Below are 144,179 nucleotides of genomic sequence, written 5' to 3'. Positions count from 1 at the left end.
AGAGTGTAAAGCAATTACATTCCAATAAAGAGCTTAAAATAAAAAAGATAAAATGTTTTGGGAAGATAGAATTATGAAGTTGCCTGAAAAATTGCAGAAGTTAGTGGAACGAAAAGGTGAATACATTGTTCAATAAAGTTCTTGGTGAAAATGTAAAATGTCTTTTACTTTTACTTTAAAAATGAAGGAACTTTTTAGGCAAACCCAAGGCTCTTCAACTTCCACTCATGCCACACATACCTCACTCTCCACTCTCTGGCCACATGATCTTCTGCTGGTTCTCTCTGGAGCTCTTAGCTCTTTCCAGACCATCTTAGTAGGTTCTTCCCCCATCTGGGTTATTCTTCAAATAACAAGCTTTTTATCCAAGTCTCATCTTAAATGCCACTTACTTAAAAAGGCTTTCTTTAAGCATTAAATCTAAGTAGGGCCTTATCTTTTCATTATTTTTTAATATGATAGTATACTTTATTTAAATTTAATTTTATATATACATAATTTTAAAAAGTCAGTTATTTTTACAGGGCTCAAAACAAAAGCTATTTTTCTCCATCTCATGTCTTATTTCCCTTCAATTTCCTCTTCAGAGAAGCCAAACATTTTAAAGTCATTCAGTAGTTTATTCTGCTGTTTTCCTACATATATATATATGAAATATATATATATTATTATATATATAGGAAATATATATATATAGTCTTATATAAATTCCAGGTGTACAGTATTACAACTTGACATCTCTAAACACTCAGAATGATCATCACAAGTCTACTTACCATCTGTCAGCATACAGGTGACTCCCTTCACCCATTTTGCACATCCCCATCACTTTCCCTCCCGTAACTGCTAATCTGATCTCTGTATCTATGAGTTTGTTTTCATTTTATTTTGTTTGATTGTTTTTTTTTTTAGATTTCACATATGAGTAATATTATTCAGTACTCATCTTTCCCTATCTGATTTATTTTACATATAATACCTTCAAGGTCCATCTACATTGTCACAAGTGGCCAGATTTTATTCTTTCTTACTGCTGAACAGTATTCCATTGTGTATATAAACCACACCTTCTTTATCCATTCGTTCATTGATGAACACAAGTTGTTTCTGTATCTTGGCTATTGTAACTAATGCTGCAATTAACATGGGGTGCATATGTCTTTTCAAATTAGTGTTTTCATGATTTTTTAGATAAATATCCAGAAGTAGTATTGCTGGTTCATATGGTATTTCTATTTTTAATTTCTTGCAGAATCTCCATACTGTTTTCCATAGTGGCTATACCAATTTACAGTCCCAGCAACAGGGTATGAGGGTTACCGCTTCTCTACATCCTCTCCAATATTTGGTATTTCTTATCTTTTTGATAATAGCCATTCTAACAAGTGTGATATCTCAGTGTGATTTTGATTTGCATTTCCTGAAGAGTGATGTTAAACATATTTTCAAGTGCCTGTTGACCATCGACATGTCTTCTTTAGAAAATGTCTACTCAGATCCTCCACCCATTTTCTAACAAGGTTGTTGCTGAGTCCTATGAGTTCTTTATATTTGGATACTAACCCCTTTTCAAATATCGAACTTGCAATTATCTTCCCCCATTAACTAGGTTGCCTTTTTGTTTTAATGATGGCTTCCTTTGCTATGAAGAAGTTTTTAGTTTGATGTAGTCCCAGTTATTCATTTTTACTTTTGTTTTCCTTGCCTTTGGAGTTAGATCCACAAAAACATCACCAAGACTGATATCAGTGACGTTACCACCTATGTTTTCTTCCAGGAATTTTATGGTTTCATATCTTACATTCAGGTCTTTAATCCACTTTATGTTAATTTTTTTGTATGGTGTAAGACAGTTGGTCTAGTTTCATTCTTTTACATGTGGCTGTAAAGTTTTCCCAATTTTATTTATTGAAGAGACTATCCTTTCTCTGTTGTATGTTCTTTGCTCCTTTATTATAAATTAATTGTTGATATGTGTGGGGGTTTACTTCTCTTTCTCAATTCTGTTTCATTGATCTGTCTGTTTTTGTGCCAATACCATACTGTTTTGATTGACAGCTTTGTATTATGGTTTGAAATCAGGGCGCATGATACTTCCAGCTTTCTTCTTCTTTCTCAAGATTATTTTGGCTATTTGGGATCTTCTCTGGTTCCATAAAAATTTTAGAAATATTTGTTCTAGTCCTGTGAAATATGCTATTGAAATTTTGATAGGGATTGCATTGAATCTATAGATTGCTTTGCATAGTATGGACACTTTAACAATATCAATTCTTCCAATCCATGAACATGGACTATCTTTTCATTTGTTTTCGTTTTCTTCAATTTTTTCATCAGTTTCTTATAGTTTCCAGTGCTCAGGTCTTTCACCTCTTTGGTTAAATTTATTCAGAGGTATTTTGTCCTTTTTCGATGCAACTGTACAAGAATTTGTTCTCAATTTCTCTTTCTGATAGTTCATTATTAGTGCATAGAAATGCCACAGATTTCTGTATTGATTTTTGTATCCTACAAATTTACTGAATTCTAAATTACTAATTACTGTTATTAGTTCCAACAGTTTTGATGTAGAGTCTTTAGGGTTTTCTATATATAGTATTATGTCATCTGCAAATAGTGACAGTTTTACTCCTTCCTTTCCAATTTGGATTACATTTATTTCTTTTTCTTGTATGATTGCTATGTCTAGAACTTCCAATACTATGCTAAATGAAATTAGCAAGAGTGAGTATCTTTGTCTTCTTTCTGATCGCAGAGGAAAAGCTTTCAGCTTTTCACCATTAAGTATGATGCTAGCTGTGGGTGTCATATATAGTCTTTATTATGTCGAGGTACAGTCCTTCTACACTCACTTTATTGAGAGCTTTTATTATAAATAGATGTTGACTTTTGTCAAATGCATTTTCTGCTTCTGTTGAAATGATTGTATGGTTTTTATCCTTCATTTTGTTAATGTGATGTATCATGTTGATTGACTTGCAGATGTTGAACCACCTTTGTATCCCTGGAAAAAAATCCCACTTGATCATAATTATGACTTTTTTTTTTTTTTTTGTCTTTCTCCTCCTTTATTTTATTTTATTTTTTTTTAAAATTTTTTTGAGGGGTACACCAGGTTCAATCATCTGTTTTTATATACATATCCCCATATTCCCTCCCTTCCTTGACTCCTCCCCCTCAAGTCCCCCCCACCCTCCCCGCCCCAGTCCTCTAAGGCATCTTCCATTCTCGAGTTGGACTCCCTTTGTTATACAACAACTCCCCACTGACTATTTTACAGTTGGTAGTATATATATGTCTGTGCTACTCTCTCGCTTCTTCTCAGTTTCCCCTTCACCCCCCGCCCCCTCCCATACCTCGAGTTCTCCAGTCCATTCTCTGTATCTGCATCCTTATTCTTGTCACTGAGTTCATCAGTACCATTTTTAGATTCCGTATATGTGAGTTAGCATACAATATTTGTCCTTCTCTTTCTGACTTACTTCACTCTGTATGACAGATTGTAGTTCTATCCACCTCATGACATATAGCTCCATCTCATCCCTTTTTATAGTTGAGTAATATTCCATTGTATATATATGCCACATCTTCTTTATCCAATCATTTTGATGGGCATTTCGGTTGCTTCCATGTCCTGGCTATTGTAAATAGTGCTGCAATAAACATGATGGTACAAGTTTCTTTTGGGATTATGGTTTTCTTTGGGTATATGCCCAGGAGTGGGATGACTGGATCATATGGTAGTTCTATTTGTAGTTTTTTAAGGAACCTCCAAATTGTTTTCCATAGTGGCTGTACCAACTTACAGTCCCACCAACAGTGCAGGAGAGTTCCCTTTTCTCCACACCCTCTCCAACATTCGTGGTTTCCAGACTTTGTGATGATGGCCATTCTGATTGGTGTGAGGTGATACCTCATTGTGGCTTTGACTTGCATTTCTCTGATGATGAGTGATGTTGAGCATCTTTTCATGTGTTTGTTGGCCATCTGTATGTCTTCTTTGGAGAAATGTCTATTTAGGTCTTCTGCCCATTTGTGGATTGGGTTATTTGCTTTTTTGGTATGAAGCTGCATGAGCTGCTTGTATATTTTGGAGGTTAATCCTTTGTCCGTTGTTTCATAGGCAATTATTTTTTCCCATTCTGAGGGTTGCCTTTTAGTCTTGTTTATGGTTTCTTTTGCTGTGCAAAAGCTTTTAAGTTTCATGAGGTCCCATTTGTTTCTTCTTGATTTGATTTCCATGATTCTAGGAGGTGGGTCCAAAAGGATCTTGCTTTGATGGATGTCATAGAGTGTTCTGCCTATGTTTTCCTCTAGGAGTTTTATACTGTCTGGACTTACATGTAGGTCTTTAATCCATTTGGAGTTTATTTTTGTGTATGGTGTTAGGAAGTGTTCTAATTTCATTCTTTTACATGTTGCTGTCCAATTTTCCCAGCACCACTTCTTGTAGAGGCTGTCTTTTTTCCATTGTATACTCGTGCCTCCTTTGTCAAAGATAAGGTGCCCATATGTGTTTGGGCTTACTTCTGAGTTCTCTATTCTAGTCCATTGATCGTCCTCTCTATTTTTGTGCCAGTACCATACTGTCTTGATCACTATGGCCTTGTAGTATAGTTTGAAGTCAGGAAGCCTGATTCCACCAACTCCATTTTTCCTTCTCAAGATTGCTTTGGCTATTTGGGGTCTTTTGCGTTTCCATACAAATCATAAGATTTCTTGCTCTAGTTCTGTGAAAAATGCCATTGGGAATTTGATCAGGATTGCATTGAATCTGTAAATTGCTTTGGGTAGTACAGACATTTTCACGATGTTGATTCTTCCAATCCAGGAACATGGTATGTCCCTCCATCTGTTTGTGTCGTCTTTGATTTCTTTCATCAATGTCTTAAAGTTTTCTGCATACAGATCTTTTGCCTCCTTAGGCAGGTTTATTCCTAGGTACTTTATTCTTTTGGTTGCAATGGTGAATGGGAGAGTTTCCTTAATTTCTCTTTCTGCTCTTCCGTTGTTAGTGTATAGGAATGCAAGAGATTTCTGTGCATTCATTTTGTATCCTGCTACTTTACTAAACTCATCAATGAGTGCTAGCAGTTTTCTGGTAGAGTCTTTAGGGTTTTCTATATATAATATCATGTCATCTGCAAAGAGGGACAATTTTACTTCTTCTTTACCAATTTGGATTCCTTTAATTTCTTTTTCTTCTCTGATTGCTGAGGCTAAAACTTCCAAAACTATGTTGAATAATAGTGGTGAGAGTGGACACCCTTGTCTTGTTCCTGTTCTTAGAGGGAATTCTTCCAGTTTTTCCCCATTGAGAACGATGTTGGCTTTTGGTTTGTCATATATGACTTTGATTATGTTGAGGTAATTTCCTTCTATGCCCATTTTCTGGAGAGCTTTTATCATAAATGGATGTTGAACTTTGTCAAAAGCTTTTTCTGCATCTATTGAAATGATCATATGGTTTTTATCCTTCAATTTGTTGATATGATATATCATGTTGATTGATTTGTGTATATTGAAGAATCCTTGCATCCCAGGGATAAACCCCACTTGATCTTGGTGTATGATTTTTTTAATGTGCTGTTGGAGTCTGTTAGGTAGCATTTTGTTGAGGATTTTTGCATCTATATTCATCAGTGATATTGGTCTGTAGTTTTCTTTTTTTGTGACATCTTTGCCTGGTTTTGGTATCAGGGTGATGGTAGCCTCGTAGAATGAGTTTGGGAGTGTTCCGCCTTCTGCAATATTTTGGAAGAGTTTGAGAAGGATAGGTGTTAACTCTTCTCTAAATGTTTGATAGAATTCGCCCGTGAACCCATCTGGTCCTGGGCTTTTGTGTGTTGGGAGATTTTTAATCACTGCCTCAATTTCCGTACTTGTGATTGGTCTGTTCATATTTTCTATTTCATCCTGGTTCAGTCTTGGAAGATTGTATTTTTCTAAGAATGTATCCATTTCTTCCAGGTTATCCAATTGATTGGCATATAGTTGCTTGTAGTAGTCTCTCATGATCTTTTGTATTTCTGAGGTGTCCGTTGTGACTTCTCCTTTTTCATTTCTAACTCTGTTGATTTGCATCTTCTCCCTTTTTTTCTTGATGAGTCTGGCTAATGGCTTATCAATTTTGTTAATCTTCTCAAAGAACCAGCTTTTAGTTTTATTTATTTTTCTTATGGTTTCTTTCCTTTCTTTTTCATTTATCTCTGCTCTGATCTTTATGATTTCTTTCCTTCTGCTCACTTTGGGGTTTCTTTGTTCTTCTTTCTCTGGTTGTTTTAGGTGTAAGGTTAGGTTGTTTATTCGATCATTTTCATGTTTCTTAAGGTAGGACTGTATTGCTATAAACGTCCCTCTTAGAACTGCTTTTGCTGCGTCCCATAGGTTTTGGGTTGTTGTGTTTTCGTTGTCATTTGTTTCTAGATATTTTTTGATTTCCTCTTTGATTTCTTTAGTGATTTCTTGGTTGTTTAATAGTGAATTCTTTAGCCTCCATGTGTTTGTATTTTTTGCAGTTTTTTTCCTGTAATTGATATCTAGTCTCATGGCATTGTGGTCTGAGAAGATGCTTGATATGATTTCAATTTTCTTGAATTTGCTGAGGTTTGATTTGTGACCCAAGATGTGATCTATCCTGGACAATGTTCCATGTGCACTTGAGAAGAAAGTGTATTCTGTCATTTTTGGATGGAATGTCCTATAAATATCAATGAAGTCGAGATGGTCTAATGTGTCATTTAAAGCTTGTGTGTCTTTATTTATCTTCTGTTTGGATGATCTGTCCATTGATGTAAGTGGGGTGTTCACGTCTCCCACTATTATTGTGTTCCTGTCGATGTCCCCTTTTATAGCTGTTAGCATTTGCCTTATGTATTGAGGTGCTCCTATGTTGGGGGCATAGATATTTACCATTGTGATATGTTCTTCTTGAATGGATCCCTTGATCATTATGTAGTGTCCTTCCTTGTGTATTTTAATAGTCTTTACTTTCAAGTCTAATGTGTCTGATTTGAGTATTGCTACTCCAGCTTTCTTTTGACTTCCATTTGCATGGAATATCTTTTTCCATCCCTTGACTTTCAGTCTATATGTATCCCTTGGTCTGAAGTGGGTTTCTTGTAGGCAGCATATAGAAGGGTCTTGTTTTTGTATCCATTCAGCCAGTCTGTGTCTTTTGGTTGGAGCATTTAATCCATTGACATTTAAGGTGATTATTGACATGTGTGTTCCAATTACCATTTTCTGAATTGTTTTGGGTTTGTATTTGTAGGTGTTTTCCTTTTCTTGTGTTTCCTACTTAGAGAAGTTCCTTTAGCACTTGTTGTAAGGCTGGTTTGGTGGTGCTGAATTCTCTGAAATTTTGCTTTTCTGGAAAGCTTTTAATTTCTCCCTCAAATCTGAATGAGATTCTTGCTGGGTAGAGTATTCTTGGCTGTAGGTTTCTCTCCTTCAGGACTTTCGGTATATCCTGCCATTCCCTTCTGGCCTGCACAGTTTCTGTCGAAAGGTCAGCTGTTATCCTGATGGGTTTTCCCTTGTATGTTGTTTGTTGCTTTTCTCTTGCTGCTTTTAATATATTTTCTTTGTGTTTAATTGTGGTTAGTTTGATTAATATGTGTCTTGGTGTATTTCTCCTTGGGTTTATTCTGTATGGGACTCTCTGTGCTTCTTGGACTTGGTTCATTATTTCCTTTCCCATGTTGGGGAAGTTTTCCACTAGAACCTCTTCAAATATTTTCTCAGACCCTTTCCTGTTTTCTTCTTCTTCTGGGATGCCTATAATTCGAATGTTGGTACGTTTAAGGTTATCACTGAGGTCTCTGAGACTGTCTTCTATTCTTTTTATTCTTTTTTCTTTTTCCTGCTCTGTGGCAGTTATTTCCCCCATTCTATCTTCCAACTCACTTATTCGTTCTTCTGCCTCAGTCATTCTGCTGGTTATAGCATCTAGAGTATTTTTAATTTGAGTTATTTTGTTATCCATTGCTGTTTGTTTTTCTGAGTTCTTATGAACTGTTTCTTGTACTTTCTCTATTTTGTTATCGAGATTTTGTATCATTTTTACTATCATTACTCTAAATTCTTTTTCAGGCATTTTTCCTATTTCCTCTTCATTTATTTGGTCTTGTGGGTTTTTTTCCTGCTCCTTTGCCTGCATGGTGTTTCTTTGTTTCCTCATGGTTGTCCAAACTTTTGGGGTTGCTTGTCCTGGCAATAGAGGTGTTTATAGAAGACTGTTCAAGCCTCAGACTAATGTCCAAGTATTGGATTAAACAAATATTAAGTCTAGGAAACACATACATGTATAAGACACACAATTACTGAATCCATTAGGACATAAGGCTCTAGAAAGACCTGACAGAACCCCAGTGTGCTATCAGATATTCAAAGAGAAACCTAGCAGAAATTGACAACTGAAACAGAACAAATCAGAGACAAAAGCAAAAGCAAACAAACAACAAATAACACCCTACACCTACAAACATCAATCCAGGGAGATTTTGTAAGCTAGGATCAAATATAGAAAAGAGCCGGAGTACCACCAGAGAGAATGGAGATTCTCAGAATGTAATTAGACAACTGTACTAAGAACTAAGATAAAGACAAAAGCCTAATATTAAATACCAAGGCAGTGCATCATCTGGAGAATAGAGCAAGGAGTCTGAGCAGACCGATAGTGTTGCTTATAAGTATGTTACAATAAAATAAAGTTAAAAAGGCTGGAAGAAAGGGGAACAGAAGAGCGTAATGTGGTTGGAAATATGCAAATAAAAAGAAAGGAGTAGAAATGTATAAAAGATAGGGATGAAAGGAAAGTATGAGAGATATAATGTCCATACTACCAAAAACTTAGCTAGATATAGAAGTATATAAAAAGGCAAAAAAAAAAAAAAAAAGAATAAAAAATATCATTAAAAAATGATGTTATAAAACTTGTAGATCCCTTAGGGCTAAGATCGTATTTAATAAATCAAAAAAAAAAAAAGATAGAGAGAGAGAAAGAAAAATAAATAAATAAATAAAATCCAGAACTGATCCCAGAATGGACCAGTTCAATAGGTATTGATATTACTATTTCTGTTTCCTTAGCGTCTCAGCTGTAAGTGTCCTTCTCCTTGCCTTGGGTTTTTTTTGCATTATTCTGTAACCAGCAGAGGTTCCTTTATTGTTCGTCTGTAAGCTTGGTGTGTGGGGAGGGAGAGGGTACAATAGTGGCTCCTTCTCCTGGGAGTGAGTGAGCAGTGGCGCACTGTTGTTTCAGTCAGGCTTGGAGGTGCCTGTTGCAGAGGGCGCTTGTGGCTCAGGCGTAAACAGAAAGTCTTAGATTTGGGCCTCTCTCGGTGTTTTTTTCTTTTTGATGCTGTTGTTTTTTTTTTTTTTCCTCTCCACAGCCTCCCTGCTGCTGGCATTGCAAGGGGTTTTAATCTAGCCCCGCCCAAGTGCCTGAGGGTGCTTGTTATCCCTGAGCACCTTAGGTGGCCCACAGGGCATCTCTCCACTGCCTGTTGCAGAGGCGCTGAAAGAGATGGAGAGGCTACGCACGCGGCTCCTCCCCCCAGCCTGTGAGCCTGCAGCCTCCAGCTGCCATCATGGCCGGGCAGCTCTCAGGGGCGGGCACTCCTCTCCGCGGACCTCCTCCCTCCTGTCCTCTCGGTCCGTCACCCTACCGGCAACAATGTTTCTCACCCTGAACCAGCTGTCCAGTTCCCACGCTCCCTCTCCTGGACCCTCCGTTCAGCCGTGGATCGATGTCTCGGTCCGGGAACGCTGAGCTGCGCTGCGGACCCTCCGTATGTTTCTCACTCCCTCCCGTCTGCCACAGCTCCACCGCTTCACCCTCTTTGAGCCCTCGTAGGTGCCTCCCTACCGGCTATGTCGGGCTCCCCGCAGCCCTTTCTGGTGTCCGAGGCCATCTGCTGGTGTTCAGCTGGTTCTCTGTGGGAATTACTGCATCCTTCCGTGCATTCCCAATGCATCTGTGGAGAGGGATGCACTCCACATCTCTCTACTTCGCCGCCACCTTTTCTCTCTAATGTATGACTTTTTAATGTATTATTGGAATTGGTTTGCTAATATTTTGTTAAGAATTTTGCATCTGTATTCATCAAGGATTTTGACCTCTAATTTTCTTTTTTTGTGGTATATTTGTCTGGTTTGGTAGACAGCATAATGCTTGTTTTGGTATCAGGGTAATGCTGGCTTTGTCAAATGTGTTTGGAAGTTTCCCTACTCTTCAATTTTGGGAAAGATTTTGAAAAGGATACATACTAAATGTATTTGAATGTTTCACAGAATTTACCAGTAAAGATGTCAAGTCCAGGGCTTTTGTTCGTTGGGAGATTTTTTATTGCTGTTTTAATTTCCTAGTAGTCTATTCAAAATTTCTATTTCTTCATGATTCAGTCTTGGAAAATTGTATGTTTCTAGAAATTTATCCATTTTTTTCCAGGTTGTCCAAACTGTTGGCATATAATTGTCAGTAGTAGCCTCTTATGATCCCTTGTAGTTCTGTAATGTAAATAGTAACTTCTATTCTTTCATTTCTGATTTTTTTATTTGAGTCTTCTCTCTTTTTTTCTTGGTTAGTCTACCTAAAGTTTTGTCAATTTTGTTTATCTTTTCAAAGAACTAGCTCTTTGTTTCTTTTTCTGTTTTTTTTTGTTTGTTTGTTTGTTTTCATTTTTTTTTTTTTTTTTTAGTTTCTATTTCATTTATTTCCACCCTAATCTTTATTATTTCCATCCTTCTACTAATTTGGGGATTCATTTGTTCTTTTTGTAGTTTCTTTAGGTATAAAGTTGGATTGTTTAACTTGGATTTTTCTTATTTCTTGAGGAAGGCCTGTATTACTATGAACATCCCCCTTAGAACTAGTTTTACTATATCACATAGATTTTGGTATATTGTCTTTCTGTTTTCACTTGTCTCTAAACATTTTCTGATTTCTTCTTGATTTTTTTCATGACCCATTGGTTGTTCAGTAGCATGTTGTTTAATCTCCATTTTTTTGTGGCTTTCCCTATTTTTTTCTAGTGATTGATTTCTAATCTCATATCATTGTGATTGGAGAGGATGTTTGATAGGATTTCAATCTTTTTTAATTTATTGAGATTTAGTTTGTGACCTAACATGTGGTCTATCCTGGAGAATGTTCCATCTGCACTTGAGAAGAATAATATTCCAAATACTTTTGGAAGAAATGTTCTGTACATATTCTAAAGTCCATCTGGCCTAATGTGTTGTTTAAGTCTGATGTTTCCTTATTGATTTTCTGCCTGGATGATCTATCCATTGATGTAAATGGGATGTTAAAGACCCTTGCTGTTATTGTATTACTTTAAATTTCTCCTTTTAAATCTGTTAATATTGCTTTATATATTTTGGTGCTCTTCCCATTCTTTTATTCTTTACCAAAACACCCTATGGATTTATTTCTCAAACACTACACAATCAGTAATACTTTTATGCATTTGTTTACTCATTTGCTATCTCTCCTGCACCACTAGAATTTAGGCTCAGTAAGAGTAAGGCCCTTGAATGTCTTATTCATCATTGTATGCCCTGTTCCTGGCACAGTTCTTGGAGCATAGTGGGCTCTCAACAAAAATTGAGTGAATGCACAATAAACACATGAAAACTCCATAGAAAATTTAGACACTCCTTCAAATCTTTCTAACTTCTCATGTAAATTTTAGTAATACAAAGAGCAAATTATGAGCTACAAGATAGAACAGTATTCCATTATTCTCTAAGACCAGACTTTCAAAAATTGGCTCATGAAATATTCAAAGAAAAGAAAAATTTTATTTAATCTAATTCAGAAAGAAATCTGACTTTAATTGCACTAACTGTAATGAACGTCACTTTAAAAAGATACCTTGGTTAAATGGATATTGTTAACATTAATATAATGTTTTCTTTTGATAATTAGTTTCTTGAAGCCTGTGGTTAGGAAATCTTTTCATTTTCTAATTAGTTTTCTTTTTTTATTTGTTGTTTGTTTTTTCCTGAATAGTTAATTACATTTCAGAGTACTTAGAGTAGACAATACATAATCTCTTGTATCTGACTCTAGATTTAACTTTTCATTTGGAGTTTTGTCATCCTATGCTGACTCCTGCTTTGGGTTGCTTCAGACAGGGATTTAAAAACAAAAATCTAAAGCAAAAGTTCCAAGTAGCCTTCAGGACTGTGAATAAATTACCACAGATCTCTTTAGATCTGTAAGCCTATATTTTGACTTCAAAGTCACATTGGCTTGCTTTATAGCAAAAAAAAGTTAATAACTGAAAACTTTAGTTCCAAGAACTTGTTACACTAAGGGAAAAGGATTGTTTCAAAAGGAATCATTGATATAATTACTTGCCTCTAAGAATTCAGTTTACCAATAAAGCAAGTAAGAATGTTGTAAAAAAAAAAAATATATATATATATAAAAACAAAAATCTAGTTACCACAATACGTAAACTCTGAGAAAATGTAACACATTGCAAGTTAAATACTTTATTCTCAGAGGCAGGCACTTATCCTGTTCCTACTGTAAGGATGATTCTAGCAAAAAGTAAAAATAATACAAATGGCTGTAGGAAAACAGTGTGTGTTATATCCTGCTATTTTTTAATAGGCATCTTCAAAGAGATAACCCCCTAAGAAGAGCTTATCTAGTCTAAATTAAAAACAGAAAGGGATTTTTAAAAAATGGACTGACTTGCCTTGAAGTTGACATGTCAGGATTAATAATTAAAACAATGTTTTATTTATGAAATTTTGTAAGTTAAATTACTCCAAAGCACATAAAAAGAAAAAAAGTTAAATTAGCCAGGCAGTTTGCTACAATTAAAAAAAAATACTAAATTGCACACAGCACTCTCTGCCACATCTTTGTTTTACACCGTTATTCAAAAACATGGGACTAGGGCCATTCACCATCTGGCAGTAAATATATCGGCTATAATGTCAATGAACTTTAAAGTAAGCTCACCAAAACAGAACTCATTATTCTTTGAGGCACATCACTATTGGCATACAGTACATTCATGCCATGACTTTTCATTGTGTAAGTGGATTATATTTCTCAGACTGATTCTGGTTTTTTTTTTTAATGCTTAAACAGGCAAGCATTTTTATTTACTGCAGACCTGAGAAGCTTTGTGTGGAGAAATACATCTTTAAGTAAATATTAATTTTGTCTTTGGCGACAAGCTAATACATATTACACCAGGGAATTTGGTAGAGAATGATTTCTGTTTGTGGGTAAGAATAATACTGGCATATTTATTCTTCTATAAAGTTCATAAAGGAAGGGGATAAAGAAAAGACAGATTTTTGGAGTGGTTCTAATTACAAACAGATTACAGAATTGACATTGCTATGACAGTAATGGAGAAGAATATGCTTCGATTATGCATTGACATAGAATGGTGGATTAGGGACCAGTGAGCTGGTGAATAAATAGGAGGCAAGAGTGATTTGCAGGGAGATAGATTAGTGCTGAGTTTTCCAAGGTTAGCCATAGCCTGAAATCAAGGCAATTGTCTGAATAATTCTCTGCCGGACTTGGGACCTGAGGTTGATCAGAATCAGTAGATCATCTCAATAATATCAGAATGGAAGTATATTTTGCTCCATAGGGAATAAGTACTTCTGCAAGACAATAACAGCTGGAAAATCACATTTTGGGTCATAGGAAATACATAAAACATAAAAATATTATTTCTCTTTCTTATTTTGGAGCCAGGCCATCAACAAATATATGATTTTTTCCTTATTCCATTCTATGCACAAAGCTATAAAGATTCAAAATGAACATAATCAGGGTGCATCAGGCATAAAAGTCAGGCTATAAGGGAAGAGTAAAGCAGTAACAAACAAATGTACATTTTGGCTGTATTCAGTTCCTAAAATTTGGATACCAAGCACTGTTTTTCCCATGAGGCATATTAATTTGCCAAACTCTCATTTGGCAGAACACTACGTAGAGCTTATCTTTTCTTCTGTTACATTTTAAAAGGCTATCTGTTTCCCTCTTTTGAAATTACTTTTTTCATAAATCACTTCAAATCTTTTCTTGCCCCCTTTTCCTCAAATGATCCTAGTGTCCTAACCTAGGGACAGACAGATACAATTTAGTACCCCAAATTTCTACTTTATCTTATTATTATTACCAATACTTGACATTTCTCATTAGGTCCCTGACTCTACTCAATGATCCTGTATTAGGTTCAAAACCATAGGCTCGGTATTTGCCCCACATTTCTGTTTTCTTTTCTTTTCCTTTTTCTTTTTTCTTTCTTTCTTTCTTTCTTTCTTTCTTTCTTTCTTTCTTTCTTTCTTTCTTTCTTTCTCTCTTTCTTTCTTTTTTTTTTATTTTTGCTTTTTTGTGTTATGACCAAACTTAATTTAGCAAAACAAAATATGAAAACAAGGACCAAAGTTTCCAATTTTTAATTTCACAAGTAGCCCTTTGTCTGTATCCCTAAAAAAGTAAATAAATAATAAATGAAAACATAAGTTAGGAAGAAAAGTTTAAAATAAAATGATAGTTGCATTTAAGAATAAAGGTCAGGACTTCCCTGGTGGCACAGTGGTTAAGAACTCGCCTGCCAATGCAGGGAACATGGGTTCGAGCCCTGGTCCAGAAAGATCCCACATGCTGTGGAGCAACTAAGCCTGTGAGCCACAACTAACAAGCCTGAGTTCTAGAGCCCATGAGCCACAACTACTGAGCCCATGTGCCGTAACTACTGAAGCCTGCGTGCCTAGAGCCTGTGCTCTGCAACAAGAGAAGCCACTACAGTGAGAAGCCTGTGCGCTTCAAGGAAGAGTAGCCCCCCCACTTGCCACAACTAGAGAAAGCCCATGCACAGCAACGAAGACCCAACACAGCCAAAAAAAAAAGGGAATAAAGGTCAGCTCTCAGTTCATAGCAGCAACTTGCACATAATGACTGTTGTTTTCACAGTCCCCTTCCCTTTCTGCACGCCTTGATGGCTGTTCTGAACTATATACATTGTCTGAACACTGCGAATATTAAAAACTTCAAAACCTGCAATTTCTCATGGATTGTAAATCTAGTAAAGTTAATTCTCCTAAGTTCATTGATTATATTTTAGTAGATATATATGTGAAAATTTCCTTACTAGTACTGCAAAAATAAATAAATACAGTAAAACCTTGGATTGCGAGTAACTTGTTCTGAGTGTTCCGCAAGACAAGCAAACATTTCTAATAAGTTTTAACTTGAGAAATGAGTGATGTCCTGCAATACGAGTAGTACATGATACCCAACATCACAGGAACACAACTGAGCCAATTGTTCTTCTCTCTCTCGCTGAGTGGAGGAACATGGCCAGGAGCTGACCACCGACAGACTGATGGAACTGCATCACAAGCAACAGCAAGAGGTTATGGAGGAGGTCTCGTCTGCAGAGGAGAAGGCGAAAAAGATGGAGGAATTTCTCAGTTCAAATGAGATTAGGGAGATGTGTAAAATGTGGGAAACAGTGCAAAATTTTGTAGAAAAGCGCCACCCGAATAAGGCTGTAGCAGTGTGAGCAATGAATCTGTTTAACGACAATGCAATGTCACATTTCCACGAAATCCTCAAAAGGAGGCAAAAGCAAGTGCCATTGGATAGGTTCCTTGTTAAAGCTGCACAAAAAGAAAAAGTTTCCATTGAACCAACAGATAGCAGTACATATGGGACTGCCATATATACTAATAAGAAAAAAAATATCAAATTGTACACTTTAAATATATGCAGTTCATTGTATGTCAAAAAAAAGAAAAAAGAAAAAGATTCCATTGAGCCAACAGATAGCAGTGATTCCGTTAGTAATAGTGTAAGTCATCTTACACAATAACCCTCCTCTCTTTTGTCTCCCTCGCACCAGCCACGAAGGTTTTAAAAGGTAAATGCAGGTTAATTTGTTTATTTTTCTTTATATTTTGTATTTTATTATTTTGTATTATATTACAGTACTGTAATCATTTTTATATGAATACTTTGGGGTTGTGGAATGAATCATCTGAGTTTCTGTTATCTCTTATGGGGAAATTCGCTTTGATATACAAGTGCTTTGGATTACAAGCATGTTTCCGGAATGAATTATGCTTGCAAACCAAGGTTTTACTGTAAATAAGTTTGTAATTCCACCATATAATAATGTAATAGTAACTGTGTGACCTAATATTTGTTGCACTTAGCCATGCAGCACATCTATTTTATATTCATTATTTCATTTGATTTTCTTAACCACCTTGTGAACTGGGTTGAATGAGTGGGACTTATGGGGTATAATCATAAGCATTTTTGTTTGTCTCCTAATGTGTCTTTAAAATTTGTACAGTGAAAGAAGTTCTTTCCTCCCCACCTGGAAACATGGTCAGGCTCTATAATTTCTTTGACTCCTCTTATGGAAGCAAAAATTCCTATAGTCATTTTAAGCCATAAAATATAATCTCAATTTTAGTATCTAATTTACGAGGGATATTTAAGGTAAAAGCTACTTCCTCCTGAGCCCTCAAAGTCCCATGGTTCACATTTAGCATTCCTACCCAAGCCTACTTGCCCATCTATGCAGACCTACAGGACCAATTCTACGAGGATCTCCACCCCTGGAAACACTCATGCCTTCTTTTAAAAAAAATAGCTTAGATCCAATATTTATGAAATACAAAAGGATTTTTATAAGGTATGCATAAGATGGAAAGAATACAGCACCATAAACCACTAAGTACACAATATCCAGTTTAAGAAATAAAACATTTTGTGTGACCTTTTTACCTCCATTATGCCAATGCATCTTTGCATTACGTAGCTGTAGTTCATTCATTTCGTCTGTAATATTTCATTGTATGAACTTACTACGACTTATCCATTTTATTATTAACTGACATTGTGCTTTTAAATTGCATTTCCTTAACTATTGATAGGGTTGAACATCTTTTCATATGTGTATTGTTCATTCCTATTACCACCTCCTCTGTCTTTTGCATATTTTTTCTATTGTTCATCCTTCTCTTACTGATTAGGAGTCCTCTCTCATATGTGTGCGTGTGTGTGTATATCTTATGGAAAAACCCAAATAAACTTTTTGGCCAACCCAACATACCTCCTGACGCCTAGTCCATTGACTCTTATAGCAATTAATATGTTCTGTCAGTGCATAGTGTGTCTTTTCATTTTCTTCATGCTCTTTCTTGATGAAGAGGAGTTCTTAAACTTAATGAAACAAATATATCAATAATTTCCTTTATGCTTTACATTTTTAAAGACTTCTTTAAGAATCCTTCTTAATCCCAAGATTGCAAATATATTTTCTTACATTGTCTTCTAAAAGTTTTACAGTGTATTGTTTAATTTGGAATTGGTTTTTGTGTATGGTATGATATAAAACTCCATGTCTTTTTTTCTCCATATGAATGACATTCCCGGCACCATTAATTGCAAGATTCATCCTTTCCTCACTCTTCTGTGGTGTCATCTCTGGTATTTGATTTCCACGTATCTGTGAGTCCACTTGAGGAGTTCTATATTCTGCTCCACTAATCAGTTTGTCTGTCCTTGCAATAATGACACACTGCCTTAATTACTAAAGCCTCATAGTAAGTTTTGACATTTTGTGTGCCACATTCCCACACAGTTTTTCTCCATCAGGCATACTGTGGCTATTATTGGCTTGTTGCTCTTCCATATAGGTTTTAGAATCAGCATGTCACAATTCTCGTATGCAACACAACACAACAAAATAACGTTTACAATGACCTTAACTCCAGAGATTGTCAGCGAGCATTGCCATCTTCACCAGGGCTTGCTGATACATCTCAACATCAATAGGACAAGTCCTTCTTTCTTAACAATGGTTTTCAATGTTGCCTTGATTTTTGGGGGACATTTGTTTTTCCATACAATTTTTAGACTAAGTTTTCTGAGTTCTTCAAAACATGCAACTGAGATTTTATTGAGATTGAATATGTTTGGATTCACCTGGGGAAGAATTTATATTTCCATAAGGGATAGAACCATCAAGAACATAAAATCTCTCTCCCTTTATTCAGAACATCCTCTCTCTCTATTATTCAAGTTTTAAGATTTTCTCCATAGAAGTCTTGTGTATTCCGTTTAAGTTAAAATTCTTTGTACTTGTTTGCTTTTGTGGATGGTTTTTACTTTAATTAAATTTTCTGGTTACTGATTGCTTTTGTAGAAACTGCTATTAATTTTTGTACTTCCGTCTTGTATTTACCTACCTTGCTAAACTCTTACTAGGTCTAATAGTTTGTCAGTTTTCATTATTTTCTTAAAAAAATCTTTCCTTCCAGTCCTCATTTCTCTAATTTATTTTTCTTTCGTCACAGCATTGACCAGGACCTTCCGTACTATGTTAAATAGCAGCAGGGATATTGGTCCCATATCATACACTCCTAGTCCTGTTATAACCCTTCACTAGGCTTCAAGTACAGGAGAAGGAGTAGGGGCATCCACAGACCATCAGCAGGTCTCCTTGAGGTTATACAGTTTGCAACAGTGGGAGCTGCGACAAAAACCTGCATCATTTAATTCCAAAGAACTTGATCTTTGCTCTGTATTTACAAAAAACACTAGAATTTAATTCACTTTAGTAAATATGTATTGATTATCTATTAGTACTAAATAAATATACTGTCACTGTGGTTTCTGCATGAAATTTGTATTATAATTTCACGCGAAGCACATTTATATGTGTGCGTGTGTGTGTGTGTGTGTGTGTGTGTGTGTGTGTGTGTGTGTGGAGAGAGAGAGTATACTACTTGATCTCATCAACTCCCTCCAAAAAAATTTTAAAAAGAACCTTTGGAATTTTCTCAGCAAGGAGACACCTCAAACAGATTCGTTAACCAGAAGATTGAACAAGAACACTGTCATTTTTCAAAGCATTAAATTATCCAAGTGAAATCATAATATCAGTTTTATAAAAGGAATATTTTACCCTTCATTTGAATAGTAGGCCTTAAAAGCTAAAAGTTAGTCATTTCAAGTTTGCCCTTCTTTCACAGTGGTATTTGATTATTCATAATGAGAAGCCAGTGCCTTTGAAAGTAGACTATAAGAAGAAATAGACCTTTTTTTTTCATTTTCCTAGTGACTGCACAAATGAAGGACCTCATTAATCAAGATGACTCCATTGAAAAGCTGACATTAGACACATCACCATGCATTTGTCATTTTTGTCCCCCTGTGATCTATTTCAGTTTCATACACTTGCAAAACAAGTTTTATCCCCTTGCACCCAATCAAGAATCTAACTGATTGTCTTCAAGTATTTGAAAAGTATTATAGGAGGGAAATGCATTCAATGAACATTTATTAAGCACCAACGAGGCTCTATGTTGCACGCAAGGCTCTCAGGGTACGGAGAAAGATGTAATCATCTCCTCACACGTCTCCAAGGCCAGAGGGGAGACACAAAGTAAGCAGAGACTTCCAATAGCAAGGAATAAGAGCTGTAATTAAGGTCTGTTGTGGTGTTTTGAAAGTACAGATGGTTAATGTACTAGATATCTATTACTACATAATATTACTACAAATTTAGCAGCTTAAAAATGATACATGTTTATTTTCACCCAGTAGATCAGGTCTTAGCTGGGTCCTCTCTAAGTTCTTACAAGGCTACAAACAAGATGTCACCTGGGGCTGAGGTCTCACCTGAAGTTTGACAGGGGAAAAATCCTCTTCCAAGTTCACATGGTTGTTGAGAGCACTCAATTCTTTGTTGGCTGCTGTAATAGTGGCCCCAGTCTCTTGCCAGGTGATATTGGAGGATGTCCCCCAGTTTCTTGTCATGTGGCACTCTCCATCATTGTAGCTTACTTTTTCAAAGTTAGCAAGGAAGAGAGAGACTCCAGCAAGATGGGAACTGCAAATGGGTATAACATAATTAAGTACAAAATAACAGCAAATTCTGTCTACAAGCAAATCACAGCTTCTGTCCATACTCAAGGGAAAGGATCCCACTAGGGCATGAAGACAATGCAATGGTTCTGTCTGACTCAGATATTTACTCTGGCCCTAGAGTGCTGAGTCCTGAAAACATGGATGGATGCTCCAGACAGAATGCATAATCTCATAGCATAAAAGAGCAAAGACTTGTCAGAAACTTCAAGTCGTCTTTGGGACTGTTCTATGGGGGAAGTGGGGTGTCACTGGCTGAAAAATGGATGCTTATCACAGCACAACTTTTCAGAACACTCACCATGGTCAAGTTTTTTTCAGAGGAATTTACATGTGCTGTTTCCCATTAATCTTTACAACAACACTTAGTCTGCTTGGACTGCCATAATAAAATACCATAGACTGGTGGTTCAAACAACAGACATTTATTTCTCACCTTTATGGAGGCTGAGAAGTTCAAGATCAAGGTACCAGCCCTCTCAGTTCCTGAAAGAGTTCTCTTTCCAGCTTGCAGATGGTCAGCTTCTCACTATGTCCTCACTTGGCCTTTCCTGAGTGTGTTCCCTTGGTGGGGATGGGGGGAGAGAAAGAGAGATCTTCCTTTTCTTACAAAGTGAGTAATCCCATCATTGGTGTCCCACCTTCATGACCTAATCTAAAATTAATTACCTCCCAAAAGTCCCACCCCCAAATCACCATGTTGGGGTTAGGGTTTTAATATAAGAATCTGGGGGAGAGACACACAAATGAGTCTATAAAAAAATCCCAGGATGTTACTTTTATTAATATCCCCAATTTGCAGATGAGGAAGTAGAAGTGGAAAGAAGTTTAGAAATGTTTCCTCAGAGAGGCAAAGAAAGACCAGGTTATAAAGAACTTTGTATTCCTTGTCAAGGAATTTTAATTTTATCCTGAAGATACTTGGGGAATATTTAAGCTAGGGAAGAATATAAGCAGTTATAATTATTGGAAATTCTGTGTGTGTGTGTGTGTGTGTGTGTGTGTGTGTGTGTTTTCAGTGATTAGGGTCAGGGAATAGTGCAATAGTGTAGACAAGAAATGCTGAGGGACTAGTCTGAGGCAGAAGTAAGAATGGAGGAGAGGGGCTAGCATTAGGATATATTTAGGAGGTAGAATCTACAGTGCTAAGGCACTAGTTGAATGTAAGCATTGAAGGGATCAGGGATGATTCCCAGGATTCTGATTGGGTAACTGAGTGAATGATGGTGCTACTCACAAAGAGAGGTTAACAGGTGGTGGAGTGGGTTTGCAGGGAAGAGGAGACAGCTGCAAGTTCAGTTAAGGGAACTTCAGTGAATTCAATTTTTGTTAAAGCAGGAGGTAAGGTTGTCAGCTAATGTATGGTGACTGAGGGGATGGCTGAGTGTGGAGGAGGTCTGAACTGTTGCTGTGATGGATGCAGTAGGAAATTAATAAAAGGTGAAAAAATTATTGGTATAGACTCAGGCCCAAAGGAGGTTGGAGACCATGAATTTGTGGTCTGCCGCCAGAGGAAAAATAAATGAATAGTGGAAGTTGTTCAAGGATGGAGATTGGCAAGAGGGGGCATCAGGGAGGATGAGGGAGCATCTTGACTGTGAGCATGGCACCATGGCTGGGTGGGAGGCAAACAGAGCCAGAGTAGGGAAGGGACTAGAAGAACTGGCAGAGCATCGAATGTCAACAGAAAATTCATCTTCCAACTACAGAGAGAACAACATCCAAAGCCCTGATTGATACCCATAAGGTCCTACACGATCTTGCCCCTGGCTACCTCTCCAAAAGTCCCAAGTTATATCTAAATTAGTATAGTAGGTATGGTCCCGTTGCGTGACGTTGGCAACTGCTGCTGCTTCTGCCCAGATCATTCTTTCCCACCTTGTCTGCATGGCCCCCTCTAACTTCATTCAGTTTTCTCTTTTCATGTTGACTTCTTAGAGTGGCCTTCCTTGACCCTTTATCTAAAAGAGCACCTATTTTCACTATCCATCCCCTTACAGAACTTTACTCTCTATTCTTAGAAATTATGAGACACTATGTTATATACTGTCTCTTTCTTTTCTGTCTCTTCTATTACACTACAAGTGCCAAGAGAACAAAGACATTACAATATCTTTAAGTAATAGTAATTTTTTCATATATTTAAAAAACCAAATAATTTTAATGTACAATGTAAAGTTCTACAGTCCCCCATTCATTCACTTACCCTTCTAGAAGTCAGCCACATGTATTGAATTTTTGTGTATTTTTCCAGGCTCCCCATGCAAATATAAGCAAATACAAATCTATGTTCTTAGCTTTCTTCTTCTTTTTTGCAGAAAGGGGCACATATTAAACACACAACTGGGCTTGCTCTTCTGTTGCAGACCTTTCCCAGCAGTGCATAGAGAAAGTCTTCATTTTGCTTTTGTTTTAGAGATTTAGAATTTGGGGATTGCTTAATTTACAGCCACCTAGTGTTTCATTATATAACTATACCATAGTTTATTAGACATTTGGGTGTTTTCTATTTCTCCTACTTAATAAATAGGTAATATTGTATATACATTATTTTATTTGTGTGTAAATATAGCTATAGATTAAATGCCCCAAGGTGGTTCAATGTCTACACACATTTACAATTTTTATAGATAACACCAAGTGCCCCCCCAGAGGGATTGTGCCAATTTATACTCCCACCAGCCATGTGTAAAAATAGCGTTTCCCCACAGTCTTGCCAACAGTGAATTTTTTGCCAATCTGAAAGGTGAAAAATGGTATCTTGGTTAGTGCTTTGTTTGCATCTCTCTGACTATGAGTAAAGTAGAGCTACCTTTCTTACGTAAAGCTCTTTTGTGCATTTATATGCATTGTTCTTTTCTATGAACATCAAATAAAACATGACACTGTGAGTTGTTCTGGGCAGAATGTGCATCCTTGAGTCTACCAAAGAATGAGGATAAAAATAATGCCGTGACTCTAACTGAGTGTCTGGTAGTCTGCTTCCAAGATGAATGTCTGGGCGTTCGGACCTGACTGCTTAGGTCTAATCACTCTCCTTGGCCTCCCATGATTTTTTATTCTATCTTTGACTCAGCTTACCTAGGTTTATCAGCTCCTCTGGCCTTGGATCCACTTATTCAGCAATGTCTCCTCTCTTACTGTTTACTGTTGTTCAGATTTACTCTTTCTCATCAACACCTTCTTGGACTCAAGTTTCTACAACCTGCCCCCGCCCTGCCTTTGTCCCCAGAGAATTAGGTGTTGAATACTGAAAATAAATTTTCTTTTCTTTCTTGCTCTTGTCTTTCAGCAGTAAGTGAAATCATTTGTAATTACCAAAGCCATGCGCTGGTAAATTCCTCTCTCTCAAAAATGTGGACAGCTGTCATGGGAAATGACTTCCTAAACTCATATGACTAACAAATCAGAGGATGGCCTTCGCTAAAGTGAAAGTGTGTCTTTCAAGTCTTTGGGAGGCAACTTATAATCTGCTTTTGAACCTTTGCTATGGTGTCACTGTGTTATTTGGTAGGATTTTCTTTTGTTCTCTCTTTATATTATGAAAAACAATCCTATTACTGCAAATGTGATTGAATTTAGCAAGAATTTATTGAGCACCTAGTAATGTTCTTAGCACTGTGCTAGATGTTGTGGGGAAAATAAATGAAGTCTATGATATACCCTTGCCCTCGAGGAGTGTAGAATTTTAAGAAGAAACAATATGTATGCAAATAATCCAATTAGCCTGGAAACCCACAGAGTGCAAATATGGAAAAGTAGAGAATAAAATAAGTCAACTGGATATAAATTATGCTCCAGACACACTGGTGCGTTCATCTACACTGGACAAGCCAAACTTGTTCCCTATTTAGGACTTCCGTCCAGAAAGCACTATCTCTAAGCCACAGCATGGCTAGCTTCTATTTCTGACCACTCAGGACTGAATAAGGCCTTCTGTATTGACCAATCTAAATTCTCCAGCCTTCTCCAGCACTGATAACATGTTCTCTTTTTTATTTTCTCCATACCATTCCAGTCTCTGAAATTGTTTCATATATTTCTTTACTTACTCAGTGCCTTCCTTCTCCCACCAAATGTAAGTTCCAGGAATGCAGGCACTTTGGTTTATTCCCTTCTCTATTCCCAAGGACTAAACCAGGGCCCAGTACATGGTAGTGACTTAATCAATCCTTGCATTAATGAAACAAATGGAGAAAATGGATGGAACTGACAGTAAGAGGGATGAGGAGAAATCCAAGTCTGCTGGTGTTGCTGCGTATGGCTTCATGGATGCGGTGGCAATTTAGGCAGTATTTGAAGAATGATGGCATTTCCATTGAGAAAAAAAGAAGGATCCTGACTTGATTATCCAGTTAGCTGGTACATGTCTTAATGGAGAGATTTAACAGGCTTTTAGAATTATTTCTTCTCCCCATAGAGATGTGTCCAAACCAACAAGATCCAGGCTTCCTAGGTGGTGCAGTGGTTAAGAATCTGCCTGCCAATGCAGGGGACATGGGTTCCAGCCCTGCTCCAGGAAGATCCCACATGCCGCGGAGCAACTAAGCCCGTATGTCACAACTATTGAGCCTGTACTTTAGAGCCCGTGAGCCACAACTAATGAGCCCATGTGCCGCAACTACTGAAGCCCACACACCTAGAGCCCATGCTCCACAACAAGAGAAGCCATGGCAATGAGGAGCCCGTGCACCACAACAAAGAGTAGCCCCCCACTCGCTGCAACTAGAGAAAGCCCATGTGCAGCAACGAAGACCCAACATAGCCAATAAATAAATTAATTAATTAATTAATTAAAAAACAAGATCCACTCCCAAGGGGTAGAGCTGTGACTTTCAAAACACTGTACATTGAGGAGTTTCCTAAATTGTGAAGGAAGAAGGGCGCCTGTTGCCACTGATAATCCGTAAAAACCCATCAGGTGACTTGATTTTGCCTCCTTCAGCATGCAAAAGTGTGCTTAATATTATAAGAGGACTTATTAAAAAAAAAACTATAAGACTTCATAACAAGGAGTATAAGGGAAGTTAAATTTCATGTCTCAGGGGATAATGTGGCAATGTGATTGAGTATATTTTTTGGAACTTATTTTCAAAGACAGGGTCAAGCTCTACTGCCCAAGAAATAACCTGACACTCTTGTTCTTCTTCCCCCCAATCCAGTCAATCACCAACTTTCATAAAATCTACATTCTTATAAATCTCTTCACCCCACGTTTTTCCCAGCTGCTTCCTTTGTGTAACTCTCCATAGCTTTTACTTGGCTGGCTGCCGTCACCTCCTATCAGAAGCCCCTGCCCTCGTCTTGACTCTTCATGTTGTAGCCAAATAAGTTCTAAGGAGCAAATCTGACCACATCACACTCCTATGTAAACCTGTTAAGTCTTCCTATCACCTTGTGGATAAATTCCAAACTCCAAATCATGATATTCAAGCCTCCTAATGATTTATCACTTCTCTCTCCCCCTAGACTTATCCCTCAATATTCTCCTAAAACTTTCCCCATCCTCAGTCACCTGTACTCTACGTTAGAGACATATGGAACTGCTTCTTGGTCCCTAAACTAGGAGTACTATTTCTTGATTCTGAACACATTCTTTCATCTTATTGGCCCTGTACCACCATTCAACTTATGCTCTTACCTAAGCAACTTTTCCATGTCTCAATGATGTCTATCCAATCTTGGATGCCTAATTCTCTGGGAAGCTTTTCTAGATAGTCTCCCCGCTATTCAACCAATGTCAGCTATTCACAGTGCCTGCCTCCTCTGCTTCCCACTGCTGTGCTTATACTCTATCTTAACTCCCTGATTCCCCGAACAGCCTGGGAGATTCTTAAGCTCAGACATGTCTTATTCATCTTTGTATCCATAGCATCTTAACACGAGACTGGCATGGTTCCAATGGGCACCCAAGACACATTTGTTAACTTCCAAAATAAGATACGCATAACAAAAAACAACAAGAAGCAAAGGCTAGAAAGGTCATGTTTGCCAGAAGCTAACAGTTGCAATCTTATAGTATCAGTCAAAGTGCAGGTGGGGTGGGGAGGGTAGGATTGGATATAAAAGTCTATGAGTTCAGTGCTGTAAAGGAACTGAAGATGTAGCCAAGAATGCTTTTCATTTCTTATTTTCCCAGCAAGGCAGCAGCTGGTGCCTGGCAGAAGGGGAAGAGTGTTGCCACGTCACTGAACAGCAATCTTGGAGTAGCCACTGAGCCGGCAGCCTAAACACTCTTCCCTCGGCCAGAACAGGGCTGCAGGGAAAAGGTGGCAGCGCAGCAAGAGTCAGCTGGAGAAAGCAGCAGAGGCCATGGTGGCAAACTGGCAGGGGAACTGCTTCTCCAGATGAACCCAGTTAATTAAGACTAATAGGGCACAGGGCCAGCCTGAAAGGCTAAATACCCAGATTTTAGTATGTAGCTAAACACACTGTTTATAAAGTCTCCCATGCAAAGAACCTCACAACCCCCTTTCTTTGCTTGCACTACCTGTATCCCGCCAGCCATCGAATCCTGATCATAATATCTGATAAATGTCTTCACACATTCATTCCATCCAACATTCTTTGCCACCACCTTTACTCAGGCCTTAAGACATTTAATCTAGACTCTCCTTAACAGCCTACGAACAGATTTCTGTGTACAAAAATAATCGGTCTAAACTCTATATTCCTGGAATTTGTGTTACTATAGAAATTGAGCAAGGTCATGCCACCTCCTTTCTACCTACCTAAGGAAGGTGCCTTTAGTCATTTTCACCTATTAAAAACCACTCTGAGTGACGGATTCCTCCTAAGAAGCTATACTGATGTGACAGATGACATGATATTAGAATGGTCCCTAGATGCCATAGTCTAATGATAATTCTGTTAATCCATTAAGACAAGAGTATGTGTTATCAATGGTTCCTGCTGTATGACAGTGGCAGGCAGTGACTCTCTTCCTAGTGACTAGAGTCTCTTTTCAAAAAATCTGCTTCCCTGACCATAACTGCGGGTAGACTTTACATTTCCATTGCACCACCTCCTCTACTTTTTATCTGACTGCACTTCTGCTCCAGCAAATGACTTCAGTTTTCTATTGGAATAGTAGCTTAGTTGCTTATGGACAAGTTCTCTAATCTTTTGGTCCTCCCTGGCTAAAGTCTGACAACTTTGTTTTCGTTTTTTTGGTTTTTGTGTAGTTATCAGAAGTTTGGTCAACACCTAACCCTTTCAAAACTCCTGTATGAAACCTGGTCTCTTCAGACCCCAGGAATTACTGTCCATGTCTGCTTTTAGGTCCCCAACTTTAACTTTATTCAACTTATTTATTCTTCTCCCATGAACTTTTCAGGATGGTCTTTTGATCTATGGAAACTAGGATGGTGACTGATACATAGTAGCTCCTTAGTATTTAACAAATTATTAAGGAACTGATAGAGTGCCCATCGCATCACCATTTTCACTAAATGGTATCTTTGGGGTGTATGAACAAATGAATGAACAAACATAGATGCTGGATGTTTTCATCAGGGGAGAAAATGCGTAAACTGCAAGAATTTCCAAGGAAGACCTGGTGGGTGGCATGTTTTAAAATCAGTAGTAGGAAGTAGTTCTTTTTGATGTCTAAAAGAAAAGAGACAATTATCAGTCGACTTGAAAAGCAACTACTTTGCATAATTATTTTATTAATATTATGAGTGATGCTGTGCCCATTGGTTGTAAAGTGACAACCGTTTCACAGAAATTGCTTGGGGACAGTTTGGGGATGAAAAGTGCTCCTTTTCAATGTGTGCTTTCATGTGCCATCCACAGGGGCAAGGGAGAGACAAAGAGCTAACTTGGATCCCATTTAGAAGAATCAGTCCCTTATTACATACTCCAGCCTCTTTCCCTGAAAGCCTTGAGGCACGAGACTGACTACACACAAAGAGTACACGACCATAATGTATAATCAACAACTGGCCCAAAGTTAAAATGCTTCCAAAGGAGAAATCTATGAAAACCACAGGAAGACAAAAAGAAGAAGTCACAGACACAGTGGAATAAAGCCCAGTTCATGAGACCCCAAGAAATGGGGAAAAGGCAACCTCTTTGGTGAAGCCAAAGACAGTTGCAGCCATAGTGAACCCCAGAAAATCTTGCCTTTGCTGAAGCACCTTCACTCTGACTCTCAGGGTCTTGCCTGGAGAATTCACTTTCTTTCTTTCCCAATTTTTGCTTAATTTGGTTACCTGACTGTTAGTTTTGCAACTCCCATCTTGACCTCTGACTCTAGCCCCCAGCCAATTCCTGGCTAATTGGCCCTTGCTCTTAGAACTCAGACACCGGGTTCAGCTCTCTAGCTTTTGCCCATTTCAGGACATCAGCTCTCCCGCACTACTCTTTCCCCCACTTAGACTTTACCTGAAACTTGACACCAAAGACAAGTAATTTAAGCATTTTCTTCCTCTCAACTCCTGATTGTTTACTATCTGTCAAAATAATAATTCTTTAGATCTGAGAAAGCAAAATTCTACTGAGAAGAGAGAAATGACTAAAGCCCAGAATAGGTCAAAGAATGTGAGAAAGGAAGTAAGAGATAGAAAAATAATTAATTTATATCCTAGTTTTCTCTAAAATAAAGTTAAAGGCATTTTCAGATACAAAAAATTATAACGAGGTTAGAAAAACAGGCAAAGAAAAGACTAGTTACAACACTTGGATCAAGTGATCAATTTGAATGATGTACAGAATGTATTACCATACAATCTGATAAACTTGCCAGAGGTTAAGCACAAATCTGACCTTCAGCTTATCCTATACAATTTTTATTCTACTTTTATTACTTTAATTTACGTGATAAAAATTTACTATTATGTTATATTGTCACCATAATAAAATTGTTGAACGTCCAATCGTGTTCAATGTTATGGTATCACTGGCGTGAATGTCACTTTTTCTTCCTTTTTTCTTTTTTCTCCATCATCCATGGGATAATACAAAAGAGACTGACTGGAATAATCTTGGGCTATTGGTAACAAAGCAATGTCCAGTTGAAGCCTGACTCAAAGAAACTTTCACCAAGGCTGTGTAAACCCCAATGCTAGAGTCTTCTACTATCTCTTTTCTGCTCCGTTTTTTCCATTACTATGGAAAGTCACAGATTTAAATGGAGGAAGTGTCCCAAAAACTATCTTGTTCTGGCACCTTAGCTGGTTCTTTGTGCGTCTAAGATGTACAATGCCACCAATTATGTTCAGCTTTGTCTTTTGAACACCTCATATTATGTACAGTTTATGTATATCTGTGGGAACGTTTATCTATGAGAAAAAAACAAGAACAGAAAAATAGTTGAGACTACAGAAAGAACAAAAGTAGGAACAGAAAAATATTATCAAAACCTGGGCATCCGACGCTACTCTGCCTTAAGGAGATATTGCCAGGTAGCTGCCGATGCTGGCACTGGGGAGAACGATGTAGCTGTTATTGAGTTTCCAAATGATTATTGAAATTCCTCAAAATTTTAATGCACTACCACTTCCTTAACATTCTCCTATGGTTAGACACGTTGGTAATCTCCAACTTCCTGTCTTTATATATACATCTACGTAGACGTCTTTGCTCATGAAAGGTTTTCCATGTTAAGATTTTTTTTTTTTTTGAGAGAGAGATTCTTGATCATGAACTTTAGTTAACATAATATCTATAAAGGGCCCAGAAAAGTGTCTGATACATAATAAATGCTCAATAAACACTGTATATAACTTCCTACAATGGAAGTTAAACTGAGTTTCTGGTTATCTGTGAACTTCCAAGCACAAATGCTAAGCCTTAATTATATCTGTACCTTCAGATCCCAGAACAGTGCCCACTGCATAGCAGGTACTCGGATAAGCTCCATGAGGGCAGGGACCTTCTGCGGTATTGGCTGCTGAACACCCAGAGCCTGTAACAGTACCTGACACCTGACAGCACTCATTACACTTTTGTTGAATGTATAACTATTTGTAGCACAAAACATAACTCACTTGAAACTCATGAGGTCCTGCGCAGGAAATAGATCATCACATTTGCAATTGTTGCTTGGAATGCTTGGAGTATGAGACTGGGGACAAGTAAGTTTTCCGTGCCTGTGTGGGTGGCAGGGGCAGGGAGGAAGGAAGGGACCTTTGTATAAGTAAGGGGTGCAAGCTGGGGGCTCAGGAGGAGGCAGAACATGCCCAGAACAGAGGGCTGAAGGCTCGCCTTGGGAAGTGGAGTGGGAGCCCAGGAGACCCCAAACTCCCGGGAAAGGGTGGGTATGGAGAGAAGAGAGGAGGAGGATGAAGGCAGGTAGAGGTGCCAGGAAAGTAGACGTCACTTCTTTCCACTAAGACAGCCAAAAGAAAGGAATACATTTCTTCTCCAGAACAGTTGCCGACACGGTCAGGCTGTGAAAAGGGTTAATTAGGTAGTTTTCATCAAATCCATGGCACAGTGGAAAGAATAAGATGCAGGGGCTGGTGAGAGCCAATAGACTTGATGTACAATTCTGCCTCTGCCACTCACCAGTATGTGATTCGACACCGAACCTCAGTTACCTGATCCTCAAAATAGGGCCAATACAGCCTCACTTACTGGGTTGTGGAGAGGGTTAAAACTTCCACAGAGACAGGGCGCTTGAAGCGTCTCTGTTTAGTGCCTGGCACCTAGTGGGTCCTTAATAAAATGGTAACTAGTTGTATTGAAATTAATCACAGTAATCAGGCCTCACAATAAAAACTGACATAGGGCTTATCAAACGAATTCTCTCCACTGCATGAAAGAAACATGAGAACAAGCCCAAATTAGCTTCCTATTTTCCAGCAGCAAGCAGAGGAGACTGCTGAAGGTCATAGCAGCCATCTCGTAGAGAAAGAAAATGACATGGAACACTGGGTCCCTGCTCATCGGCAGTGAATGCCCACCCAATTAAGCAGATTAAACATTCACTTCTTGTGATGAAAAAGCCGCGTGCAGCTGAGCTAGGCCGCCTTCTCTGCTTCCTAGTCCAGAACCTCTATCTGTTAAATCACCCTTCCTTTCCCTTCCACAGTCAGGAAATAATTGGCACTTGTTTAATGCCAAATTTACATTTGTTTTGCATGGGAACAAAATTTGCTTGCAAACAGCTATGTGTGTGAGCAAATGGGCATTTGTGCTGGTAAATAAAATAGACATGCAGTTTTCCAGTTTGCAGATGTATTATTCAACAAAACAAGCAGCAATAGCCTTTAATTTTCAGTTATTCCTAAGTACTTAGGCACAAATTGTAGCAGAAAAGCCCTTTTTATTTTTGTCATTTATGCCTGTTCCTGAGGTTTTCACATTTGTCCTAGATGCATATGTTATCACAACTGACTAGAATTTCAAAACTTTTAGATTAAATCTCTTTGATGAAGCAATTTAGAGATTTAACAAATATTTGCTGAGCACCTACTATGTGCTGATTTGTAGGAATTCAGAGACGAATTCACAGTGCCTGCCTTTGGGGGATCTTGCAAGTCACAGAGATTGGCTTGTAAATGGAATATGACCCTAAAATAAAAGAATTGCCCTGAGAGAGCTCTATGTGACAAGTTAGGGAGCAAAAAAACAGAATCATTATTTCTGCCTGCACAGTTGGAAGAGATGATATTTGATTTTAGCAGTGAAAGCAAACAAAGAAATGTGTTTCCCAGGCCAAGAGAAAAGCATGAGGAACTGTGACTATCCAGGACTCTTTGAGGGCTTTCAGTGGGGGTGGGGGGGGGGGTGACTCCATGTGTCTGCAAAGGGGTAGTGAGGCCAGAGGTCGGTGGGCTCCAGGCTGAGCAGCTTGAGTTCATCCCCTGTGGACAGATACTCCAAAACAGCAAGAGCGAGAGAAGAGCTGAGCCCTGGCCAGGTAAAAGATAAAGACCACATATTTCTCATTCTTGAGGTCAAGGAGATCTTCCTGACTATATATGTGCAGAAAGGCTCCTTGGAGGTCAAAAGGAGTGATAGCAACCTACGCATAGGCCTCTTTGCTAGTATCCATCTTAGCTAAGAGATGTGCACGCGCACATGGGAGGACCCTAAGATAAACCAAATACAGACTCAGAATCAGGCAAAGCAAGATGATTGGCCTAAGGAAACCCAGAAGAAATGCCCCATATTAGTGATTCAGACTACCAGGAGGGCGTGACTCTTTCTCTGAGTCTGCCTGTGTGTCTATCCACACGAACTCTTTTTCCACATAATAAACACTTTACTTGTTTCACTACTTCCCAGGTCTTTATGGAAATTCAGTTCTACAAAGCTGATGGGCCAGGGCCCTATCCCTGGCCACTGGTCCCTGGTGGTCTAGTGGCTAGGATTCAGTGCTCTCACTGCCACAGCATGACTTCAATCTCTAGCCAGGATCCAAAATCCTGCTTCAAGCTGCTGCAGGCTGAGGCCACCCAAGATCAGTAGTGGAGGGATATGAAGCTGCATTTTGAAGGGCCTTGAATGCCATGTCAAGAATTTGGAATTTATCAGTTCTTCTCTAACTTTAATATGCATGTGGATGACCTGGAGATTTTGTTAAAGTGTTCTTTTAATTCTGTAGATTTGGGATGGAGCCAGAGATGCTGCATTTCTTGCAAGCCCCTAAAAAATGGCATGCTGGTAAATATTTAACAACTGGCTCCAGGGCCAGGGATCAGAAGGGCGTTTGCCAGTTCCCATGGTGTAAATACTCCCACCATGGCCTATTTCAAGCTGTCAACATCATGTCAATGAAAGTGAAGTTGGAAAGAGATGTTTACAATCAGCTTTTTAAGGCTGTGTAAACTGGCAATAGAATACCATGTCTCTGAGGTGTTGCCCAACCTTGCTGGCCCAAGGATCCCTGTTTGATTAGGAAGACTCTAGTACAGTGGTTCTCAGCCTTGGCTGCCATGAGAATCACTGTGGAATTTTTTGGAAAGTCAGAAAGGAGAAATAATGAAAACAAGCTCCTCCCAGCCCCAATTCACATATTCAGCAAGTATTCTAAGACCATGGAAAAATGGTCAGAATTGGTTTATATTTTCCCCTCTTCTTTTTTGTTCCCTTTTGTCTTGCCACTTTCTCACTCTAAGTGCCTAGAGCTCTTATCCCGTTCTCATTTTGCTGACAAATATTGGTTTTTCTTCTTCTTCTAACAGCCCATAAATTCTATTTTCCTTCAACTTTTTTTCTGTTTCCAGTCCTCTTAAGGAAAAAGAAAACCTTTATTTCTCCACTTCAGACTCTGGCTGTATTTAGGTCAGGTATAGAACAGGCACCTCTGTTTCAGCAGGTATTATTATAATATAAGCATCATAAGGCCAACAGAGCAGGAGATGATTGTCATTGAAAAGATATTTTATTACACTCATAGATCCCCAAAGAAGGAGTACACATCAGGCTATGGGAGGCCATCTGAGAAAGGCTCGGTGTGGGTTAAAAGGCAGAGAGGCAAGAATTATGAGTGAGAGCTTTCATCATGGGAAGGAAAAGACAAGGCAGGATAAGCAGGTTTAGGATTGGCTAGTCTGAATATTTTCAGTGGGTTCTGGAGCATAAGGGCTGTTCCTGGTTAACTGGTACCCTCCTTTGGGGTGATTAGGGCTCGTAGATAGTGGCTCAGAGACCAAGAGCCCAAAAAGGAAGGGTTGGAGGTGTGGACTCTGAATTGGTTGGTTTGTATTTGAAAAGCATGTCCCCAGGAGAACTTCTCCAGAGGTGGAGGTGGGAGGTTGACCAGGAAGGCAGGAGGTCAAGGCAAGGTGACCCAGACCTATTATCAGGTTGACCAGAATAAAGCATGTCCAGCATATGCCTGTAGCACAGATGTTAGAGCATCAAGTTTACAGATGCTAGAAACATAGTTACTACAAACTCAGAGTGGGATATACATTACTTACAACCCCTTTATCTTGAATTTTAAGAGTAGATATATGTACCACAATGTTCATTGCACCATTATTTATAATAGCCAGGACATGGAAGCGACCTAAATGTCCATCAACAGATGAATGGATAAAGAAGATGTGGGACATACATACAATGGAATATTACTCAGCCATAAAAAGGAATGAAACTGAGCTGCTTGTAGTGAGGTGGATGGTCCTAGAGTCTGTCATACGGAGTGAAGTAAATCAGAAAGAGAAAAACAAATATCATATGCTAACGCATATGTATGGAATCTAGAAAATGGTACTGATGAACCTAGTGGCAGGGCAGGAATAGAGATGCAGATGTAGAGAATGGACTTGAGGACACTGGGGGGAGGGGGGAGGGGAAGCTGGGACGTAGTGAGAGAGTAGCATTGACACACACACATCAGCAAAGGTAAAACAGATAGCTAGCAGGAAGCTGCTAAAGAGCACAGGGAAATCAGCTTGATGCTTTGGGAAGACCTAAAGGGGTGGGATAGGGAGGTTGGGAGGGATATGGGGATATATGTATACATATAGCTGATTTACTTTGTTGTACAGCAGAAATTAACACAATACTATAAGGCAATTATACTCCAATAAAGATAAAAAAAAAAGAGTAGATACATTTTAACACAAATGACTCTCTAGTTAGTAGAGTCTTTAATATGTTATCATCAGCATTTAAACTATTATTCAATTCAACAAAACTCTGAGTACCTGCTACATGCCAGACAGAGCAATGAGCACTAAAGATGGGGAAGGAGGTGTGCTGGGAAGAGGAGATGACAGAGGGAGAATGAATGTGACACAGTTTGGCCATCCTGCTTCTTACTTTCTAATGGGAGAGATCAACACACAAACAGCTACCTGGAAAGCAAGGCAGAATAAACTGAGGTTTAGAGAATCTAGAGGAAGAAGATGTAACAGATAATTCCTGTGGGATGGTGACCGTCTCAGGCCATCTTTGACAAGAGCTGGGTGGAAGACAATCAAAAGTGGAAATCACTCACAAACCCCAGAAATGCAAATTTTCTGTGGTGTCGATTGAAAGGAGGATAATTTTCTCAGTATACCAGCCCTCCAAGTAGGTATGCAGGATGTTTTTGTTCTGAAAATTAAAGAGTTTAACTTGTAATTTTGTCTAGAGTGAAGACTACTTGCTCAGGTTGGAGGTCAGCTGCTGGAATGATGGAGGGCAGGTTGGATCAGTTAGAATACGTTGGCAGAAAATAACAGGAAAACTGCACCGTGGTAATTTAACTCATAAAGATATGCATTGGCCCAGAGGTGGGTGGTCTCGAGGTTGATTTGGTATTTGTGGCAGATGGAAAAAATGGGCATAATTCTTTGTAGCTCCTCCCATCAAGAGGCTGAGCCTTTACCACCTCTTGAGTCTGGATTGCTTTGCCTCTTTCTTGAACTAATAGAATGCAGAAAAAGAATTGTTGGACAAGTTTTGAGACTAAGCTTTAGGAGTCTTTATACACTTTCACTTGTACTCTTGAATGCCAACTAACCACAATAAGCCTGGACTAACTTACAGGAGATGAGAGACCATGTGGAGCAGAAACAGGCCATTCCAGCTGTGTCCTCTCCCCACCTCTGCCTACCAACCAACGCTCAACTGACCTGGCAGCTGACCTTGGATGCATGAATCAGGCCAGCTGAGTCCAGGAGACCCGCCCAGCTCAGCCAGCCCACATGGCCACCAACAAAATCTTGAGCTAAATAAATGCTTATTGTTTTAAGTGACATTTTGGGAGTAGCCTTTTACTCATCAAGAGCTAACAGATACAGCATCTTCATGATGTCCCCAGGAAGTAGCCTCTTTCTGCTTTGCTCTCCTGACATCAACTGTGTACCATTAACAGCAGCCGCATTAAGGGCTAAGGGATGGCCACTGCAGCTTCAAGTGTCACATTCTTTTTTTTTTTTTTTTTTGTATTATTTATTTATTTATTTATTTATTATTTTTGGGGGGGGTATACCAAGTTCAATCATCTGTTTTTATACACATATCCCCAAGTGTCACATTCTTTTACTCTAGCACCACAAGATAAAAGAAGGAAAAGATGCAAAAAAAAAAAAGCCTCTCTTACTGGTCCAGCCTTCTACCAGGAGCATAAGCTCTCTCAGACAGCTCCTAGCTGATTTCCCTTTGTGTCTCACTGGCTGTGACTGATTTACATAGCCTCCCTAGACAATCAGCAAAGAAAAATGAGATAGTGTATGTAAAGTCATTACATGTTGGTATTTTTTCTGTTTTCGCCTGTCCTTACCTCTGGCAATATATTGTCCTTGATTCACTGCTTTCTGGACAGGATCAAGTTAGGTCTAGAAAAGTTACAGGATGAAGTGAGTTTTGAAGGTGGGAAGAGATGTTATTTAGTAAATTGGCTATCAGGGAGAGGAAGGCTTTCTGATGTTGAAGGGAGAGAAAAATAAGTTGTGAGGATGTATGTGCACATTCTAAGCAAATTGATCATAAAGTTTAAGAACAGTTTACATAAAATGAAAGTCAAGTGAGAAGAGCAGTAGCTAGGAAGTTGAGAGAATTGGTGCTTTATATGTTTGGCATTGGCATATGACTGCTTTGGCATATGACTGGCATTTAATTTCAAAGAAAAACACTTTTGCTATTAGTAGGATTTCTAAATATGCTACACGAGTGGACCCAGGCCTCAGAGTGAAGCATTTGACACTGTGTAAGTCACCTCAAGCATTTGATTTTTTTCATAGACCTCTATGGAGGAAGTTTGGGTGTGCCTACACTTTTAGGGCCAGAAAGTTTGGGAGAAGGGTATTTTATGTGACAAGCAATCCAGCAGAGAGCATCCAACTCATAAGACCATTAAGTTGTTTGGTACCTTTAAAATTATCATTCTGGTAATAGGAAATCTATACAATCACAGCACAGTTACTTGTTTTCTTATAGTAATATCCCTGAGAATCAGGTAATCTGAATGAGGCAAAAATATAGTGTTACTAAAGAAACAATTTATAACTGGGATTCCAATAGCTTGCAACTGAGGTATAGTCATTTTCTGTAAGAAGCTGTCAAAACAGGAGTTTTCTATCACCTGTGGAGCAAAATCAAATACTTGGAGGCAAAGGAAACTCACAAGAGCATACATTATATCTTATTTGGGTTGAAATGAATATTCCCCCACTGGATGCTTTTAGACAATCTGCTACCCTGGTGTGAAATATAGGCACAATGAGTAGATTGCATTTATAATATGAAATTAAAAGTAATTTGATTGTGATTGAAAAACAAAGAAAACAAGGAGTTTAACTCTTGAGAGGACTTAGGCTGTGATGATATGTCTTTAATATACTTGAATTACATATAAGAAAACTTAAACTCATTCTGCGCCCAATGCTTGGTGCTTTTTTGTAGAAAGGATGGAGAAAGGGAAAGAGGGAGAAAGGGAGGGAGGGAGAAAAAAAGAAAACACAAATATGAATAATTGAAGAAAGTGTGGGTCTGGAAGTTAAAGTTGCAAGAACACAAATCTGGGCTCCACATAAGGAACAACTTAATGAAATTCCGATCTTGGCCTCAGTGGGAACAGGTTGCCTAGGATGCATGCCACTTGAAGTATTCAAGGAAAAGGTACATGATCACTTGTTAGGAGTGTTGTAAGGAATGCTCATGTAATAGATGAGGGTTGGATAAAGTGGTATTTAATTTCCTTTCTAAATCTGAGACGATCTGAGTTACAATATATACAATATTGATTTACTTAGTTACCAGGCCCAGACCTAGTCAAAACTATGGATAAGCTGACAGTATTTTTCCCCAAAATTCCTACTTCTTCCTTTCTCTATATGTCACTTTATTTCAGGTCCCCTTTCTTCTCTGTACCAATTCTTCCTGTCCCCTGTCCCATACCAGGACAGTCACAATAATCACTGTCTCCAAAGCAAGAAAGAAAAGCAACCTAATTAACTCACTGTGTTTTTGTGCTATAGTCTCAACCCAGTGATTTTCCCCACCAGATACTAAATCCCATTCTAAAAGGACCACAGAGGAAATGCAACACTTAGAGTAAAGAAATAAGAGAATCACTGAGTATGGTGTTCCAGACATCAACCTTCTGGACATAACTGCTCTGCTTGCATAAGATACCTGCTTTCTACCCGTCAAGGTGTATGGTTGACCACCTGCACTTGAAGTCCGCCCTGCAAAGAAAACTGAAGAATATTTGGCAGTCATACAGGAGCTGCCACTGATGAGAACTTTGAGTTGGTTGTACAGATGGCGTAAGAGCATAATTACCTCGCCTGCTCCTTGTTTCAGGTAAACAATTATGACTCAAGTCTCCATTGATATAGGTCATTTGTGCTTGAGTTATACTTGCTAACACAACTGATAAACAGTATAAAAATTCGCAGACAAGAGTGATCCATGTGCCACCCAGCTTCTTGGAAAAAGAGCATTTATTCAGGTTCTTTGCAGATCTGCCCTAACCATACATAAATTGTAACATTTTCCCAGATACTCACAACCACATGTGAGAAGAATACACCTTAACTCAGGAACATATAAATGAAACCCAACCCAGTGTTAGCCAAAGTTCGTCATCTCTTACCTGAATGCCTAAAGTAAACTCTTAACTGCTGTCTTATTCCTCTGCAGTCCAATCCCTCAGTGCCTCTGATCACTTCATTAGATTATATCAGGTCACGTCACTTTCTCCCTGCAAAATTCCAATGTCACCCTGTGGCCAGAAGAATCAAGTCCAGAACCCTTAGCCTGCTACACATAAAAGTACCATAGAAATTCTATTTTACTGACAGTCCCAATTGTAAAATATCCTTCCTATTGTTATTATAATCTCCCAGAAATGCCAACAACTGCCAGTTGGACTCTCATTTCTACAGTACCACTGAAAAAAATCTTTTCTTAAGCTATGGGTCCCTCTTATTTTTAGAAAGTTTGATCACAATATTTATTTATTTATTTATTTATTTATTTATTTTTAAATTTTGTTTTTATTGGACTATAATTGCTTTACACTCTTGTTCCAGTTTTTGAGGTACACCAAGGTCAATCATCTGTATTTATACATATATCCCCGTGTTCCCTCCCTCCCTCGACTCCCTCCCACCCTCCCCGTCCCAGTCCTCTAAGGCATCATCCATCCTCGAGTTGATCTCCCTTTGTTATACAGCAACTTCCCACTGGCTATCTATTTTACGGTTGGTAGTATATATATGTCTATGCTACTCTCTCACTTTGTCTCAGCTTCCCCTTCACCACCCGCCCCCCTAAACCTTGAGTTCTCCAGTCCATTCTCTGCATCTGCGTCCTTATTCTTGTCTTGTCACTGAGTTCATCAGTACCATTTTTAGATTCCGTATATATGAGTTAGCATACAATATTTGTCTTTCTCTTTCTGGCTTACTTCACTCTGTATGACAGACTCTAGGTCTATCCACTTCATTACATATAGCATTACAAACAAACAAACAAACAGCAAAGCCCTTTATGATTGACTCCTTTCTCATTTCTTGCCAAATATCACTTCTTTCACCTACATATATGCCAAATGGTGGAGGCACTCTTCATTTCTCTGCTAAAAATAAATAAGTTAATGCTGCTGCTGCTGATGAATGTGTCTTTGCATTTAGGGTAAAGTCCAGATATGCTAACATCCCACAGGGTCTTGCATGACCTACTTCCTTTGCATTCTCCATCTAACTTGGGTTCCAGCCACACTCATCTTTCAGTTCCTCAAACCCTCCACATTTTTCTCTGCTCAGGATCTCTCCCCAAACACCTTCTCCGTAACATAGGTCAGGCTATTTCTAACTCATCCTTTGAAACTCAGGCTAAACACCACTTCCTCAGAGCTGTCTTCTCTAACTACTTGTTTAGATTTCTGCAGCTTTCCTTGAAAGCACTTTTCACCATTTAAAATTCTAATGGAATTTGTTGGATTATTTGTGCTTATATTCTCCTTTATGAGGACAAGTTTCAAGTATATACCCAATTTATAATCCCTAAGAGGAGCCAATATATTTTTTGGAATAAAAAATGATTAGATGCTGAAGAAGGAAGTGTAATTCAAAGCCAGCACGGTGAACACCCCTCCTTTTTTTTTTTTCATTGCTTTATTTAGATATGATTCAGTCTTTTTAAAAATTGGATATATGCCACAAAATCTTTCTTAAAACTGAGAAGTTTTAAGACATTTCTTGGGAAAATGTTGAGGCATCCACACTTAAACAAGCCTAATTACCTAATAACTTAACTAAGATTCCCATAAAAGTTCATTTATTAAATTGCTTTATAAATTCAATAATAATAATATTTTTGAAATCAATTGGTGTAGTTATGTATAAACAGAGTACAAATTGTTTATATTTTAGATATGTTAGGGGTTAGGGTTGAGCATTTGAATATGTCATATGGCAAATTCTCCTTAGAGTTGTCTGGAAACTCTATTATAGCATAGTGGTGTTCCTTGTACTAGCTCTCTAATGAATGGAATCAGGATGGAGGAAAGATGAATAACTGGCACTCTTAAACTTCAAGCTGTGGTGCAGAGATTATAATACCTACCCAATAGTGTTGTGCGGATTAATTAAAATAATATTGGAAATGCCTAGAAAATGTTGCTGCTTAGCAGGCATGTACTAAATAGCAGCTACTGTTCTTATTTATCATGTTGTTATTATTATTACCATGCCTCTTAAAACCATATGTGAACAGTGCTATTATGGAGCTAATAATCAAAGAGCAATGAATTATATTGCTGCGATGGTCATTTTTGTGCAACTGCAAAAACTTTAAAAGCTCCCCATTTCCAGTGACTCCCCATCGCCAGTTGGATAAAGTCCCAGTTTTCTAGCAGGGCTTTCCAAATCCTTTACAAACAATGGTCAAAGAACATGAAGACAGAAGAGAAAATGCAAAAGGTCAATAAACATTGAATTAATATTTGGCATCACTGGTACTCAAAGAAATATAAATTAAAACAATGGCATGCTATGTTTCACCTATCAAATTAACAGAGCTAATATTTTATAATTTTACGATAATATTTACAGTGGGTGAAGATACAATAAAAGAAGGACTTTCATGTTATCTGTTGCAGAAGGATAATTCATTAAAATAATTTTCAAAAAATGTTTATCAGGAACCTTAAAAGTATTCTTACTTTTTTACCCAATGGTTCCATTTTTGACAATAATAATTGTTAATAGTGGAGCCAACTACTGTGTTAAGTACCTCATTTACATTTTCTGATAAATAAAACCTAGGAAAATAATCCAAAAATTAGAAAAAACATTTATGCAGAAAATGGCCATTACAGCACTGTTTATAATGTCAAAAGCTTTTTTAAAAAATCCCTCAACTAAGGAACTATTTCATTCATTGCGATAGATTATGATGCAACCATTGAAATTATGATTATGAAGAAGGGATAATATAGAATTATGTATTAGTTATAATGTTATTTGGAACAAAGAAATATATAGAATTGTATGTATGACGATTTCAACTATACCAAAAAAATTGTTTAAAGCATGGAAGAAAGACTGGAAATAAATACATCAAAATACTAGCAATGATTTTCACCACATGATGAGATCATGAATGATTTTTTTAAAACTTCCCCTTATACTTTTCTAAATATTCAGTTTTTTACAGTAAGTTTGTATCAATATTTTTACAAGTAGAAAAAAAAAACATAAAATTCCCTAATCAAATCAAATACACCTCTCAACAAGAGCTTTCACCATTCATCCCAGGCCACTTTTTTAGACTCCTCTTAGCCAAGCCGCCACACTCACCCATTCTGAACCTGATTTAGATGCTGTGCTTTTATGCACCACCGTGCCTTTCCAAGTCTAAAATCTCCTTTACGGCATTCCCTTTGTCCCATTTCCTCCATGACTCATCTTTTGAACCCCTACCTCCAATTATCTCCTCCTCAAATAAACCTTCTTATCAGGCAGTAAAGCTAGGCTCTTCCTGTGAGAGCTTACTGCTCCTTGGACACACCTCCAGTAGAGCACTTGTTACTCCATTCTATGCTACAATTTGTTACCCTGTCCACCTCATGACAGTCAGCAATCATTTCCTGACTCCCTAGCACACAGCACAGTACCAGGCATGTTTGCTGGACAGATAGAGGTGGATGAATGGATAGAAGGACATATGGAGAATAACATTATATTAAGCTCAAAGCCACTTCACAGCAAAGAGACTGACTGAAGAGAGTCAAGAGGGTCTTTGAGATAAGAACAAGAGATGTACAAAGCATCTGATACTACTTGGTTAAATATATCAATACCAATTTTGGCAAATAAAAGGAAATTAAGACAAAGGTACCTTCCATTAAAAAATATTAGGATACCTTTTTATTAAAAGTCATGGTAGAAGAACGTAACCACCAAGTTTTATATTTATGAGTTTGAGTTGAAGGTTTCATTTCATATGTTGGCTTTTTGAGGGTAGGATTCACAGCTTTGCTCTAAGTTTTTAATGTGAGTTTTGAAGTTGTTTAAGGAGCTTTAAGCAGAGGCTGGTCTTGAAATAACGTCTGACCAGAAGACTAGGAAATAAGGCATTACCTTGAGTGTGATGAAGACTGCAATACTTTTCATAATGTTCAAGTATTATTTTTCATCAAACCTGCACAAAAGTTTTCAACCTGCCCTAATTTTTACCAATGAATCTAATAGACCTGGATTAAACTGCAGGGAAGATGAGAACATAAATTTCATTCCTTGTAATATTAGGGTTTGTATTCTTTCCAGCTGTAATAACCTCTAGACTTCAACAAAATTGAAAACCTTTAAATAGCCTTTCACAACCTTTCAGTGGAGTAATGAAGTTTTAAGTGCTCACCAGGGATTTTTCAGTTCAGGAAAATCTAAGCAGCAGTAGATATTAAAATCTAATGTTTACTTCAACTCTTTTACAGCCTAATGGGTTTTTCTGACAGTGTAATTTTTAAAAGGTTGGGTTTCATTTATTAATATAGTGTACCCATGCTGGAAACCTTTATTCTTTAAGGTCTCTAATGAGAGTCTTATGGTTAAACTTTGGTTGAAAGCCAGAGGGATCAACGGGGACAAGGAAAACAGAAACCTGCAAAAGGACTTGTGAAGACTGCCCCAAGCAGGTTGTTTCGGGTTTAGAAAATGGGGAAAAGTCTTCTCTTTATGACTTACACACTACAGGAGGTGAAAAAATAAATGCAGGATGGAGAACCCCTGTGTACACATAATTATGAGTGTGTGAGTCACTGGAGTTCACACAGTTACTCACAACCAAAAGGTCTGCCTAGGAAATCCATCTGTTCGCTAAACTGATGGGAGGATACTGTTCTCTGAAGCTGCTCTACCAGGGACCAGTGGGAGGGTATTTGGAAACCAAGGAAAAATTGCAGGGTGAGCAACAGGCTAGCCCACACATAAGCAAAGAGAGAGGATGTGATTTGGAAAGTTTCCATTTTACACACTGTATGCTGAAACCAGTATGCAGAGAAAGCCTGCGTGAGCTCCAACCAAGTGGTAATAAAAAAACAAATGCCACTTCTCATATGCATAATGTCTCCATGTAGTTAACGGAGATTTGCAAGATAAGTACACTAGAGTGGAAAGGGGCAGGATTTATTTTCATTGACTATGATGTAGTAAAGCTACTCTCAGGTTTATATATTATCCAGTGTGCTATTTTAAATTATAAAGTAAAAGTGCCATTTGAGGATGTAATTGAAAATAATACTGTAAAGTAAAGGAGCTTGATGATCATAAAGAATAGATAGTTTGGCGTGTTTTTCATCTTCACATTTCATAAATAGATGATTTTGTTCTCATATGTATATGTGGCTCCCAAATTGTATTCTTGCCTTAATAGATACGGCAATTTCAGAGAATGTAGAAAGTGTACTGGATTATCCCTTTAACAATTTTATAATGGTATCAGCATTCATTATAACTACTGCATGATATGTAATTATAGTTTTTTAGAGAATTTAAAATATTCAGATAGGCAAAACCAAAGCCAAAATCTCTTATAATTGCAGTGGCCATAGGCAAAAAAAAATCAGTATTTGATATATAACTTTTTAATAGATTCTATTTAACATTATATCCTGAAGACTTTTTTTTATGTTTTATGTTTTTTATGTTTTATGTTATGTTAATTACATAATATTGCTCTGATTGTTCTGCTGTAAAATTTTGATAAGGGCCCAAATAAGAATCATTAGAAACTGTCTCGTTCTGTTCAAAAGCTTTTACTTGAATGATTAACTGTAACCCTGACATCTCAATCAAGGTCTTGTCCTGTTTCTCTAGCTGCCTTGGTGGATCTCCAATTTGGGCTGCCATAACCGTAAGGTATAATCAGTTCTTTCAAACATCTCTCACATCGGTGCCTATAGCTACTCCAAGCATTTACCCTTTCTTGCCTAGTTTATTGTCATTAACCTACTAATCTCCTGTATCTCTTCTCTCCTAATTTCAAATATTAGGCTTGATGCCTAAGTGATTGATTAACTAATTCATTTCATCGAGTCACTACATAAGTATGTATTGTATGCCAACTACGTACCAGGCAATGTGCTAGACACTGGGAATATGAAACACAATTGCACCCTTCCTTACTCAAGGAAGCTACCAGTCTAGTGGGAAATACGAATATTAACCCAACAATCATGAAATGATCATTAGGATCAGTAGGAACACAGAGCAAGAAACACCCTGGCCTTTCTGAAAGACTCAGGAAAGTTTCCATCTTTCAAAACTAATAATATTTTCATGTCAAGTCCGTATGAAGAAAATTCTTAACTGACTTCTAGAGCATAAAGTGCAAAGCCGTCGGTTTGGCTTCATGACTCTATAAGTCAAACCCCCTCCAAACCCTGTCTAATCCTGCCTCTCACTTCTCTACACAAACCCTTCGCTCCAGCTAACTTACTTCCTGTCTGTAACTCTTGCTGATCATGCTCTTTCCTCACCCAGGATACCTTCCCCAATCCCTTCTGATCTCCAGTCCTATTTACCCAGGCCCATTTCTTTCATCCAGACTCCCTGGCATGCCAACCAATATTGATCTTCCTCTGCTTTGGCCTTCCAAGGCAATTATTTTAATATTTCCCTTTTTGGCAACTATTGTGTGTGTGTGTGTGTGTGTGTGTGTGTGTGTGTCCTACATCCCTAGATAATAGATTGCTGGATCCTGGAGAAATGATTTCTTTACACCCTCAGTACATGGCACAGCATTACATATGTCATGTATTCTAAACAAATGCTGTGTTACCAGAAGAGTGACTATGTAATGGTATAAGCTATTTAACTATGGTATATAGCTTTTCATTATTCACTTAGTATTTTGTGACTGTACCACAGTGCATATCATTTGATAATGTGGTTTTTGCATAATTGTTTCATGTATGTATACACTTTCCACTGACTTAGAGAGACTCAGGGAGATTCAAAATCAAGGAGCATAACTTGAATTTACTGAGCATTTGACAAAAAGAAAACGAGTGCCTACTGTGAAGTGTCAGATACCACACTAAGTATTAAGAAGTCCCCAGTGGGCAAGACTGCCATGATGCCTGCCCGCCCTGGGTATACAGTCTGTGATATGATAAACGCTCCATCCAGAGAAACATGTGATGTGAAGGGAATACATGGTGCTAAGCAGAATCTAACATAATCTAGCAGGTCAGTAAAAGTTTCCCAGAGGCAAAGAAAAAAATAAACAAAATATGTCCTGAAGATAATAAGAGTTAGCAAAGTAAAGAGAAAATGGCAGAGGAAACAGCAAGCACAGAGACTTGTGGGCAAAATGAGCATGTCGTATTTGAGAACCTAGAAAAAATTCAGTATAGCTAGAATATAAAATGCGAAGAATGAAAGCTAGAGCTAAGGAGGTAGGTGAAGATGAGATCATGCTAACGATTTTGGAATTGACCCTAAGGGTGTTGGGAGCCTTTTAAGGGTTTTAAAGAAAGTGGATGGCATGAGCAGATCTGTCTCTAGAATGTTCATTAGGCAAGGTGGAGGATGCAATGGAGGAGAGCAAGGGAGGAGTCAAGATTAGTTGAGAGGCTGTTGCTTTAGTCCAGGAGGAAGCTGATGATAGGCTAAAGTAGACTATTGTGGATGACATTGAATTGGAAATTAAAGCACTATGTAGGAGAAAGAATGGAGAGGATGTGGTGTCAGGACATAAAAATCACATAGTTATTGGACTTCGAAAACACAATGGTTCTGGAATCAGGCAGACGTGGTTCAAGTTTTAGTTTGTGTTCTCTGGGTGACCTGGGCTGAGTTATTTTGACATTTCTAGACCGGTCTGCTTGTCTACAAGATGGTGATTATAGCTGGGTCACGGAAGCTGGTGGGGCAGGGGCAACTTCAGTGAGAGAATATAGACAAACCTACTTCACACAGTGTTTAATGCATAGGAGATGCTCAGAAATTGTTAGTCCTTTTTCTTTCTTCTCTCCTCCACATGTGAGACAATTATGTCATCAAGAAAGGTATCAGTTGTCTAGCAAAATCTTACCTTGATTCAGCCTTTTATTGGAAAGCTTTCTAGGGAAACTATTTAGTTCTGTTCTATGTAACATCTACCTGCATGACGGCAGGGGCTTATGAACAATTAAGCAAGTCAAGTGCTATTGACCAATACATTAGCATAAGGCAGGAGAGAAGAACGAAAGAGATGGAGGAAAGCACAGAGAGGGAAATGGAATAATGGGAAACTAAAAGAAAAAGCATGAGTTTAGAGGGTGCATATAATTTATCACCTAGATGCTTTCTTCATTTCTATCATAAATTTACACAAGAAGAGGATTTCCTTTGGGGAAGATTGAAAATTTGCAAGGGTGCAAGTTTCCAGCAACATGCAAAGAAAAATATTCATTTAGTGCATCTGTTTTATGGCCTAACCCAGACGGAGCATATGTTTACATTTGAAGGATTAGTTCCAGCATTTCTTTATCACTCCAGTGAAATGTTAATGCCACATAAATTTTCCACTTTTGCATTTCAGATCAGTAATTTAACCTTGTGGCAAAATAGTGAAATTACCAGAATGACCACATTAATCTTTTATTCCAATGATTAACTGTGGCTTTCTTTTGGTGAATTGCACTGAACTCCTTGTCACTCTCTGCTTACTCTCTGTCCTGTGTAGCGTTGAACTTTCCTGACTATATGGGTTGTTCTGGCACCCCTTTCTTTGCGGAATATTTAGATCCCTAGCTTTCCATAAAAATCCAGTCCAGTCCATGATGTTCAAGCGCGCACATGATCTAGAATCAGAGTGTTCCCCTTCCTTATACCTGGTGAACACATGACCCAAGCTGGTTCAAATAGAGTCTTCCTCAGGAGCTTGACCAGTGCCATAAGAAAAGAGGTGCTCATTTCTATGGGATTAGGAGCTGAAAGAACAAGTTAACTGCAAGAGGACTTTCCTGCCTGAAACTGAAGCCAATAGGAGAGAAAGGAGAGCTGAGAAATCGAACAAGACAAGCCTTGATGATATTCTCTGAGTACCTGGATCCAGACACCCTGAATCCATCAACCCCTCCTATGGTTGAGTTCTAGGAACCAACATGATCCCTTTTTTTTTGCTTAAGCTTCTTTGTGTTAGCTTTCCATCACAACCAAAACAACCTAATACCACTTTCATATTCAGTAATACCTAAATGCTTATATATTGATAAAAACATTTGCTAGGAGATATCTAGAGCTGTTTTATTAGAATTCTATCTAGATCAACCCTTTAGCCCAGTTTTATGTTATATCTTTCTCAGAAATGTCAGTTTGACAGAACTTCCAATAAAGATGTTTTCATTCAACATAAGCTATAGGCGATTACGAAAGAATATTAGTTACTTTATAGATTCAGGATGTTTAAGAAGCTGTGAAGCTTATTGGAAGGAAATCACACTTTGAAGACAGACCTAGAGTAATATCCTACATCGGCCACTTAATAACTGTAAGATTTTTCACAGGTATTAATAGCTATGCTGAGCCTCAAACTTCTCATAAGTAAAAGGAGAGGGATAACGCATTCTCACTTTGGGGAAGATTAAATGAAACTACACTTATAAAGTACTAATTCCACAACAGGGATAAACTTGGAGGGCATTATGCTAAGTGAAATAAGTCAGAGAGAGAAAGACAAATACTGTATGATATCAGTTATATGTGGAATCTAAAAAATACAACAAACCAGTGAATATAACTAAAAAGAAACAGACTCAGATATAGAGGACAAACTAGTGGTTACCAGCGGAGAGAGGGAGAAGGAGAGGGGCAAGATAAGGGTAGGGGGTTAAGAGGTACAAACTGCTGTGTATAAAATAAATAAGCTACAAGGATATGTTATATAACACAGGGAATACAGCCAATGTTTTATAACTATAAATGGAATCTAACAGTTAAAAATTTTGAATCTCTGCTGAAACTTACATAATATTGTACATCAACTACACCTCAATTTAAAAAAAAAAAAGGTACTAACTCCTAGAGGGTTAAGAAAAGGGTTTTGATCAATTGGTTCTAGTCCTAGGCCCTAGAACGGTGTCTGGTACACATTACGTGTTTATTTACTATTTGCATGAGGCAGAAATATCTGGTACCTCGTGAGTGTTCGTGATGAGGATGTACACATGGGCCAGCAAACTGTGTCACTCATGAGAAAGAAAGTGACCTGGCAATCTCATAGGAAAATTGTTGAAGCTATTCCCCTATCCAAAGCAGACTCCTGACATTATGGTAGCTGACAAATAAGTAGCTTACTAGAATATTTCTTTATAAGCCAGAACATTAATGAAAGCCATACTTTTTTCATTAATATTAATGAGTAATATTGGGCATGCAGGGTATCATGCTAGTTGCTAGGAATGCGATGAGAAGCAACAACCGTAGCATTAATAGTAACAGCTAAGTTTTCCAAGTATTCTCTTTGTGCCAGGTACTCCTCTGAGCACTTCACATGCTTCAGCTCATTCATTCTCACAAAAGTTTTATGTCATTGGCACTATATTATCATCACAAGTCTACAAGCAAGGAAACTGGGGCACAGAACATTTAGATAACTTGTCCAAGGGTAGACAACAGAATCTGAACCCTGTCACACTGGTTCCAGGACCCACAGTCTGCTACATTTTCACATCTTCTTTTTTAAAAAGGTTTTAATTGAAGTAGAGTCGATTTACAATATTATATTAGTTTCAGGTGTATAACAGTGATTCAAAATTTTTATAGATTGTACTCCATTTAAAATTATTAAAAAATATTGGTTGTATTCCCTGTGCTATACAATACATCCTTGTAGCTCACTTACTTTACACATAGTAATTTGTACCTCTTAATCCCCTATCCATATCTTTCCCCTCCCACCTTGCTCTCCACTGGTAACCACTAGTTTGTTCTCCATAATATTCAGATCTTAAAGAGCCACCAGCATGTGAGGACCAGAGTATGTAGTCTAATAGGAGACATGAGGTGCTTCGTGTGTGCAATGGAAGGGTGTTTTCTTTGTCCTAAAGAATGAATGAGACATGGAAAAATATATCAGAACCCAAATAGTGTTTTCTCAGCTTAAAGACAAGGCCAGATCTAGAAACAATGTGAAGGTGTTTTCAAGATCTCTTCTCCTGCTCTGGCCTACTTGGACATAAAGATCCCAGAATTATCCTTCTTTCCTCCCTTTATCCTTATCCCCATCACATGTCTTTTTCTTACTGAATATTTATTCCTTGAATAGTTTTTACTTAATTCTTGTGACAGAGATTGGAGACACAAATTCACACAGGTGTTGAGGACTAATCATCATTCCATGGTCTTTCCCTAAAGTACTGAGTCTTATTCCTTCCCATTTAGGCTACATACTAGTTCTCCAATTATTCTTTCAGACTTCAGTCTCTGCTCCTTTATTTTAGATACAGCCGAAAGGCTAAGCTTTTCCAATGATGATTTGAATGACTTTCCTATTCCAGAATTTACGGCTGACAACGTACAATAGAAAAAAAGTTCGAATTCCCTAAACCAGCATTTGATACTCTCTACATCTGCCTCAGTCTACCTTTTGGATACATTTCCTGCCATAACCTCACACCTGTTTTACTGTGTCTTATACACATCCATGTGCTCTAGCCTCCTCACCGTTTCGTATACTTGTCCCTAAACCTGGAGTCTTCTTTTCCTCATCTCTTTCACTCATGTCATTCATTTACATTTTTTGAGCCATTGCTACAGGCCAGTCATACTCTAGGCCCTGGGAATACAGCATTAATCAAGTGGGACAAGGAATCTACTTCCATGGAGATTTTATTCTAATGAGTGAAAACAGCAAATAAACACAATAATTTCAGAGAGTAATAAGTGCTCTGAAGATAATAAAACAGAGTGATGTGATGGAAAGTGAGTGGGAGGTATCATTTCATTGAGAGCTCAGGAAAATATATTTCTGAGTGGCTGATGTTTGATCTCAAACTAAATATCAAGAAGGAGCCAGCCATGTGACGATCAGAGAGTTCCAGGGAGATAGCTCAGCAAGTACCCCCAGTGTTCAAAATATTATCCACTTTTGAAGGCCTAGTTCAGATGCAACCTCAGCCTCAAACTTTCTCTTATCTTTCTACCTGAATTCCAGCCCATAATACTTTATCTTCCTTGCAGTGCTTACTACCTTATAACTTGGATGTTAGTTATTTGTGCACAAGTCTTTCTACGCTATTAGAACTTCCAATTCTTAAAAATCTGCTCTTCTTTTTATCACCTCCTGTGCTTAGTGCAACATTAATACAGACAAACCTTTCTTTTTTTTTCTTTAAGAACATTTATCAAGATACAATTGACATACAATAAACTGCATATATTTAAAGTGTACAATTTGATACTTTTTTATTAGTAATGTATATATGGCAATCCCAATCTCCCAATTCATTCACCCCCAACCCTCCCTGATTTCCCCACTTGCTGTCCATATGTTTGTTCTCTACATCTGTGTCTCTATTTCTGCCTTACAAACTGGTTGATTTGTACCATTTTTCTATAGTCCACATATATGTGTTAATATACGATATTTGTTTTTCTCTGTCTGACTCACTTCACTCAGTATGACAGTCTCTAGGTTCATCCATGTCTCTAAAAATGTCCCAATTCCGTTCCTTTTTATGGCTGAGTAATATTCCACTGCATATATGTACCACATCTTCTTTATCCATTCATCTGTTGATGGACATTTAGGTTGCTTCCATGTCCTGGTTATTGTAAATAGTGCTGCAATGAACATTGGAGTGCATGTGTCTTTCTGAATTATGGTGGTCTCTGGGTATATGCCCAGCAGTGGGATTGCTGGATCATATGGTAGTTCTATTTTTAGTTTTTTAAGGAACCTCCATACTGTTCTCCATAGTGGCTGTATCAATTTACATTCCCACCAACAGTGCAAGAGTGTTCCCTTTTCTCCACACCCTCTCCAGCATTTACTGTTTGTAGATTTTCGGATGATGCCCATTCTAACCGGTGTGAGGTGATACCTCATTGTCATTTTGATTTGCATTTCTCTAATAATTAGTGATGTTGAGCTGCTTTTCATGTGCCTCTTGGCCATCCGTACCAGACAAAACATTTCTTGACTGAGAGAATAGAGGAATGAACGAAGGAAAATGGTGGAATTTTATTTCACTTGTGGAAGGAATGGGGAAGACAGACAGTAGGGATACAGAGTCTTGGGGTACCTCAAAAAGTGCCACAAAACCTGTGAATGAGACTGGTTCTTCTTATAGATAATAGAATCCTTTGATTTCCAGTTGGCCCATTTTGGAGGAAGCTCTAAATAAATTTTTTGTTTCCGATAAGTGTGTTAAGCTTCTGTCTTTCACAGGGCATGTTGAGTTGTCCTGATGGGGGCAGACTCCAAAGCCATAGGGAAAATTCTCTAAAGATCCAGCACAGTCTGCATCCTGAGCATGCTTTGATGAATTTAATCATATAGAGATGGAGGTAATTGTAGTACCAGTTTCTTAGTAAAGTTGGTGTTCAATGAAAGTGACAAGCCTGACAACTTCATTAACAGCATTGACATTAAGCAACACTGACTGTGACTTACAGTTAAACAGGGAAGGAAAAATTACAATTTTGGTACATTTTAATCAAACTCCGCTGGTAGTCTGTGTCAGATCTGTCCTTGTTATTTTGTGTGCTGTTTTTCAGTATGCTCTTCCTTTAAGTGCTGCTGGGGAGATGTTCCTCTCCCAGCCCCCTCTCTGCATAGTAACCAAGGGAGGTTCAGGAGGAGATGCTGCACAGTGTTCACAAGAGATTAGCTGTGAGCTCTCTCTCTGGCATGCTACCTGCCACTCACAGTGTCCACCAGACAGTTGCTAACTTTCATCTGTGGAATGCGCACAGCCAGGGAAAGATGACTTAACGCAGTGTTTATTACCTTTCTAGAACGGCTTCTGCCTTCAGATATTTTCCTGTAGGCTGAAATGCCTTTGTTCTTGACCGAGAAGGAATCCTGAATAGAGAATTAATTTCACTTCTCAATTAACGTAAGAGAATAAATGTGGAATACAGCAGGAAATATTCTATAAGAGAGGAATGACACACTTAGTGTGTCATGTCTTAGCAACACATGCAGTTCAAAGTTTAAAAAAATAGTTGAATTTGATTCAAATGTCTTGTTGAAATCACATCTTTTTGAAGTGGTGCAAATATGTCTTTTAAAATACTGTAAGGGATTTTTTAGTGTTTCCATTTTCTGTATTTACCTTATGTTTATGACAATAACACATTTAGTAAGAAATCACCATTTTGACACCTTTCCTTTGAAATGTCTTTATTTTATACATTTATTTCTTATCAACGTTTTGAATAAGTTATCTCTTTGAATGCATTCTCTGGGCTTGTGCTTGTGTGTGGTATTTAACAAGTAGCTCTTAAAGGGATGTTATAAAATAATTTGACATTCAGACTTAATTTTTAAAGTTGCCCAATAAGATTTTATAGAGTTTTAAGTTTTATTCTTCCTTGATTATCCCTTTAGCAACCCAACATTTTCCCCCAACACAGCAGTAACCTCTGACATCGAGCCCTGCCTGCCAGATCATATGCCCAAAATTGGTAGTAATGAATCCAGTTCTCAGGTAGAGCTGAGCTGTCACCTAATTTCCCTGAGACAGGGTGTCAGAGGGATAATGTCAATGTGTCCACAGTGACATAGTTGGGTCTGCACTCTTGGGATATGACACAATTTTAAGAATGTCCATGTCAAAAGGACAGTGTTTGGCTTCCATCAAGGAAAGACATGCTCCTATATAAAATATAAATTGTATGTTCAAATAAAGCACATGGGAAGAAAATGGCTGTGTGAAATCTTTTTATGCCTTTGTGCATTTTTCCTCTTAACCTCTGAAGAGTTCCCACAGGACCAGCACTAAGCTTCTCTTCATTAGAACCCAGATTTCAATTTAAATTTTAATTAGAATAGATGACTAGAATACTTACCATTCTCTATAGTTTCTGCATAAAGCTAATCAGCATCTAGAAGCATGTCCCATGTTTTCATAAAAAGATTAGCATCTTATTCCACAAAGACTTACTGCTATCCATAAAATTATTTTATATCCACCATACCACTATTTTTGTGGATGAGTCATTTTTTGGAAGAAAATATTATTTTTCCACTTACACAGTCACAAAACCCAGCAGAAAACTTGATTTTAAATATGCACAAACCTTCCATTTTTATAAGATCAGCTTTACTAATACATATCCCATAAATCCCTGGACTTTCCTCCAATATTTCAAGTGTAATTTTGAATATTGTAATAATTTCTACAGACCAAAACGAAATATTAGTTAGCACCCAATACATGCTGTTCTGTAACCCAAACTGGCTCCATGATAATAAATACAGATCTGAGTGATCATGTTTAATGACTATGTAATCAACACCTACCTTTTAGCACTTTACAGTTTACAAAATAATTGTGCTTATTCATTCATTCATTTAACAATGATCTCCTGACCTACTCTGTTCTAGATTGGGAGGGTAGGAGGCAGATTCAGCAGGGAATAAGACTGGCAAGGCCTGACCACACACTGCTTATATTTTCTCAACTAGTTAGTAATCCTACTATCCAAATTTTATATACTGAAAGAACTCAGGCTCAGAGAAGCTATGTGACTAGCCTGACGTCATCACATAGCTGATGAGTGGCCAAGCTATGACTTACACCTATAGTGTCTTCCCTCTAAAGTGCAATGTATTAGATAGCAGTAAAAATAGGTAAGAAATTCAAGGTTCTCTTTAAGACAGTTCTTTATTCCTACATGATTACTATAGAACAAATCTATTTTAAAATCACAACAAATACCAACAACAACTCAAGTAGAAAAGAAAGTTAAAATAAAACATGGCCATTCTCTGGCACAACCAGTGCTTCACTCCCTCTTAGCTAGTTTTGTTCCCTCCAAAATGAAAAGAGCTTCATGATTTCTTGTTATTATAAAAAGTATGCATGCTGTTTGTTATGAACTGAATGTTTGTGTCCCTCAAAATGTATATGTTGAAGCCCTAACCCACAGCGGGATAGTATTTGGAAGTGGAGCCTTTGGGAGGAAGTTTGGTTTAGATGAGGTCATGAGGATCGGCCCACATGATGAGTTTAGTGCCTTTGTTAGAAGAGGAAGAGTGACCAGAGTTTATTCTCTTTCTCCTCCATGTGAGGACACAGTAAGAAGGCAACCATCTGCAAGCCAGGAAGAGGGCCCTCACCAAGAACCAAATCTGCTGACACCTTGATTTTGGACTTCTCAACCTCCAGAACTGTGAGAAATAAATGTCTGCTGTTTAAGCCACACAGTCGATAGTATTTTGTTTTAGCAGATCAAATAGGCTAATACAGTTATAAAAAAGAACTCAAAATACTGAAAAGAATGATGAAAAAGTAAAAATAATACAGTTTCACATCCACAGATAGCCATTATTGCTCTATCTCAGTACATATATATCCATATATTTATTATAATTATTAAAATATGATCAAACTGTACCTGTTGTTCTATAATCCAAATGCATCCATGTTAATAAATGTGGATCCAAGTGGTCATTTTTAATGACTCTACAGCATTCCATTCTGAGTATATAATTTATTGAACCAATCTCCTTTTAATGGACATTCAACAGTTTCCCTTTTAAATAAAAAACAGCTAAAATTAACATCCTTTCATAAAGATCTTTACATACTTGTTCATCTCTTGCCATTATATAAATTCTTAGGGGTGAAATTGATTGGGTCTAATGGTGGACACCTTTTAATAGTCATACACGTCTCAGTTTATAACTTCTACCAACAAGTTATGGGGCACCCATCCCTCATGCTCTTATCTTTTTAATCTTTGACAATCTGATATGCAGGGGAAAATACTATCTCCATGTTGTTCTTTTTACATTTCCTTTTTCCCTGATAATAAATTAATTAATACACATTATAGAGAATTGAGAGAAGTATGTAAATTCACAAAAAATAAAACATTCAATAATGGTACATCCAAGAAGTAAACATTATCAACATTCTGCTATAGATCTTTACATTATTTTTTTAATGTCATAACTTTTTAAGATAAAATTGGGATTATACTGTAAGCATGCTTGTGTGTTCTTCCTTTTTCAAAGTAAAACTTTTAATTGCAAGAATTATGTATACAGAGAAAAATTTACAAATCATAATTGATGAATTTTTGCAAAGTGCACACATCTATATAACCATCATCCAGGTCAAAACCAGAACATGACCAGCCCTTTCCCCCACCCTCTGGAAGTCTCCCTTGAACTCACTGTCAGTTAATCCCCTCAAAAGTACCCACTGTTCTCACTTCTATCACCATAGATTAATTTTGTCTGGTTGTGTGAAATCATGTATTGGTTTTTTCATTTCTGTTTTTTCACCAATATATCCACATTGTTGCATGTAGCTAGCAGTAGTCTATTCATTTTAATTGCTTTATTGCTATATCATTATACCATTATCTTTTCTACTGGAGGTGGACATTTGGGTTGTTTCCATTTTAGGTTATTACAAATAATATTGATACTACTATGACATTCCTTCCTAAGTCCCCTATGTCTTCCTTTTCTGGACCACCTGATTTCCAAGGCCTACTGTACAAGTACTACCCTGGGAATTCCCTTTATCCCTGTTCGCTGGACTGAATTCTTACCTGGATTCTAGAGTGTCCTCATTCTTGATTTAATCTCTTATTGTTATGAATACATCTCCAGCAGCCTCCTCAAAAAGATGCATATGAAACACATTTTTTGAGATCTTACAGGTTGAAAATGATTTTCTCTTTGAATTACAAAAGTGTTGCTCCACTTTTTCTAGCCTACTATGTTGCTAGTGTGAAGTCCAACTTCATTCTCATTCCTGATCCTCTTAATCTCCAGTGTTGGGAAACTCCATGATAATTGTGCCAACCTGGATATTTTATCCCATTCTCTGAAATGGGCATTCAGTTGGCTCTTTCAATATTACACACATGTTTTTCAATTCCTGGAAATCTTCATCATTACTTCTTTCATAATTTCTTTCCCTCAGTTTCCGTCATTTTCCCTCATTCTAGCACTAGCGACAAAAAAATTGAGCCTGCTAGTTTGCATTTTGTTTTCATTCTTGGGAAACCCCCTGAACCTTGATTCATCTTTGCTTTACTTCTTGGAAGATTTTCTTAACTTTATCTCCAACCTTTTTATTCGTTTTTTAAAATGTTGTGCTAATTATTTTTTTAATGTCCAAGAGCTAAAGTCCAAGATTTTCTATTTTTCTAAGTAGCATCTTGTTTTTCTTTTATTTATGTAAGGAAATAATTTGCTTTGTTTTATGTGTTTTTTTTTTTTAATTTGCTATACATTTTATTCCCTTCACATCTGCTTTTAATCTGTTTCTTTGTTTTGATCTCTTTATGTGATTAAAGAATTTCCTCTAATATCTGCTGATTATTGCCTATCTGTTCATATTTTAAAATGACACACTAAAAAACCATATATTCATAGGCCAGTTTGATAGGAGGTTTCACCATAAGGTTACTGGGTGTGGTATTGGGTGGCCCTCTAATATTAAGGTCCCATAGGTGTTTATTCTTGAGAGATTCTGTTTCCTCTAAGAGGACTCCATTATCTTTCCTGAAAGGTATAATCCTTATAACCAGGATTCTGTAAGCAGAGCTTTGAAAAATGCTGCTCTTCTCATCATTGTGTGTGTGTGTGTGCATGCATGTGTGTAACTCCAGGACTCACAGGAGTTATATCAACCAGTCTTTCCATACTTTCTGAACTTCAGTTTCCTTATCAATTAAGTGAAATGATAATTCCTATTTCATAGGATGCTATAAGAATTGTCAGATAATTCACATATGATATTGAACACATGGGCTGTATGTAGCCCAGTGAGTGTTCTAGCAGCGATTTTAATTGTTAGTGTTATTACTGTTACTATCATTATAATCAACTGCACAACAGCAAGAATCTTCTTGGATTTAATCTCACATCTCTTTGCGCAACAGCTTGCTGTAATGGTAGAAATGGGAAAAGTAAGAATTAAAATCATATTGTTCAGATTATATCACTATTTATCATAAAAAAGCCTCAGCCAAGTCAGCATAGAGATATGTGATAAAATCAGTGGAGCCACTACATCAGTTATTTGTAAGACCAGTAGTTTGCAAACGTTTTCTATAAATGGCCAGATAGTAAATATCTTAGGATTTATGGGGCAGACTCTCTCTGCCATATTTTACACCACAGTACCATAAAAGCAGCCATGGACAGCTTGTAAGCAATGGACATGGCTGTGTTCCTAATAAAACTTTATTTAAAAAAACAGATGGTGGCCCAATTTGGCTTGAAAGCTATAGTTGGGTTAATTAACACTATTTCTATGACAAACAACTCTAAATTCTCAATGGTTTAACACAACCAATGAGTATTTCTTACAGAGTCTGGTAGGCAGCCTTCCAACGGCGCTTTGGGGATCCTATCTCCTTCCACTGAGGTAAGAGATAGATGGGCTCCAGACTAGGCATTTACAATTGGCCTGTTCACACCTCTGGGGTGAGAAGAAGATGAGCTCCAGGTCAGACATCCATTATCAGTCCCCTGTTTACATTTCCTAAGGCAGGAGACAACTGGGCTCTGGATTACATAATCATAACCAGACTCCTGGCTATATTTTGAGATCTGCACCTCGACGTAAGAAACAGCAACAGAAATGGGGTAAATAACTGGACATTTGGATACTTTTATGGCAGGGACAGAGAGGGGCTAAACCCTGTTAAGAGATAAAGAAGTCATACCCTCCCCATCTTTGGGACAAGGGAGACACCATGCATACATAAAAGCCTTTATGAGGTCAAAAAGGCAGGGGATGCCAGACCATACGAAGTCTTGCTATCTCCCTCCCAGAGGCCTTTGCGATAGGATCCATCTTAATTGAGGGTTGCTTGCACACCTAGGGGAGGATCCAGAGGCAAATTAACCCTGGGGTTAAAACAGTATGATTGGCCAAGAAGAAGACAAAGACCTGGAAGACTACCCCTCTATAAAGAATTTAAACTCCCCAAAGGCACAGCTCTGGGGACTCACTCCCTGAGCTCGCCCTTGCGTCTTTCCACATGTACTTTGCCTCTCCAATAAACCTTTTTACTCTTCTCTTTACCTTCTGCCTCCTCACCTGAATTCATTCTTGACAAGGCAGGCAAGAACTAGGGACCCAGGCCCTAGCCACTAGCCCCTGTGGTCCAGTGGTTAGGACTCCTAGTCTGGGAACTAAGAATTAAGATCTTGCTTCCAGCTACTGCTCGCTGTGCTTGCTGCAAGCTGCCACTTACTGCTGCCTGCGTCCAAAATCACCATCTTGGGGTAATTCCATCTTTTAGGTTCCTTAGAGACCCTTGCTGGATCCTTTGCATCCAGCCAGTCCTTGAGTAAAAAGAGAGAATGAAGAGGAACATGTGGAACTTCTCATGGCCAGGCCACACTTGAACCCACCTATTAGGAGCCAGAACTAACTACAAAAGAGGCTGAGAAATATAATAACTTCATGTAAAAGAGCCCAGTAAAGAAATGAGGAGTGATGAGCATCTAGCCAATAGCTACCAAAAAAAAAAAAAAAAAAAAAACCACACCAAACCAAACAAAACAAAACAAACAAAAAAACACCCCTACCACCACCACCACCAACAAAACAATCCATTCAGCTTTTGCAGAGTATTTTCCCTCAAAAAAACCTGGATATTCTTTCAGGGATAGCTACCTAATTCGTTGAGCACAGTATATAATGAAAATGTGAGGCCCCTTGACTAAAAACCAGGTAAAAAGGTTTTACCTTCCTCCTGTCATTTCTTTAGAGCTGTCATAGTATTTTCTTGATTTGTATTTACTTCTCATTCTCTTGGTCATGGGGATATTCACAAGACAAGGGTGTTCACTGGCACCCAGGGCCCGCCCATACTTCAGCACACGGGGCCTCCTCTGGACCGTGACTCTCCCTGTGTGTGCACTGAAACCCCCCAGGGCCACCCCCAGGGTAGAAGGATAGCAGCCAAGACCCAGTCTGGGGCAGATGAGCCTGTTGTGAGCCAAGAGTCCAAGCCCCAGCTCCTGCTCAGTTGTCAGAAAACCTCACTTACAAAACACAAATTCAAAGATAAAATTATTAAGAATTTCAATATGGTTAGCACAGAGCATTAAATGCGATGAGTGGGGCCCACATCTGCGTATGGGGGCCTGTACAACTGCACTGGTCACATCCCCTGAGGCCAGCCTGCTGTGCTTTCAGCTTGATCACGTTCTGAAGGGGAAAGGCCTAGAAGTCCCCGCTTCAAGACTTTTAGTAAGAAGCCAAACTCAGAGCCTCTGCCCTCTACCTGCTCCTGCCCAGCTTTTTCCAACCTTATTTTCCAGAAAAGATATTACATCAAGCTGCTGTAGAAATTTAGCCAAGTTTGAATTGGCCTTTAACAAGACCACCCTTAGCTCTGGATTGTCTAAATTACTGCATGGAGGGACTTCTCTGGTGGTCCAGTGGTTAAGACTTCGCCTTCCAATGCAGGAGATGCAGGTTCGATCCTCAGTCAGGGAGCTAAGATCCCACATGCCTTAAGGCCAAAAAACCAAAACATCATAAAAACAGAAGCAATATTGTAACAAATTCAATAAAGACTTTAAAAATGGTTCACATCAAAACAATCTTTAAAAAAAATAAATTATTGCATGATAAGAAAACGATAATAGACTCAGCACTCCAACATTGAATCATTCTACTATTTTTCATATATAACATTTATTCCTATTTTAAAAATCACATAGGTGGGCTTCAGGAAGTTAATCACCCATTCATTATTTATTCTGTGCTAATAACATTGTGAAAGGCACTGTAGAGTCAGGGTGGAGCGTTCTGACTGATTGATATCCAATCCTACTTCCTGGATTAGCTTTATGGCCTTATGCAAGATGCTGCAATTCTATGAGCCCCCGTTTCATCATCTGTAAAATGGGTTTGATAATATCCACCTCACAGTATTGTAGTGAGGATGACAAAGAGACAACATGTATACAGATTTTAGCACAAAGGAAGCATTCAAAACATGGAAACCATTATTGCTATGCATTGGTGACAATGCCAGTCATTCTTATTTGGAGGTGGGGGGAAAAGTCTTCAGACACAACCCCTAAACTGCAAGATCATGAGTTTAGAGGGAGAAAGAATTGTAAACAAAAGCTGCAAAGCCAGGCGGTAAATACACAGAGCCACAATAACAGGACAGATCCTGTGTGTTATAGGACCAGTAATGGTGCTACGGCGGTTTCTCATTCGGCTTGGAGACACTTGTCAGAGAGTCTTTCCAGGCTATTCTTGAGTCTGCTGGCTCTAAAGGTAAACCCTTTTACATAATTTTCGGTGGTGGCAGGGAGAGACACAATTTAAATGCAAGGCCATTTGGTGGCTTAGGAATTTACAATGGGGCAATTATCTATGCGAGTGAAATGTGAGTGCAAGTAAATAATGTGATGCACGTACCCACAGTAAATAATAAAAATCAGGAAAGGTAAGTGGTTTCTGGATATTGCCTTTAGTGCTGCAATTCAGCCAGCATTAGTTATATGCTATAGGCTCAATGGGGAAGAGGAAGCATCCTCATAAAATAAACATTTGCCTGCAAATTTTCCAGGTGAAGGAGAGGCTGGCTCTCGGCTCGGCTACCTCCACTCGCACGTGATGATCGGACATTAGCGAATCACCCAGCCTGGGTCAGCCTAAAATTGTCTTATAATGAAACGGAGATATAATAGGAAGTTGAGCTATTTTTGTATTTCCAAAGAAGGAGGCCTCTCATACAGCTGTGCTCCTGTGTTGAAAAGTGACCCTCGAAACAAGAAAATGATACAGGATAATCTAAGCTCTGAGATTAAAGGAGGCAACAAGACAATCTTGTTTCTGCTTCATAAAAGGATGTTCTCACAATAGAAATACCTCTATGGTTACCGGTAATAAGAAAAGACCAAATCAATCAGCTTTCCCTGAACTTTAGTGATCTTACACATAATTTTAAATATGGGAGCCCTACTACCTCATCAGGTTGATTTTATTTTTGACTTCAAAAATATCTAACTGTTCTTAGAGGGTCCATGTATAAAAATACAGAAGTCTGCTCAGCTCTATAATGTCTTAGCAGAGTACTGGAATTTCACTGGAAATGTGGAAGATTACAATAAACAAAACAAATCTCTTAGTGAATCATAAGGCCTGTTATATGTTTGAGGATACTGTTACATAAGATATTTATATCTGACCATGCAGTGTACATGTTTGCCCTCTATTGTCCTTAGAAACATGTCAAAACCTGCTAGTCTCTCAATGAGAATAAAGGCCATTATGTTTTAAATGTCTATGCCAACATTGTATATGTCAGAAATTCACTTCTATGACTATTTCTTATGGCTGCTATAACAAATTGTCACAAACTTAGTGGTTTAAAACAACACAAATTTATCAGTTCTGGAGACCAGTTGTCTAAAAATAGGTCCACGGGGCTACATTCCTTCTGGAGGCTCTCAGGGAGAATATCTTTCCTTGTCTTCTCCAGCTTCTGGAGGCCACCTGCATTCTTTGGCTCATGGGCCCTTTCCTTCATCTTCAAAGCCAGCAATGTAGCATCTTCTCTCTTCTCTGACTTCTAGCCTTCCTCTTATAAGGACCTTTGTGATCACATTAGGCTTGCCAGCATAATCCAGGGTAATCTCTCCTCCACAAAATCTTTTACTTAATCACATCTACAAAATTTCTTGCACTTTGTAAGGTGACAGATTCACAGGTTCTAGGGATTAGAATGGAAAATCTTAGGGGGTCCATTATTCATCCTACTAACATGTCAGTCATCACTGAAACTCTTTTTTCCCCCTCATGTGCAAATGCTCACGTGACTTTATATATGAGCATATAAAGAAGTTCAATTCTCTTCCATGGCTTAAATAAATAAACAGACCCTCTCTTGATGCCAAAGCTCCCTCTACTGACCCTTCCTTATCTTTCTTCCCATTCACAGTCAAGTAATTACACTATCTCCAAGATATCGTTCATTTTTCTAACTATATTACCTCCAAGACTTCTTTCTTTTTTCCAGTCTTAAAATCTTAACCTGCTGCTGCCTGATACCTACCCCATCACTGCATCATTGTTTGGCAAAAGTTAATAATAACATTTCCATTGTCAAAATCCTATCCTTACTTAACTTCTCAGTAGCATTCCATACTATTGATGCATCTTCTATTCTTCAAACTCCCTCTTCCCTTGGATCTTGTGATAGACATTTGTTGCTTTGTCACCCAGAAATTTATTCTGGTATGGGCCCTCTCCCTCGCTTTCAGTTGGTGCTATGTTTATCTTCAGTGACTGGACTGGGCGTGTGACTTAGGCCTAACCAATCAGAATGTCATCTGTCCTTGCTCACAGTGATTGGTTCAGGGACAGGCAAATGGCCCAATCCAAGTCAGTGAGGTGTAATCCCAAGACTTTTAATGGAACAACTGAGAAAGACTTTTTCCAGCAGGACTGTAGAAGTTGGCAGCCAGTTTGACACTGACCAGAGTCTGTAGAAGTTGGCAGCCAGTTTGACACTGACCAGAGTCTGTGAAGCCAATATAGAGGAGAAATGTAGAAAAGGGAGAAGAAAACCCATATGTTGTGATTATTTCATCTCTTGATTTAATCTAGGCTGAATTCTACCTCTGGGTGCTTTACTTACGTGATCCAGTATATTTCTTTCAGCTGCTTAAACCAACATCTTTTGGTCACTTTCAACAGAAAGAGTTTCACTTGACATGGTTGCCACCATGGCATCCTTGCCTCTCTGTTTTCTCCTCCTCAAGACTTTTTGATTTTCCCTTTTGTCTGCTCTCCCTTAAACATTGAGGTCTCTGGTTCTGACCTTGTCCCTCACATTTTCTCCCCTACATTCTCTTCCAAGTCAATGTTCACATTGTCGACTACCACCTGGGCGCTCATGATGCCTGCATGTATGTCTACAACACAGACCCCTCCTGAACTCCGCTTCCATTTTACCAATGATGTTTAAATAATACCTCCTAGATATCCCACAAGCAACTTACATTTAATGTGTCCAAAGCAAGCACATCTTCTTCCTTCCCACCACCACCCTTAACCAATCAGTTCCCTCTTCTGTATTCTCTATCTTAGTAACCACCTCTTAAGGGTTGAAATGTGTCCCTCCAAAAGAGACTGAAGTCCTGACCTCAGTACCCCAGAATACACAATTCTGTTCTCCTCTGCTAGGAATCCTACAATGATTGTTTATTGCCTTCAGGATAAAATATAAATTTTTCAGAAAAAACACAAGATCCTTCATTATTTCCCCTCTATCATTTCAGTCTCACCTCCTGCCACTTTTCACCTTGAACTTCACAACTCCCGATCACCACATCTTGTAGTTCCATAATATTCCTTTCTGTTTCATGGCTCTGTGTTTTGTGTTTACTGCTGTCTCTGTGGGAATGTCCCTCAAGCTCATATACCAAACTCTTTCTCCATCTTCAAATCTTGGCTTAGAGACTATCTTCTTGGAGACGGTTCTCCAGATTCTCCCAGGAGCTTAAATCTTCTTTCTTCAGTCCCATCATCTTTAGTGCTTCCTCCATCATAGCACTTATAGTACTGCCCTGGGGATATTGGTTTGCACATCTGGGTTTTCTCAGGAATGTGAGCTCTCTGAGGGGAGCAATTCTGTCTTCAATGTTGTACACTGTACATCTATCACAAATATAAGGCCAAGCAGGGGTTTGGTAAATATCCGTTCATGGCACACATGAATTAATTACAAACCAATTAAGCTAAGTAAATTGGAATTGTAAGAAATTGTTGCAAATAATTCAATATACTAGGATTTGACTTTAATTGGATTGAAGAGAAGGGATGGGAATGCTCATTTATCGTGTTAATGCTTATCATTCACATTCATTCATTTATTCATTCCTTCATTTACCAAACATTATTGTGTACATAGAATGTCAGATCTTGTGTCTGGCTCTGAAGACACGAAGCCAAAGATGACAGACCACAGCCACAAGGAGCTCACAATCATAACTGCAAACAAATAAGTGTTATTGAGTGTTGTAAATACATGAACAACAGCCAGTAGAGGATCCTTTTGAGGCAATAGTTATAGGCAGGGCCTCAGTGTAGTGGAGTAGTGGGAAAAGTGTAGGGAAGAGTAATTTAATCCTCACATCAGCTTACTGCAGATATTTTCCACAATTTACAAATGGAAAAAACCTACCCAAAGTAATTAAATAGGAATTCTGATCTTTCCTCTCTTCAAAGAAAATGAAAAGGATTTAATTTGTAATCTGGAGCCCTAAGTCTGAAAATATCTCCTTTTTAAATTTTCCTTCCTCCGTTAAATCTCTCACAGCTTGGAACCTCTCCTGCTGTAGACAACTGACTCCCAACCTCTCTCCTACAACTGCTTCATGTCTCCTAACCCACAACCTCTTGTGATTACAGTTGTCTCTCAGTATCCACAGATTCAGCATTTGCGAGTTCAGCCAACCGTGGTTTAAATATTTTTGATATGCTCGAGGGACTTGAACATCTGTGGGTTCTGGTATCTGTAGGGGAGGGTGGAACCAATCTCACTCAAACAGAGGGATGATTTTATTTCCTCCCCGCTTCCTCCTAAAGCCCCATCATTTCCCAGCTGAATGAGAATGATAGGCCCTCTGTTCCTGCCCTGTAGTCAGACTCCCTAGGAAAGACAGAAAGGAGGCTATTTAGACCAGGAGTCCCCAGCCCCAGAGCCGTGGACCAATCTGCAGCCTGTTAGGATGGGGTCACACAGCAGAAGGTGAGCAGCGGGCGAGCCAGTGAAGCTCCATCTGCTGCTCTCCATCGCTTCCATTACTGCCTGAACCAACCCCACTCTCCTTCCATGGAAAAATTCCACGAAACCAGTCCCTGGTGCCAAAAAGGTTGGGGATCACTGATCTAGACCACCAATGTCCCCCTAACCCCCCAATTTCTCCACACAGTGCCAGGGAACTCCTAAAGGGTGAAAGTGTTCTCCAACTCTAATACTTTGCAAAGAAGAAACCTCATTCTTGCATTAAATTCAACAAACAATTTTTGAGTATATTTGGAACAATTTGTGTGTGTTGAATCTATTTTTTCAGCTGCTAAGTTTATGAAATCTGAATACGGATCAAGTGTTTCCCATGAACAGTGCTTAGCATAAGCACTCAGAAAATAAATGTTCTCACAGAGTTTGAATTTTAGTTGAGGCATACGGATAACAAACAAAAATAATAAATAAGCAAATTATATAACACACAAGAAAGTGATAAATACTACAGAAAAAATTTAAAAGGGGTATTTGGAAAGAATAAGTTTACTCACCTTGAAATGGGAGAAAGGCTTTCACAGAGATTGCCCAATTAGTAACTGGAAGAGTTCAATCTCTTTTCCCTACACCATGCTGCCCTAATTAAAACAGATTATAAAGTTATTAGGTATGAACGGTAATATATGAAGGCTTTTAAATTGCAATCACATTTCTAGAATAAATTTTTCTTTTCCATTTTTAAAAATCCTTTAACTTGTTTTATTTTTTTAGTGTATGACACTATATTTCTATTCTATATATACTCTGTAAATTCTAGACACATTTTAAATCTATTCAGGTAGTAATTTTGGATTTTTCCCTATTTTTAAAAGACTGCACATTTAACTGTAGAAAGCACAAGTGTTCTTTATTGGGGAAACATGGGATAAATGAGAGACCCAGAAGACCTGAGTTCTAGTCTCAGTTCTGCCATTAAGTACATGTTTGGTCTTGGATAAATCATTAAGCCTTGTCTGCTTCTGCATCAGGCATTGAGTGAAGGATGACTTCCACACTTAATAAAATGTCCTCTTGGGACTTCCCTGGTGGCGCAGTGGTTAAGAATCTGCCTGCCAATGCGGGGGACATGGTTTCAAGCCCTGGTCTGGGAAGATCCCACGTGCCGTGAAACAACTAAGCCCCTGAGCCACAACTACTGAGCCTGTGCTCTAGAGCCCGCGAGCCACAACTATTGAGCCCACGTGCCACAACTACTGAGGCCTGCACTCCTAGAGCCTGAGCTCCACAAAAGAAGCCACCGCAATGAGAAGCTCACACACCACAACGAAGAGTAGCCCCTGCTCTCCACAACTAGAGAAAGCCTGCACACAGCAGTGAAGACCCAAAGCAGCCAATAGATAAATATAACTTTTTAAAAAATTAAAAAAATCAAAGGTCCTCCAAAAATGACAACAGTCTGTAAAAGCTCATATAAACTTGAACATTCCATTAAGAAGTGAATTATTTACATACATGTTAACTACATGTTTTCTAAAGTTGTCATAAAAATGTCTAAGAGGAGAATTCTAATTTGATCCCCCTGGTGGTGCCTATGTGCAGTCGACTGTATTCTCTACCCTGTTACATGGAAGGTGAGTTATCTCCCTTTCTCTTTTAATTTCAAAGGAATCAAAGGGCAAAACTACCACTGCTTCTTTTTATTCATTGTCTCATTAGTTACTGTAAAGTTTTATTAACATTAGGCCTTTCGGGGGTCAAACAAAAGAGTGAATATTATTACTATATATCGTGGTGTCTCTTTGATGTCAAATATTTACATTAATGCTATATGATTACCTCCCTGATGCTTGCCCAGGATTACTATGACTTCTTTAGGCTCCTTTATTCCAAGTTCCATGTCTTTATCCTAGCTGGAAATTCTATCTCTTAATTATCTCTCTCTTTGAATTTCACCCACCAGTTAGTGTAAGAAGAGTAAAGACAGGTTAGTATTTCAAGTAACATCTCACCACAGTCCCAGAGGACAAATCCTGCCACCTTCCCCGAATTCGCTGCTTCCCCATCTGTTTCCAAAGCTCTCTAAGCTTTATTTTTTCTATCTGAGAATAAGACTTAAAAAAAAAAAAAAAAAACTCATGGTTTCTTTTCCCTTTTTATTGTCTGTTTCAGGACTATGGCCATTCCCTTATTTCTTACCAACTATTTGGGAAATACCTGGCAAACGGTCAGGTTTCATCCAGCCTGGGGCTTTCTTCTTACCAGCACTGACCCAGTGGGATCCAGGACTGTTTCTAACATCAGCTCTAACCTCAAGGACCTCACAAAAATGGGCATTATTTTCATGTTCCACCTTAAATAAGAATTCCAGTGGCATCGACAGCTCTTGCCCCAAACTAAGAGAACTCAACCAGAGGCTCCTTGGGGTTAGAGAGAACACAGAGAAAGTTCCCGTTGGCTCCTGCTGTTGGCTGATTACGTAGGGAGAGGTACACCCACCCCGTCTAGTGACACACGGCTACCAAGCCCTTGAAGTATGGCTACTGTGACTGAGGAACTGAAATTTTAATTTTTATTTGAAAAATTAAGTCAGTTAAATTTAAAAACTGATTCTCAATTTGGTTATTGAAAACCTTTTAAGGAACAACTTGGGCGTGTGACTCTACATGGTCGACTCTGAATTTTATGAAATCTAAATACAGACCAAATATTTCCAATGAAAATATGTCCAACTGAGATTTGCTCTAAGTGTAGAATATACACCAGATTTCAAAAACTGAGGAATGAAAAATATAAAATATCTCATTAATAATTTTGTGTTGATTTCAGATTGAAATAGTATTGTTTCAGGAATTGTTTCTCTGCTTCCTTCTTGGCTACGCCCTCAACGCCTAGTTCAATGCCTGGTCATGTAGTGGGTGCCCAATAAAGAGCTGACTGAATGAGTTCTGTAGATGAGATAGAAGACTGAGAGGCAGTAGAAGCAGAGACCACAGTGAAACAGCAAATCACAGGTAGAATTTAACCCACATGAATTGGGTTAAATAAAATATTTTACTCAAATTAATTTCACCTTAAATTTTTTTTTATTGTGGCCACTGAAAATTTTTAATTATATATGTGTCTCACCTTATATTTCTATTGGACAGAACTGCTCTAGATCAACCTGAAGAGCATGGAGAAATCAATGCTCCCTAGTCAATTAATGCTCAGATTGCTATTGAGGAAACTAACTTCGGTTAATCACCTTCTATGCTCTGGAAATTATTCTAGGTTCTTTGCCTTGTTAAACTGTTTAATAGTCAAGACAACTCTATGATGGAGATATAACTGAGGCTTATTAAAATTAAGCATGTGACCCTCCCCCCCCCCCGCCCCCCAGAGAATCACACAGCTAAGAAGTGGTCAGCCTGAGTTTAAGTAGAGTTTTGTCTCAAAATACAATAATACAGTAATAATGTTTTCACAAAATCTGTGATGTACTTTCACAGAAGCTTTTTGTATCTTTTCTCATTTAATCATAAAATTAATCTTACGCATCATGATTCTACCTACCTCATAGAAGGGATGGGAGTTTGAACCAAGAAAATGAATATGAAATCATGAGAATGGTGTCTCGTACGTGTTAATTACTGTTTTATTTTTCAAATAAGGAAATTACAGTGTTCCCTTTGTCTGATTCCACAGGTAAACTACTTCTATTCTCTCATGCTGCCTCCCATTTCAGGATATTTATGATACAAATTATCATACATTTACATGCATTTTTTCCAGTTCAGTGTTACGGTTATTTGTTTTGTTTTTGACTTACAAATTGTATCTACCACTCTGCTTTTTCCTAAGCTTTCCAGTCATTTCGTATGTGTGGGCAGTGCCCCTTCCAATATTAATCACCAGATTAATCTTCAGGCAGAGTAACTTCCATTTAATGTAGCATATGGGATAATTTAACCTGTGACTTTTATCCCTATTTCCTTATCATCTATAAGAAGGAACCACCCAGAAATTAATACCTACTAATTTTTACTAAGTTTAGCACAGACAGGCAGTGCAAAAACAATCTCTTGGTGAGTCTTCCAATCCAGTCTTTCAAATTATGTTATGCTCTGACTGAAGAAAACAGGTACAAAACTGGAGCCAATGACAGTAGTTCTTATTACAGGGACTAATCCATGGAAACTAGGCACCAATCACACACTGCTAGTAGAAGCAGCATGTCCTCAAAGCCCGAGTGAAATTGCTAAGGAGAAAAACCAGGTGTGTGATTAGAGCTTGTGCTCTTCCATCCTTTAAGGACCCTTATAAATCACGGGTGAATCAAATTCAGTCATGGAAATAAGGAAGCCTTATTGAGTAATCCATACCTGAAATGGAGGCAGGGATAGGAAATATTCACAAATTCTCTTTATATTTTTATAATTTATAAAACGCATTCACATACATTGTCTTGTCTGAGCCCCTCAAATGTCAAACCTCTTATCTGCCGTGGTGGTCAATTTATTCCTTTGCCACCACCTCCCACTAGAATGTAAACCTCCAAAGAGCAGGAATTGTTTCTCCATTTCGTTCATGGCTGTGTCCTCAACACCCAGTCAAATGCCCAGTCATGTAGTAGCTGCTCAAAAAAGAGTTGACTGAGTTTTGCAGATGAGCTAGAAGACAGAGAGACCTAAGAAGCACAGACCACAGTGAAACGGCAAACCACAGGCAGAGCTGAAGGAGAATGCGGGGCTCTTCTCACCACCCTCTGCCATGAGCTGCTTTCCCAATGGTGAACATGAATGCATTTCTTTTACATATGAGATGTGTTCAGTTGTCCCCTAATCTTTGAGTCTGGCCTTTCAAGTGGATGAAAATGAGGTTCCAGAGAACATCAAACCAAAGCAAACACCACAGTGGATGAGTCAGTCTGAGTCAATTAGAGTTCACAGATGAGAAACCTGATTATGAAACCCCACAGCTGGAGCTCAGGGTGTGGTCAAGGTCCCTTTCATCAGGCTGAGAAAATGTCACACAATTGGAAAAACACATTAGAGTAAATATACTTCCATCTCCACACTGAATTATTGCCAAAGCTGAACATTTGCATTTGGCAGAAAGGAAGGAAAGAAAGAAAGAATGAAAGAGAGAGAGAGAGAGAGAGAAAGAGAGAGAGAGAGAGAAAGAGAGAAAGAGAGAGAGAAAGGAAGGAAGAAAGGAAGGAAGGAAGAGAGAGAGAGAGAGAGAGAGAAAGAAAGAAAGAAAGAAAGAAGGAAAGAAAGAAGGAAAGAAAGAAAGAAGAAAGAAAGAAAGAGAAAGAAAGAAAGAAAAGTAGAGAGTAGCTGTCTAGCACTTGGTCCCGCACGGTGTTGAATACAAGACTTTTAGGGTGTATACAGGCACTACCTTGCTGTGAGAGCAAGGAAGGACTTATACAAAAGGAAGGTTAAACCCCAGGAAACAAGGAAAGGCATGAACATCTAATTTCCTTCAATTTGGCATGATGCTAAATAAAACCCAGCAAGAACTAAAGTGCACAGGACCACCCTGGCAGCAGGGGAGGAAAATCCAGCACTTACAAACAAGCATCTTTCAGAAACTCAAAACAAATTTTGTTTTTTAACACTTTGTAGTCAAGGCAAGGAAATGTTTAGTTCTGATGTATTTATCCATTCTTCCATTCATTTAATAAATTCAAACCATGTGTCCTGTGCTGGGCTAGGTACAGGATGTAATAGGTAACTAAGATATGTTTTGTCTTTCTGAGGACCTTCATTCTATTACACAGGAGAGACAGTCACAAATGAATAATCAGATTATAAGACATTTTTAATAGGTAATTCTAGAAGTCTAGTTTCCTAGGGCTGCTGTAACAAATTGCAACAAACTTGCTGTCTTAAAGCAAAAGAAGTTTATTTTCTCACAGTCTTGGAAGTTAAAAGTCTGAAATCGAGGTGTCAGCAGGGACATGATTTTTCTGAAGGCTCTAGGGGAGAGTGCTTCCTTGCCTCTTCCAGAATCTGGGGGCTCCAGGTGTTTCCTGGCTTGTGGCTACATAACTCCAATCTCTGCCTCCTCTTCAAACAGCCTTTTCCTCTTCTCCATCTGTCTCTCCTCTGTGTGTTTCTTATAGAGACACTAGGCATTGGATTTAGTGCCCACCCAGATAAACCAGGATGTCTCATCTCAAGATTTTTAACTTAATTACATCTGCAAAGACTGTTTAAAAATAAGATCACATTCACAAGTTCTAGGATATGGACAGGTTCCAGGACCACCATTCAACCCACTACAGGTAGTACAAGTAAATAATGAGGATGATATCTGGAAAGCCCACCTAGAGGAAGGAACATTTGAAATGACATATAGAAAATGTAGGAGATATACAGGCAAAGTTGAGGCACTGGGTTGTCATTCTAGGCAGAGAATAGTATGAGCTGAAGTATACTGGGTGAGTATAAAACAACAGCAAGCAGATCAGTGCATCTGGAGAGTAACCTGAATGAAGAAGAGCAGTGAGGGACTTCCCTGATGGTCCAGTGGTAAAGAATCCACCTTCCAATGAAGGATACTCGGGTTAGATCCCTGGTCCGGGAACTAAGATCCCACATGCTGCAGGGCAGATAAGCCCTGTGTCACAACTATTGAGCTCACCCACTTCAACTAGAGAGCCCGCATGCTGTTAAAATGCAGAGCCCACATGCTCTAGAGCCTGCTCACCACAACTAGAGACAAACCTGAGTGCCACAGAGAAAAGCCCACGTGCAACAACGAAAAGATCCCACATACCTCAACAAAGATCCGTGTGCCTGCAACTAAGACCTGACACAACCAACGTAAGCAAATAAATATTTTAAAAAAAAGGAGAAGGAGGAGGGGGAGGGGGAGGAGGAGGAGGGGAAGAGCAGTGAAAGATGAGGTTGAAAATGGAGGCAGTAGCCAAACCCTGGAGGGGTCACGGCAGGCCACGGAACTTGAGCTGCTGGTCAGCAGTTCTCAGCTAGTACACCATGGCACACTGGAGGGATGTCAGCTCATCAAATATTGGTCAAATGTTCTAGTGGCTACACTCCAGCCATATTGAACTTTCAACTTTTCAAACTGGACATGCTCACTCTCACCTCTGGGTCTCGCTATTTGCTCTTTATTCTACCAGGAATGTTGAGTATAAATAAAGAAAACGAGATTCAGAATAAACATGGAATCAGGACACAACCCCAGATGTTCTGCCTCCAAAATTACTTATTTGCCCAAAATACTGCATTACAACCCCAAATAAGACATTCCAGGGATAAATCGTAGGTCTTGTACCTGCATTCTATATTTGAAAGTAGGTGAAACTAGCAAAAACTTCAAATAATAGTGACTTAAGAGGGGAGTTTATTTGTCTCAAGTAAATGAGAGGCTAGCATGGTGAACGCTGTCTAAAGTCCTCAGGAACCAAACTCCTCCCACTTCCTAGAGTATGGGCCTATCCTCACAGTACAAGGTGGCTGCTAGAAATCCTGCTATCAGATCTCTGTTCCAAGCATAAGAATAGATGAAAGGGTAAAGAACAATGGACAAAGGGCACCCACCAGATGACATATAAGGCAAGTCTGCGAAAGCTGCCTGTGACACTTCTATGTCTGTCGTAGGCAAGAACCCCACCTTCCCCTGGCCCTCCTGCCTACAGTAGCAGAAGTCAGGAGGAAGCTTCGTGTGCTCCAGACAACTCTGCTCCTGCACCTCCCTGCACATCACTATCGGCAGGAATAAAGAGGGGGCCCCAGAACTCTGTGTGCTCCTAGCTAAACCTCACTCTGCCCTTTTTTCAGCACTCGTAGTCTCACTACCACTCTCCATCCTGTCATTATCTCAGCGTGCCTTTTACCCTGTTTACACCAGTTATCACAAGAATCCCTGAACCCGAGGCTAGCCTCATTCCTAGGACTCTTAGGGCAACACCCACCTCGTCTGTCACTCTCTATCCTCCTACCTTACTTCATTTTTCTTCACAGCATTTGTCATCACCTGAAATAATATATTTTAACTTGTCTATTTCCTCCCAGTAGATTGTAAACTCCATGAGGGGCATGGATTATTGGAATTTTTGTTTATTTTATTCCCTGACATATTTCTAGACTCCAGACTACAGTAGGTGCTCAACAACTATTTACTGAATGAATGAATGAATCTTATTTGTCAGGACACATACACGTGAGAAGACCTACAAGGGAAACTAGGAAATGTTGTCTTGATGCAAGTGATCACAAGCCTTGCTAAAAATCAGAAAGAGGCAAGAAGAGGTCTTGAGGGACAATCAGCAGCCTCTACTGGAGAAGGCACCCACTCAGTGATCTTATGCAAACCTTATAAATATGATTACCTTCACTAAAATAAAACTATAAAGACAGCATGCGAAAATTATGTAACTTATGAGTTTTGGTGACAGAAAGCACTGTCAGGAAAAAAAAAAGAAAAATAGATCTATACACAGATCATGAGACCCAACTGTGCATATGAGCAAACTGACCCTCAAGAAACTGACAAAACTTACTCTGGGACACGAAATCCATTGTGTCAAAATGAGGGCCAACACTTTTGGTTTTGTGTTCTCCCAGGTGTGCTGTGAAATTTCTTGTCATACTGTTAGGTCATTGTTGATTTTCCATAGACGGAGACATGCAGGCAGAGAGAGATGACTATGTATGTGGTCAGAAAAATCCATATTCTTCAGACAGGGCAAAAGAGTAAAAGGTGAAGACAGCTCAAGAGAAATGAGAGGCCAAGAAATTCTGAATTTGTGAACTCTTGTGTCTTAGATAAAAGGACTTTTAAAATATTCCATTAATGGCTGTTGGAGTCCAGCTAGTTATAGATGTCTTTCTGTTAATATAATACTTTATCTGCTGTATTATTTACTTACTGAATATTGGATCTGTGCTTTTAAATGTAACCTTTTCAACTGGAATCATAGGTAAATTTCCACATTCATGTTAGCTGATTGCCTATACATTGTTGAAAATGAATTAAAATTTTTTTTAAAAAGTCATCTTTCTATCTTTTCCAGATTCCCCTCATAAGATCTAAGTGTTGTAGAGTGTTGACGATTTTGCTGGTAATGTGTGAGGCGGAGCCAAACTCAGTTTTCTCCTGTTCAGATGTTGAGTCTAAGGAAGTGCTGACAAGCAGGAGTGAAAAAAAAAAAAGTTGGCACATCTTTTGGCAAGCTATTTGACATGTGGAGCCATTATTATTTTAGAAAGAAAGATGGCTTCCTGTGATAGACCCAATCTTCTCTACCCATCCCACCACCACCACTACCACATACACACAGATCATCACTTTGCCTGAAGTCCTGAAACCAATTACTAAGAAATAAGTTCTAGAACTACTTGTGTCTTCATGTTGTGAAGTTTAAAGTACAAAGAGAGGAGACAAGGTCTTCCTAACACAGGCATCTGATCCCACCTCATCAAGAAAGTAGGATTTGAGTGGTACTGCCATAGCTTTGTATTTTCCCTACCAGAGTCCTTACTCCATTACACTGTAATTCCTCTACTATTAGTCTTCATTTACCTACTATGCGCTCTGTGAGGGAAGGATGTATCTCTGCCTTTTCATCTAGACATCTCCAAATCTTCTATAGAGCCTGGTGCATAACAGACACTCAATACATATTATTGAATTGAATCAATATCACAGCTAAAAAGGGAGGTATGAGTGTTAAAGTAAGTGGGAGTATGGAGAGCATCAAGGTTAAGAAAGGAATATGTTAACATAGAAAAAAGTGATTGAACACCAACTCAATAAAATTTAAATATCTGCCCACTGACATTTAGGTCTTCATAATCAGGTGACCTCACTTTATAACCTAATTAAAAAATATTTAAGGCAAGATATATTTCTTTAGCGTGCAAACAATATAAAGGAAGTCTAAACAACTTAAGCTATTACTGTTATATTAAAAGATGGCATTGATTTGAGTCAGTGTCATTTTAAGCTTCACAGGAGATAGAAAAAAGCTAAATTGGTTGTCATAGAAATTAGGAAATGACTCAGATTCTTAAAGAAGCTTGATTGGAATTTGGAATTGACTTGCAATTCAATATACTTTTAGTTGTTGTCGAAGCCAAATTCAAAATGAAATCTATCAGTTAATTAAGTGTATAGAAGAGTTTTAATTACACTTCCTCAAAAAAATTGCTGTGATGAAATAATGGTATGCTATTTAGCACATTTGCTCCAAATTTCTCCCCCACCCCCTAATTCTACTCCAGCTTTTCCTAACCCCTCAAACAAAAAGAGACAAAAACAAACAAACAAAACAATTTTTATAAGTATATGAGAGAGCTGTAATTTCCTGCCTTACTTGTCACAGGTCACCAGAGATCCTTTTCAGAAGGTAGAGTTTTGAGACAAAGAATGCTGCAAAGTCCTTCAAATGTGAGTTCTACCCCAGCTATCAGCATTAGAATCCTGAAATTCTAAGAAGTAGGTGACATAAAAGTTGATTAACTTAACATTTCTATTTCTATCCATATATAAATTATGAAGACATATTTCTATAAATATAATGCTAAGGGTAAAAGGAAAGATCTTATGTAAACCTTATATTACCTTTACTAAAATGAAACTATAAAGGCAGCACTTTCTATAAAGAGACTATCCTAACATTTTAAACATATTAAGTGTGTAATTATAGTCACTCTGTGTTTTCTTTATATTTACAATTTCTTCTTCACTAAATACTTTCCAGCATAACAATAACTAATGTCTATTAAGCTCTTACTATGCTTTTGGTGCCATAGTAAGTGTTTATGTACATTGTGGCATTTAATTGTCCCAACAACCCTAGGGATAGATGCTATTATGATCTTCATTTTGCCCGTAAAGAAATTCAGCATAAAGAGGTTAAGTGACTTGCCAAATAAATGGCAAATTCTTATCTCAAACTCCAAAGCCTTCACCACCTCCCTTAGTTTTAGGAAATGCTTATAAATTTGTACGGTCTGGTTACAGATAATATGCATAATAAAGAGCCTTTTATTTCTTATAATGACCACTCATTTTGTGATTTGATAACTTTTAGAGTGGTTCTGACTAGATCCTGAGTCCCACTTCTTTCACCTTTCCCCCTTTTTATCCTCGTCCTGGATTAGCAGCTCTAAAGTTCAGCTTTATCTACTAACTTTCTGATGAAAAAAAAATTTCCTTCTCTATCATCCATTTTGCCTCCTTTTTCCATTTCCACTAGGAAAAATATTCCCAAAGGAAAGATTCATAATGTCTGTACACAAGAACAAGAAGAAAGAAGTCTCCCAGGTGTCAAAAAGTGTACTGTCACTCTTAGAGCAGCTGGGATCTGGTAAGATAAAATTTGGGGATCTGAGTTGTACCTGGAATGATTGCATGTGGCCGTCACAAAAAGGAAGCCTACATCAAATGCATGCTAGTTCCTACTTTGAATTAAGCAACATTTTGAAAACTTACATAAAATCATTTTATATTGAAAACCAAATGAAATGAGAATGATGTGCGGGTCCAGATAGTCCTTTTATTTTGCTAGAGTCATCGCATCTGCTACACAATGTCACCAACGTGCATGATGTTCTCTAGTCCCTGGTTTGATGGTTTTTCCTCCGGGTTTACCTGTGAACTGGGAGAAAAAACAAAATTAAAGCCACAAGCAATGAAAGAACTCTTATGATGAGATGCATCTAAAAGAGTTAAAAATTTTTAAAAAGCATAATGAGAAGCATCCAGAAATGCAACCATTTTCCAACGTTTCCTTTGATAGTGATGGATTTCAACTGGAGCTGAAAGACATGAACAGGACAGTCAACTTTTGCTCTCTGACTAAGGTGGGTATAAAAATTAAGTGGAATTATTCTCTAACTAATCTTTCCCTAAGCACTGTTAAGAGATAAACTGAAAAGTATTAAAAAAAATTTTAGAGTTTACTTCAGTAAAAATTGATTGGACTCAACACCAAACTGAAAGTGGTTAGGGGTACTCTGAAGATAGTAGCCAAGGATAAGACTTACATAGAGAAGGTACAGAAGCAAAGCAAGGAAATTATTTGATTGGCTATAGCGGAAAGCCTAGTTGGCTCTGATTGGTTGTCCCTAGGTTTCAATTTCATAACCTTGAGGCATTTACAGGCCTAAGTTTTGGTGTGCTTACATAGGCAGCCTGGCAACAGAGCCACATCAGTTTAATGGCCTCCTGCGTTAATTTACTGAACAGCACATGGCTGAAATCACTTTTTTTGGAGAAATATAATACATCTTGCCAAACAGCAAATTGAGCTGGAAGGAGAGGATAGGAATGAATTTGGAGGCAACCACACCTGAACAATTCTGACCAACCTGGAAAAAAAATTCTGTCATATTTCAAAAGATCTTACAAAAAGCTTTCAAATTCCTGTAGACCCTCTAGTTCAAGTTAAAAAAAAGAAAAAGAAAAAAACCCTCTCACCAACAGTAAATGGTGGCTTCTATCCAATTGAAGACCTCCATATGTTAATTTTTACAGACTTTATTTTCTTAAAAATTTTAAGCTTTTTTTTTAAAGTAAATGAAGACAGAGGACAGTATATTTCCATTCTCTTAGTCAAAATGTTCTAAAATTAAAGATTTTTAATTTGAATTTTCCTTGATTTTTCCCTCCTTCAAACTGAAAACCCCAAACCCATTTAGTTTTCTGCTCTTGCATCTTTCACTATGTGTATTAGAACAAATACATCTGAAAGCAAAATTTAGATTAAAATGCCTTAGGTTGAAGTGCTTTCACTAAAATGTTCTCCATTTCAGAGAACACTTTTGGCTTTTATTTACATTTGAACACCCTTGTAAATTAGGTTTTTTCCCCCCTAAAGTGGCTAAAAACTTTTGCATCATAAAATGCAGATCCCTTGGTTAGATACTCAATCCAGTATGTTAAAAATGAGCTTCCGATAAAAGCAGCTTCAAAGAAGCTTTCCTAGACTGTAACTATAAAAAAGTCTATTTGCTATTTAGTCTGCCATTGCTGAATAAGGAAAAGTTATAAATGTCATTGAAAGACAGACTATTTATTATCTTTTCCCATCTGCTTACTGCACTGGTTATTTGAGTCTCTTCCAGGTGTAAAATGCTTTATATTAATAAATTCAAATGATGTCTGTTGTCTTGTACAAACACAGATGTCATTTTTGCAGCTTGAACGTGTTTAAGTTCACAAAATAAAATATTAAAAAATAAAAACATGAATTTTGAATTGAAAGAGAGAAAAATTGTAGTGAGCGTGAAAAGCCCATGTTCAACTTTTACACATTCATCTCCTGCGCAACAATACAATGTCTCAACTTATCACTAACCTCTGCTACATAAAACACTTTAAAAAGTTTTTTTTGGTGTGATAGCATCAAATGTAATCATTTCTTATCAACCCTTATAATTATAATTATACATCTATGGATTCATCCCTAGATGTCCAAATTCATAACCAGAGAGAAATTTTTTTTCATTTTGTTTATGAAAATTGAAACAAGCTAGGGCATTGGTACACAGGCCAACTGGTCATCTGTCTATTCTTAGCCTTTGTCTCACAATGACCAAAACAATGACTTCATCAGAAAATGAGAAGATTAGTTGAACCAATCAACACAGCCTAAAAGATACTCTGAGGACATAGGTCTCGGCTTTTGTTTTCAAAGCAATATAGAGTAATAATACTTCAATATGACTGCAGGGAAACTTTAATATCAAACCCTGGCCCAGATTGGGGATCTAGCTCCAAGCAGTCCTCTCCCTATTTCTGTGAGATTCATATTTGACACATTCCAGGTCCTTTTCAAGAGCCATGTCCAGCAGTCAGAAATGGGAAGCATATTGTAAGACTGCATCTGTTTTCTCTGAATGTGAACTTTCCATACTTTAGGACAACCGTGTCACCACTACATCTTCCTGGAAGATGAAACTGATGAGAATGACCATTTTCCTGAGCACTTACCATACGGCAGGCACTGGACTAAGACGTTTTTATTATTTAATCTATATAACAACTCTATGATGCAGATCTTATTATTTCCACTTAATAAAGGAGAAATAGAAGCTGAAAAGCCTCAGCCTTCACTGAGATCATATTGCTAGTAAATGAGAGAGTCAGAACTGCAACCCAGATTTGGCTGAGTCCAGCATGTATACTCACAGCCCCTGTGCTATGTTGATTTCAAAAAAAATCCAAACCTATTGGGTCTAAGGCTCCAGGACGTTTTCTTGTTCATTTCGTTTGAGACTCCTCTACTGCTTCTTAATACCACTGACACAAGCATGGGATAAAGTCAGAACTTCTATGGTTGCTGAGCTCTTTGGACTCATGTGTTTTGAAATTAAAGGAAAGATAAATCCTAGTTGTCTCTTGGGTTTACTACAGAACTTGATAAAGAGTCATCAACCTGTCTGCTGGGATATTTATCATCTTGGCAACTGTAGAAGAGGAGATGATTTTGCCCTCAACAAATAAGATTTTCTTCAAAGGTATATATGAGGTAAGCACTAAATGTCCCCAGTATCATTGAGGTCTATTTCAGCACAGCTGGGCTTATGTAAGGAAGCACAGAAGAGTTCAAACATTGTCTTCTATACCGGCTGAGGCCCTGAACAAAAGAGAAGCCCACTCTCACCCCATCTTCCCAGTTTCTAAGCATCCAAGGCTATACTCTATGCTCAGATATTCCACAGCTGTCCTCTGCTGCAGCCCACACACACAGAGTACCCTCTGCTGTGACTGTAACCCTTTTTGCTTTAGAAATACAATTTGTATTGTATCCTCTTAGAGTCCTGCTTAATATTAAGTTATGGCATGCCAGACTTCAGACATGAGTAAGGTTGTAAATATCATCTCTACAGTATCTCCTTGATGCAGATAAGAAATCCAAAGCTTAGACACGTGCCCCAGATCACCCAGTTGGTGAGTGCCAAAGGTAGGGGAAGTGCTATACCTGCCTGGGGACTCTCAGTCCAGTGTTCTTTGCATCACACCACCTCCTACACCATGCTGTCAGCCAGGTAACCCAAAAAACTAATCTGCCACGTGGATCCCTATGAACAATGCTTCTCCTTCCTTTCCAATTACCTTATGCATTTCAGCAGGGGATGCTTTTGAAAACAGGAGTGACACATAACTTTAGTGATTTAAGAAGGCCTAAGCAGTCCAGTTAGATAGACCACCTTCTGGGCAACCAACACTTACATTCATTGTTAGGACACATTCATCACAGTTGTCTCTGGTTTGGCCCAACCAAAACTCTAGAAAAATCTTGGAAAGGCACAGCTAATCATAGAATGAATTACGAGATCAAAAGCAGGCCCTGTGCAAAAGCTTACAGAATTTAGGATTACTCAGCCCGAAGAAGAGCAAAAAGCAATGAAAGCTACTTTCGGAATTGCCTTTGGTCAAGGGGATTTATAATACAGAAAAGAGTGACTTGTCTTCCATGGTTAGGATACACAAAGAGAAATTGGGCTTAAAGTGTAGCAAGATAAATGGATGGCCCCACTGAGTGTCAGTGTGGTCAATCAGGTGGCCTCTGGAGGCTTTCTGTAAGCCTGACTGTGAGGGGGAACCTGACCTGCACTATACAGAAAGTGATCTTACCCGAGGCCTTGGAGGAGAGGTGTATGTCTGTCATGGTCAAACCAAGCTCTTTGCTGACGGCAGAGGCATGCACTGTGCAAAGTCTCGAGATTCCTCACAATCACATTACCTAGAGTTGATTTTGTTTGCTTTATAACTGCTGAGAAATTTTGAGGAATCACCTACCACACACAAGCTTCTATCATGTGGGCAATGAAGCTTCTATTGTCATTGACAAAGGGATCAAATTTCATCCCATCTCAAAAAGAGAGTCCAATTTTGGACCATAATCTGGTTAAAACTGCTCTCTGCAAAGAGGTTTCTAAATCAGTTTCTTTCCTAGCACAATGGGATAAGATCTGCAATTCTCCTCTTTGAATTACTCTCACTGTGCTCTAAGAAGCACAAAGTCAATCTTCATTGCTACCAAATCTGAAGGTTAAGTTTCCAGGCAAGAGAGGAGGTGATGCTGAAGCCGTGATCAATCAGTGATGTCAACCTGCCAGAAGTAACTTATCACGGCACAGGTATTGGACATTTTAGTTTGAAGCCTTCTTCTTTTTTTTTCCCCCACTCCCGAAAATCTGACATCCAGCCACTTTATTTTTTCTAATTTGTTGGAAGAAAGAGGCAGAGAAGAGAATTTATGATCTCCAGACAATGAAATGCCTTTTCATCATCATTGCTGTTGATTTCTTGTACACCAGTCCTAGTAGCATGTTGTCATGTCCTTTTGAAAACTTGCAATTGTTCAAAGTCTAATTGTGAGGTTTGTTGGAACACATGTAAATCACCAATTCCTTTTTTTAAATTGAGAGATAAACTCTGGTTTCAAGATAGGAGAAGCTTTTTTCATTATTAATTCCAAATGTGAAATGGCCTTTAGTTAGTTCATCTGGTTGATCTTAAAATAAAAGTCATCTTTTCAGTATCTAACCTCTTATAGACAGGCTAGTGAGTTTCAGGATGGTAGGAAAGTAAGTTATCCTCTTCAGCAAAGCTTTTTGTGTATGAAGTGTAGGGGTTGGTTTTAGGTATTTAGACAGCAATCTTAGTGTTTAAAAAATACTCTTTCTTACTAAAAATCCAAAATTAGCAAAACTAAACCATATCAAGTGAATTATACTTGCAGTGGAGAAGAAAACAGAGAAAGAGATTGAACAGTGGGGGAGATTCCATTTAAGAGATAATTCTAAGTATAAAAGAGGTAAATTCATGCTGCACATTTTGATACAAGTCTTCCACTGTGTATCATTGTATCATTTGATACATCTTCCACATTTTACCTGACTTTCGTGACGGTGACTTAAACTACTGGGACCATCATAATAAAATACCATAAACTGGGGGAACTTAAACAATAAAAATTAATTTTCTTACAGTTTTAGAAGCTGGAAGTCTGAGATTCAAGTGTCAACATGGTCAAGTTCTGGTGAGAGCCCTCTTCCTGGCTTGCAGACAGTCAACTTCTGGCTGTGCGTTCACGTGGCTTTTCCCCAGTGAGTGCATGCAAGAGGGAGAGCACAAGCTCTCTGGCATCTTTTCTTTATAAAGGCACTAATCCCATGATAAGGGTCCCACCCTCATGACCTCATCCAACCTTAAATGCCTCCCAAAGTCCCCATTTCCAAATACCATTATACTGGGGGTTAGGAACTCAACATGTAAATTTGGGGGAGATATAAACATTCAGTCCATAACAGATAGTAAAACTTGAGTTTAACTAAACTGTGCATCATACTCAACAAAAGCTTTGCCTAGGTAAATCTTCCTTCTGTCTTTTCAGACTCTTTTAGGAATCCTTCAGAAATCCACATCCTCCATCCCTAGAGCTGCACCTCCACTAGCTCCTTTCAGCCACATCTGCGTTCATCCAAGAAGCTCCAGCTCTCTTCCCTTCCTGTCTTCCCCATCAAACTGCCAGGTGTCACCCAGGAGGTCAGAAAAGGGGCAGTGCACATGATCAAAGTGGGTGATTATGCTGCATTTTGTGTTATTTCAGGGGAATATTCCTCCTCCTTATACTTCTTGTACATATCTGCCATGTGTCTTGTAAATCTATGGTCTACTCTCTCTAGTTCATCAAAGACAAGAATCAGAGCTGTTCCCAATGCCTTAGCAGCCTGGGAGAAGAAGAACTTGATCATGGCTTACTTGGATTAAGTGCCTTATAACTTACAATGCTTTCATATATACCAGCTTGGGTGATCCTTACTTTTATAAGGTATTTACCTCCATTACACAGACAAGGAAATTAACATTAGAGAGTTGAATCACTTGCCTAGGACCCATGGAAGGTAAGTAATGTATTCAGGACCCCACCCAAATCCTCCCAACCACAGCTCCAGAGCCCTTCCAGGACATCATGGATATCCCCATAGAATAGCATCACATGGTCAGGAAACCAGTCAAATGTGGTTTGAAAAGATTTCTCCACAATCTTTGCAATTATGATGTAACAAACTTTCTGTTGTCCAGTCATTCTGAAATGCTGTTTTAAATATAAAAACTAGTAAATTTTAATAACTGGAATTCTATAAAGGAATGCATAGACACATGTACATATATTTTGTAAAGGATGGAGAAAAACTTTTCTATTGAGCTCCCAGCACAGGCTTCTCTCAGTCTCACTCTTTTCATCCAGCTGCCTCCAAAAGAGGAACATTTATTCTTTGAGCTCATAGTAGGTTCCCAGCATTAAGCTATATCCCACATGAGAATCACAGGGTATCAATCAAGGGAATGCATTTTGAAGCCAGATAAACCCTGGTCCTCAAACTGATTGTGCCACTTAGTCACGTGACCTTGAGCTTATTAATTTTCCTTTCCAAGCCTCAGTTTCCCCATCTGTTAAACTGGAATAAAAGCAATAGCTAGAATGATTGTAAGTATTAAATAAGCTAACTCGTGTAAAGCACACAGCACACTAGCTGTCACAGGATAAACATTGCCTGTCGTCATTATTGTTACCACTTACTGTTCAAATATAAGCAAGACAGTTCCTGCCTCCGAAGATTCATGATCTGATGGGAAAATGAAACAAGCTTCAATAATGCCAGTACAGGCAGATTTCGGAAAGAGAATGGAACAGTTCTCTCCCTACTAACTCCTAAATGCCATAACTCTCTTGCCCTAAAGACTTAGCAAAATCCTCACTGATTTAAACCCAACTACCTTTTCCCCTGGAAAATAGAAATCTTAATGCATGAAAGTATGTCTGTAGAAATGGTAAGCATATGGGGTAAAAATTCAAAGAGAAAAAAAAGTATAACAGTTTAGGACTCCAGCTTGATGTACTGTTGCAATTCACAGCCTTGTCAGTCTGTTTTATAACACCATTGCTCAAATTTGTGACAAAGTCCCAGCCCCAGAATCCTAGAATGAAGAAATTTGGCATGGGGTAGAATTGTTTACACTCTCTTCCTGTGAATATTTTCATTTAGAAGTTTCTTTAGCTGGTGTTTCTGATTTAGGCACCCCTGATTATAAGCAGGGAGGTAAAAATATCAAATCCCAAGGCAAAGTGGGGCAAAAGTTAAGCTGGGTCTTAGATGATCTCCCCAAGCCCCTCCCACTCACCCACCTTTCTGAGATGTTCCTAACAGAGATGGAAAGCCAGCACAACTGGTTTACCAGCATAGCTGTTATTTTCTTTCATTTACCAAATACTTTTCATGGGCCAGGGGTTGCTTCAGGTATTTCATAATTAATTAATATAATTCAGTAGCCCTCATAACAACCCTATAAGATGGAAGCTTTTATTATTCTTAATTTACACATGTGGAAACTAAAACACAAAGAAATTAAGCAGTTTACCCTAGGGCACAGAGACAGTAAATGATGGGGCATGAATTGTGAACCTAGACAGGCTCTGGAATCCGTGTTTTAACATCTGTGCCAGTGTTTATTTGTGGGGTGTGGGTGCTGCTGGTTTTTCACTTATGACCACATGCCATTTGTGAAACTGGCATTAGAAGCACAATGACTGTAAGAGTAATGTTTATAGAGCAGAGGAAATGAGACAGCAATGGAGAGAGTACAGCAAATATGCAAAGAGCAACAGTGCTAAGAGATCTTGTGGTCCAGGAAAGAGATGAGAGAAGGCGAGTTGGCATTGTATAACCCATAATCCTGTGTAGCGTGGCTCTGCTGCTCGGAACCTTCACGTGCTTCCATTCTGTTCTTTAAGTAAACACTCTTCTTGCTTAAAAGTTCTTATTAAAAATTGCCATTAGAGATTTAGATGAGAAAAAAAAAAAAAGTACAATGACTGAATGTGATTCAGACCTCTTTGGGGACACCTGGCTGGTAGAAGTTGAAAGCATTAATGTTTCATCTCAAGAGTTAAACTTAATTCTTGCACACTGGTTTACAAGGATTAAACCTCTCCTACTGAGATACTGATAGCTTTATATACTTCAATTTTACAATAACGTGAATTCTAACGCAATTAGGTGGTCCTAATTTTTACTAGGTTTGTGCTTTACGACCTTAACTTATAGCTGCATGGAGGAAACAGGAAACACCAGATATGGAATATATGGCTTCTTTTTAAAACAATTTAAATTGGACTTTCATGTAATTTTTCACTTCTCAAATCCCTCTTTCACACTCAAATTGCAGAGCCAAATTCTACTTTAAACCAGATGATAAGTGGACAGATATTACAATTCAGTTTTTTTTTAACATTTGTTAGAAGGGAAAGCAGTATATTCATTTAATACCTTCCTTTTCCTATCATCATGAAATAACATACCTAAATTCAATTCAGCAATTAAGAAGCACTGCAGCTCTATTACATGTTGGAGAGTATGACCACTGCATACCCACTAACTAGCACTTAGTAGGTATTGAATAAACAATTGATAAATGGGTGGTCCCAAAGATTCAAAGATGAACATGTTTCTTCCCTGCCCTCCAGTGGCTTATGATTCACTAAGACAGTCTTGAAAACCAACAACTAAAATGCATTGTGATAGATTTTGAGAACGATGTACATATATGAACACTATAAATGGAATTGGTGGTTGTAATATTATATATACACAATATATTTATAAAAAACATGATAATCTCCCCTGTTCCCTGTCTTTAATCTCACCAACTTGAAGTATTTTTAATAATAAAAGTTAAGTATGCTTCAGTATATAGAGTTTCACTTCTTTTCTCTATCTCATTCTGTTTTGTTATTTTGCATTCATATTTATTATTTCCTTTCTTCTACTTACTTTGGGTTATTTTGTGTGTGGGTTTTTTTTTTTTCCTAATTTCTTACAGTTAAAGCTTGGATCATTTTTGGTTTTAATCTCTTCTAATATAAATGTTCCATGTTACAAATTTCACACAAATTTGTTAACTCTGTTTCATGAATTTTGATATTTTATGTTTTCATTTCAATTCAGTTTAAAATGTTTTTCGCTTTCTCTTGAAATTTCATTTTCAATCAGTTATTTAGAACTATGTTATTTAATTTCCAGTTAGTGACATTCCTGATATTTTTCTTTTGTTGATTTCTAATTTAATTCATTTCTATCATAGAGTATAATCTATGATTTCAATCCTTTCAAATTTACTAAAGAGTTGTTTTATGATTCAGCATATATTTTTTCTTTATAGAACTGATGTCTAAAGTGAGATTGTTATGTCAAGAATATGTTCATTTTTATTTCAAATAGATATTGCCTGATTACTTTCCATAAAAACAATTTATAATGCCATTTCCATATTGTCTTTATTGTAATATGTTATCAACAAAGCGAGACGAAGCAAGAGAGTAGCACAGACATATATATACTACCAACTGTAAAATAGATAGCCAGTGGGAAGTTGTTGTATAACAAAGGGAGTTCAACTCGAGGATGGAAGATGCCTTAGAGGACTGGGGCAGGGAGGGTGGGGGGGGGACTCGAGGGAGGGTGGGGGGCAGTCAAGAGAGGGAGGGAATACGGGGATATGTGTATAAAAACAGATGATTGAACTTGGTGTACCCCCCAAAAAATAATAAATAAATAAATAAAATTTAAAAAAAATTATATTTTCCCATATATTTAGAAAAATATACTATATTTAAAAAAAATTTTTGTGTCTCCCAGGCAACAAGTAAGATTGAGGAATATTTTAGAAGTATATTATGCATTTACATTTTCTTATGACTTGCTTGTCAATGTTCTTTGTCCAACATTTTATTTTAAACATAAAATTTCAAGAATTTTCTTGAGTCTTTTGAATTTGGCACTATTATTTATGGAAATGACACATTCCTATCCTTAATGTTTCTCTTATATAGTAGATAAAAACAAGCAAACAAATATATGTGTACATACATATATATACATTTGCTATTTACAGAGTATCTGTACATATATTGTTCTCTAATCCTTTCAGCCTTCAAAGGACATACACATTTATTTCCATACCATCAGTGTGTGCCTGGTACTAGTATTACAGCTTTCATATTGCAGTTGAAGAAACTGAACTAATTGGAGTTACTTGCTGAAGTTTACACAGGAAGTGGATAGTAGAGCTGGATTTGAACCCAGGCCTGTCTATCTCCAAAATCCATGTCCTTATCACTGCAACATGCAGTCTTCTCTTTCTCGTTTTTTTTTCCTTAAGAACTTTTATTGAGATACAGTTAACATAGAATAAACTGCATATATTTAGAGTGTACTATTTGGTATCCCAATCTCCCAATTCATTCCCCCCCAACCCTCTCTGCTTTCCTCACTTGGTGTCCATATATTTGTTCTCTACATCTGTGTCTCCATTTCTGCCTTGCAAACCAGGTGATTTGTAACATTTTTTTATAGTCCACATATATGTGTGAATATGCAATATTTGTTTTTCTCTGTCTGACTCACTTCACTCTGTATGACAGTCTCTAGGTCCATCCATGTCTCTAAAAATGTCCCAGTTTCATTGCTTTTTACAGCTGAGTAATATTCCATTGTATATATGTACCACATCTTCTTTATCCATTCATTTGTTGATGGACATTTCGGTTGCTTCCATGTCCTGGCTATTGTAAATAGTGCTTCAGTGAACATGGGAGTGCATGTGTCTTTTTGAATTATGGTGTTCTCCGGGTATATGCACAGCAGTAGGATTGCTGGGTCATATGGTAACTCTATTTTTAGTTGTGCAAGGAACCTCCATACTGTTCTCCATAGTGGCTGTATCAATTTACATTCCCACCAGCAGTGCAAGAGCGTTCCCTTTTCTCCACACCCTCTCCAGCATTTACTGTTTATAGATTTTCTGATGATGCCCATTCTAACTGGTGTGAGGTGATACCTCATTGTCATTTTGATTTGCATTTCTCTAATAATTAGTGATGTTGAGCAGCTTTTCATGTGCCTCTTGGCCATCCGTATGTCTTCTTTGGAGAAAGGCCTATTTAGGTCTTCTGCCCATTTTTTGATTGGGTTGTTTGTTTTTTTGATATTGAGCTGAATATACTGTTTATATATTTTGGAGATTAATCCTTTGTCTGTTGATTGATTTGCAAATATTTTCTCCCATTCTGAGGGTTGTCTTTTCATCTTGCTTATAGTTTCCTTTGCTGTGCAGAAGCTTTGAAGTTTCATTAGGTCCCACTTATTTATTTTCGTTTTTATTTCCATTACTCTAGGGGGTGGATCAAAAAAGATCTTGCTGTGATTTACGTCACAGAGTGTTCTGCCTATGTTTTCCTCTAGGAGTTTTATAGTGTCTGGCCTTACATTTAGGTCTTTAATCCATTTGGAGTTTATTTTTGTGTATGGTGTTAGGAAGTGTTCTAATTTCATTCTTTTACATGTAGCTGACGAATTTTCCTAGCACCACGTATTGAAGAGGTTGCCTTTTCTCCTTTGTATATATCCTTGCCTCCTTTGTCATAGATTAGTTGACTGTAGTTTATCTCTGGGCTTTCTATCCTGTTCCATTGATCTATATTTCTGTTTTTGTGCCAGTACCATACTGTCTTGATCACTGTAGCTTTGTAGTATAGCCTGAAGTCAGGAAGCCTGATTCCACCAACTCCATTTTTCCTTCTCAAGATTGCTTTGGCTATTTGGGGTCTTTTGTGTTTCCATACAAATCGTAAAATTTCTTGTTCTAGTTCTGTGAAAAATGCCATTGGTAATTTGATCAGGATTGCATTGAATCTGTAAATTGCTTTCGGTAGTATAGTCATTTTCACAATATTGATTCTTCCAATCCAAGAACATGGTATGTCCCCCCATCTGTTTGTGTCATCTTTGATTTCTTTCATTAGTGTCTTATAGTTTTCTGAGTACAGGTCTGTTACCTCCTTGGTTAGGTTTATTCCTAGGTATTTTATTCTTTTTGGTGCCATGGTGAATGGGATTGTTTCCTTAATTTCTCTTTCTGATCTTTCATTGTTAGTGTATAGAAATGCGAGAGATTTCTCTGTGTTCATTTTGTATCCTGCAACTATACCAAATTCATTGACTAGCTCAAGTAGTTTTCTGGTGGCATCTTTAGGATTTTCTATGTATACTATCATGTCATCTGCAAACAGCGACAGTTTTACTTCTTTTCCAATTTGGATTCCATTGATTTCTTTTCCTTCTCTGATTGCTGCGGCAAGGACTTCCAAAACTATGTTGAATAGTAGTGGCGAGAGTAGACATCCTTGTCTTGCTCCTGATCTTAGAGGGAATGCTTCCAGTTTTTCACCATTGAGAATGGTGTTTGCTGTGGGTTTGTCATATATAGCTTTTATTATGTTGAGGTAGGTTCCCTCTATGCCCACCTTCCAGAGAGTTTTTATCATAAATGGGTGTTGAATTTTGTCAAAAGCTTTTTCTGCATTTATTGAGATGATCATGTGGTTTTTATCCTTCAATTTGTTAATATGGTGTATCACATTGATTGGTTTGTGTGTAGTGAAGAATCCTTGCATTCCAGGGATAAATCCCACTTGATCATGGTGTATGATCCTTTTAATGTGTTGTTGGATTCTGTTGGCTAGTATTTTGTTGAGGATTTTCGCATCTAAATTCATCAGTGATATTGGTCTGTAATTTTCATTATTTATAGTATCTTTGTCTGGTTTTGGTATCAGGGTGATGGTGGCCTCATAAAATGAGTTTGGGAGTGTTCCTTCCTCTGCAATGTTTTGGAAGAGTTTGAGAAGGATGGGTGTTAGCTCTTCTCTAAATGTTTGATAAAATTCACCTGTGAATCCATCTGGTCCTGGACTTTTGTTTGTTGGGAGATTTTTAATCACAGTTTCAATTTCATGACTTGTGATTGGTCTGTTCATATTTTCTATGTCTTCCTGATTCAGTCTTGGAAGGTTATACCTTTCTAAGGATCTGTCCATTTCATCCAGGTTGTCCCTTTTCTTGGCATATAGTTGCTTGTAGTAGTCTCTTATGCTGCTTTTTATTTTGACAGTGTCTATTGTAACCTCCTGTTTCATTTCTAATTTTATTGATTTAAGTCCTCTCCCTCTTTTGCTTGATGAGTCTTGCTAGAGGTTTATCGATTTTATTTATCTTGTCAAAGAACTAGCTTTTAGTTTTATTGATTTTTGCTATTGTTTTCTTTGTTTCTATTTCATTTATTTCTGCTCTGATCTTTTATGCTTTCTCTCCATCTACTAACTTTGGGTTTTGTTTGCTCTTCTTTCCCTAGTTTCTTTAGGTGTAAGGTTAGATTATTTGGGATTTTTCTTGTTTCTTGAGGTAGGATTGTATTGCTATAAACTTCCCTCTTAGGACTGCCTTTGCTGCATCCCATAGATTTTGGATCATTGTGTTTCCATTGTCGTTTGTCTCTAGCTAATTTTTGATTTCCTCTTTGAGTTCTTCAGTGATCTCTTGGTTATTTAGTAGCATATTGTTTAGCCTCCATGTGTTTGTGTTTTTTACAGTTTTTTTTCCTGTAATTGATTTCTAATCTAATAGTGTTGTGGTCAGAAAAGATGCTTGATATGATTTCAACTTTCTTGAATTTACCAAGGCTTGATTTATGACCCAATATGTGACCTATCCTGGAGAATGTTCCATGTGCACTTGAGAAGAATATGTAATCTGCTGTTTTTGGATGTAATGTCCTAGAGATATCTATTAAATCAAGCTGATTTATTGTGTCATTTAAAGCTTGTGTTTCCTTATTTTTTTTTAATTTTATTTATTTATTTACTTATTATTTTTTGGGGGGTACACCAAGTTCAATCATCTGTTTTTATACATGTATCCCCGTATTCTTGTGTTTCCTTATTAATTTTCTGTGTGGATGATCTGTCCATTGGTGTAAGTGGAGTTTTAAGTCCCCCACTATGATTGTGTTACTGTTGATTTTCTATTTCATAGTTGTTAGCATTTGCGTTATGTATTGAGGTGCTCCTATATTGGGTGCATATATATTTATACCTGTAATCTCTTCTTCTTGGATTGATCCCTTGATCTTTTTTTTTTATTTTTTATTATTTTTTGGGGGTACACCAAGTTCAATCATGTTTTTATACACATATCCCCGTATTCCCTCCCTTCCTTGACTCCCCCACCTCGAGTCCCTCCCACCCTCCCTGCCCCAGTGCTCTAAGGCATCTTCCATCCTCGAGTTGGACACCCTTTGTTATACAACAACTTCCACTGACTATCTATTTTACAGTTGGTAGTATATATATGTCTGTGCTACTCTCTTGCTTCGTCGAAAGATCCCTTGATCTTTATGTAGTGTCCTTTCTTGTATCTTGTAACATTTTTCATTTTAAAGTCTATTTTATCTGATATGAGTATCGCTACTCCAGCTTTCTTTTGATTTCCATTTGCATGGAATATCTTTTTCCATCCCCTCACTTTCAGTCTATATGTATCCCTAGGTCTGAAGTGGGTCTCTTGGAGACAGCATATATATGGGTCTTGTTTTTGTATCCATTCAGCCAGTCTGTGTCTTTTGGTTGGTGCATTTAGTCCATTTACATTCAAGGTCATTATCGATATGTATGTTCCTATTACCATTTTCTTAATTGCTTTGTTTTTGTTTCTGTAGGTCCTTTTCTTCTCTTATGTTTCTCGCTTAGAGAAGTTCCTTTAGCATTTGTTGTAGGGCTGGTTTGGTGGCACTGAATTCTCTTAGCTGTTGCTTGTCTGTAAAGCTTTTGATTTCTCCATCAAATCTGAATGAGATCCTTGCTGGGCAGAGTATTCTTGGTTGTAGGTTCTTCCCTGTCATCACTTTAAATATATCATGCCACTCCCTTCTGGCTTGCAGAGTTTCTGCTGACAAATCAGCTGTTACCCTTATGGGAGTTCCCTTGTATGTTATTTGTCATTTTTCCCTTGTTGCTTTTAATAACTTTTCTCTGTCTTTAATTTTTGTCAATTTGACTACTATATGTCTTGGTGTGTTTCTCCTTGGGTTTATCCTGCCAGGGACTCTCTGTGCTTCCTGAACTTGGGTAACTGTTTCCTTTCCCATGTTAGGGAAGTTTTCAACTATAATCTCTTCCAAGATTTTCTCGGGTCCTTTCTCTCTTCTCCTTCTGGGACCCCTATAATGCGAACGTTGGTGCATTTAACGTTGTCCCAGAGGTCTCTTAGGCTGTCTTCATTTCTTTTCATTCTTTTTTCTTTATTCTTTTCCACATCAGTGATTATCACCATTCTGTCTTCCAGCTCACTTATTCACCCTTCTGCCCCAGTTAATCTGCTATTGGTTCCTTCTAGTGTATTTTTCATTTCAGTTATTGTGTTGCATATCTCTGTTTGTTTTGTTCTTTAATTCTAGGTCTTTGGTAAACTTTTCTTGCAACTTTTCGATCTTTGCATCCAGTCTTTTTTCAAAGTCCTGGACCATCTTCACCATCATTATTCTGAATTCTTTTTCTGGAAGGGTGCCTATCTCCTCTTGATTTAGTTGTTTTTCTGGCATTTTATCTTGTCCCTTCATATGGTACAAAGTCTTTTGCCTTTTCATTTTCTCTGTCTTTCTGTGGCTGTGGTTTTCAGTTCCACAAGATGAAATACTGCTGATACTGTTTGATTCTGCTGTCTGCCCTCTTGTAGAGGAAGCTATGCAGGAGGCTCGTGAGTGCTTCCTGATGGGAGGGACTGATGGTGGGTGGAGCTCAGTAAGACTTTAATCTGATTTGGTGGGCAGAGCTCAGTGAAACTTTAATCTGCTTGTCTGCCAATGGGTGGGGCTGTGTTCCCACTCTGTTGGTTGTTTGGCCTGAGGCTACCTAGCACTGGACCTTACAGGCTCTTTGGTGGGGCTAATGGTGGACTCTGGGAGAGCTCACGCCAATGAACACTTCTCAGAACCCCTGCCACCAGTGTCCCTGTCTCCTCGGTGAGCCACAGCTGTCCCCCACCTCTGCAGGCACCCCTCCAACACCAGCAGGTAGGTCTGGTTCAGTCTCCTATGGGGTCACTGCTCCTTCCCCCTGGGTCCTGGTGAGCACACTTTTTTCTGTGCCTTCCAAGAGTGGAGTCTCCGTTTCCCCCAGTCCTGTGGAGGTCCTGCAATCAAATCCCGCTGGCTTTCAAAGTCTGATTCTCTGGGGATTCCTCCTCCCGTTGCTGGACCCCCAGGTTAGGAAGCCTGACGTGGGGCTCAGAACCCTCATTTTAGTAGGTGGACTTCTGCGGTATAACTGTTCTCCAGCTTGTGAGTCACCTACCCAGCATTTATGGGATTTGATTTTAACACTATTGTGCCCCTCCTACCGTCTCATTGTGGCTTCTCCTTTGTCTCTGGATATGGGGTGTTTTTTTTTTTGGTGAGTTCCAGTGTCTTTCTATCGATGATTGTTCAGCAGTGAGTTGTAATTCCAGTGTTCTTGCAAGAGGGAGTGAGTGCGTGTCCTCCTACTCTGCCATCTTGATTCCTCCCCAGTCTTCTCTTAAACAAAGGAAAAGTTCAAAGTGCCAATGGCTTTTTTGTTGCTACTATAATTGTATATTAAAAGATAATAATGAGCCATTTATATATAAATGTTAAAGTTATCCCACCATAGGAATCATGGAATTCTACAGTCAAGAAATAAAGGTATGCAATCTCAAGCATTCGGAGCCAAATTCCATCCTCCCATCATTGTCCAAAGATCGTGCCTAGTCTGTCCCACCCATATTGTGCACTTTCTCCTTCCGTGGACTCAAAATCTTACTAACTACTATGCCAGTTCCTTTTCCTCTCATGCTAACTATAGTTTTAATGGAAAAATCCAGACAGTTTTCTATACGAGGTCAAGGTCCAAGAGCCTGGACTGATTCATGAAACATTCAATCACAGTTTCCACTGCAGGCCACGATCTGTATCCATTTAGATCGGCCACAGGAGTCAGAGAGTTGAGGTATCCCATTTGGCAGAATGGCAGTAAGTAGCCCTTCAAATTGCTTTGCATGCAATCATTATTATCTTAAATTCTGGAAACAGAGAGTGAGTAAAAGAGATGTTTTTCCCATTATCCTTATTATGGCCATAGAAGCAATTTGCGCTGGGTTGTCATTTTATAAAACTATGCATTGCAAATGCATCTGGCCACTGCTATGGTTCCTCCATTATGTAATGGCAGCTGACCTCTGCTCATACTGACATCCCTCTAACACATTCTGTCCACCTCATTAACACAGGCTCAGGATGACATACTTACAGGCTCGCTGGTTGTTTGGGTCTATCCAGATAATTAATCCTAGTTAAGAGTTTTATCTCTTCCCTCAAGTTGTTGCTACCAGTAGGAGTCCTTAATAGTTTTGAAAAAAAAAAAAAAAAGTCAACTACATCATTCTTGGCTCTACAGAGCAAACAAAAATAACATGGCTTAGCCCTATTAAGATCTGCTGAGGGACAGTATCCAGACATTAAGGGCTTCTTAACTGTGAACCAATGTCAGGCACTATTCTAGACTTTAGGACACAGCAGTGAACAAAACAGCAATTAAAAAATTCCTACTCTCATGGAGCTTCTATTCTAGAGGGAAGTATATCTCATTTTATTGTATTTCACTTTATTGTGCTTCGCAGATATCGCATTTTTTACAAATTGAAGGTTTGTGGCAGCCCTGCATCGAGCTAGTCTATCAGAGTCATTTTTTAAATAGTATTGCTCATTTCATGCCTCTGTATTCCATTTTGGTAATTCTCACAATATTTTACACATTTTTATTATATTTGTTATGGTGACCTGTGATCAGTGATCTTTGATGTTACTATTGTAATTGTTTTGGTGAGCCATAAACCACACCCATATAACACAATAAATTTAATCAATAAGTGTATGTGTTCTGATTTCTCCACCAATTAGCCATTTTTCCAACTCCTTCCTTCTCATTGGGCTTCCCTACTTCCTGAGATACAACAATATTAAAACTAGGACAATTAATAACCCTACAATGACATCAAGGTGTTAAAGTAAGAGTCACACATCTCTCACTTTAAATCAAAAGTTGTAAATGATTAAGCTTAGTGAGAAAGGCATGTTGAAAGCCAAGATAGGCTGAAAACTAGACCTCTTGTGGCAAACAGCATGATAAGAAAATGAAACAGCTTATTGATGATATGGAGAAAATTTTAGTGGTCTGGATAGAAAATCAAACCAGCTACAACATTCCCTTAAGCCAAAGCATAATCCAGAGTAAGGTTCTAATTCTTCAATTCTATGAAAGCTGAGAGAGGCTGAGGAAACTGCAGAAGAAAAGTTTGAAGCTAGCAGAGGTTGGCTTATGAGGGTTCAGAAAAGAAGTTATCTCTATAAAATAAAAGTGCAAGATGAAGCAGCAAGTGCTGATGTAGAGGCTGCTGCAAGTTATCCAGAAGATCTAGCTAAAATCATTAATAAAGGTGGCTACACTAAACAACAGATTTTCAGTGTTGAAAAAGCAGCCTTCTATCGGAGGAAGATGCCATCTAGGACTTTCATAGCTGAGGAGGAGAAGTCAATGCCTGTCAAAGACTTCTTTGACTTCTTTCAAAGGAGGGAATGACCCTCTTGCTAGGGGTTAGGGGCTGGTGACTTTAAGTTGAAGCCAGTGCTCATTTACCAAGGCCCTTAAGAATTATACTGAATCTACTCTGCCTGTGCTCTACAAATGGAACAAGAAAACCTGGATGACAGCACATCTGCTAACAACACAGTTTACTTAATATTTTAAGCCCACCATTGAGACCTACTACTTACAAAAAAAGATTCCTTTCAAAATATTACTGCTCATTGAAAATGCTCCTGGTCACCCAAGAACTTTGATGGAGATACACAATGAGATTAATGTTGTTTTCATGCCTATTAATACAATATCCATTCTAGCCTATGGATCAAGGAATAATTTTGACCTTCAAGATTAATTATTTAAGAAATACATTTCGTAAAGCTATAGCTGTCATAAATAATGATTCCTCTGATGGATCTGAGCAGAGTCAATTGAAAAACTTCTGGAAAGAACTCATCCTTCTAGATGCCATTAAGAACATTCATGATTCATGGGAAGAGGTCAAAATATCAACATTAACAGGAGGTGAAAGAAGTTAATTCCAACCCTCATGGATGACTTTGAGGGGCTCAAGATTTCAGTGGAGGAAGTCATTGAAGATACGGTGGAAATAGCAAGAGAACTAGAAATGGAGCCTGAATTTGTGACTTGAATTGCTGCAATCTCATGATAAAATTTTAATGCATGAGGAGTTGCTTCTTATGAATGAGTAAAGAAAGTGGTTTCTTGAGATGGAATCTACTCCTGGTGAAGACACTATGAAGATTGTTAAAATGACAAGAAAAGATTTAGAATATTATATAAACTTAGTTGATAAAGCATCATCAGGGTTTGAGAGGATTGATTCCAATTTTGAAAGAAGTTCTATTGTAGGTAAAATGCTATCAAACAGCATTGCATGCTACAGGGAAATCTCTCATGCAGAGAAGAGTCAATCAATGTGGCCAACTTCACTGTTGTCTTATTTTAAGAAATTGCCACAGCCACTCCAACCTTCAGTAACAACCACCCGGATGAGTTAGCAGCTATAATGGAGGCAAGACCCTCCACCAGCAAAAAAGATTATGACTCCCTGAAGGTTCAGATTATTGTTAGCATTTTTTAGCAATAAATTATTTTTAAATTAAGTTATGTACATTGTTTTCTTAGACATAATGCTATTGCACACTTAATAGACTACAGGATGATGTAAACATAACTTTTATGTATATTGGGAAACCAAAAAAATCGTGTGACTTGCTTTATTGTGATGGGCTAGAATCAAACCTGCAGTATCTCTAAGGTATGCCTGTAAATGTGTCCATTAAAAGAAACATGGCTCCCAGCTCTGTCATTTACAAGCTGTAAGTGCTTGTAAGTTATATAAGCTGAAAGTTACATAAGCTCTCATTTTTCTCATCAGGGTAGTGATTATAGCTAGGGTGCTTATAAAGGTGAAAAGAGATAACGTAGGTAAAGTGTTTTAGAACAAGGCTTAGTACATAATAAGCCCTAAATATAAACGAGATTTGTTGTTATTATTGTTACTACATTTCTATTCATGCCTATTTTCAGAGACTTTACACATACTATTTTAAAAATGTATTTTATGTACTCTCAACCTAATCAGTCAGATGTCCACAGTCTAATTCTCAGTCGTATTATATCTGACAAAATTCTAACCATGTCCCACCATATTATCTCTGCTCAACCACACTGTATTTTCTTTATTTTGTTTAAGTCCTTGTTAACTTAAAATGGATCAGATATATCCTCCCAAATCCAATTTGTTCAGCTCAAAGTTAACTTCCCTGTGCATATAATGTAGGTCCACGAGAGGAGGGTGTTGATATCATGGGTGATTCATGGAGATGGAAGCAGCCATGAGAATCAACAGCACTGTGGAAGTTCTTGCAGACAAATAGACAGTCAAATGCATCACAAGGCAGGATGCTAAGGGACCAATCAGCTCAGAAACATTGACTCTCTGTCACTTACACTGCTTAAAAGAAATGAATGGGAAAAGAAAGGGGACGATAACAAAAAGCTCTTATTTAAAACACTGTGCAAGTGGAGGCAGGGGGAGATATGGGGTGGTCTTAGAACATTCAAATAGAATAGGTCTGGGGTTCTAGTCTTCCCTCTATCCCCAACCTGATGCATGACACTGAAAAAGTCAAACACTCTCTCCAAGCTCATCTGTAAAATCAGGCCAGGCCATCTTAAGCTTCCTTGTTGTTTCTATATTGCTGTTAATCTCTGGTACGTAGTTATTTTTGAGTGAGAAGCCTATAAGAATAGAATTTTTTTAAGATAATTTCCTTTCTTCTTCATCAATAATATGGAGAAAATAAGACCTACCTGAGAGGATTGCTGGGAAGGTCAATTGGAAAGTGAATGTAGAGCACTTAGCATGATGTCCAGGATGTTGTAAGTTACCAAGATGTGATGTTCCATCACGTCACGATGGTCCTGACAATGTAAAATAATCAAATTTAAAAATGACCTGCCTTTAAAATGAACTACCAAAAAAGAGAAGAGTAACAAATGCAGAAACAAAATTAAAATATCTGGGTGGTGAGATTATGAATATTTTGGTTTCACTTTTCTATTTGAGAGACAACATAAGGTAATGGTTTGACTCATGGCTTTTCTTGGCATTGAAACCAGCTCTTTCACCAATTGTGGGACTTTTAAATAAGTTTTACAACCTCTCTGTAAATAAAGACGTAATTATACTTCCTTATTAAGAAATGAGTTTATATTTGTGAAGCACACGTTAAGCCCTGTTTAAGTGTTTGTTAAATAAAATACTTTCCAAATCTGTAGTCACGGACATGTGCACTCTGTAATGGAAAGGAAGGGATATTTTTCTATAAAGCAATGATTATTGCCCCTAATTTAGTAATTTTTTTCCAAGCCAGGCCCTGTTCGAAGAACTTTATGTGGATCAACTAACCTTCACAAAAATCCTGTGAGGTGGGTACTATTATCATTAGAGGTGAGAAACTTCCAGAGGGAGACAGTCCTGGTCTCTTCAGCCTCACCAAGTCACAAGGTCGAATCTGCTCATCCCTGTTTGCTCCTCTAGTTTGCTGGCTTCTGCAGATAGTATACCTTGATCTCAACTGCCCAGAAGCTGAGCTGCTCCAGGTGAACTGGAACAAAACTGAACTAGTCTCACCTTCTCGTCCTTTTCTCTTCCTGCTTAAGGATCCAGTTCACATGCTCTTCTTGCTTCTCCTCCTATCAAAACTAATTCTCTTTTCAGGTTTTCATGGAAGACGAAGTGCGAGGCTGGTGGTTCAAAGACTTGGTTTGAGTCTTGGTTCTACCTTAAATGCTGTGTAACTTTGGATAAGTTACTGGATGGCTTAGAGTCTTAAATTCATATGTAAGTTTCAGTCCACTGAGTTTCTGAGAAATGTTGTCAGAGAGAGAGGGGGAGAGTGTTACCCATTAAGACACTGAATGCATGTTGTCTCAGAAAACTTAAAGGAGGACAATGGTTAAAATGCCAACATCCACCCTAGACCTTTGTGCTAGGCTTGGAATGGCAAAGACTGCCCAAAATTACGAACCTCCATCTCCCATGGTGTTATTATACACTAATATAGGGAAATGCACTTCTGAGGGTCACAAAAGGTCTAAAATTCAAGGTTAGAGTTTTTGACCCATTGATTTCCTGTAGCTGGATTCAGTGATTTTCATTAGGCAGAGTACCGAGTAATTTTCACTGTGATGAAAGCCTTCAGTTGAAATTTTCAGTATCTTCTGCATATTTGCTACTCCCAAGGAATAAGAGGAAAAAGAAGCCACCTACAGAGTGATGTTTGTTTGCTTTCACTTACTTTTATTACCCAGAATAATCCCAATTTGAAAGTCTCCAGTCAGAGGACTATCAAATGTGATAATAAAATGCTTGCAACATTTCTTTTCTGCTTTTTCAGAAATTGCCCATTTTGACACTATTTAGAGTAATATTAGTGTTTTCAGAAAAATGCTACTAGGTGGCATGCATGCAATTTGGCCTACCACTTTAAAAATTACTCTAACTTATAGTTTAGAACCTGTTAAATTTATGGCATGACTTTTTAAAAAAGGAATGAATAAAAAGGCTCTGTGGAAAACTACAAATTTATTTTTACCCTAAGCATTTTAAGCTTGAGAAAGTAAAAGAATGCATTGTTATTTTGACCTTTTACAGACCTATTTGTCTTACAGGTTGCATTAGTAATTCTTCAACATCTACTAAAATTGCTAGCAGTTATGTGTATGAAGAAACTATTTCTCAGCCATTTCTTTGTCCAGAGCCTTTATGAAGAGTCATTCTAACGTTCTGGTTCAAAATATTAGCATCAATTGGAGTTTTCAGTATCACCAAGTAAGTATCCATTCAGTAAAAAGGGAGGAATGGCTGCTTTTTATTGGACAGCTCACCAGATCTTCTGCTGGAAGAGCTGCATGTGTTATTTATAAAATCACAGAGTTGTTATTATCATATGTGGGGGTATATTATTACCCCCACTTCACAGATAAGAAAATTTGAGGATTCGAGCATCTAAGATGCTTGATTGAGATTACACAGCTACCAAGTTACAAAGCCTGGAGTAAAAAACCAGGTTTGTCTTCTTTCACATTTACCATAACTTACCAAGCCATTTTTAGAATCAAAAAGAGAGGCATGCAAAAAAATGATCGATATGAAATTTTCCAATGCAAAGCTGATTCTACTTATACATTTCTCTAGTTAGAGGTGGGAAGATTAAATAAGATAAATAAGTACTGAACACATTACTTGTACTTGGTATGGACTTAATAAGTAGTTCTCTTTAGTCTATTATTATTTTTTAAAAGACATGATTCTAAACTGCCTAAAAATATAAGTATTCAAAAGCAGTTGTCTCATAACTTCCTAAGGCCACAATTATTGTATTTCTTTTGTTTTGTCACTTATCAGCAGGAACATAAACCACCTTCTTACAGGGGATTTGGAGGATTTGTAAGAGGACCAGCTTCCCCTGACGCATGTGTGAAAAGAAGCAACTCTTTTTTTTACCATCAGAAAAAAAGAGGCCACTTTCCTTCCTCAGATGCACAAGGTTTTGATTATGTGAAAGCAGACTGAATGCGGGTCTGACAAGATTTGGCACAGGGTCTAATAGGAACTGAAATGGAACTGGGACTCAACTTGATTTATCACAGTAATTTTTATAAATACCAAAATGGAAAACTTTTTGGTGTTGGAATGAAAAAGTGAATTGACTCTCCCATTAAGGATCGGTCAGTACTTTTCATAGGTCATTGGCACTGAACCAAAGAGATGTTAAAAGGACTTGAAATACTGATGTCTGCAGCTACTAAACGAAATGTGACCAACATCCATAATGGAATTAGGCAGCCATTGCTTTGAATGGTGGACAAAGTTGCTTTTCTAAAAGATGGTGGAGAACTGTATTTACTAGGCCCAGGAAGAAGTGACAATTTATTTAATCTAAGGAGTTCATGAGAGGGAAAGGTTGGCAGAGCTGAAAGCATATGCAGGCCAAGACCAAAGTGCTGTCTGTAGGGAGGGCTCTCCATGAGAGACTACTACAAGCAACTATATGCCAATCAATTGGATAACCTGGAAGAAATGGATACATTCTTAGAAAAATACAATCTTCCAAGACTGAACCAGGAAGAAATAGAAACCATGAACAGACCAATCACAAGTATGGAAATTGAGGCAGGGATTAAAAATCTCCCAACACGCAAAAGCCCAGGACCAGATGGGTTCACGGGCGAATTCTATCAAACATTTAGAAAAGAGTTAACACCTATCCTTCTCAAACTCTTCCAAAATATTGCAGAAGGTGGAACACTCCCAAACTCATTCTACAAGGCCACCATCAACCTGATAGCAAAACCAGGCAAAGATGTCACAAAAAAAGAAAACTACAGACCAATATCACTGATGAATATAGATGCAAAAATCCTCAACAAAATACTAGCTAACAGACTCCAACAGCACATTAAAAAAATCATACACCATGATCAAGTGGGGTTTATCCCTGGGATGCAAGGATTCTTCAATATACACAAATCAATCAATGTGATACATCATATCAACAAATTGAAGGATAAAAACTATATGATCATCTCAATAGATGCAGAAAAAGCTTTTGACAAAGTTCAACATCCATTTATGATAAAAGCTCTCCAGAAAATGGGCAGAGAAGGAAATTACCTCAACATAATAAAAGCCATATATGACAAACCAAAAGCCAACATCGTTCTCAATGGGGAAAAACTGAAAGAATTCCCTCTAAGAACAGGAACGAGACAAGGGTGTCCACTCTCACCACTATTATTCAACATAGTTTTGGAATTTTTAGCCACAGCAATCAGAGAAGAAAAAGAAATCAAAGGAATCCACATTGGAAAAGAAGAAGTAAAATTGTCACTCTTTGCAGATGACATGATATTATATATAGAAAACCCTAAAGACTCTACCAGAAAACTGCTAGCACTCATTGATGAGTTTAGTAAAGTAGCAGGATACAAAATTAATGCACAGAAATCTCTTGCATTCCTATACACTACCAACGGAAGAGCAGAAAGAGAAATTAAGGAACTCTCCCATTCACCACTGCAACAAAAAGAATAAAATACCTAGGAATAAACCTGCCTAAGGAGGCAAAAGATCTGTATGCAGAAAACTTTAAGACAGTGATGAAAGAAATCAAAGACGACACAAACAGATGGAGGGACATACCATGTTCCTGGATTGGAAGAATCAACACCGTGAAAATGTCTGTACTACCCAAAGCAATTTACAGATTCAATGCAATCCCGATCAAATTACCAATGGCATTTTTCACAGAGCTAGAGCAAGAAATCTTATGAATTGTATGAAAACGCAAAAGACCCCGAATAGCCAAAGCAATCTTGAGAAGGAAAAATGGAGTTGGTGGAATCAGGCTTCCTGACTTCAAACTATACTACAAGGCCATAGTGATCAAGACAGTATGGTACTGGCACAAAAACAGAAAGGAAGATCAATGGAATAGAATAGAGAACTCAGAAGTAAGCCCAAACACATATGGGCACCTTATCTTTGACAAAGGAGGCACGAGTATACAATGGAAAAAAGACAGCCTCTTCAAGAAGTGGTGCTGGGAAAATTGGACAGCAACATGTAAAAGAATGAAATTAGAACACTTCCTAACACCACACACAAAAATAAACTCCAAATGGATTAAAGACCTACATGTAAGGCCAGACACTATAAAACTCCTAGAGGAAAACATAGGCAGAACACTCTATGACATCCATCAAAGCAAGATCCTTTTTGACCCACCTCCTAGAATCATGGAAATCAAATCAAGAATAAACAAATGGGACCTCATGAAACTTAAAAGCTTTTGCACAGTGAAAGAAACCATAAACAAGACTAAAAGGCAACCCTCAGAATGGGAAAAAATAATTGCCTATGAAACAACGGACAAAGGATTAACCTCCAAAATATACAAGCAGCTCATGCAGCTTAATACCAAAAAAGCAAATAACCCAATCCACAAATGGGCAGAAGACCTAAATAGACATTTCTCCAAAGAAGACATACAGATGGCCAACACACACATGAAAAGATGCTCAACATCACTCATCATCAGAGAAATGCAAGTCAAAGCCACAATGAGGTATCACCTCACACCAATCAGAATGGCCATCATCACAAAATCTGGAAACAACAAATGTTGGAGAGGGTGTGGAGAAAAGGGAACTCTCCTGCACTGTTGGTGGGACTGTAAGTTGGTACAGCCACTATGGAAAACAATTTGGAGGTTCCTTAAAAAACTACAAATAGAACTACCATATGATCCAGTCATCCCACTCCTGGGCATATACCCAAAGAAAACCATAATCCCAAAAGAAACTTGTACCATAATGTTTATTGCAGCACTATTTACAATAGCCAGGACATGGAAGCAACCGAAATGCCCATCAACAAATGAATGGATAAAGAAGATGTGGCATATATATACAATGGAATATTACTCAGCTATAAAAAGGGATGAGATGGAGCTATATGTAATGAGGTGGATAGAACTACAGTCTGTCATACAGAGTGAAGTAAGTCAGAAAGAGAAGGACAAATATTGTATGCTAACTCACATATACAGAATCTAAAAATGGTATGGATGCACTCAGTGACAAGAACAAGGATGCAGATACAGAGAATGGACTGGAGAACTCGAGGTATGGGAGGGGGCGGGGGGTGAAGGGGAAACTGAGACGAAGCGAGAGAGTAGCACAGACATATATATACTACCAACTGTAAAATAGTCAGTGGGAAGTTGTTGTATAACAAAGGGAGTCCAACTCGAGAATGGAAGATGCCTTAGAGGACTGGGGCAGGGAGGGTGGGGGGGACTCAAGGGAGGGTGGGGGGGACTCGAGGGAGGGAATACGGGGATATGTGTGTAAAAACAGATGATTGAACCTGGTATACCCCCCCCCCCAAAAATAAAATAAAATAAAATAAAATAAAATAAAAAATAAAAGATGGTGGAGAACTGTATTTACTAGGCCCAGGAAGAAGCGACAATTGATTTAATCTAAGGAGTTCATGAGAGGGAAAGGTTGGCAGAGCTGAAAGCATATGCAGGCCAAGACCAAAGTGCTGTCTGTAGGGAGGGCTCTCCAGGGAAAAGCCACTGCTCTCTCCCAAATGGAAAAACCCATGGAAAATCTGTGCTATGCAGAATTTTTTTTTTTTTACTCTTTTCCCACTATACCTTTTGGCCAAATTTCAGTGTTCTGCTGCATGGAATTTTTAATCTTCTCAGTTCCACACTTTTGTCATAATTAAGTTTTGAGATGACATTGTTCTCATGTGTATTCCACTGGAACAGTCTTTCACTCATGGCTTCTGACTTTAAGAAACTCGATGACACTAGGTAGTGAAATCTATCTGAATTCTATATAGGCATTTATATATTTACACAATTCTATGAAGCAGCATAAATGCAGGGTTCTTCTGGCCAGCGGCTCTGTCAGAATGATGATGATACATAGCTCTTCCAAATGCCTTACAGTTTATAGGGCACTTTTCATACAAGCAAAGAAGAGGGAGAATATTTTACTGGGTACATATGATGTATGGGATCCTATGCTAAATGTTTTATTTAACCCTCTTCATTATCTGTAAGATAATCATCATCTACATCATTCAGTTGAGAAAATCAAGGTTCAGAGAGGTTCAGCAACCTGTTCAAATCACATAGCTAATGAATAGCAAATTCTGGGCTAGAACCCAGATGTTTGAATCTCAGCCTGGACTAGTACAGGAAGATAAAGCTGGGAAAGTACATTGGAGTGAGAATACTGAAGTCCAGCTAAGGAATTTAGACATCAGCATTTATTTTGTAAGTGACCAAAAATTACTCAAGATTATGAGGAAGGAAATGTCATGAGTTTTCTGGGTGCCGTCAACCCAAGTCTGGGTGCCTTTCCTTTTTCTTTACGATGTCCATCCTTATCTATATTATTTCCATGAACCTAACCTTTCATTCATTTATACTCTTCCATCTTATGAGGAAGCTTCTCTTATTAACTCCACTTAATAAATCAGAAATAGGAGGTACAGAGAAGGAAAGGAGTTTGCCCAAGGTCAAAGCCAGGGAGAGATAGAACTCAGGTCTCTCTGGACTCACTCTTAATCACAGAGTGTAACTCCATGCGTCTATGTACATAAATGTGTATGGGAATAAGTATTTGAATATATAAACCCATATAAAATTTCAGCTTACTGTGAACCCCACTGTCAAAAAAAAAATGTTCAAAACATTATACATTTCAGGTAGGGAATATCCAAAATGCCATGGTGACCTATAACATGAAGAAAACAGCAAAAACAAAGGAATACAAATAATTGTTGCAATCACCAAGCTAAAGTCGTGGGATGCAAAAGATTATTGAACTCCTTCACAAATACCTTAATAGGAGTGGCTCTGTATTGATGCTGACTCGTCATCATTTTTCTCAGCTAATATCTTTGCTGCACAGAATATTATAAAGTTTAGGAACAAAGAAAATAATTTGAGAATCCTCTACAGGAAAACAGTACATTTCAAGGAGAAGTGGATTTTTTTCCACTTGTTTTTGCTTTATCATGGCACATTAACTTGATGAAAATTTCCCTTGTGGATATGAGGAATTGTTTTGACCCTATGTTCTTGCATATTTATTTTGATGGTTCTAAATTTAGCAAAGCATTATTGTCACCATTGATTCTAGAGAATTATTCACCTGTTAGTGAGTCAATAGCTGCATGGGTTTATGGCATCATGAAGGATATTGACTGTCAAGTTTATTTACAGTAATAGATAATTTCTTAATTGTTCTCTGTTCCTATTCCTAAAATAACTAAGCAAAGATGATCATTTCACTGGATGAAGAAAATGTTCATATAAGTGAGAGGGGAAAGAGGTTCTGGTGTACTTGAGAGGAAATAGGACATGCCTAAATGCCCCTAGAAATTGTTCTAATGCTGGTAAAACCTTAAGCAGCCCTCAGGAGCCAAGCAGACTGTTGTGTCCCAAAGGAGGTGCGCCTTGTGTGAAGTGGTTCCCTCCTTTCTCTGTCTCTCCACCCTGACTTACCTCTACCACCTTTCATAGTGGATGACCTTCTTCCCCTACAACAGTGTCTGCACTTAGACACAGAGTATGCACATACAATAAGTATGTCAAATTACTGAAGTCGTTCATAAGGTTGTTTCCACTTTTTTTTTTTTTTACCATGAGCTCCTTAAGCATAAAGATGATGTATGTTTGTGTACTTTGCATGTCCAGAGCATTACTTCCTACCTGGACCTTCACACACGCTCAGTGGATGTTTTCTGAGTGGCAGTATGGACAATAGTAAGACTTTGGAGCCAGTCAGCCTGTGTTCAAATTCTGACTCTGCTATTGACTACCCCTGTAACCTTGGGCAAGTTACTGCTCCATGCCTCCGTTTCCTCACATGCAAAATAGGATAACGGAGAACTTATAAGATATCTGTGAGGATTCAATGTGTTTTTATATATAAAATGCTTAACAAAATAAAAGGTTATTTCTCCAGTGCAGATGGTCTTGCCAAATGGCTGCTCTGCAGGTAATGACACCAGGATCAAACTCTGCCTGTCTTGTAATGCCATCATCTTTAACACCTGGTATCCAAAATGCCATGGAAGGCGAAGAAAGAGGATAATTATATCTGGAAGTTTTTCTAGGCCTGGTAATGACATGTGAGCCAGTCTCAGGACTCTTCCTGGATGACAGGGGACTGGTCAACAGAGCCGTCATTATGTGCACTGGCATAAAGTGAACCACAGCATTCTCCCTGCCACTGGAAAGGTTTAAATAGATGCTAGCAATTATTCATAAAAAAAAATCAAAGCTCTAAAATCATATAAGTAGATATTCATAGCTGGGTAGTGTAGTTTCAATTGCTTAAGTACCACTATTTTAATTTTAAATTCAATTGTTTTCTGCAAGGCCGTCTGGATAATTCTGGCACCACTCTACTACCACTGATGCTTCCAGTCCACCTGAGACCTTTAAACCAGAGGTCACAAAGACCTACTGAAGATAGGCAGGTGACATAAATGAACAATGCAGCAGAGGTGGGTGGGGACTGCAGGGCTCTGGGGAGTAGCACCTGCCCCATCAGGCACCATGACAGTGGTCAGCAGGAACACCAACCCAAACTTGCCAGGCCTCCAATTGCCTAATAAAAGCCAAAAGTTGGGATTTTTGTGTGAAATCGTCCAAGTTTAAAATGTTGGCAACTACTTTAAAACACAGAGTGGGCAAGGTATATGTTGTCCAGCAAAAGAACAGTCTTTTCAAAGAAATGTTAAGGTAATATATTAAGCGTATTATCTTAAAGAAGTCTGTTTAGGTGATATGTTGATGTTTTTTAAGACAGTGATGGAAAAATGCTTGAGAAAATTATATGAAGGCAAGACCGCAAGATGCATAAAGAAGCTAGTCAAAGGGTGGAAGCTTATTTTATATGTCTGCTCCCTCACCAGCCCAGAGTATGGGGGTCATCCTGACACCCCATCCCCTGACTGCGTTCTCCCTGACATTAAGATATGGACTCTATTATAGGATGGTGGTTAAGTACATAGACTCTGGAACCAGTCTACTTGGGTTTAAAGACCACACTACAACTTAACTGGCCATTAACCCAGTTCTTCCATTTGTAAATTGAGGATTCTAGTGGTATCCGTCTCAAAGGATTGCTGAGTGGTATCAACGAGCTAATATGCATAAAATATTTAGAACATACCTCATGTGTAGTAAGTGTTCAGTATACGTTAGCCATTACTTTTCTTCTTATTACCTTTGGCTTGTGGGCTGAATTTGAAAGTTGGGTCTTCAATTTGCAATTTTTGCTTGAAGCCATAGCAACTGGGATTCAAGTCAGAAAGCACTTCAGTGGCCTATAAAACCAAGCATTGGAGAATAGCCCCGGCTTCCTGGGAAATGCCTGGCACCTCTTGCTTTGCTTTGCCCCACCCTCACTCTTTGCTCCCTACTCCATCCCTGCTTCCACCTGGCTCTTGACCTTTGTGGTTGTAGCTCAGATTTTTAACTCCATTCTTCCTTTGTGCATTGACACTCAATTTCCCCCAGATAAACTGAGTTCAAAGGCCACCATGCACCCTGACCTCACACCTCTTTTCACCATTACTACTGGTTACTGGTCTGACCAAGTTCAAACTCCCAGAGGAAACAAGGCTTGGAAACATCAAGCAATTCATTCAAAGTCACACAGCCAATAAGGGAAGGAACCAGGATCTGAACCAGATCCCAAACTTTCGACCATACTGTAGTCACTCTCTATTCTGCTAAAGCAGAAATTTGAGTCTCAAATGATTTGGGGGGTAGCTTATGAGAACAAATCACTTAGCTAGGAAATCAGCCTCACCCCAGGAGTCATATCTCAATGGACCTTTGCTGTTCTTAGCTCATTATGGAGGTGTGCAGAACTCCTAAGAGGTGACAAAAGCTCTGTTTCTTTATGACAAATGGCCATACAGTGAAAGATCAAGTTTTAGTAAAAGTTAAAAATGCGTGCAGTCAGCATCAGCAACAGAGCTGCACAGGAAGTTTGTGAATTTCAACAGAATTAAAAGGAGATTCATAAAGATCTGGATGTTTTTCTCAACAAAACCAAGGGTCTACACACAGTCACACAATTATGGCCTACTAGCAAATTTTATGATTTGGGGGAGGAAAGAACATGTTGGTAAAAAGCATTTGAAATCTGTTAAATAGAACTTAGACTCTCTAGTATGCCTCAGCTACTGGCATTCTTTTTTGGAATTTTGGCTCATTGGCCTAATATATAGAATAAATGAGAATTAAGTTTCTATACATCACATTTTGTATCCCCCTCTAGATGCTCATTAATTTTGTTACCCTATTGCTTAAACAACACAGAATAGCCATTTGATATATTTTAACAAAATGCCTTTTTTTTTGCATGAATTTTTAAACTCATCTTTAAAAGTCATCAGCCTGGAAGAACGTTGTCTAAGGATCAGTGAAACATCTTGTTGGTTCAGATTCAGGCTTACTTCAGAGAGTTTATATAGAGTGTTAAGAATGTTCACAGATATTTCATTTCTTCTTCACAAAAATCCAATGTGCTTTAATAATATTATCCCCATTTTACAGTTTTGGAAACTTTGATTCAAAGATGGTTAGTCATTTTCCCAATATCACACTACCGGGAAATGGTGGATTGGGGGTTCCTTCTTAAATTCAGGGCTTTTCACCATTTCATGCTGCCTCCCACTAGTGTGATTCAGCCCTTGGAAATAATTTTCCAAAAAAAAAAAAAATAGCCTAGAAGAGTATCCATCCATTAAAACTGATTCCATTGTCCCTCTAAGTACCTTATCGTGACTGAGATGGAGGAGAGCATCAGTTGTTTGAAATATTCAACAACAATTCCTTGGATAATAGTTCTAATTTTAGTTTCCTGAGGACCCTGTTTCTTCAGGCAATGAATAATTTGCATGGCAAGTTTACTTCTGAGCAAAACACTAAAGTTGAATCCAAGGACACTTAGAATAGTGTCATAGGACAGTTTGGTTTCAGAACTGCATAAAAACTTGCTAAAAATCCTACATTTATGGTTCACTATTGATTATATACTTAATCTTTTTATAGTTTTCAAGTGTCTATTGAGCTCTACTTCAACACAATAACCATTTATATCTCATAATGATAATGGCGAGGCAGTGACTTTTTAAAGCTTGTTTGAAACTCTATTTCTACTTCTGGTAATAACCTTCGACATTTCTTGGCCATTCTCCCTCTAGGTTTTCTAAAAATATTAAAAAGTAAGGGACCCAGGACCCAGGTTTTAATCTCACATCTTTAGACTCTTCCATCTACTACCCTCCTTGGTGCAGTCAACTACTAACCCTTAATCCATTTTCCCTAATTTTTTTGAAGATTTTTACTCCTATCTCACTGTCACACCCTCTAGCACTATTTTATCACAATACTTGGTGAACTCTGTAGATCAGAGCCTAGCCAGTAGCAAATATTGTAGGCTTTGTGGGTCAAGAGACAAAACAGCTTACTTATATAACAAAGCAGAAAACTACTGCCTGTCTCACCCACCCCATTTATCTAAGGTGCCATCAGAGACATTTTCACCTTCTGCCCCAGTGACCCAGATCTTAGAACACTCTTCTTCCCGAAGAGCCCAGCCATTTCAACTTGAGCAGCTAGCCAGAGGTGAGGGAACTCACTGAAGCTCAGGCTCCTGGGCTCAGATTCCACAGCATGATGCCTGGCAGTTGCCAATACTGAAGTGTCCAGTGGGTAGGTGATAAATAGAATGAGTCTCGAGTAGCGATGAAGTGTGATCACCAGCTGGGTGGCTGGCACTGGAGCGGAGGTGTGCCTAGTGAAGGAATGCTAGCCAGCTCCAGTGGTGCTGGGGGCCATACAAAACCAGGCACTGGGCCGTAATGGGCCAGACTGGGCTGTGGTTTGCCAACTTGTAATGTAGATTATCACTCCAATACCTTGGTCTCTCAATCTCTGGACTTTTTTTCTCCCAGTGATCTTGTCCTCACCCGACCTTTGACATTCATTCTCATGGTTATGACTTCTCATTGCCAAAAACTTCAACCACTCCCCATAAATTCCATTCTAGGCACCCTCTCTTGTATACCAATGCCTACGTCTCCAGCACATTCACTCTAGTCCTTCAACTCCAATAATTCTTCAACCCACCAACTCTGATAACCCACTGATCCTTACCTTCTTTTCACTGTATTTCAGTGTCTTCAGGTTTTCCTTACCTGGCTTAAAATCCATAGGAATCACAGCCATCACTCCTTTCCATTCAGTTCTAATTCTCTTGCTTCTTCTAATTCTCTGACTCTATCATCACACCTGGCATAGCCCCAACTCTGCTTAGATACAATTTTCTACCTGCTCCTTACTGCACCCACACAGCTGAACAGAGCTGAAGGAAAACACTAGCATAGTGGCTGGTTTCACTTAAATTCATAGCCTCTCCCCTCAAGTGGCCTTAGTACCGCCTGGGTAACCCCATATTCACTCATTCTTCTAGACTACTATTACACGTCTCCTTTCTTCTCCAAGCTCTATCTTCTCATACTCAGTTGATGAACATGCTTCCTACTTCAATTTTTTAATAAGTTCAGAAGATGTATTTCCCACAAGCTCACACTACTACATCTATTCACCCACTCACATCTGCGCCCAGAGAGCTTCTCTCCGGAGTATGCTCTACCCATGTTCTTCCCTAAGGCAGCTTATGCATTAAATCCTACCCACCTTGCCTACTCAAGGACATCACTCCACAAATTCATCTCTCTCTGCTACATCAACTTTTTCTCTTTTCTGGGTCATTCTTGCAAATGCACAAAAATGCTGTGATTTATCTCAGCGTCAACAAGACATCTTAACTCCATATGCCCCAAAGCTATTTCCCCATTTCTCTGTCCCTTATTGATTCATATCAATACTTATTGATACTTTCTGGCACCAATTTTCTCTCCTCCTATTCTACTTCAACCCATTCAAATCAGGCTTTGCCCCTTGCAATCTACCAGAACTACACTGGTCAAAATCATTGGCTTCCAGATTTTTGAACCTAATGAATATGACTCATCTTAGTTTCTCATTATAATTGACCTTTCAGCAGCAATTGGCACAGTTGATCATTCTGTCTTTCTTAAAATTCTTTCTTCATTTAGACCACTTCACTCAGAGACCACACCCTCCCACATCACTAATGTGTCTTTCTTAGTCTTTATTGGTTCTTCATCTCCTCAACATCTATACCCTTAAATGTCCCAAAGCCCTTAGACCTTTCTTACATCCACACTCACTGTTCCAGTGATCACATCCAGACTCATGACTTAAAATACTATCTTTACACCAACAACATCCAAATTTGCATCTCTACAATGGAATATTACTCAGCTATAAAAAGGAACGAAATTGGGACATTTGTAGAGACGTGGATGGACCTACAAACTGTCATACAGAGTGAAGTGAGTCAGGAAGAGAAAAACAAATATTGCATATTAACACATATATGTGGAATATAGAAAAATGGTACAAATCAACTGGTTTGCAAGGCAGAAATAGAGACACAGATGCAGAGAACAAACATGGTCACTAAGTGGGGAAAGCAGGGGGGGTTGGGGGGGAATGAATTGGGAGATTGGGATTGCCATATATACATTATTAATAAGAAAAAAATATCAAATTGTACACTTTAAAAAACATTGTTATGGAACCAACAGAAAACTAAGACAGTCCCCCTCACCAAAAAAAAATTTGCATCCCTGGTCTAGACCCGTTCCTTGACTCCAGATTCATATAATAAATTATCTATTCAGTGTCTCCTCTTGGGTTTCTGAAAGGTGTCTCAATGTTTACATGGCCAGGGCATTTTCATTTCTTATAGTAAAGTTATCTGTGTACCTGAATCAATTCTCTGGTTTAAAAATAACTAAAACACCTGAGTTGAAATTTTTTCATAAAAGCAATATCAGTAATCAGATAATAAAGTTCAAGGACTGTCAGAAAGCAGGAGATCTGAAAAATTCGCAGAGCCCTGAAATTTACTTTCACACTCAGGTACTTTGTCCAGTGGAATAACTACAAGGTTCAATATTCATGGTTTATGTGGTGCATGAAAATTTCAAAAAACCCTAGGCCTGTCCAAGATGGAAAATGTAATAGGAAATCTTCTCCCCACAAAATGGAACCCTAAAATGTAATATCATCAGTTTATGGGTGATACATAAGTTTTATGGGCAATATATTGGTTTATGGTGGTATATCACCACATCCATAAGTATGTGGATAACATCTGATACTTTAAGTACTCCAGCTCTGTTCTTGGCTATCGTATGTTCTTTGCATTATCACATAAATTTTAGGATCCATTTGTCAATTCCTACCGCATACACAAAAAAAGAACCTGCTGGATTTTAATTGGGATTTTATTGACTCAAGATCGACTTGAAGACACTTGACATCTTAACAATATTGTTGTCTATAAATATGGTATGTCTCTCCATTTATTTAAGACATCTTTATTTTCTATCAGCTATGTGGTAATTTAAGATTTTACTATAGAAGTTTCACGCCTCTTTTGGTAAACATATTCTTATTTATTTGATACTTTTTAAAGCTCATGAAAATGATAATTTTTGGATTCACTTTAATGTGTTCATTGCTCTAATATAAAGATGTAATTGAAGTTTGAATACTAATCTTTTATCCAGAAATTTTGATAAACTCACTAGTTCTTATAACTATTTGAACATTCCTTTGGATTTTCTGATCACATTTGCTTTCAACTTTAGTAGTCTTACTGATTTGACATTACTTCTATGACAAGTTCATCTCTACTTCACTATTTACTTCTCTTTTGCTGGGGAGAAATTAGAGTGATGTGAGAACATAATCTAGATGAAGAGCCAAGCAGAACCCAGAGATATAAAATATACAAAAGATTATCCCAGTTAAGGTCTCTTTTTCTAGTCTTATCTTTCTGATTTCTCATTGAGAATTCACTTCAAGGCCTGAAAACTTCTGGCATACTCCAGAGGAAAGTAAGAATTTCCCAATGGCAGGGAGAAAAATATGGTGGTGAAGTAGAGGGACGTGGAATGCATCCCTCTCCACAGATGCATTGGGAATGCACCAAAAGATGCAATAATTCCCACAGAGAACCAACTGAACACCAGCAGACGACCTCGGACACCAGAAAGGACCTCAAGGATCCCGACATAACTGCCTGAGGCTTGGACAGTCTTCTATAAACACCTCTATCGCCAGGACAAGCAGCCCCAAAAGTTTGGACAACCATGAGGAAACAAAGAAACACCATGCAGGCAAAGGAGCAGGAAAAAAACCCACAAGACCAAATAAATGAGGAGGAAATAGGAAAAATGCCTGAAAAAAGATTTCAGAGTAATGATAGAAAAAATGATACAAAATCTTGATAAGAAAATAGAGAAAGTACAAGAAACAGTTCATAAGAACTCAGAAAAACAAACAGCAATGGATAACAAAATAACTCAAATTAAAAATACTCTAGATGCTATAACCAGCAGAATGACTGAGGCAGAAGAACGAATAAGTGAGTTGGAAGATAGAATGGGGGAAATAACTGCCACAGAGCAGGAAAAAGAAAAAAGAATAAAAAGATTAGAAGACAGTCTCAGAGACCTCAGGGATAACCTTAAACGTACCAACATTCGAATTATAGGCATCCCAGAAGAAGAAAACAAGAAAGGGTCTGAGAAAATATTTGAAGAGGTTATAGTGGAAACCTTCCCCAACATGGGAAAGGAAATAATTAACCAAGTCCAAGAAGCACAGAGAGTCCCATACAGAATAAACCCAAGGAGAAATACACCAAGACACATATTAATCAAACTAACCACAATTAAACACAAAGAAAAAATATTAAAAGCAGCAAGAGAAAAGCAACAAACAACATATAAGGGAAAACCCATCAGGATAACAGCTGACCTTTCGACAGAAACTGTGCAGGCCAGAAGGGAATGGCAGGATATACTGAAAGTCCTGAAAGAGAGAAACCTACAGCCAAGAATACTCTACCCAGCAAGAATCTCATTCAGATTTGAGGGAGAAATCAAAAGCTTTCCAGACAAGCAAAAGTTCAGAGAATTCAGCACCACCAAACCAGCCTTACAACAAGTGCTAAAGGAACTTCTCTAAGTAGGAAACACAAGAAAAGGAAAACACCTACAAATACAACCCAAAACAACTGAGAATATGGTAATGGAAATACACATGTCAATAATCACCTTAAATGTCAATGGATTAAATGCTCCAACCAAAAGACACAGACTGGCTGAATGGATACAAAAACAAGACCTGTCTATATGCTGCCTACAAGAAACCCACTTCAGACCAAGGGATACATATAGACTGAAAGTCAAGGGATGGAAAAAGATATTCCATGCAAATGGAAGTCAAAAGAAAGCTGCAGTAGCAACACTCATATCAGACAAATTAGACTTGAAAGTAAAGACTATTACAAGAGACAAGGAAGGACACTACATAATGATCAAGGGATCCATCCAAGAAGAACATCACAATGGTAAATATCTATGCCCCCAACATAGGAGCACCTCAATACATAAGGCAAATGCTAACAGCTATAAAAGGGGACATTGACAGTAACACAATAATAGTGGGAGACTTGAACACCCCACTTACGTCAATGGACAGATCATCCAAAAAGAAAATAAATAAAGACACACAAGCTTCAAATGACACATTAAACCATCTCGACTTCATTGATATTTATAGGACATTTCATCCGAAAATGACAGAATACACTTTCTTCTCAAGTGCACATGGAACATTTTCCAGGATAGATCACATCTTGGGTCACAAATTAAACCTCGGCAAATTCAAGAAAACTGAAATCATATCAAACATCTTCTCAGACCACAACGCCATGAGACTAGATATCAATTACAGGAAAAAAACTGCAAAAAATACAAACACATGGAGGCTAAACAATTCACTATTAAACAACCAAGAAATCACTAAAGAAATCAAAGAGGAAATCAAAAAATATCTAGAAACAAACGACAATGAAAACACAACAACCCAAAACCTATGGGACACAGCAAAAGCAGTTCTAAGAGGGAAGTTTATAGCAATACAGTTCTAACTTAAGAAACAAGAAAAATATTGAATAAACAACCTAACCTTACACCTCAAACAATTAGAAAAAAATAAGAACAAAGAAACCCCAAAGTGAGCAGAAGGAAAGAAATCATAAAGATCAGAGCAGAAATAAATGAAAAAGAAAGGAAAGAAACCATAAGAAAAATAAATAAAACTAAAAGCTGGTTCTTTGAGAAGATTAACAAAATTGATAAACCATTAGCCAGACTCATCAAGAAAAAAAGGGAGAAGGTGCAAATCAACAGAATTAGAAATGAAAAAGGAGAACAATGGACATCGCAGAAATACAAAAGATCATGAGAGACTACTACAAGCAACTATATGCCAATCAATTGGATAACCTGGAAGAAATGGAGAAATTCTTAGAAAAATACAATCTTCCAAGACTGAACCAGGAAGAAATAGAAAATATGAACAGACCAATCACAAGTACGGAAATTGAGGCAGTGATTAAAAATCTCCCAACACACAAAAGCCCAGGGCCAGATGGATTTACGGGCGAATTCTATCAAACATTTAGAAAAGAGTTAACACCCACCCTTCTCAAACTCTTCCAAAATATTGCAGAAGGAGGAATGCTCCCAAACTCATTCTACGAGGCCACCATCACCCTAATACCAAAACCAGGCAAAGATGTCACAAAAAAAGAACATTACAGGCCAATATCACTGATGAATATAGATGCAAAAATCCTCAACAAAATACTAGCTAACAGACTCCAACAGCACATTAAAAAGATCATACACCATGATCAAGTGGGGTTTATCCCTGGGATGCAAGGATTCTTCAATATACACAAATCAATCAATGTGATACATCATATTAACAAATTGAAGGATAAAAACTATATGATCATCTCAATAGATGCAGAAAAAGCTTTTGACAAAGTTCAACATCCATTTATGATAAAAGCTCTCCAGAAAATGGGCACAAAAGGAAATTACCTCAACATAATAAAAGCCATATATGACAAACCAAAAGCCAACATCATTCTCAATGGTGAAAAACTGAAAGAATTCCCTCTAAGAACAGGAACAAGACAAGAGTGCCCACTCTCACCATTGTTATTCAACATAGCTTTGGAAGTTTTAGCCACAGCAATCAGAGAGAAAAAGAAATAAAAGGAATCCACATTGGAAAAGAAGAAGTAAAATTGTCACTCTTTGCAGATGACATGATATTATACATAGAAAACCCTAAAGACTCTACCAGAAAACTGCTAGCACTCATTGATGAGTTTAGTAAAGTAGCAGGATACAAAATGAATGCACAGAAATCTCTTGCATTCCTATACACTACCAACAGAAGAGCAGAAAGAGAAATTAAGGAAACTCTCCCATTCACCATTGCAACCAAAAGAATAAAATACCTAGGAATAAACCTGCCTAAGGAGGCAAAAGATCTGTATGCAGAAAACGTTAAGACATTGATGAAAGAAATCAAAGACGACACAAACAGATGGAGGGACATACCACGTTCCTGGATTGGAAGAATCAACATCGTGAAAATGTCTGTACTACCCAAAGCAATTTACAGATTCAATGCAATCCCGATCAAATTCCCAATGGCATTTCTCACAGAACTAGAGCAAGAAATCTTATGATTTGTATGGAAACGCAAAAGACCCCGAATAGCCAAAGCAATCTTGAGAAGGAAAAATGGAGTTGGTGGAATCAGGCTTCCTGACTTCAAACTATACTACAAGGCCATAGTGATCAAGACAGTATGGTACTGGCACAAAAACAGAAAGGAAGATCAATGGAATAGAATAGAGAACTCAGAAGTAAGCCCAAACACATATGGGCACCTTATCTTTGACAAAGGAGGCACGAGTATACAATGGAAAAAAGACAGCCTCTTCAAGAAGTGGTGCTGGGAACATTGGACAGCAACATGTAAAAGAATGAAATTAGAACACTTCCTAACACCATACACAAAAATAAGCTCCAAATGGATTAAAGACCTACATGTAAGGCCAGATACTATAAAACTCTTAGGGGAAAATATAGGCAGAACACTCTATGACATACATCAAAACAAGATCCTTTTTGACCCACCTCCTAGAATCATGGAAATCAAATCAAGAATAAACAAATGGGACCTCATGAAACTTAAAAGCTTTTGCACAGTGAAAGAAACCATAAACAAGACTAAAAGGCAACCCTCAGAATGGGAAAAAATAATTGCCTATGAAACAACGGACAAAGGATTAACCTCCAAAGTATACAAACAGCTCATGCAGCTTAATACCAAAAAAGCAAATAACCCAATCCACAAATGGGCCGAAGACCTAAATAGACATTTCTCCAAAGAAGACATACAGATGGCCAACAAACACATGAAAAGATGCTCAACATCACTCATCATCAGAGAAATGCAAGTCAAAGCCACAATGAGGTATCACCTCACACCGATCAGAATGGCCATCATCACAAAATCTGGAAACAACAAATGTTGGAGAGGGTGTGGAGAAAAGGGAACTTTCCTGCACTGTTGGTGGGACTGTAAGTTGGTACAGCCACTATGGAAAACAATTTGGAGGTTCCTTAAAAAACTACAAATAGAACTACCATATGATCCAGTCATCCCACTCCTGGGCATATACCCAGAGAAAACCATAATCCCAAAAGAAACATTTACCATAATGTTTATTGCAGCACTATTTACAATAGCCAGGACATGGAAGCAACCGAAATGCCCATCAACAAATGAATGGATAAAGAAGATGTGGCATATATATACAATGGAATATTACTCAGCTATAAAAAGGGATAAGATGGGGCTATATGTAATGAGGTGGATAGACCTAGAGTCTGTCATACAGAGTGAAGTAAGTCAGAAAGAGAAGGACAAATATTGTATGCTAACTCACATATATGGAATCTAAAAATGGTACTGAGGTACTCAGTGACAAAACAAGAACAAGGATGCAGATGCAGAGAATGGACTGGAGAACTCAAGGTTTGTGGGGGCGGGGGGTGAAGGGGAAGCTGAGACAAAGTGAGAGAGTAGCATAGACATATATATACTACCAACTGTAAAACAGATAGCCAGTGGGGAGTTGCTGTATAACAAAGGGAGTTCAACTCGAGGATGGATGATGCCTTAGAGCACACGGACGGGGAGGGTGGGGGGGAGTCAAGGGAGGGAGGCAATATGGGGATATGTGTATAAAAACAGATGATTGAACTTGGTGTACCCCCAAAAAATATTAAATAAATAAATAAAATTAAAAAAAAAAAAAAAAAGAATTCCCCAATGGCATCTCTCGAAATTATTCCAAAATTCCCCTCCATCCATTTTTTTCTCTCAACCCTCTCTTATGCCTCAACTCTGAAGAGTAGCAGATTAAACCATAGCTTCAAACTTTTATATCTTTAACAAAATCAAGAATTACCTAGATGTCAATGTGCATATAATAAAAGACCAAAGTTATAAGATGATTTTCTGGTCTTACTGAAAAATAATATAGAGAAGCAAAAAGAGTTCAGATTTTGGCATTTCAAGACTTAAGGTTCAAATTCTCTCTCTTCTACTTGCTAGATGAGTGACCTTGAATAAATTACCTTTGTAAATCTCATTTTCTGCATCTCTATAAAGGAGATACTAGTTGCCTCCTCTCAGAGACGCTGTAAGTGTTCAATAAGATGACACACATAAAGCACATAGCCCGTGGTCTGGTATGCCATAGCCCTTTAAGCACTAGTTCTCCTTCTAGCTGTATTGTTTTGAGATATATCACACAAACTTTTCCCAAGAAAACTTGGAATGTAAGTCATCAGAAATTAATTTGGGACTTTATTAAGTATATCTCATTCTTTCTATTTTTTAGCTCTAATGACACCTCAAAAATATTATTTTATTTCAGAAGAATTTAAAACTTGAATAATTTTCTATCAGTGCAAATAAAAGCAGTGACAGCAGGCACTACAAATTCACATCATTACGCTTCTATTAGAGCCTGATACTTTACTGCATCCCTAAATATCTCTTTCTCATTCCCTATAGCAGCTCTTTCAAATTTTCTCAGTTCTTTTCAATGTTTCAAGGACATCTCAGTCCCATAACTCTCAGCAGATACAAAAAAATAAAAGCCATCAGTCATGAAACTCCCTTAGGACCTCTCCCCCCACTTTGTTAGGTCTCTGGCTTTTCACTTCTTCTTGCTTATTTTCCTTCTCATTTCAAGGATATATCCCCCCTTCTTTCTAAGGAAATCTTCTCAGTTGTATCCTTTATCTCATGCTCTTCTCTCTCCCCACAAATTTACTCAATTGTTTATTTCTTCCATCTTTCACGCTCTTAATTTCTTCATCTGAGCAGACTCCCCCTGGCTTGCAAGCATACTGAAAGTTTGGTCCTTGCTTCTTTTCTCATTCTAACTTAGCCCTTTGGGATTCTCTTGTACTCTATCCACTCTCCTTTTCTAGTGAATCTCAAATTCTCAGCTCTGACTCTGACTTCATGCATGAACTCAAGGTCAATATTTCCTACTACCGACTGCTTGGTATTTTCACTGGGCTATTCCTCTCATAATTCAAATTCAGTGAGGCTAAAATGGAATGTTATACTCTACCACCTACCCATCCTCATTTGGGCTTGACCCTGAGGAACGCTAAGCCCTCTGTGCTGGGCTAGTGGAAAAAGGGAGGAATTAGAACTGGCAGGCCTGAAGCTAAAGAAGCAGACTCAACTGGCAGGCCTATCCAGATGTGAAAAGCAAATATTGGCACTGGAAGGACATATACAAGAGAAACTAACACAGTGAAGCAGGAGTCAGTAAGGGTAGAGCAATGTGGAAAGTAGGGTTATGGGACTGAGATGTCCTTGAGACATTGAAAAGAACTGAGAAAATTTGAAAGAGGTAGTTACCCACCTACTTTCCACATTGCTCTACCCTTACTGACTCCTGCTTCACTGTGTTAGTTTCTCTTGTATATGTCTTTCCAGTGCCAATATTTGCTTTTCACATCTGGATAGGCCTGCCAGTTGAGTCTGCTTCTTTAGCTTCAGGCCTGCCAGTTCTAATTCCTCCCGAGATACAGAAGTAGAGAATGGACTTGAGGACACGGGGCTGGGGTGAGGGGTGAAGGGGAAGCTGGGACGAAGTGAGAGAGTAGCATAGACATATTTACACTACCAGCTGTAAAACAGATAGCTGGTGGGAAGTTGCTTTATAACAAAAGGAGATCAACTTGATGATGGGAGATGCCTTAGAGGGCCAGGACAGGGAGGGTGGGGGGGAGTCGCGGGAGGGAGGGGATATGGGGATATATGTATAAACACAGCTGATTCACTTTGGTGTACCTCAAAAACTGGTACAAGAGTGTAAAACAAATATATTCCAATAAAGAGTTAAAAAAAAAAAGAAGAAATGTATTACTCCCGAGTTATACTCCTGGTTCGGAATATGGTTCCATTTAATGGTTGAGGATATAAAAGATAGAAAAGCAACAAAAGCTTGTAAATTTCCAGGGCCCAATTTCAGTAACAAGGCTGGAATCCAAGGTAGTTTTCCTTGCCTCAGTGATAGAATTGGCTATAGGTTGAAAAAGAAGGCTGACCCAGCAATCCCACTTCTGGGTGTATATCCAAAAGAAATGAAATCACAAGCTTAAAGACATATCTGAACCCCCATGTTTCTGCATCATTATTCACAATAGCCAAGACAACATGGAAACAACTGAAGTGTCTGATGTTGGACAAAGGCCCATGGGATAATATGCAACCACACAAAAAAAGAAGGAAATCCGCCATTAGCAACTACATGGATGAATCTTGAGGGCATCAAGCTAAAGTGAAATAAGTCAGATAGAGAAAATGAAAATGCTGCATGGTCTCATGTATATGTGGGACTTAAAAACATCTAACTCATAGAAACAGAGATTGATGGTTACCAGGGGCTGGGGGGTGGGAGAAGAGGAAATACTGGTCAAAGAGTGCTAACTTCCAATTATAAAAAGAATAAGTTCCAAGGATCCAGTGCCCAGGATGGTGACTATAGTTAGTGATACTGTGTTGCATATTTGAAATTTTCTGAGTAGATCTTAAATGTGCTCACCACTAAAAAGAACTAAGGTAACTATGTGAGGTGATGAATGTGTTAGGTAATCTTCCATGGTAATCACTTTACAATATACACATATATTAAATCATCCCATTTTATACCCTAAACTTACACAATGTTGTCAATTATACTTCATAAAGCTGGGAAAAAGAAAAGAAAAGGAAAGATGGGAATAAGTTATAACAGGAAATATACAGCAGATATGAGATGTAGGTACCTTGGATGCCAGCTTTATGAAGCCCAGACTAATTGAGCCAAATGTATTCTCTCAACAGATCTTTATTGAGCACTTACTGTGTGCAGAGCAATACTAAGCTGGGAACTGGGAATGCAATTGTGAATAAAAAGAAATTCACACCACACAGCCCTTTTTCTCATAGGCAGTCTGGGGAAAGTTATAAAACAGTAAAGAGCTGATTACAATATGGAGATGGGAGGGAGACGTCAAGATGGGAAAGTACAGTGCACTGAGGGGCACACCTAACACACAATTACAACATCAGGAAAGGAATGGTGAACATCTGTCATGTTAGCTGCTTGTCCAGCATCTTTGATCTTTCTTTGAATCCTCAGGAAATGTCCAGCTTTATGCATTCCTCTTCTCTAAAATAGAATCCAGAAAACTTGCCACCCAGCCTCTTTTGTAACTGGGGCACAGGTGTGCTCCCTAGGCCACACTAACCAGACTCATCCTTGAAAGACTTTGACTTAGAACTGAGAAAGAGGAATACAAAGTCCCCCATGGAACAATTTGGCCTTCAAGGCATCTAAGCCTTAGCAACTACAGTGGTTGGAAAGTCAGGATTCTGAATCAGGTTTAGTAACAGTATTGGCAACAGTAGCATTTCCAGTCAAGTCAGGTTCCAAAGTCAAGTCAAGGCTCCAAAATTTTTGGTCCATGTAATAACCTTTTCTGCTTAATAAGCCAGTTTTGGTTTCTACCACTTGCAACTAAAAAAAAACCCAACAAATATAAAAGGCTTTCCAGGGTAAGTGTTGCATAAACTGAGATGTCCACAAGGAGTGGGGGTTAGTTAGGGAAAGAGGAAAAGTGCTTGGAGCAGAAGGAACTATATGGTCCAGTGAAGAGAGAAAGTCTTTGTGTATTTAGGGGACTGAAAAAGTTAGGTGGCATGGCAGATGGTGAGTGGTGAGAAATGAGACTGAACAAGCAGGGGGTCTGGCCATGTAGGATCACACAATCCAGGTTAAGATGCCCTGTAGCAAGACTGACTCAGCAAATGAGCAGGATTGAGGTTATGGTGGAAGATCTCATTGCCAAGAACTTAGAGGTTGAGCCAACTAAGTTGGCTCAGGCCAACTTCATTCCTATTTGCTACCTCCAGGAATGATGTTTTCCTCAAAACTCTCTAGCAAAGGCTGAGTCTCATTACCTTTATCTCCAAATTAGACATTGCAAAAGAGCAAGGTGTCTATCATGAAATATTTTCCAACATGGACTAGAGAACTACCTATGAAAGTTTTATCCAACAGAGGTATCCAGTGGATGGACTTTCAACCCAGCACAAAAATGTAAGAAAATCTTTTAATCATGTCATGATTAAAAGAAAATCTTTTAATCATGTCATGATTAAAAGAAAATCTTTTAATCATCTCAGTGCTTTTGCCAGGGGAACCCAGTTCATATTCCATTTACCACACCCAGAAACTCCCTGTCTATTCTAGATATAGTGAACCAACACAGCACCAATCACAAGCGCCAATTTGTGAAAGATTATCACAAAGTCAGCCATACTACCTTGATGCATCAATGACCATTTGGTACTTGAAGACCTGAAATTAGCATATTCTCAGGATAATAATAGATATTGTTATAAAAATGGTGTTAAGGTCAAATAATATTGAGAAACACTTGTTGAAAGGCTTGTGTTGAGAGAATGCTTAATGTGCACCAAAACCTCCAAGATAGAGACAATATGCAGCGTGTTCCAAATCTATTTGATTACTCTCTTGCCCACAAAATCCATCTTAGGTCAGGATGTCTCTTTAAAATGACCTGCAAGTCATGTAAAGCTGAGTCTCAGGTCAGTATTTACCTGCAAAAGAAAAAAAATGAACCAAAAGAAACATAACCCCTTGTCCAGTGGCTTCCCATCTCACTGCAATATAGTTCTTCTTTTTGTGAAAAAGACTTAATTCCACGTCTATTTTTTTTCCTTTTTCACTGGTTTGTGTTTCTTTTTTCACTTCCTTTGGTTTTTTTTTTTTTTTTTTTTTTTACTAACTTCTTCCCTGTGGTGTTGGTCTCTCGCTGTCTTGAGGGAAATGTTCCTTCATTAAGTTCACCTGGAAAAATCTACACTTCCCAGGATCCAGTCAGATTTTTCACATTCTAACCTGGGTCTGACACATTTTCCAATTAAGATATACACACTTGAATATAAACAAAGCCAGGACCTTGAGGGGAGCAGAGGAAGTTTCTTAATGAGGTCATCTGTTTTAAACAGCAGTTGATATGAATGAAAAATAAAAAAGCTCAGGGACCAAAGATCAATTATAAATCAGTGTGAGGTAGGCAATGAAGAGAAATCCCAGACCATGAAAATGCTTTGAATCTGCATCTTGAATAGAAAATCTACTTCCCAATTATGGCTGTCCCAGCAGAAGGAAATGAATCAGAATCACCTTGTCATCTGACACTGTTTGACCCCAAACAAACAGAAGGGCTCTGCAGAGGCTTCCATATTTGCCTAGACCAGTGGTTCTCAGACTTTAATTGGCATCGAATCCCTTTAGGTTTGTCAAAACTCAGATTACCTTATAGGTTTCAGATTCAGTAGATAGGTAACATTTCTATCAAGTTTCTAGATGATGCTGACAATGTTGTTCTGGGGACCACACTTTGAGAACCAGACCTAGATGACAGCAAACTACAGCCTGGGGCCAACCTATTGCTTACAAGTTACTTCCTCTTCTTTTTTCTTCCTTTTTTCATTTTTTCTTTCTTCCTTTCTTCCTTCCTTCCTTTCTTTCTTTCTTTCTTTCTTTCTTTCTTTCTTTCTTTCTTTCTTTCTTTCTTTCTTTCTTTCTTTCTTTCTTTCTTTCTTTCTTTCTTTCTTCCTTCCTTCCTTCCTTCCTTCCTTCCTTCCTTCCTTTCTTTTTCTTTTTCTTCCTTCCTTCTTTCCTTCCTTCCTTCTTTCCTTCCTTCCTTCCTTCCTTCTTTTTTAAACACATGAACAGCCTAATAGGAAAATGCTAGAGAGCAGACATTTGGATCAGAGAGACACTGGGTTCAAGCCCAGATATGCCATTCACTATCTGAGGTCTTCAAACAATTTACTTACCCTATGGAAACCCCAGTTGTCCCATGTGCAGAACAGGGCAACAATGGCCTCCACCACATGGATTATTGTGAAGACTGAGTAGGACAAACCTCTCAAAAGAGACTCTGGCTCTCAAAGTAAAGCACTCAATAAATAGGAATCACAATGAGTATTGTTCTGTTGGTTTTTCACTGGTGGTATCCAGCCCCTAAACTCCAAGTACTGAGCAAAGAGAATCTGGGTATTTTAAAATGCACTTTTCAAAAATCCAATGGGCAAGACATTAAATCTCCAGCCCTTCAGGACACAAACCAAGAATTACTATAGGTCTCATCCCAAAATTACCAAGGTTGGTTTTTTTAAGATTCCTTTTTAACAAGAAAACATTTTCACCAATTGCTTTTCCCTTTAGATGGTTCCCATCTGTAGCAGAAATTGAACTTTGGGGCCTCCAGGCAAAAAAATTCTGGAAGGGCTTCCTTACCCATTACTAACTGTAAAATAAGTAGGGAGTCCTGTATTTCTTGAGGATCCTCAGATCACAGTGTAAATATCAGTCCTTTCCCATCAGGTTTGGTTAGAACACCCTGCTGTGAGCACACATAGTATCCTCCACCCTTACCTGTTAATATTTTATACATCTGTAATCATTTCATGAATTGTTTGTAATAATTTGTGTAATGTTTGTTTTCTCTAATCTAACCCACTTTTCATTAGCTTATCATGTTTACTAAGTTCCCCACTGTACCTCCTAGAATAGAATCTGGAACCTACGTTCCACAGTAAATATTTGATGAGGATGAGACCAAATGACTGAATTCCCAAGAATTTGGAAGAGCAGAATGAGAAAAGCAATTTGTCTCATGTGCATCTACCAACTGGCATGCTTCAGTATGTATGTACTTGACAAGAAAAAATAAGATTAGATTTTGCCAACATGTTTTGGTGATTGGATATTGAAATTTCTCACTGAATTAAGGACTTCATTAATCCATTTTTAAGAGCCCAAATCAAGAACCCATAATACGAGAATGTCTATTTCAGAAATAATGAGGTTTGTGTAGTACATTTTCACAATGTTGATTCTTCCAATCCAAGAATATCTCTCTGTTTGTATCGTCTTTGATTTCTTTCATCAGTGTTTTATAGTTTTCTGGGTCTTTTGCCTCCTTAGGTAGATTTATTCCTAGGTATTTTATTCTTTTCATTGCAATGGTAAATGGGAGTGTTTCCTTAATTTCTCTTTCTGATTTTTCATTGTTAGTGTATAGGAATGCAAGCAGTTTCTGTGCATTAATTTTGCATCCTGAGACTATAGCAAATTCATTGATTAGCTCTATTAGTTTTCTGGTGGCATCTTTAGGATTTTCTATGTATAGTATCATGTCATCTGCAAACAGTGACAGTTTTACTTCTTCTTTTCCAATTTGGATTCCTTTTATTTCATTTTCTTCTCTGGTTGCCATGGCTAAAACTTCCAAAACTATGTTCAATAATAGTGGTGACAGTGGGCACCCTTGCCTTGTCTTGATCTTAGAGGAAATGCTTTCAATTTTTCACCACTGAGAATGATGTTGGCTGTGGGTTTGTCCTATATGGCCTTTATTATGTTGTGGTAGGTTCCCTCTATGCTCATTTTCTGGAGAGATTTTATCATAAATGGGTGTGGAATTTTGTCAAAAGCTTTTTCTGCATCTAATACCATGATTTTTTCCTTCAGTTTGTTGATATGGTGTATCATATTGATTGATTTGCATATATTGAAGAATCCTTGCATTCCTGGGATAAACCCCACTTGATCATGGTATATACAGATTCAATGAAATCCCTATCAAATTACCAATGACATTTTTCACAGAACTAGAACAAAAAATTTTACAATTTGTATGGAAACACAAAAGACTGCAAATAGCCAAAGCAACCTTGAGAAGGAAAAACAGAGGTGGAGGAATCAGGATCCCTGACTTCAGACTATACTACAAAACTACAGTAATCAATACAGTATGGTAATGGTACAAAAAAAAATATAGATCAATGGAACACAATAGAGAGCCCAGAGATAAACCCACACACATATGGGCACCTTATCTTTGACAAAGGAGGCAAGAATATACAATGGAGAAAAGACAGCCTCTTCAATAAGTGGTGCTGGAAAAACTGGACAGCTACATGTGAAAGAATGAAATTAGAACACTTCCTAACACAATATACAGAAATAAACTCAAAATGGATTAAAGAGCTAAATGTAAGGCCAGACACTATAAAATTCTTAGAGTAAAACATAGGCAAAATACTCTATGACATAAATCAAAGCAAGATCCTTTTTGACCCACCTCCTAGAGTAATGGAAATAAAAACAAAAATAAACAAAAGGTACCTAAAGAAATGTAAAAGCTTTTGCACAGCAAATGAAACCATAAACAAGATGAAAAGGAAACCCTTAGAATGGGAGAAAATATTTGCAAATGAAGCAACTGACAAAGGATTAATCTCCAAAATATATAAGCATTTCATGCAGCTCAATATCAAAAAAACAAACAACTCAGTCTAAAAATGGGAGGAAGACTTGAACAGACATTTCTGCAAAGAAGACATACAGATGGCCAAGAGGCACATGAAAAGATGCTCAATATCACTAATTATTAGAGAAATGCAAATCAAAACTATAATGAGGTATCACCTCACACCGGTCAGAATGGGCATCATGAGAAAATCTAGAAACAATAAATGCTGGAGAGAGTGTGGAGAAAAGAGAACTCTCCCACACTACTGCTGGGAATGTAAATTGAAAAATGAAAAATAATATGGAGGTTCCTTAAAAACTAAAAATAGAACAACCATATGACCCAGCAATCCCACTACTGGGCATATACCCAGAGAAAACCATAATTCAAAAAGATACATGTACCACAATGTTCACTGCAGCATTATTTACAACAGCCAGGACATGGAAGCAACCTAAATGCCCATCAACAGATGAATGGATAAAGAAGATGTGGCACATATATACAATGGAATACTACTCAGCCATAAAAAGGAATGAAATTGAGTTATTTGTAGTGAGGTGGGTGGACCTAGAGTCTGTCATACAGAGTGAAGTAAGCCAGAAAGAGAAAAATAAATACCATATGCTAACTCATACATATGGAATCTAGAAAAATGGTACTGATGAACCTAGTGACAAGGCAGGAACAAAGATGCAGAAGTGGAGAACAGACTTGAGGACATGAGGTGGGGGAAGGGGAGGCTGGGACCTAGTGAGAGAGTAGCATTGACACATATATACTACCAATTGTAAAATAGATAGCTAGTGGGAAACTGCTGCATAGCACAGGGAGATCAGCTTGGTGCTCTGTGACAACCTAGAGGGGTGGGATGAGGAGGGTGGGAGGGAGGCTCCAGAGGGAGGGGATATGGGGATACATGTATAAATATAGCTGATTCACTTTGTTGTACAGCAGAAACTAACACAATATTGTAAACCAATTATACTCCAATAAATATGTATTTTTAAAAAAAGAAATAATGAGGTTTGGGGATTTTACACATGTTGGAAATTCAAATAATGGTAAGTCATCTACATAGTATTTGGCAAAATTCATTCAACTCGGTTGTATTTTTTTCTGTTGAAAACTCTGATCTTTTTTCTTGTTACTTTTCATGGTATATTCCCTCTAATATGAATATAAATGTAAATGCATTTCCTGGCCTTTGCTTTTCTTTTCTTATTTTAAATTACCTCTCCACTTTACCACAAATTGTATATTTGGAGTTCCATTTGTGGCCAAAATGCAACTGTTTAATTGTGCAATATGTAATTTGTAATATAATTATGCTGGCCAAATTATTTCCTGGGCTGCTCAATTACTGTGATTACATTTGTTAAGTTTACAAGCCACATGCTGTTATTCTCCTTTCCCTCTAGCTGGTAAATAGTTTTATTTCCCTTTTAGTTCTTGGGTTCAGAGCTTCAAGTGGGTATCATAAGGGGGAGTGAAATTTGATATCTTGTTTTCTACCATTACAGCCCCACTTGTGTTAATGAAGATGGGAGCTGAAGCTGAAAAACCACAAACGACTTTTACCATTATGTGTCCACTCAACACTTAGAAAGAGAGATTGATGATAGCACATTGCAAATTCACCTTCCAGAACATTCCACCTCATATGGGGAAATGGCTAACGTTTACTGGGTGCTTTCTACATGCCAGCTACTAGACTAAGCACTTTATGTACATTTAAATATTCATCCTCAGAACAACACCGTGAGGTCAATACCATGATGATCACTGTGTCTTAGCCTAGGTTCCTCAAAGAGCAGAGCTAGTGACAAGGACTTGTGTGCAGGTAGCTTAATTTGGGAAGTGAACAGGAAAGGGAGTAGAGACTAGGAAGAGTGAAACAGGGAAGTGTGGAAAGCCAATTCAAGGGTGTGTTGTCCGGCTGATTTATTTTGTAGGCAACCGGAGTTCTAACTCATGAAGGCAGCTCTGAGAAGCTCTGCAGAAAACATTCAAGAATTATCTAAGACTCTGAAGAGAGGAATATTTTCCCCCTGCATTTTGTCCCTCTTAGTCAAGAGTTGTTCTATAGGGTGTTGACACCATAACACTTTCAGGGCTGCAATGCCTAAGAGTAGTGAACCCGGCAGGCGCCCCATGTGGCTGCAGCAGAGATGCCCTGGGGCAAGATGTAGCACATGCATGAGGCAGCCGAGGGCAGCTTCTATCAATTACGCCTAGAGTAAGATGGTAGGCAACATGAAACGGGGCATTAGAAAATGTCATATACACAATTTTTCTTTTTTTTTTTCTTTTTTGCAACATACTTCAAAGAAGTTTTATTAATATTCCTATAATTCACCAACATTTTTGCAACTTTATTGGGGTATAATTAATATATAAATATACCCCCAAATGCCTCATATTTAATGTATACAATTTGATGAGCTCAGACATATGCATCTACCCATGATCCATCACCACAATCAAGATAACAAACATATCTATCACCTCCAAAAGTTCCCTCATGTCCCTTTGCTCTTCTGTTTTTGTTTCTGTGGTATGAACATTTAACATGAAATCTACCCTCTTAACAAATTTTTAAGTGCACACTGTATTAACTATAGGCACAGTGTTTGCACAGCAGATCTCCAGAACTTACTCATCTTGTATGACTGTAACTTTATACCTATTGCACAACAATTTCCCATTTCCCTGTCCCCCGTCCCCTGGCAACCACCATTCTATTTTCTGCTTCTATCATTTTGACTATTTTAGATACTTCATATAAGTGGACTCATGCAGTGTTTGTCCTCCTGCGACTGACTTATTTCACTTAGCATAATGTCAAGTTCCATCCATGTTGTTGCAAATGAACCATTCTTGCATCCTAGGGATAAATCCCACTTGATGGTGGTGTATGATCCTTTTAATGTGCCCTTGAAATCAATTTGTATGTATTTTGTTCAGGGTTTTGCATCTATGTTCATCATGGAAATTGGTCTGTAATTTTATTTTCTTGTACAGTCTTTGGCTTTGGGGTCACTTTCTTTTCCAAAGAAGAAAAGTGAGGCTTGGAGAGGTTACCCAAGGATATAGAACTAGGATCTGGCAGAGCTCATGATCTTGTGTCAGGATTCCAGCCTGTATTAATTTCCTAGGGCTGCTTAACAAACCACCACAAACTAGGTGGCTTAAAACAATAGAAATTTATCTTCTGGCAGTTCTGAAGGATAGAAACCTGAAATCAAGGTGCCAGCAGGGCCATGTTCCCTCCAAAGGCCCTAGAGAAGAATTCTCATGTAGCTCTGGCAGCTGTTGGGCAATCCTTGGCATTTTTTGGCTTGTGGAAGCATCACTCCAATCTCTGCCTACAACTTCACGTGACCATCTTCCCTTTATGTCTATGTGTCTGTGTCCAAATTCCTCTCTACTTATAGAGACATCAGTCATGTTGGAGTTTAGAAACCACCCAATCCAGTATGACCTCATCTTAACTTGATTACATCTGCAAAGATCCTATTTCCAAATAAAGTCTATGACAGATTCCTGGTAGACATAACTTTTGAGGGGACATTATTCAACCCAGGACATGGCCCCAGTTCTTCTCCTTTGGAATATTTGAAAATATTATTTTAAATATTTTTAATTTTTTAATTTCATACATATTTCTTTCAATAATTGAACATTAGGGATGTCTGAATACCCATTCCCTAGAGTCATATATTTATCATTCTCTTTTAAAGAAGGCTTTGTGTTCTACATACCTCCAGATTTTTCAGATGTCTTCCAGAAGACAAATCTACCCGTAGATCAGGAGCCTTTAAAAGACATCATGTTTTAGTGTTAATCCAGTCCCAGAGAGTGTTCACCTTGAACCCATATCTATTGCAAGGGTAGCTGAAGCCACTATCTAGAGCAAATGGTCAGGCATTAGAGAAACGCCCAGCCCTTTACACTGAATTCTTCAACCTGAAAAAATTATTTTTTCTCAAATTCTGGTAAGTTGAGCTGCTTGAAATAATTTACAGGAGTTCTACTAGCATTGTTAGTCATGTCAGGTTTGATCATGTTCAGTTTGACCAGGTTTCTGTCCTGGTTGAGTAAAATAGATCTAGTATTAAAGGTTTTTTATACAGCTATGATTACACATTGTCCCTTGGCTTTTGTGTACATTATATTTAATCCTCACAACACCCCTGTTGAGATAGTATCATTCTAATCATACCAGGAAACTGAGACTTCCATAGGATAAGAAATCTATACAAGGTCACAGCCAATAAGTGGTAAATCTGGGGATTGACACCAGATTTTTATGACTCCAGAGCCTGGGATATTATCCAATATCAAGCTGCTTTTGACCTGGTCCACAGATATCAAATGCCTTCAATCATGTCATTTAGGGTTCACTACTTCTTGCTTTTAAAACATTTACATAAAAATACATAGAAAATTATGAACCAATTTAATAGTAGCTATCAACCCTCATTGAGTATCCTTCCACGGGCCAAGTATCTTATACAAATGAGGTTGGAAATATTCTCCCTGGGGTAATGAAATCAAAAGTCAGAGAGTTTGTTACTTGCCCAAGTAGATGACAAAGATAAAAAAAAAAGCTAGGCAAGGATTCAACTCAGGTCCTACCTACTCCAAAGCCTGTTCTCTCAACTACTTCATATATTGATTCTCAACATCAAAGCCTTAAACAAACAACACAGGAGCTGAAAGTAAGGGTTCATTTTAACTAAAGGGAATGGAGAAGTCTTAATGTAGAGCTGGCATTAGCGTTAAGTCTTAAAGCACGATTATGATAGATAATGAACACTGAGAGGAGTCTGAATACTCATTCATTTATCCACTCATTTCATATGTGCTCTCTGGAGCATGCACTCTGTTCCGAGGACTGTGCTGGTGACTGGATGAACACAATATCCACAAGCTCTGCCCTTGCGTTGCTTGTAGCTCCTGGGAGAGGAGACAATAGTTGAACAAACACACCAGTAACTGAACTCATGACCAATTCTGAGTGCTATAGAGGACACAAAATACATTGTAGAGAATAAGAAGAGGGGATTTTACTCAGTGAGAGTCATGGAAGGCTTCTCTGGGGAAGTGACATAAAACTGAACCCTACATTTGATAGGGTACTAAACCTTCAAGAACAGAGAAAAGATTGCTCCAATCAGAGGAGGCTGTAAAGCTCTGAGGTGAAGAAAGAAACTCAGTATGAGGGATCCTGGTGTACAAGGAGGAGAAAAGCCCAACAGCTGCCAGGAAGCAGTCAGGGGCCAGACCACTCAGGGCTTCTGGGCCACACTTGGGAATTTCAGTTTCATTCAAAGGACAGTGGGAAGCCATTAAAATGTTTCACCAGAAGAAAGAAATTCTCCAATTAATGTCCCCATATCAATCTGGTCACTGTGTAGAGAACAGATATGGGAAGACCAATTAAAAGACTACAACTGAAACCCAAGCAAAAGATACTGGTGGGTAGTCAGGGTGGTGGCTGTAGAGATGGCCGGGAGAGAGATAATTTTAAGATAGAATTGACAGTTTGTGCTAATGGATGGGATAAGGGAGGAGGAGAGAGAAAGAGAAGGGGAGAAAAATCAAGGATGGCTCCTAGCTTTCTGGCTTCAACAATGGACTGCAGAGGGGCCATTTACTAAGATGGGGAAGATGCAGCAGGAATGGATTAGATGGGATGAGTGGGATAAACACATGTGCAGGGATGAGAAGAATGAAGCTCAGCTGTTATTTATGATGAGTAATTCATTTGGGTGTAAAATTACATGCTACCTCTAAGCTATAGGCCAACGCATTGTATCGAATGAAAACAGGTCATAGCAGCATGTCAAGTAAGGAGGGAAATGGCTGAGAGGGATTCACATCCTGCACCAGCTTTGCATGCTGCTTCCAAGTCACCCTCACCTAGCTCAGATGTCCACTCAGCATGCTCTCCTTCAGTATCCACTGGTGATGCTGGAATCAATTCTGCAGACAAAAAAAAAAAAAAGGAAAATAATAACAGTGCAACTAACTCAAGTTCTGCATGGTAGAGAACATGTTTGACAGTCGAGAAGGAAAACCATAAGAAGCAGGAATACATTCTGAAGAGAGAGGAGAATAGCAGAGGAAAGCTTTCTACCGACAGTGACATACGTACTGGCCTTGAAAAGGAATCTGGATTTATCACAGGGAGAGGACAAGAAACAGCATTCTTGGCAAAGGGAAGAGTAAGGACAAAAGATGGAGGCACAGATGTGTATGAATACCTTTGTGACAGCACATGTGGTTCTAAGAGCAGAGGGAGGGAAGGATTTGGGGTGGAAGGTTGTAAGAAACTATTGAGTGCCATCCTATTCATTCTACCTGTGACCAACAAAATGTACCACCATATATGTTTATAGATAGATAGGTAAATACACAGATATGTGCATGTGTATATATGTATATATCCTGTCATTCTCACTCTTTATACTCTTTCTGTCTCTGTCTCTGTCTCATTGTCTCTCTCTCTCTCACATACACACACACACACACACACACACACACACACAACCCTGTGATGCTGCTTCCCATCTTAATGTTGTAAATTCCTCCTTGTCTGTACCTGGAGACAAGAAAAGTAAGGGAAAGAAAGGTTATGTGGATAAATTGTTCCCGAATGCAGCTAAAGATAGCTCTGAACAGGTGGATCTTGGTGACGGCAGCTTTTGCAACTCAGAGTATAATTTCTTTTGCATTTTCATCAAGACCACCCAGCCGACAGTCTTTACCGCTTCAAATAATTCTAACATCATTGACAGATGCATCTTCTGGGGAAAATCAAGTGTATATCACATTATTCCCCTGTTAAGAATCTTTCCCTAGTTTTCTAAGCCCATCAAGGAGCTCCTGCTGTTCTCAAAAGCCACAGAGCCCACCAGAGGGTAAATCGCTATAAGGGGAAGAAATTCCTCTTAAAATTTTAAGATGAGATAGAAATATACAAGGAAGGGAATCGAATAAATGTTTACCTGGATGTGACTCACATCGTATTTGTAGATAAGAACATGTTTGATGGTTTCTGAAGTAGTGGTGTGGGATGTTGGCCTGGGAGAGAATTGTCTATCAATACAATCATTTAATATGTTTTTTGTTTTGGAAGATGGTATGTGGAAGGAAATCTGAGACAGGTGGTTATCCTATATTTACTCCTTGTTGCTGTTTTCCCCTCGTAATCAAAAGTGACACTACAGGTGATAATGGCTATCTTCTGGCCCAGGTGTGAGTAAAAAAGCAGATATGCAGCCCCCACGCACACCGCTTGCCCCTAAAGATGGAACCTTGATTGGTGGCTCTTACAGCAGTGCTGTCCAGTAGATCTTCCTGCAATGATGGACATATTCTTTCTCTGTGCTGTCCCATTGCATAACTAGGAGCCACATGTAACAATGATCACTCAAATTGTGGCTGGTGCAACTAAGGAACTGAATTTTTAATTTCATTTAATTTTAATTAATTTACACTTGCATAGCCATGTGTGGCTAATGCTATCATATTGAACAGCACAGTTCTATACCTACCAACATCCTTTTTTCTAGTCCTGGGTCTCTTCTTTGTGTGTGTGTTTTTATGGTTGGTTGTATTTGTTTCCTGAGGCTGCTGAAACAAATTACTACAAACTGAGTAGCATATAATAACAGAAATTTATTCTTTTACTCTTATGGCGCCAGAAGTCCAAAATCAAGTTGCCGAGGTTGGTTCCTCCTGGAGGCTCTAAGGGAGAATCTGTTCCATGCCTGTCCCCTAGTTTCTGATGACTGGCAGGAATCCCTAATGTTCCTTGGCTTGTAGATGCATCATTGCAATCTCTGCTTCTGTCTCCACATCGCCGCCTTCTCTGTTTCTGTTTCTGTGTCTGAAATCTCCCTTTCTCTCTTTTTATTTTTCAGATTTTATTTATTTTTTTAACTTTGTTTATTTTTGGCTGCATTGGGTCTTCATTGCTGTGCGTGGGCTTTCTCTAGTGTGGCAAGCGGAACCTGCTTTTCATTGTGGTGCACAGACTTCTCATTGCAGTGGCTTCTCTTGTTGTGGAGCACAGGCTCTAGACGCAATGGCTTCAGTAATTGTGGTGTGCAGGCTTAGTTGCTCTGCGGCATGTGGGATCTTCCCAGACCAGGGATCGAACCCATGTCCCCTGCATTGGCAGGCGTATTCTCAACCACTGTACCAGGGAAGTACCTCCCTTTCTCTCTTATAAAGAGTTGGTGTTGGATTTAGAATCTATCCTAAATCCACAACAATCTCATCTCAAGATCCTTAACTTAATTACATCTGCAAAGACCCTGTTTCCAAATAAGGTCACGTTTACATTTACCAAGGGTTAGGATTTGGACATGTCTTTTGGAGCGACACAATGCAACCCAATAGAGCAGTATTCTGGCACTTTCTTCCACAAGCAGGCTTTTGTGTGCTTGCATAGGGACACAAATTACCTTCCCAAACAACAACTTGCGTGTTTGTCCTCATGATATCCAAAACCACACACAGTTTTCTTTCCCCCAGACCAACCCCTTTTCCTACAGCCTTCACACCTTGAACTATTTCGATTCAATTACATTTTAAGGTGTTTCCAATATTAAAGTAATTCCCTCCTAGGGAAACAGACCTAACTTTGTTCTTTAAAAAGCAATGCAACAGAGGTCTCGGGACACTATGAGAGCATTCAAAGAGTTTCTCTCCTGACTTTTTGGATTCTTTACTTGGAAAAATATTAAGTGATATCCAGATAGCACCCAGCTTTGTTTCAGCCACCGGCATGTGAGATTCCTTCTTTCTCAGGTGTAGGAGGACATACGGACAATTCCTGCCACTTTGTGTGGAGGGGGGCAGCTACAGACACTGGCGGACTGTGGCTCCAGGGAAGAAAGGTGCCCTGACCCCATTCCTGAGTCCCCTGGAGTGGAAGCCATTGGTGGAGTAAGATTCAGCCTAACCCCATCATCTCCTCTGAGGTGGGATGAACAGGCCAGTTGGCCCTGTTCTTGGGAACGACTCTATATTTAGCAAACTGGCACAATTTTTAGACAGAGATTTCTCACAAAAACTTGGCAAACATTCCATGTTTCCTTTGCTGCAATATGTAGAATTGATATTTCTGACAAAACTGCTCACACTTCTTAGTGTAACCTGTTTAGTAATTGCACTTTGTTAATTTTATTTTTCTTCCCAAGCAAAAGGAAAAAATGATTAATTACATGGTGTTGGAGGCTGGGTAGGGGAAATAGACCATATGTCTCCTGGAAAATTGAGGCCTGTAAGTGTTCCTTGCTGGGGTTTCTCATATAGAACCTTCCCAGCCAGCCTCCCCCTCATCCCTGAATCATAACCATATACTTACCAGTAATGCTGGAATTGTAAGACCCTGACTAGCCTCCCTGCTCAGAGATTCTACCTTTCCATTCATTCTGCACTACTCTACCAATTTCATATTCTAAAACACAAAGGCATTCAAATATGAGCCTCTAGGTGAGAAGCAGATCCTCAGTGGATAGTACACTGCTTTTTCTGCACTTTGCTTTACACTTGAAATATTTAATAAATATTTTTAAATAAATTGATGAATATTATAGTGCATCTCAAATATAATTTTAGAAGACCACTCCCTCACACATAGTTAAAAGATTAAATTGATTTTTTTAAAAAACTGTTTATTTAAAATTAAAAAACTTGTAGTTCTCTCAAATAACAAACTCCTTTGCCTGACACTCAAGATACTAAAGTCTCACCCTCTCCTTCCGTTACGACTTTATCTCTCACTTCTGCCCTTTACAAATCATATTATTCTTGTGTTGTCAGATAGCTACTACCATTATTGAGTGTCAATGGCTTTGTAAACTTTTTCTTATTTAATCTTAAAAACTATCCTATGAGATGGTTGTTATTTTTCCCATTTTATAGATGAGGAAAAGGAGTCTTAGAAATGTTAAAAGGCTTTTTGCTCAAAATCACATAACTGGTAAGTAGCAAGGCAGGAGTTTGAACCCATATTTGTTTGATATCAAAATTCACATTCGATGCAAAAGATGGCGGTGAAGTAGAGAGACAGGGAGTGCATCCCTCTCCACAGATGCATTGGGAATGCACAGAAGGATGCAGTCATTCCCACAGAGAACCAGCTGAACAGCAGCAGACAGCCTCGGACACCAGAGAGGACCGCGGAGAGCCCAACATAGCCGGTAGGGAGGCATCTACAAGGGCTCTAAGAGGGTGAAGCGGCGGAGCTGTGGCAGACGGGAGGGAGTGAGAAACATACGGAGGGTCCGCAGCGCAGCTCAGCGTTCCCGGACCGAGACATGGATCCGCAGCTGAATGGAGGGTCCAGGAGCGGGAGCGTGGGAACCGGAGAGCTGGCTCAGGGTGAGAAACATTGTTGCCGGTAGGGTGACGGACCGAGAGGACAGGAGGGAGGAGGTCCGTGGAGAGGAGTGCCCGTCCCTGAGAGCTGCCCGGCCATGATGGCGGCTGGAGGCTCGCGGGGAGGAGCCGCGCGCGTAGCCTCTCCCTCTCTTTCAGCGCCTCTGCAACAGGCAGTGGAGAGATGCCTGTGGGCCACCTAAGGCGCTCAGGGATAACAAGCACCCTCAGGCACTTGGGCGGGGCTAGATTAAAACCCCTTGCAACGCCAGCAGCAGGGAGGCTGCCGAGAGAAAAAAAAAGAACAACAACAGCAACAACAACAAAAAAAACCCAAGAGAGGCCCAACTCTAAGACTTTCTGTTTATGCCTGAGCCACCAGCGTCCCTCTGCAACAGGCACCTCCAAGCCTGACGGAAACAACAGTGCGCCACTGCTCACTCACTCCCAGGAGAAGGAGCCACTATTGTACCCTCTCCCACCCCACACACCGACGCTTACAGACGAACAATAAAGGAACCTCTGCTGGTCAAAGAATAATGCAAAAAAACCCAAGGCAAGGAGAAGGACACTTACAGCTGAGACGCTAAGGAAACAGAAATAGTAGTATCAATACCTATTGAACTGGTCCATTCTGGGATCAGTTCTGGATTTTTTTTTTTTCTTTTTTTTTTCTCTTTCTCTCTCTTTTTTCTTTTTTTTTTTTTTTTTCTTTATTAAATACGATCTTAGCCCTAAGGGATCTACAAGTTTTATAACATAAGTTTTTAATGATATTTTTTATTCTTTTTTTTTTTTTTGCCCTTTCATATACTTCTATATCTAGCTAAGTTTTTGGTAGTACGGACAAAATATCTCTCATACTTTCCTTTCATCCCGATCTTTTACACATTTCTATTCCTTTTTATTTGCATATTTCCAACCACATTACGCTCTTCTGTTCCCCTTTCTTCTAGCCATTTTAAGTTTATTTTATCTTAACATACTTATAAGCAACACTATCAGTCTGCTCAGACTCCTTACTCTATTCTCCAGATGACGCACTGCCTTGGTATTTAATATTAGGCTTTTGTCTTTATCTTAGTTGTTACTACAGTTGTCTAATTACATTCTGAGACTCTCCATTCTCTCTGGTGGTACTCCAGCTCTTTTCTATATTTGATCCTAGCTTAAAAAATCTCCCTGGATTAATCTTTGTATGTGTAGGGTGTTATTTGTTTGTTTGTTTGCTTTTGCTTTTGTCTCTGATTTGTTCTGTTTCAGTTGTCAATTTCTGTTGGGTTTCTCTTTGAATATCTGATAGCATACTGGGGTTCTGTCAGGTCTTTCTAGAGCCTTATGTCCTAACGGAATCAGTAATTCTGTGTCGTATACATGTATGTGTTTCCTAGACTTAATATTCGTTTAATCCAATACTTGGACATTAGTCTGAGGCTTGGACAGTCTTCTATAAACACCTCTATTGCCAGGACAAGCAACCCCAAAAGTTTGGACAACCATGAGGAAACAAAGAAACACCATGCAGGCAAAGGAGCAGGAAAAAAACCCACAAGACCAAATAAATGAGGAGGAAATAGGAAAAATGCCTGAAAAAGAATTCAGAGTAATGATAGTAAAAATGATACAAAATCTCGATAACAAAATAGAGAAAGTACAAGAAACAGTTCATAAGAACTCAGAAAAACAAACAGCAATGGATAACAAAATAACTCAAATTAAAAATACTCTAGATGCTATAACCAGCAGAATGACTGAGGCAGAAGAATGAATAAGTGAGTTGGAAGACAGAATGGGGGAAATAACTGCCACAGAGCAGGAAAAAGAAAAAAGAATAAAAAGATTAGAAGACAGTCTCAGAGACCTCAGGGATAACATTAAGCATATCAACATTCGAATTATAGGCATCCCAGAAGAAGAAGAAAACAAGAAAGGGTCTGAGAAAATATTTGAAGAGGTTCTAGTGGAAAACTTCCCCAACATGGGAAAGGAAATAATTAACCAAGTCCAAGAAGCACAGAGAGTCCCATACAGAATAAACCCAAGGAGAAATACACCAAGACACATATTAATCAAACTAACCACAATTAAACACAAAGAAAAAATATTAAAAGCAGCAAGAGAAAAGCAACAAACAACATATAAGGGAAAACCCATCAGGATAACAGCTGACCTTTCGACAGAAACTGTGCAGGCCAGAAGGGAATGGCAGGATATACTGAAAGTCCTGAAAGAGAGAAACCTACAGCCAAGAATACTCTACCCAGCAAGAATCTCATTCAGATTTGAGGGAGAAATCAAAAGCTTTCCAGACAAGCAAAAGTTCAGAGAATTCAGCACCACCAAACCAGCCTTACAACAAGTGCTAAAGGAACTTCTCTAAGTAGGAAACACAAGAAAAGGAAAACACCTACAAATACAAACCCAAAACAATTCAGAAAATGGTAACTGGAACACACATGTCAATAATCACCTTAAATGTCAATGGATTAAATGCTCCAACCAAAAGACACAGACTGGCTGAATGGATACAAAAACAACACCCTTCTATATGCTGCCTACAAGAAACCCACTTCAGACCAAGGGATACATGTAGACTGAAAGTAAAGGGATGGAAAAAGATATTCCATGCAAATGGAAGTCAAAAGAAAGCTGCAGTAGCAATACTCATATCAGACAAATTAGACTTGAAAGTAAAGACTATTACAAGAGACAAGGAAGGACACTACATAATGATCAAGGGATCCATCCAAGAAGAACATATCGTAATGGTAAATATCTATGCCCCCAATATAGGAGCACCTCAATACATAAGGCAAATGCTAACACCGATAAAAGGGGACATCGACAGTAACACAATAATAGTGGGAGACTTCAACACCCCACTTACATCAATGGACAGATCATCCAAACAGAAAATAAATAAAGACACACAAGCTTTAAATGACACATTAGACCATCTTGACATAATTGATATTTATAGGACATTCCATCCAAAAACGACAGAATACACTTTCTTCTCAAGTGCACACGGAACATTTTCCAGGATAGATCACATCTTGGGTCACAAATCAAACCTCGGCAAATTCAAGAAAATTGAAATCATATCACGCATCTTCTCAGACCACAACACCATGAGACTAGATATCAATTACAGGAAAAAAACTGCAAAAAATACAAACACATGGAGGCTAAACAATTCACTCTTAAACAACCAAGGAATCACTAAAGAAATCAAAGAGGAAATCAGAAAATATCTAGAAACAAATGACAACGAAAACACAACAACCCAAAACCTATGGGACGCAGCAAAAGCAGTGCTAAGAGGGAAGTTTATAGCAATACAGTCCTACCTTAAGAAACAAGAAAATGATCGAATAAACAACCTAATCTTACACCTAAAACAACTAGAGAAAGAAAAACAAAGAAACCCCAAAGTGAGCAGAAGGAAAGAAATCATAAATATCAGAGCAGAAATAAATGAAAAAGAAAGGAAAGAAACCATAAGAAAAATAAATAAAACTAAAAGCTGGTTCTTTGAGAAGATTAACAAAATTGATAAACCATTAGCCAGACTCATCAAGAAAAAAAGGGAGAAGATGCAAATCAACAGAATTAGAAATGACAAAGGAGAAGTAACAACGGACACCTCAGAAATACAAAACATCATGAGAGACTACTACAAGCAACTATATGCCAATCAATTGGATAACCTGGAAGAAATGGATACATTCTTAGAAAAATACAATCTTCCAAGACTGAACCAGGAAGAAATAGAAACCATGAACAGACCAATCACAAGTACGGAAATTGAGGCAGTGATTAAAAATCTCCCAACACACAAAAGCCCAGGACCAGATGGGTTCACGGGTGAATTCTATCAAACATTTCGAGAAGAGTTAACACCTATCCTTCTCAAACTCTTCCAAAATATTGCAGAAGGCAGAACACTCCCAAACTCATTCTACAAGGCTACTATCACCCTGATACCAAAACCAGGCAAGATGTCACAAAAGAAGAAAACTACAGACCAATATCACTGATGAATATAGATGCAAAAATCCTCAACAAAATACTAGCTAACAGACTCCAACAGCACATTAAAAAAATCATACACCATGATCAAGTGGGGTTTATCCCTGGGATGCAAGGATTCTTCAATATATGCAAATCAATCAATGTGATACATCATATCAACAAATTGAAGGATAAAAACCATATGATCATTTCAATAGATGCAGAAAAAGCTTTTGAGAAAGTTCAACATCCATTTATGATAAAAGCTCTCCAGAAAATGGGCATAGAAGGAAATTATCTCAACATAATAAAAGCCATATATGACAAACCAAAAGCCAACATCATTCTCAATGGGGAAAAACTGAAAGAATTCCCTCTAAGAACAGGAACAAGACAAGGGTGTCCACTCTCACCACTATTATTCAACATAGTTTTGGAAGTTTTAGCCTCAGCAATCAGAGAAGAAAAAGAAATCAAAGGAATCCAAATTGGTAAAGAAGAAGTAAAATTGTCACTCTTTGCAGATGACATGATATTATATATAGAAAACCCTAAAGACTCTACCAGAAAACTGCTAGCACTCATTGATGAGTTTAGTAAAGTAGCAGGATACAAAATTAATGCACAGAAATCTCTTGCATTCCTATACACTAACAACGGAAGAGCAGAAAGAGAAATTAAGGAAACTCTCCCATTCACCACTGCAACAAAAAGAATAAAATACCTAGGAATAAACCTGCCTAAGGAGGCAAAAGATCTGTATGCAGAAAACTTTAAGACATTGATGAAAGAAATCAAAGATGACACAAACAGATGGAGAGACATACCACGTTCCTGGATTGGAAGAATCAACATCGTGAAAATGTCTGTACTACCCAAAGCAATTTACAGATTCAATGCAATCCCGATCAAATTCCCAATGGCATTTTTCACAGAACTAGAGCAAGAAATCTTATGATTTGTATGGAAACGCAAAAGACCCCGAATAGCCAAAGCAATCTTGAGAAGGAAAAATGGAGTTGGTGGAATCAGGCTTCCTGACTTCAAACTATACTACAAGGCCATAGTGATCAAGACAGTATGGTACTGGCACAAAAACAGAAAGGAAGATCAATGGAATAGAATAGAGAACTCAGAAGTAAGCCCAAACACATATGGGCACCTTATCTTTGACAAAGGAGGCACGAGTATACAATGGAAAAAAGACAGCCTCTTCAAGAAGTGGTGCTGGGAACATTGGACAGCAACATGTAAAAGAATGAAATTAGAACACTTCCTAACACCATACACAAAAAGAAACTCCAAATGGATTAAAGACCTACATGTAAGGCCAGACACTATAAAACTCCTAGAGGAAAACATAGGCAGAACACTCTATGACATCCATCAAAGCAACATCCTTTTTGACCCACCTCCTAGAATCATGGAAATCAAATCAAGAATAAACAAATGGGACCTCATGAAACTTAAAAGCTTTTGCACAGCAAAAGAAACCATAAACAAGACTAAAAGGCAACCCTCAGAATGGGAAAAAATAATTGCCTATGAAACAACGGACAAAGGATTAACCTCCAAAATATACAAGCAGCTCATGAAGCTTAATACCAAAAAAGCAAATAACCCAATCCACAAATGGGCAGAAGACCTATATAGACATTTCTCCAAAGAATACATACAGATGGCCAACAAACACATGAAAAGATGCTCAACATCACTCATCATCAGAGAAATGCAAGTCAAAGCCACAATGAGGTATCACCTCACACCGATCAGAATGGCCATCATCACAAAATCTGGAAACAACAAATGTTGCAGAGGGTGTGGAGAAAAGGGAACTCTCCTGCACTGTTGGTGGGACTGTAAGTTGGTACAGCCACTATG

The sequence above is a fragment of the Hippopotamus amphibius genome, chromosome 7 (genome assembly GCF_030028045.1).
Source record: "Hippopotamus amphibius kiboko isolate mHipAmp2 chromosome 7, mHipAmp2.hap2, whole genome shotgun sequence".
NCBI classification, from domain to species: Eukaryota; Metazoa; Chordata; class Mammalia; order Artiodactyla; family Hippopotamidae; genus Hippopotamus; species Hippopotamus amphibius.
Note: the sequence above shows the minus strand (reverse complement) of the source record.